This window comes from Vitis vinifera, chromosome 10 (assembly GCF_030704535.1).
Source record: "Vitis vinifera cultivar Pinot Noir 40024 chromosome 10, ASM3070453v1".
In the NCBI taxonomy this organism is placed as follows: domain Eukaryota; kingdom Viridiplantae; phylum Streptophyta; class Magnoliopsida; order Vitales; family Vitaceae; genus Vitis; species Vitis vinifera.
Genome location: NC_081814.1, coordinates 6,602,773 through 6,725,783, shown reverse-complemented (window position 1 = coordinate 6,725,783; position 123,011 = coordinate 6,602,773). Strand labels below are relative to the sequence as shown.

At 36.3% G+C, this 123,011-nt stretch overlaps 7 protein-coding genes across 13 annotated transcripts; 6 read left to right on the top strand and 1 right to left on the bottom strand.

Annotated features, from left to right (window-relative positions):
• Positions 1-8,543: 8,543 nt before the first annotated feature.
• Positions 8,544-9,560, top strand: LOC100262407 (protein DMP6). The gene has a single exon (XM_019222736.2). The coding sequence runs from the start codon at positions 8,851-8,853 to the stop codon at positions 9,484-9,486; it is 636 nt and encodes a 211-aa protein (XP_019078281.1). The 5' UTR covers positions 8,544-8,850; the 3' UTR covers positions 9,487-9,560.
• A 10,602-nt stretch (positions 9,561-20,162) lies between these two features.
• Positions 20,163-24,558, top strand: LOC100257292 (triose phosphate/phosphate translocator, chloroplastic). The gene is made up of 12 exons (XM_002278793.4): positions 20,163-20,598; positions 20,689-20,754; positions 20,880-20,945; positions 21,050-21,128; positions 21,927-22,047; positions 22,184-22,279; positions 22,538-22,650; positions 22,793-22,870; positions 22,959-23,075; positions 23,291-23,390; positions 23,487-23,587; positions 24,324-24,558. The coding sequence occupies exons 1-12, from the start codon at positions 20,333-20,335 to the stop codon at positions 24,339-24,341; spliced, it is 1,221 nt and encodes a 406-aa protein (XP_002278829.1). The 5' UTR covers positions 20,163-20,332; the 3' UTR covers positions 24,342-24,558.
• A 6,700-nt stretch (positions 24,559-31,258) lies between these two features.
• Positions 31,259-51,526, top strand: LOC100247033 (homeobox-DDT domain protein RLT1). Of its 4 annotated transcripts, none has more exons than XM_002273523.5 (18): positions 31,259-31,961; positions 32,140-32,580; positions 32,976-33,055; positions 33,875-34,279; positions 34,385-34,474; positions 34,589-34,753; positions 34,891-35,113; positions 37,365-37,465; positions 38,084-38,170; positions 38,279-38,431; positions 38,539-38,694; positions 44,523-44,732; positions 44,809-45,465; positions 45,627-46,178; positions 47,174-47,806; positions 47,952-48,059; positions 49,638-49,904; positions 50,340-51,526. In XM_002273523.5, exons 1-18 carry the CDS (start codon positions 31,823-31,825, stop codon positions 51,114-51,116), a joined length of 5,244 nt encoding a protein of 1,747 aa, XP_002273559.3. In that variant the 5' UTR covers positions 31,259-31,822; the 3' UTR covers positions 51,117-51,526. The 4 variants fall into 4 exon arrangements, with proteins under 4 accessions (XP_002273559.3, XP_010655456.1, XP_010655458.1 ...); XM_010657154.3 differs by having other exon boundaries at positions 32,973-33,055; XM_010657156.3 differs by having other exon boundaries at positions 32,973-33,055; positions 50,324-51,526.
• A 183-nt stretch (positions 51,527-51,709) lies between these two features.
• Positions 51,710-53,897, bottom strand: LOC100252168 (uncharacterized). The gene is made up of 3 exons (XM_003632975.4): positions 53,475-53,897; positions 52,535-52,959; positions 51,710-52,389 (listed from the first exon to the last, which is right to left on the bottom strand). Exons 1-3 carry the CDS (start codon positions 53,637-53,639, stop codon positions 51,951-51,953), a joined length of 1,029 nt encoding a protein of 342 aa, XP_003633023.1. The 5' UTR covers positions 53,640-53,897; the 3' UTR covers positions 51,710-51,950.
• Positions 53,898-56,212: 2,315 nt separating this feature from the next.
• LOC100264186 (uncharacterized) lies at positions 56,213-105,510 on the top strand. Of its 2 annotated transcripts, XM_010657152.3 has the most exons (22): positions 56,214-56,974; positions 57,794-57,908; positions 59,759-59,859; positions 76,272-76,363; positions 81,470-81,605; positions 81,743-81,811; positions 81,985-82,086; positions 82,546-82,644; positions 83,875-83,985; positions 84,189-84,395; positions 84,727-84,834; positions 90,265-90,360; positions 97,062-97,118; positions 97,662-97,808; positions 97,927-97,986; positions 98,107-98,211; positions 98,750-98,911; positions 99,490-99,563; positions 100,941-101,064; positions 104,043-104,134; positions 104,808-104,928; positions 105,017-105,510. In XM_010657152.3, the coding sequence occupies exons 1-22, from the start codon at positions 56,303-56,305 to the stop codon at positions 105,167-105,169; spliced, it is 3,003 nt and encodes a 1,000-aa protein (XP_010655454.1). In that variant the 5' UTR covers positions 56,214-56,302; the 3' UTR covers positions 105,170-105,510. The 2 variants fall into 2 exon arrangements, with proteins under 2 accessions (XP_019078127.1, XP_010655454.1); XM_019222582.2 differs by lacking the exon at positions 97,062-97,118 and having other exon boundaries at positions 56,213-56,974.
• A 1,982-nt stretch (positions 105,511-107,492) lies between these two features.
• On the top strand, positions 107,493-113,401 carry LOC100853536 (uncharacterized). Of its 3 annotated transcripts, none has more exons than XM_019222432.2 (10): positions 107,493-107,596; positions 107,695-107,749; positions 107,989-108,116; positions 108,560-108,607; positions 108,746-108,859; positions 109,894-109,962; positions 110,070-110,126; positions 110,307-110,462; positions 111,964-112,044; positions 112,179-113,401. In XM_019222432.2, exons 2-10 carry the CDS (start codon positions 107,725-107,727, stop codon positions 112,242-112,244), a joined length of 744 nt encoding a protein of 247 aa, XP_019077977.1. In that variant the 5' UTR covers positions 107,493-107,596; positions 107,695-107,724; the 3' UTR covers positions 112,245-113,401. The 3 variants fall into 3 exon arrangements, with proteins under 3 accessions (XP_019077977.1, XP_003633019.2, XP_019077976.1); XM_019222431.2 differs by having other exon boundaries at positions 107,499-107,596; positions 107,692-107,749; XM_003632971.4 differs by having other exon boundaries at positions 107,494-107,749.
• Positions 113,402-117,047: 3,646 nt separating this feature from the next.
• On the top strand, positions 117,048-118,128 carry LOC100247041 (protein E6-like). The gene has a single exon (XM_002279258.5). It carries the CDS (start codon positions 117,097-117,099, stop codon positions 117,856-117,858), a length of 762 nt encoding a protein of 253 aa, XP_002279294.1. The 5' UTR covers positions 117,048-117,096; the 3' UTR covers positions 117,859-118,128.
• The last annotated feature ends 4,883 nt before the right edge of the window (positions 118,129-123,011 follow it).

The window sequence follows — 123,011 nt, the reverse complement described above, 5'->3', positions numbered from 1 at the left end:
TCACTTTTACGTATTTATTTTGTTAATCAAATAATTTGAATGATTTTTAAATTTTTGTATTTCCTCGAAGGTTTTGATAAGGTTATGAAAAGACTAAAAGAAAAAAAAATGGATGAAGAAAAAGAAAATGATGGGTATATGTTGATTTTTATAGTGAAAAATCACAATAAAAAACAATAATGTAAAGAAGAAAATAAAACGGCATACAAAGCAAAAAAAGATTTACTTGGTTCGAGCTAAAACATATATTCATTGATGAAGAAAAAGAAGATATCTTCATCTGTTGTTTAAGGATATAACTCTTAAATCTTAACGTTTTAATTATAAAATAAAATAAAAAATAAAAACTTCTTTTAATTATAATCTTTTTTATATATATTTTCTAATTATATGGGGATATTTCATATAAACAAACTAATTATATAATTATTAATATATATCTATTCCTATATGAAAATTTTACTATAGAATATTTTCTTTGTAATAATAGGAAAGTCTCTTATATGAATACATCTAATATGAAAATTTCATGGACTTGCAAATCGACCCATTAAAAAAAAAATAGTTTCGTTTATTGGTTATAAAATATCATTTTATTATAGCATATGTCTAGCTATGTGATATCACATAATACCTTTATTCTTATAAAACTTACTAAACCATTTTTTTTTTCACAAAATTTCATATCATTGTATGTTTTCAAGTAATAGATTTGTTAATGTATCTACTTCTTAATCATAGTTTTTTCATTACTTAAAATTTTTCTAAAACACTATTCTTATGTTTCAAAATATATATCCAGATCGTTATACGACAACCATCGACAAAAGTCAACATATATTTTTTACTATCATATAATATAATTTACGAAATATGTCAAAGATACTAATAGATATAATCCAAAATATCCTTGGTCTTTTGAACAAGTACACGAAGTTAATCCTAAATTGTTTATTCAACATACATTATTCAAAAAATCTAATTCTTATTTTTGGTCTACCATGCAAACCTTATTCGCTCCAAATTGTCAACTCTCTCTCAATCATATACCCTCATTGTATATTCTCAACCACTTGATTTGTTTTCACATTTGCCTCTTGATCATGGTTTTTTGTTGCTTAAAATTTCCCAAAAGCATCACTCTCATGTTTCAAAATATATATCCAAATCTATTTTCACGTTATTCCTTGATCATCCCATTTCCTGCCCACTAAGCAAACCTTGTTCAAACCGTAAATAAACCACTTTATTTACGTATGGATAGTTGTAAGGTTGCAAAAATTTCAAACTCTTCCTCAATAACCTGAAGAATTACTTTATTGCATTCAAGTTACGTACATACAGTTGAAAAGGTACCATCCCAAGGATAATTTTCGCGGAAGCCATTTATATATACCTTGTCTTGGTTGGACCCTTTTGGTGGAACTTCTAGTCCTTAGGTACAAGTGAAACGTATATTTCCAAAGAAGTAATAGAGAACCAATAAGGTGAATGTTTCCCTTAAAGACACCATGAGGTGTGAAGCTTCAATCTTGTTTCTTCTTTACAATACTTTGTACTCGGAAAAAGTACGAGGTGAGGGAGAGATGAAGAAGATAGGAGGAAGAAGATAAGATTGGGGGACTGTGAGGGAGGCAGCAACCAGCAAGGAAAGATCAGCTTAGTGAACCGAGAAGCGAGAAGTCAAAGAAAACAGTAAAAAGCTGTCACTTTGTTTCAAACTTTTCCTTTTCTCTACGTTTTATCGATCATTACAATCCCACGTTATCCCACGGGAGCCCATGTTCCATGGAATTGTTTAACCAAACATGGGTTGGGGAAAGCTAGAATCACAAGCCCCACGCCCAGACAAAAGCCATGAACCAAGGTCATGGTCAGGTCTGGGCTCGGCTTTCAGCTTTCAATCTACAGTCTTGGCCAACCTTAATTAATAAAAATTATTACACTTTCTAGCCAAGAGAAAAATTAAGACACCCAAAAGGTACGTATTAAATTTCTAATCTTTTAAGACCTTAATTTATCACACATTTTGATAATTACGTTCCATATCGTACACATTACCTGAAATAGAATGAAGTCAGCATTACCCAATATTTACATGAGCGGCTTGTTTTTTACAGGGAGTGGAGCACCATGAGGACATAGTCCACTTTAGGAAACCAAAAATGAATTTGGAAGATGATATTCCCTTACAAGATTACCAAGACCCCACCATGTATCGATTCGGGACTTGGAGTATACTTTGGTTCAACACAAAGGCCCACACCCTTCAAAATTTCCAACTTAGCGGCCGTATCATTAGCTATCCACAGTACCCACCTCTTATTTTGGATGGTAGTGGGCCAAGTCTACTTAATTTGACACAACTAATTTTGCTTGGTAATGGCGCATATTAAAAAGAAAAACATAGTAGATTTGCGGGAGGGGTGCTCTCCAAAGCCATGATTTCAATGACTCCTAGAGAGGGTACAGAAATTGGACTAGAAGACGCGAAGGGACCAGGGTTTTAGTGTTTTACCCTTTTCGGCTCTTCATTTGACCCAACAGTTAATAACCAGAGAACAGTTCAAATTGATGCCACGTGGTGAGCTGTGAACCGTTGTATGAGTAGCTGAGTGGACAGCGATTGTCGTTGGCGGTTGCCCCCTCACAATAATAGCGAAGCCTTTAATGGATGAATGGGTTGACTCGAGTCCACCCAAATACTTTTGTAACCATCATGAGTTACATGGATTTTGTCCGACGCCAATCTTAAATTTCAAACTCACTGCCATAGCTTTTTTGTTTTTTCCCCACTTTTTTTTTTTTTTTTTGTCACTATAAAGACTGTCCATGTCATCAAATCACTTTTCATAATGGTGGATATATAGATTTTATTTTAGAACATCATAGGATGAACATTTTTCAAATTTGTTTCACTTACAATTGGATTTTCATATTCAGTAAAAATGCCGAAAATCCCTTTAGCATTTAACTCAAGGACAGATGCGAGGTCGATCGGAATTTGAATTCTTCCCAAAAATATGAAGGAGTGGTGATCCTCGCCCATCCTTAATTAAGAAAAGACGGTGAACCAAACAACAATGGACGGCCAGGATTCGCATATCCATCGCATCTGTACTCTCTGAGCACGTGGCATTGTGGGCCTACATTTGAGCTTTGGATTAACAACAATGAATTCATGCATGTGGGGTGGTTGTACCACCAATTTAAGATGATAATCCACACAAAAGGGCCCATGAATGGGGCCCAGCCCAAGTGGCAGTGAATGCAAATTACTCCTGGGACAAAACGGTCAGCCAAATCAAGATCGGACGGTTTAAGATCCACGTTCAAATCATGAAGTCAACAGTATTTCAAATACTCTGTCGTCTGTGGGCCCCAAAGGAGAGCATCACACTTATGCGAGACGTTAACGTGCGCGGGGCGAACAAGATACGTGGGTGGAACTGTGGATAGTGATGGAGTGTCACCCGCGTGAGAAAAGGACGCATGAACTCGATTGCGCATGTTAGCATGCAGCATACATAAATTGGGTAGAACAATAGTATTATTGCATGTCCGAGACGCCCAATCAAATGTGTCTCTCTGCATGAATGTGACCCAGGGTAGATACTACTTCTCATAAGCCATGGTTGGCAAAAAGTCCAAAAAAAAAAAAAAAAAACCCCTTTAATTGATTGGGATGTTGAATTGTCTCAAACAAATTATGTGTACAGTCATGATTAAATGGGAGGTTGCGATATTTTGGTCACTTTTCTTAAGAAAGGGAGAAGGTAAAGGAATAATTAAGGCATGGTTAAAAGAGACAGAAAATGTTTGTTGGTTACTCAATAATCAATCTTCCAATTCACTTATCTTTCTTATAATTAACTTTTTTTCCCAAGGTTTTCCAACTTATTAGTCATGACCGGAACACCACATCTGACTTCACTTTGGCAGCCTAATAGATGGAAACTAAAGAGTGGTCCAAGAAACAAAACCCACATTCCCTTGTCAATGATGATCCACTCTTTACAGTATTTAATAACAAAAAGATGATGCATGTACGAGGCATCACTGCAACAACTTCCACAATGGCTGAATGGCATGGCAGCCCAAAGCTCTTTTAATTCAGATTGGGAGCTACTTGGTGGAACCCACCAAGGAACATCCTGGGTGGGACCAAAATCAAGGGCTTTTACAAACTTTGAGGCAATATGTGTGTACATTTATATATATAAATATACAAGTAGGTAAAGGGTGGTGGCACCAACCCATTTGAGTCTGTTCCTTAGCGCCATCATAATTGTCCTCTTATGCTTCCACCCTCTTCTCCCCCCATCCCACACCCCTCTCCCACTTTTCTCACCCCACCTTTTTCATGGGGAAAAAGATATTGCTGTAACTGTTGTGACAAACTCTTCCCCATCTTTCATACAACTTTCTCTTCTTTTGGGACAAAGGGTTTTTTTTTCCTTACACTGTGAACAATAATTATTGGTGATAACTTGGTAGATCCCAAAAGTTTCTTTTTCTCATCCTCTGGCTTTTTAATTAATCTAAAGATTGGAGGAGGTGCCATCTTTGTCTTTAATGTGGTATATTTCCAAATGATAATGCTATCGTTTTTGTTTGGAGATCCAAACAAATGTTTGTCATTCAAATAAATTAATTAAGTACTCATTACTCATCAGATTTTAAATTGATTTAGTTATGCAAGTTTTTCTAGTAATTTCATTATTGTACTCAACAGTTCACTGAGCCAAACACCACCCGGAAGCCCCCAAAACTACAGGTAAGAAAAAACCAAAAGTTGAATCAATCAAATCAAAATTCTGGGGAAGAGGGACACTGTCAACCAACTTGATATAATGTATTCGATAAGCTTGTTTGGAATCAGGGAGCATTAATTAAAGTGAAAAGAGTGCTAACCAGAATATTAGGAACTTACAATCATGGAGAAGAGAGAATAATGTGCAGTTAACTGCTATCTAATTAAGTTAATTTTGGGCGCCTTTAAGTAATCAGAAGAAAAGAGAAGTGATTGATGGATGGCTGGTTGGGAACTCGTGCAATGCACTCCGTTGCTTGTGGTTGTGTATCTTATCGCTTCTGTCGCACATCCCTTTGATGAGAATCAGTAAGTTGGAATTTGTGATAGCAATTTCAGGTGTGAAAAGAATAGGCTGGAATGCTTAAAAGTGCAGTTGTTTTTGACTTTTACCCAGAAAATCAAAAGAAGATTTGGGGGAAAAGATTAAAAAATTGTCTAAATGGAAGAGGAGTTGTAAAGGATGAATGGGAAAATGGCTTGTAGTTGCCTGTTTGGCAAGTGGGTCGGTCATATGTGTGAACTCTGTTTTTAAATAGCAACCCTTTTTGGGTTATGCTTTACCATCATTAATCAATGTGGTACATGGTACTACAGAGCTCCCCTGAGGTGTTGAAAAGAGGAAATGTGTGATTGTTTTTGGTAACGTTTGGGTTTGTTTAGAACGGTTTTGAAAACAGTTTTCAAAAAATAGTTTTTTTGGAATAACTTTGAACCAAATAGAACGAGTAACACAATTGTCCTTTGGGTGAAATGGTGAATAGAAGCAATTTGCACAAACGTTGAAATTTGTATCACACCCTTTAATATTAGTCATTCTAAAAGCAGATGAGATCATGGCAGTAGGCATCATTGATTCCTTTTGGCTTTCTCAACTACCCTTAATTGAGAGAAGGTCAGGGCATCAATCAATTGGGTGCCCAGAAACTTAGGGGAGGGAGCCCTACAGATACAAGGGTGGGCAATCCATTATAGGGACCCCCACATTAGTTCTTATGGCCTTATGGGTCACACTTCATCAGCATTCATGTTTGTGCAAATGGGACCTATTCCCATGAGCTGGAAGGAGTGGTGGTTCATTCTCACTGCAACTCAGGCAACCCATCATCATCACTCTCACCTCACCCCCTCACCTCCTCACCTCTTAAACTTTCTCCTTCCTCCTTTCCCTTCTCAATCAATGATGGGCTTATTGACAGAATCAAATGATTCATTACCTGTAGAGAGAGAGAGAGAGAGAGAGAGAGAGAGAGAGAGAGTATGCGATTCTAAGAAAATCTTGAAAGTTGACATAGAAAAAACAAAGCAATCCCACATAGGGTCCATCTGGGGATACACTGTTTTCTTTTCAGAGTCTTGGAAGAGATAACCACAACTAATAGCTGGGTTGGTTGGCATAATGATTTCTGAAATTTAAAACCACAAAAAGTAGTCATAATTGTAGTAAATTTTATATCAGCTTTCTCACATAGATTTATATTAGCATGAAAACTTCAAGAAGGTCCTGAGTTTAAAAAATTTGCAGTTCCCAGGTTGGGATTCTGGAAAAGGCAGTGTGGAGTTTTTAAGTGATGAAATATAATTTTACTTTCCCAAAGCATAGCACTACCACCACTCGCCCACCAGATGGGTGGATTTTCTTTCTTTTTAGGTCTGAAATGATAGATCGATTATTGAATTTTAAGCATTATAATGATTACAGAATGGCCCATCCAAAATGTTGTTTGGGTAATTAATTCATAAATATGGTCCAGATTCTTGTGATTAATGATACTTATAAGGCAGAAATGTAAACAGTTACCTAACCATTGGGACCTGGGCTCTTATTCTAGCACACCCTTTCATGATTCATAGACAAAACATCAAAATTTGAAAATGTTCATTGTATATTCCCATAACATTTGGGCCTAAAGACCTCCAACTTTTTTTTTCTTGGGGCATTTTTATAGACAAACATTCATTAATTTCTGGCTTTCTTCTCTGCCATCTTTTTTTCCCTCTTCTTTTATTTTTTTAAATGCTGAGTTTTATATGATGGTACACTTTAATCTCCTTTCTATTTCTAAACATGGAGCTTAAAATATAACCAGTTGCTTTAAGGAACCCTCTTTGAAATGGGGATTAGTGCAATGGCTATAGAAAAGGTATAATCACCACTATCTAAGAACTAAGAAAGCATGATAAACATGACAGGTTTGTGCCATTTTCATAGACTTTTTTTCTATACTCATTGCTCAAATATATGAAAGTGTAAAGGTATCGTATCCATACCTACTAAATTTTGAATGTGGGCTATTGAAACTTGAAGTCTGCGATCAAATTTAACCGTATGAGACTAGAATATAAATAAACGAGATTAAGATACAAATGAATAAAAAACGAAGGTATAAATAAGTTCGAGATATAATGAAATGAGACCAAAGTACAAAACAATGGCATTCATGAATGAAATTTAAATACATAGTAATAAAACTTGAGATACCCATGTGATCTCACCTGATTGACTATGCGTGTGTGTATACATATATAAATGCTTGCAATACATAATGCAAAAGTTTTTTTTTTTTTGGTACTGATTAGTTTATTAGATACTGAAAATCTTCTGGGGGTCAAGAACAAAATAATTGAACAGTATGATCTAATACTCAAGCTTGAATTATCACCCAAAAACGTGACCGTGACCCAACAACCTCAGATACGGCCAGTTCACCCACTGATGAAGGACATCACAAGAAACAAAGTAATATTAAATAATATTAAAAACAAGTAGATGGGGGTGGCACAAAAGGAGTTCACCTACTAGATAACCATCAACACCCATATCTATATTTATAGATCTCTATTCGTGTTCACTACATCAGATAACCTTGAAACTTTTCTATAAGAATATATAAAATGGCTGCAGGGAAAGCTTTTTACTTTTATTTTTATTTTTTGATTAGGAAACTTCTAGGGGTGCAACCTTGGATTGTCTTACCAGACACGCATTTTGATACTATTATGGTTTTCTCTATCTTAAAAAATATTCGTCATTTCTATTACAGAACGGTTTTCTTTATCTTGACATTATTATATTCCTTGCGTAATGAAATATTATACTGCAAATGGCACCATAAATTTTCCTTAAGCCAATAGAGTAGAATGCATTTCTTAAGGCTAAAGATTCAATTTGAGGGACAGAATGTTCTCCTGAAGGCCTAGTAGTCCAAGAAATGAAACAGGCCCATGCGGATAAGCCCATTAAAGTGGGTTTGGCTTGGGCCTAAAAAGCTTTATCCTATAAGCAGTAAGCATAGAAACAGATGACCCTGGGCAGCTCAGCTTGGGTCAAAAAAGCCTACTTTGGGCCTTGGTCAGTCACTGTGATTTATTTTAACATATTGAGATTACTTGAATTTATTGTAAGACACTTAAAAAAATTATCGAATTAAGTGAACCATGTTTCGACCCTTAATGATAATGATATACGAATCACTTCAAGGAAAGCATCCATGATTGGCAATGGGAATCTTAAAGAGGGTTTTTATGCCTGCTTACAGAGGAAACTAACAAATACAGTGGGGAGAAAGCACAGACCTTCACCTTCAAAACCAGAAAGATTAAAGCAAAGGTTTCTCTGGAAAACACCCCCAGCTCCTTTTTGATGCTTCTAAGCAAGAAAGTTCTCACAAACTTAAATCCCTTGGGGAGCCTAGCTTCAGTAAATGAATCTCTCATGTACACATTTGAAAACTCTTGAGAATGTCTTCATAAATATCACAAAAGCTATATACAAATTATTGGAGGCCACCCCTGCAAGGTTCTGACGGTACTCAAAACAGGACCAAACTATTACTCCAGAACTCTAATGAAATTTGTTTTCCCTTAATTTCAGTTTCTGTTTCTTGCAAGGCACCACTAAACCGCCCTTCCCTCCCTTTTCCCCCACTCAAAAGCATCTCTTTCCACTGCTTATAAAATACAGCAGTTTCTTACATGGAATTAAAAGCCCTACAGGGATTGAAAGAAAGAAGGAAGAAAATAAAAGGTTCCGGGCCATGGAGTTTAAGGTTGAAGATGAGGAATCTTGGCATCTCAATGACCAGAAAGTTGCTCTGCTGCAAGATATGCCGAGACCACAAACAGGACAGAGAACTCCAATACAAATGGCCATTAGCCAGACATTTCAGAGCACAGCCCATCTAGCTAATCTTTTACCTACTGGAACGGTTCTCGCTTTCCAATTTCTATCACCTGTTCTCACAAACAAAGGTGAGTGTGACCCAGTCAGCCGGTTCATGACTTCCAGCCTCCTAGCCCTTTGTGGCATGTCATGTTTTCTACAGTGCTTCACCGATAGCTTCAGGGACAATAATGGAAATGTTTACTCTGGGTTTGCCACCTTCCAGGGTTTGTGGATCATTGATGGGTCAGCCACTCTCCCACCCGAACTTGCAGCAGAGTATCAGTTGAGATTTATTGATTTCATCCATGCCTTCATGTCAATACTTGTTTTTGCAGCCATTGCACTGTTTGATGAGAATGTGGTGAATTGTTTCTACCCAACACCATCTGATGAAACCAAGGAGCTTCTCACATCCCTGCCAGTAGGTATTGGTGTCTTTTGCAGTATGTTGTTTGTTGTATTCCCAACCCGACGCCATGGAATTGGCTTCCCTCTCTCTGCTAATTAATAATTTCTTTGTTTACTTCATATAATACACCTCCATTCTTCTCTAAATGGTAAAACTCTACCCATTCAAATCTACATGTAACTTTTTCCCTTCTATTCTCTTTGAAGTGCAGAAACAATATCATTCCTCACAACTGAACAGTTATCTTAGTTGGATGCGACTCCTACATGGCCTTGAGAGCCATAAACATCATATAGTAAGAGTTAAAACTTACAAGATAGGATTCAGGGTATTCAGTGCAGAAATTAAAGTATGCATGTAGCTCACCATACTGTGATTTGTTTATAAAATACAGAAAAAAAGGACAAATTTATGAGGGAGAACCAATACAAGTGTTCGGATCAGAAAGAGAGATGTACGTTACCATTAGGAAATTATTAAGAATAATTCAAAATAAAAAAATAAAAACAAGAATTTTTTGCATCAACAATGAGATCCATGTCAATTCAAAGCTTTTTGAAAGAAAAAGAAACACAGACTATTTTGAAAATTGATTAGCTGTTTTTAGTCCAATTTCAAGAAAAAAAATAAAAGAACAATCACAACTAAAAATGGGAAAAAACATATCCGTTGGTTGAAGCTGTTCTATAACTCTCTCTTTCTCATCCGTAATGCATGCCCCTGTGACATGAGACATGAACTTTGATGAAAGTTTAGGCACGATGAAGTGCAAAGTTGAAAAGTTTGAAGTGGAAAAAAAGGCTTTTCAGGTGAAGTTTGAAGGATCGAATGGTGGAACTTGGGTTTCAGTAACAGAAAGGAGCCGTGGTTTTGTTGTATCAGTAGGATTTGGAAGGGAGGAGGTGGTTTGGTTAACGGAGCATTTGAAGAAAGCTGTGGAGTTGGAGAATACCAGGGGATTCACACGAAAGTTCAGGGGCGAGAATAAGATCCATTTGATGGAGATTTGCTTCAACAATAGAGGGCGTTTCATGAAAATCACCGAGATTGCCACAAGAAGGAATCCTTTACTTCTCGTCATCCCCGAGGGTGATAAAGGTAGTGGATGGGAAGTCCTTAGGAGGGCGATTATTTCAGTGCAAGATTATTCTGATCAAGTCGGAGAAGAGCGGAAGAAGATGTTTGGCAATAATCAGTTGAGCAAAAGCAGATATAGAGGTGGCCGGTCATACGCAGAGGTGGTTGCAGAGGATGGAATTAGGAGTGTAGTTCCATTAGCAGCCGGAAAATGGGCCAGAGCCGTAATATGTGAATGCAAAGAAAAAGTTCAAGACTGGACTGATGATGGCAAGGCCATTGCGAGGTTGTTGGGAGTGAAAGGTATGGTGTCTATAAATCCCATTTCCGCCTTCAAGGGGTGTTTCTTTGTGAGTACAGCAGGAAGAGCAAAATGGTTACAAGAGCAGGAGAGGCTTTTAGTGAAAGGAAGGATTGTTCTCCTAAGAAGATGGTCGCCAAGAGAAAATATGTTTATGCCTGGAAAATTCAGAAGGGGATGGTTAGTGTTGAAAGGCCTTCCTTTTCACTTGTGGGAGGTAGACCAGCTGAAATTCATCTTGAAGAAGTGGGGGAGGGTGACGGAGGTAGCAAGGGAAACCGTGAAGCTGTTGGATTTGACGAAGGTGAAGCTGTGGGTGGAGATGCATCCTAGAGTCGTGCTTCCAGCGTTGCTCGAGGTGGAAGACGGGGCCTGGAAGCATACTGTAGCAGTTTCAGTCATCGGAGAAGAGGGCGAAGACGGCAATGTCACGTCCGAGACATCCCACTGCAGGTACGAGTGGTTGAAAGAAGGGGGTTGCGTCTCTCAGACGCCAAAATTTGCAGAGGGGCTACGAGGTAGTATCAGGGGTAATGAGTGCTACAGGAGGGAGCTTCTTCCACGGGCACGCTATCGGCGTTCAAGCACGAGCATGGCGGCCAAAAGGGAGAATGTATGGGAAGGGAGCAGATTGGGCTTTGTAGAGGAAGTCATTCTTGGGCCCACAGGGCCTGAGTCATCCACTAAAGCCCATCCAGTTAGGGTCCAAAAAGGGAGAAGGAGTCGTGGGCTTCACGCTGGCCCAGACGTCCCTCAAACCCATGACGCTGACGCATCCTTTTCTTCTCCACAGAGAGAGGGCTCCTCTGCAAAGGCGACCTCGCAGCCTCGTTCAGGCGATGAGAGGGCCGACGTCGAAGCAAACCTTGGAGAGGATGGTCGGGCCGATGAGTTTCAGGCCCTGATTTCATCCAACCCTAGCCCATCTTCAGAGATAGAAGAGGAGAGTTATGGGCGTCGGACTGTGGGCTGTATGTCTTCAGGCCCGTCGGGGTTGGGCCAAGTTCAAGGAGGCTCGATGTCGTCTGGCTTGAGATATGGGTCGAGAGAGAGAGAAAGTGCAGCAAGAAAGGGGAAAGCTTCAATGGATCAGAAGGAAGACTTCGAGCAAGGGGAAAAAACGATGGATTCAAGGGAGATGTGGTCCAAACTCTTCCTTCCAAGCGCGGATCGCCGTCATGGACAACAGAGTAGCAGCGAGAATCTTCCCCTACGGAGCGCAGCGTCATTTAGCGAAGGCCCCAATCTGGAAGTGGATGGCGGGACGGGATCTCATCAGACTCGAGGTATCAGAGAGAGTCCCATCTTCCGTTGTCTTCTGCCAAGGAATTGCAACAGTTGGTCGAAGGAGGAAACCTCGACGTCAAGAGGAGTGATGGAATCGCGAAAATCCCAACTCAAAGAAGACAAAGGAGGATTTACGGGCCGAGTGGGGTACGATCCTGGTAGCTCTTCAGTCACGGTGTCACCTTCTATTCCAAGAACCAGAGGTAAAGACATCATTTTGGGAGGAAATTGTGAAGTTCCGGGAGTGGAAAGCTTGGAGGTAAGTCAACCTTTTTCTTCTCAGCCACCCGAGCCTTATCCCTCTCCGTCCTGTAATCTGGTAATGAATCTTCCGTGTCCCTCCGGTCCTCATTTCCCATATTCAGAAATTCTTTCCCAGTCTCCTTCGGTAAATCAAGGTAAAATCAAAATTTTTCCCGAAATAGGCGATGTTGGACCATTAAATTTTGTTGGCATCCCTGTCCATGTTGAGGAGGAGAATCAGAGAGCTGTTTTTAACCAGATGTCCGAGAGTTCCACCCCTGGGAAGTCTTCTAACCTGATGCCAGGCAGTCCGGGGGTTAATGAGGCATCCCCGCCGGAAGACTTTCTTATAGATGGACTGTCCCCCAGGAAAATGGCTAAAGTACATGAGGTCCTAAGCTCTCTGGACATTAAGGTGTACTCTAGGAGGAAGAATAGAGGTCCATAGGCGTTTGAATCCAGGTGGATTTGGTTTGGAGGGTTAGGGCCTGCGTGTTTTTCCATGAAAATCATCAGTTGGAATGTTAGGGGTTTGGGTTCAAGTAATAAGCGAAGAGTGATTAAAGATTTCCTTAGGTTAGAGAAGCCGGATGTTGTGATGATTCAGGAAACAAAAAAGGAGAAGTGCGACAGAAGGCTAGTGGGCAGTGTATGGACGGTCAGAAATAAGGATTGGGATTTTCTCCCGGCGTGTGGGGCTTTTGGTGGGATTTTGTTCATTTGGGACTCAAAAAAGTTGAGCAAGGAGGAGGTGGTATTAGGTTCTTTCTCGATATCGGTTAAATTCGCCTTGGAGGGATGTGGACCTCTTTGGATTTCTGCAGTTTATGGTCCAAATAGTCCCTCACTTAGGAAGGATTTTTGGGTGGAACTTTATGACATTTGTGGTCTAACTTTTCCGTTGTGGTGTGTGGGCGGTGATTTTAATGTCATAAGGAGAAGTTCAGAAAAATTGGGGGGCTCTAGGCTAACTTCAAGCATGAGGGACTTTGATAGTTTTATTAGTGAAAGTGAATTACTTGATCCACCTCTTAGGAATGCATCATTCACTTGGTCAAATATGCAAGAGTCTCCCGTGTGCAAGAGATTAGACCGTTTTCTTTACTCAAATGAGTGGGGGCAGCTATTTCCCCAAGGCACTCAAGAAACCCTTATCAGAAGGACCTCGGATCATTGGCCAATTGCTTTGGATACCAATCCGTTCACGTGGGGCCCAACTCCTTTTAGATTTGAGAACATGTGGCTGCAACATCCTAGTTTCAAGGAGAACTTTAGAAATTGGTGGAGGGGTTTTCAAGGAAACGGATGGGAAGGCCACAAGTTCATGAGGAGATTACAATTTGTTAAAGCCAAAGCAAAGGAATGGAATAAGCTGTCTTTTGGAGTGCTTAATGAAAAGAAAAAAAGTATCCTCAAGGATTTAGCTAACTTAGACGCCATCGAGCAGGATGGGGGTCTCACCTTTGAATTGTTAGGTCAAAGAGCCTTAAGAAAAGGGGAGCTAGAGGATTTAATTTTGAGGGAGGAAATCCATTGGAGACAAAAAGCTAGGGTGAAATGGGTTAAGGAAGGGGATTGCAATTCTAAGTTTTTTCATAAAGTGGCTAATGGTAGGCGAAATAGGAAGTATATCAAGTCATTGGAAAATGAAACGGGCTTAGTGCTGAATAATGCCATGAGCATCACAGAGGAGATCTTACTCTACTTTGAAAAACTCTACGCGAATCCTATAGGAGAGTCTTGGAGTATTGAAGGTTTAGATTGGTCTCCTATTTCGGAAGAAAGTGCAATAAGTTTGGTTGCCCCTTTTACAGAAGAAGAGATTTCTAAGGCCATATTTCAAATGGATAGGGACAAGGCTCCGGGGCCTGATGGCTTTACTATTGCAGTATTCCAAGACTGCTGGGATGTGATTAAGGAGGATTTAGTGAGAGTGTTTGCAGAGTTTCACAGGAGCGGAGTTATCAATCAAAGCACTAATGCCTCTTTCATTGTTCTTTTGCCCAAAAAGAGTACGACAAAGAAAATCTCAGACTTTAGACCCATTAGTTTGATCACTAGTCTCTATAAGATAATAGCCAAAGTGCTCTCAGGGCGTCTAAGAGGGGTCTTACATGAAACCATCCATTCTACTCAGGGAGCTTTTGTTCAAGGGAGACAAATAATGGATGCAGTCCTCATAGCAAATGAGATAGTGGATGAGAGAAGACGATCAGGGGAGGAAGGAGTCGTCTTTAAAATTGATTTTGAAAAGGCTTACGATCACGTAAGGTGGGATTTTTTAGATCAAGTGTTGGAGAAGAAGGGGTTTAGCCCTAAATGGAGGAAATGGATGAATGGATGCTTGTCCTCGGTATCTTATGCAGTATTGGTGAATGGTAGCGCTAAAGGTTGGGTTAAGGCATCGAGAGGATTAAGACAAGGAGACCCTTTATCCCCCTTTTTGTTTACTTTAGTAGCAGATGTATTGAGTAGGATGCTTGTGAGAGCAGAGGAGAGAAATATGTTGGAGGGTTTCAGGGTGGGTAGAAATAGAACTAGGGTATCTCATTTGCAATTTGCCGATGACACCATCTTCTTTTCTAACACTAGGGAGGAAGACTTGCAGACTCTCAAGAGTCTTTTGTTAGCATTTGGGCATATTTCTGGACTTAAGGTCAATTTAGACAAGAGTAATATTTATGGCATCAATTTGGATCATGCTCATATGTCAAGATTGGCTGAGACACTTGGATGCAAGGCTTCTGGCTGGCCTATACTATATCTGGGTCTTCCTTTGAGCGGGAACCCCAGGGCAGGTGGTTTTTGGGATCCTGTGATTGAGAGAATTTCAAGAAGATTAGATGGTTGGCAAAAGGCATACCTATCCTTCGGCGGGAGGATAACTCTCATCCATTCTTGCCTTACCCATATGCCCTGTTACTATCTTTCTTTATTTAAGTTACCCGCTTCAGTTGCTGTAAAAATCGAGAGGTTGCAGAGGGATTTTTTATGGTCAGGGATTGGGGAAGGTAAAAAGGATCATCTAGTCAGGTGGGATGTCGTGTGTAAACCGAAGGAAATAGGGGGTTTGGGTTTTGGGAATATTTCTTTAAGAAATCTCGCTCTTTTAGGGAAGTGGTTGTGGAGGTACCCTAGAGAGGGATCAGCTCTATGGCATCAGGTCATACTAAGCATCTATGGTTCTCACTCCAATGGTTGGGATGCTAACACAATAGTCAGATGGTCACATCGTTGTCCTTGGAAGGCTATTTCTCAAGTCTTTCAAGAGTTTTCCTCGTTTACTCGATTTGTGGTAGGAAATGGGGAAAGAATTCGCTTCTGGGAAGATTTGTGGTGGGGGGACCAACCTTTGGGATCCCAATATCCAAGTCTATTTAGAGTAGTCTTGGATAAAAACATACCTATTTCTTCAGTTCTTGGTCCTACTCGCCCTTTCTCTTGGAATTTAAATTTCCGTCGTAACTTGTCAGATTCTGAGATTGAGGACTTAGAAGGCCTCATGCGCTCTCTTGATGGAGTGCATTTATCTCCTTCGGTTCCAGATGCCAGATCGTGGCCCTTGTCTTCTTCAGGGCTTTTTTCAGTTAAATCTTTCTTTCTAGCTTTATCCCAATTTTTTGGTCCTCCTCAGGTTTTTCCTTCTAAATTCGTTTGGAATTCTCAAATTCCCTTCAAAGTGCAGTCCTTCATCTGGTTAGTGGCACACAAGAAGGTGAATACTAATGACATGCTACAAGTGAGAAGACCCTACAAAGCCCTTAGTCCGGATATTTGTATTCTGTGCATGAAGCATGGGGAATCAGCTGATCATATTTTTCTTCATTGCTCCTTGACGATTGGGTTATGGCACAGGTTATTTCAGTTAGCTAAGATGGATTGGGTTCCCCCGAGAAGCATCCTTGACATGATGTACATCAAATTCAATGGATTTGGTTCGTCTAAGAGGGGGATAGCCTTGTGGCAAGCTGCAAACATCGCTCTTATTCGGATTGTGTGGAGGGAAAGGAATGCGAGGATTTTTTAGGATAAAGCAAGGAATTCAGAGGCTCTATGGGACTCTATTGTTTTCCTTGCTTCTCTTTGGGCCTATTGTTCCAAGGTTTTTAAGGGGACTCCCCTTAATGCGTTACTTCTTGATTGGATAGCTGTTTGTACTCCATAAGGAGTGGTCTTTATAGAGTGTTGCGCGTTTTTCAGTGTTTTTTTTTCTTTAGTTTAGCTGTCTTTGGCAGGAGGATTCCTCATCCTTCTTTTGTACTTTTTTTTTTTTTTTCTATCAATAAATCTTTGTGTCGTTTCCAATCAAAAAAATCACAACTAAAAATGAATAGAATTTCTCATATAGAAAATCTGGTAGAAGTATACACCATGAAAATGTCCAGAATATTTCTTTTGTAAAAAAACGGAATTATTTTTTGAAAAGTCCAAAAGATTAGTTTCATGAGATTTACTGGAGACCAACCTTTGTTGAACTAGCCAAAGCATAGAGGATAAAACTGGTGCTGAGGGGTCTAAAACATCATTAAGTTGTGGAATACCCTTTTTAGAAATTTCCACCATTTTCAGAATGCAAGGAACTTTATTAATTAGCATGAACAGGCTTTTCTGAATCAAATATGCCAACTAGGAAGTACTTGAGAGGCAAGACCAGGCTACATCCACTGTGCTGTCCAGCGTGTTTGATTGATCTTTTCCATGGACCACTGCTCCTTCAATCGAATATAAAGAGGCAGGAATATGCGGTGACTTCCAACAGACACCAGGGTCTGTGTATTAGAAAATAGCTCAATGACACAAAGGTATAATACAAGATGAAATAAGACTTGTGGCATCATAATAACTGTTGGGTTTTGAAAAATATCAAATAATTGATCCCTGAATCTAACTAGAGCAAAGAGAGTTTTTCTGTATATTTAAAATAATATATTTATTCATATCGTATATAACTCTGTGTTATGCGTGCAGCACATTCTGGATTAGTAGAGCTTCGTTCTGAACAGGATACTAAAATTTGAAAATCATAAGAATCGAGCATTGTGTTGAATAATAATATGCAAAAAACTATAAATGCACACACACATGGACATGATTCAGATTTGCTAAATCTTTAATGACTGCTAGATAAAAACTGCTGCCTCAATCTCCACAGAACAATCTTCTGTTGTTTCCATTTGGAGAATTTGTTATATTTTGGGAGAGTTAATCTGCTAGATAACAAACCCTAAGGTCAATTTGTGGAAAATATCCATGAGAATATCATCAACCAGCATTGCTTCTCAGTATAGACATAATGGCATGGCGACAGTTCTCTGAAAAATGAGAAGTAGTTTTCTTATGTCAAGAAGCAATTCAAGTGATTGCTTCCTGTGATGTAGCATTACTTTGAAGAGAAAAGGAAAATCAACCAAAATATATTGATGATGATAAATCAGGCAAGAAAGATGGAGCTGATATTTCAAATAACAAGACAAGCAATAATTTTTTTTTATGCTCTACCAGATTATCGCAATACTCTAAAAACAACCAGCAAAATTCACAGGAGAGGGATGAAAAGAGTACTCCCCATCTATGGAAGGGTTCTCAGAAGCTTCACTAGGTTCATTTCTTGGTCGTTGAAGCTGATGTTTCTTTTTCATTAGTGACTTAGTCTGTACACTGAAATCCCAGTCCAACTTCCTCAAGTGTGCTTCCATTCAAATGTGAAGTCATTTGACAAGAAGATTGAAAAACCCCTCTATAAGATCATAGATTTTAAAGAGCACATCATTTAAAACTTGAACATTCGGGCAGACCCATTCTTCTCCATAAAGCTTTAAAAGTTTTATAAGTGAGCCTAGAATATACCCTAATTGCATCAGCTACTACCAATGTATCATAAGATTCATAACTTCTAACCGAAGGACTAATGTCCCTAAACCCCTTTTTCATCTTAATGAACAAATTTTAACAAAATTGATCAGGAATATTTGAACTTGCAATTCTTCTTAAGAAAATTATGGAATTGGCTGGAGGCTCCAGGTTGTGGAGTTTGACCCGATAGAAAAACTCACACCAAAGAACCTGATCCAAATCTTAAACACAATGTGCTTGATTTTATACTATGTCAGCCCAATCGAAGTACATGAGTTAGCTGTATACGAGATTCACGAAAACGGACCAAAAAACCTGATACAACAGTTCTAAGACAATCCCAAACACATAATTCTGCGAAAGAAATCAATTTATGCTTTGCTATTGTCTTGTAAAAACACAGAAAATCCTCTGCAACATAAAGGAGTGCTTCATGCCCAATTCTCAGGAACCAAACATATAAATAAATAATAATAATAATAAATCTTTCAAATAAGCTCAAATCGCAAGTAGGATTAGAGAATATTCCGATTGTACGGACCTGTGTAGGACTGGCTCACGACCGTGATCAGAAGAATGCTACACTGCGGCAGAACGATAATACCAATCCCAATATTCCCAACCGAAGACGAAAATCAAAGTACAGTCGTCTTCTTCGGCGTTGTTTAGGACCTTGGGTTGAGGAAGAATGATAAATCGAAACGCAGCGTTTTGCGGGCAATCGACTAAACGCGTGTATTATGCGCGACAGCCGCTCCAAACGCAGAATTATTCGACAGAGCTTAAACATTAATTCATCCTGAATAATGGAACCATACGAAAATTAAAAATAAAATTAATCTGAAAAAGGATTTTAATTGAAAATTATAAAATATGAAAAAGGTTAATTAAAAAATAAAAAAGTATGAACGCCTTGATACCAAATTGACCTAGAATTAATAGTTTCTAAAATTTTTCAAATTCTATAAGATACGTATATCTTAAAATATTATATTATTTAAATAAAATATAATATATCTAGATATTAAATCTAGGGAATGATATTATGAGATATTATTTATTCTTATATTAAGTTTATAACATAAATAAAACAAATAAAATGAAATATATACTAATTTTTAATATTTAAAATTAAAATTTTATATTATTTAAAATATAAATTTTTTCTTACCTTTAATAATATTCATTATTCAAATATTTATACTTTATAAATATTTTTTTTTATATAAAGTTATTCAATATATAAAAATAATATATATATTTATATAATAGCACATATATTAATATTATTCTATAATGTATTTTATAAATATTCTTTTGTCCATTTTTAAATGCAGATTTTATTTTATAATTTTTTTTAAAAAAAAAAGTGATAAAAAAAAATAAAAAATAGATAAAATAAATAAATAAATTTATAATATATGGGTTTGATCGACCTATTAAAGGCCTTCGCAAAAAAATTTCAGTCTCCTACTTGAAAAAATTCATTAATTTATTTTTCGTGGCAATGGTTAAAAGACAGGATCATGACCGATCTTATGATTCGAATGCTAAGTTAGAGAGAATGATGTAACACTTCGTCAAAAATCTTTTTCGATTTTTGTTTATTCGTGAACTTGGCGTGATACCAACCAGAACTTTTACAAAAATAAGGGTAATAATATTACAGGGAAGAAAATCCCAACCAGAAAATAGAAACGATAAGGAAAATAGCAGATTACGATTGGACAAGACAAGCCCTTCGTCAGGGGCCTTTCAGTGGAGATAAGATGGGCCCCACCTTCCGCCATATCTAATCCAGAGCCGTATGTAAATATCGCCCACCATTATTGGTTGCCCATCTCATGAGTAACCCACCACATGTGAGATTCCTAATTGTCATCCTCATTAACTGCTGATTTTGAAAGTTACTTATCCGTGATTTATTTTTAACGTGATCAGATACTGTGATTTTATTTATTACAGTGGGCTACACCGCAGGAGATTAACATCGGTTCAATAAATCCAAAGTTCATTACTTTACAAACCGTTCCGCTCGTCACTTGAGAGCCACTCAAACAGTTCTTGTGTTCTCCCCGCTCAAGATAACGTTCTCGGCGTCGGATAACTCGCTGTGGACGTGAATAAGAGCTCAGTGTATCTACCAGAAGCACATTTCGTTTCGCTAGCTCTCTCTCAGAAAACATGGAGTCGAGGGTGTTGTCCGGCGCCACCACCATTTCCGGCCTCGTCCGGCTCCGTAAACCGGTGAGGGACACCGTTTGCTTCGCTCCTGCCAGACCAATCGGGGCTGTGGGAGACGGCGGGAACCTCATATGGGGGAGGCAGCTCCGGCCAGCTTTGATCCTGGAGAGCGCTCCAGTCGTCGGCATGACCACCGGAAAGCGTGAGATTCTCCGGCCGACTATGGCCTCCACGTCGTCGCCCGCCGAAGGGAGCGATTCCGCCGGGTGAGGTCCGTTTCCTTCGTTCTGACCCGGTCGACGACCCGTTTTGAGTCACCCGACTAATTTTTATTTTCTGACCCGTTGTTTTCTCAGGGACGCTAAGATTGGGTTCTTGGACAAGTACCCGGCTCTAGTTACGGGGTTTTTCTTCTTCATGTGGTAGGTCATCACCGTTACCAACTAACAACATCTACAATTCTCTTCAACGGTCAGAAAGAGTCAAAATAAAATGGTGATTCAAAATCCCTGTTTCTGGGTGTCTTTACCAAATTGTACTTTTTCAGGTATTTCCTCAACGTTATATTCAACATCCTCAACAAGAAGATCTACAACTACTTCCCATATCCTTAGTAAGTATGGCTAAAATTCTTGGTATATATGAGCTTCTGACGGTCCATCTGGGGGCATGGAATTGATGAAAGTTAGTTTATGGTGGTCTGTGGGGTGTGTGCAGTTTTGTATCGGTAATTCATTTGTTTGTTGGGGTGGTCTACTGTTTGGTGAGCTGGGGCGTCGGCCTTCCCAAGCGAGCTGTAAGTCCACTCTCCAACCCCACCATCTCGTTGTCTTAATTCATTGTTTATTTTCTGTAGTTTATTTTAATCAATGCAAAAACATTAGAACAATAAAATAAGCCGTTGCTGTTAATGTCACGTGAGATGGTGATGATGAATGTGGCCTGTTGGCTGTCGAGGACAGCTACCTTGTGTACTCCATATGTATATGGGTTGGGTTGCACTGCCTCTTTTAATTGGTGTAGTTTTAATATATCTTTGATTTGCCTATTAAGAAAAATCCATGGCTGCATGAGGGAAACCACAGGCATTGCCCAATAATACTAATAAGCTAAGTAGGTAGATAGATATAATTACATGGTTAAGCTGATTGGTTGATCAATGAGCAGTATGTGTGTGACATACTGCTGGGAGATCTTACTGTTATCCTAGGCATTTTATTATCTTGAAAATTTCCAATTTTCCGTTGGTTCATTAGAAGCATGAAGGAAAGGGAAGCAAAATGCTGAAAAATTACTGAAGAATGGAAGAGGTCTTTAAGCCATTGGTTTTTTATTTGGATTTTGGAAAGAATGACAGAAAGAGGAAGCCTGTTCTTTTCTTTCCTTACCTTTAATTTAATCAATGTTCCTTCTTGTCTTTCTTTCTTTCTTTTTGAGAACCAAACGTGGTTTAAGATCTGGAAATTTATGTAGTTGTGATGTTGCAGGGTCTTTTCTGTAGAAAGCCAATATTGTTTCTTCTATATATGATGATGATGACTTGTAGCCCTTATTGATTTTGGGAATGACATGCGGCTTGTGGTTTTCCTTGTAGCCTATAGACTCAAACCTCCTGAAACTGCTCATCCCCGTTGCTGTATGTCATGCTCTAGGCCATGTGACTAGCAATGTCTCCTTTGCAGCAGTTGCCGTCTCTTTCACCCACACAATCAAAGGTGACAGAAATCTATATGATTATACAGTGTTATAGAAAAGCATTAACTCCACTATTGTCCAAGCATGTTATTTTCTTGTTATACAGTTTACACTACTTAAATCTCTGTCATCTATAATGCTTTTATTTTGTTTCAGCTCTTGAACCCTTCTTCAATGCTGCGGCTTCTCAATTTATACTAGGACAGTCGATACCCTTAACCCTATGGCTATCTCTGGCCCCTGTTGTTCTTGGTAAACACTCCTCTCTCCCTGTTAATGTAGTTTGTTTGTTTCACGCAAGTTGACACATTTTTTAATCTGGATATCGAATTATCTTCAGCTATGTGGCTCTTGCCCTCTAGGGCAGGACTTTGTATCAGGATAGGTGGAAAGTTTACTTGGTTTTGATATGAACTTGTGAATTCTTATTCAAAGCTGTTTTCCAGAAATACTTGATTATGACAGTGTTTCCACCATTTCATGTGATTTTAACTTCAAAATAAAATGCAGGTGTGTCAATGGCATCATTGACTGAGCTATCATTCAACTGGATTGGCTTCATTAGTGCTATGATTTCTAATATCTCCTTCACTTACAGGAGTATCTATTCAAAGAAGGCCATGGTTATCTTCTATTCTGCTCTTGACTGTTTTTTCTTTTTTCTGGTCTTGAATAAAACACACATAGGTGGCAATAGCTTGAGAAGAGCTATTTTCCTCTGTACCTCAAAAATTCTCCTTCTAATGAATGAATGGGTTTTTGCAGACTGACATGGACAGTACTAATATCTATGCTTATATTTCCATCATTGCTCTCATTGTCTGCATTCCACCGGCTCTCATTGTAAGTGCAACATGATTTGAGATCCTTGAGGGTTTTGATTCCTAAAACTAAAATAACAGTTTCCATACTTTCATGTCTGATTTTACAGGTGGAGGGACCTCAACTGATGAAGCATGGCTTTAATGATGCAATTGCTAAAGTGGGTCTGACCAAGTTCCTCTCAGATCTCTTTTGGGTGGGAATGTTTTATCACCTCTACAATCAGGTACATTATTTTTGGGGAGCTTCAGTTGTAAACTAACGTCTTGTGGATTATAAAGTTATCACTATCATTCTTTTTCCTCTCAATGTTATTTAACAATCAAAGTTGAATAATTTGATTCCTAGTTTCGTCCCTAATGACATTATGTATTCAATAAGGGTCATCAAAAAGTCATGTGTTGAGATAATAAAATTATTTTCTGCCTTTTGAATTCTCAGCTAGCTACCAACACCCTGGAGAGAGTGGCACCTCTCACACATGCAGTTGGCAACGTCTTGAAACGTGTTTTTGTGATTGGTTTCTCGATCTTGGTCTTTGGTAAATGTTCATCTTTTTTCTGTTTGATTTGCTTATTGCTGCCTTCTCCCTAAACATCATATGCCCAGAAGATATCTAACAGCGTACTTCTCACAGGTAACAAGATTTCAACACAAACTGGTATTGGAACATGCGTTGCAATTGCTGGAGTGGCAATGTACTCTTTCATAAAGGCCAAGATGGAAGAGGAGAAACGAGTGAGTTTTGTTCTGCATTATAACCTAAGTTCAGTCAAAATTAAAATCAAAGATGGTTTAAAAGAATTTAAAATTTTTGCTTAGTTTGTTGCTTATATGCAGCATTTATACCATGAACACTCAATTTCTTATGCTCCTTAGCTTGAAAATTGAAATTGCTCCTTTGCTGCTTCATTTAGTCATCTGTAGTGAGATAAGTCATCCCTGCTTACTGGATGATTTCTATCCAGTAAGGATCCAATGATTAGGTGAGCCTGAAAAGTGATGAGGGGGCTTGTGATGACAGAAGGAAATCTAACCATTTTCTTCTTCTTCATCACGACAAAATGATACTGTGTTGTTTTCCTAGCTCTGTTACTTGGTACCTTGTATGGAATTACATTTATAGGATTTTGAGACAGTCTCAAGTTCTATTTTTGAGCTTTGAAAGAGGACAGGGGATGCCCCCTTTCTGTGGCCTTTTCCCCTTAGTGTGCGGTTCGTGAGGGGGTGTGTAGGTCTGCGTTGGGGTTGGGGTTGGGGTTGGGGTTGGGGTTGTATTTTGAACCTGGAGTAATGACACCCAGGTATCTAGAATAGAATAATTCTTTCAAACCTTAGAGCACAAAGTGAAATGTGTCTTCACTTCTTGTTAGTTTTCAAATGCCTTCTGCTCAGAAAGCACCATCTCTATGCACAATACATCCATAAATTAGCACAACCTTGTACTTGATACGAGTGGCAATTTCTTTTGCAGCAACTGAAATCAGCATGAGAGGAATACGATCATGGACATGAAGGGCATCTTGGCTGTAGATTTGAATTATATCGCCTTCCAAAGAAAGAAATGACAAATCAAGTATCCTATCCTTGTGAAGTTATTTTTTTCAATCATTTTTCTTCAATTCAGAGTACAAACAGTTGCTGATTTGCAATCACCTCATGTTGACTGCAAAATAATGTATCACTTGGCTCTCAGACCAAGCTTTTTATGATCGGACGTTGTGCAAGGAGTTTAGCAGAATATGTGAGGATTACATATGTGGATAGTAGATTACTAAGCAAAGAGTCAATGTCTGGAACTTTTCACTGCATGCTCATTCCCTGAATTCTTTTATACAATCTCATGGTTTTAGAAGCAAGATAACAACTGAAAAGGGATGAGTAAATGCTGGGCTTGTAGTTGGAAAGATGTGTATTTCAAAGTCCAAAGCTTGGGTTCTTTTTGTCTAAAGCTTTATCCAACTTTCTTCCTTATTCTCATTTCCGCTAGCTTTGGTATTTGTCCAAAGCAAGGAATGTTCTTAAAAAAGGTTTTCTGTTTTATTTTTTTATGAAAAATAGTTTTTTTTTTAAACATGGTATTTTTTAGGAATGTATTTGGTTATTTTCAGTCGTTTTCATTTATTTTTTTAGTAGTTCTAAAATTTATTTACATAAATATAAAGAATAGTTAAAAATAAAATATTACAAATAAAAATTATTTTTAAAAATATAGAAAACAAGTTGAGATTTTCAAATAGATATTCTATAAAACATAAAAGAATCATTTTTAAAAATGTTCCCAAATGTAGAGTTCCAACACCTTTTGATCCATTAGAGCCTTGCCCATCATTGTGATGTCTATATCATTTCCTAGGTATAGTGCTTTGCTTGTTTGAGATATTAGATATATGCCTTGTTGAAGAGTGGTGTTTTGTTTTCTTTACTTTTCTTTTCTAAAAATTCTTGAAATTTCTATTGATTACTTTTTTGGTTGATGGCTTCTTTCAAATTTAAAATTATTATGGATTAGATTAAATTCTGGATTACATTTTATGTCCTAAGTCAAGTTTCACTTCACTAAGATGTAGGAGACTTTTGCCCTTAGTGTGCCTTAAGCGTTTTAAAACTATGATAACAAAGGAGGGTGATCAATTATTTTTGTTGTCCAAAATACTAAGTTTTTTTATATAATAACTCTTGTCAAGAAAAATAAGAAAAATAGCTACTACGATTTTTTTATTACTTCGAGTATCGTCCCCATGGATCAACTTATGAAATTTGTCAATATTGTAATAAATGAATCACTTTTATTTTAATCCTAAAATGAAAAACAATATGTAAATTAATTAACTTTTATGAAGTGAAACTAAGTAAGAGAAATTAAATTAATAACAAAATGAACATTAATTTTTAATTTAATTGATTCAAGTCTGAGACTTTTCACAATCCACCTCAAGTAAATAAAAGTAGAGAGAATAAGAGTTTCTTAAGTAGAATGATTTGAGATCCTTGGGCGCTCGTGATTAACTTGAGCTTTATAACTTAGAATTGCATCTAAAAACTTTTTTTTTCTTTTTAAAACCATCAAATAAATGAGATTGATTATCAGTTTAAGGTTTGACTTTTTAACTCTTTCTACTTTTTATACTTTTATTTTTTAGGCAAATAACGATAGAGAATTCTAGGATAACTAATGATCAAAAGTTATCAATAATTTTTGGTATTGAGTGATAACATATCGTATCATTCCCTAAACTAACTTACAATGATAAGATAAAAAAATGGATAAATTGTAACTTAACCAATAATTAATCTTATTATTACGATAATTTACCAATTGTTCCTATAACTTTAGGTTTTTATGTTTCAAGCCTCAAGTTGGCTTTTTAACCTCTTATATGGATGATGTCACATTCACAATTCATAATAGAGTAAAAATCATAATTTGAGTCAAAAGGAAATAAAAACAATATACTCAATAAAGAAGAAAAAAAACAAATCAAAGTTCTCGTCTTCTTCTCCATAAAATGTCAAATTTTCGAAAGATTTCCTAAATTATAAAACTAAAAGATTTTATATAGTAAATTCAATAACCTAACATGCAATGCACTCTTATTAGCTGCTTATCATAAAGAAAAGTCATAAATAACTTGAGAAAACTTTAAAAATTACGAGTTTGATACAAGTATGATGCATTTTGAATTAGATGGAGGATTTGGAACTCATTTTGATGTGTCTTGGAGTTCAAAATCAATTACCAATGGCTATGTTTCTATTAGCCCAATGGTTCTCCTAATCGGGTTTTGATGATAACAAATCATGGTTAAGCGACTAATTGGTTTGAATTGTAAATAATCTCAGGTATAAATTTGGAAATTCATCAAATGACCAAATGGATATAAGATCAAGACATTTAGAAGACTTTTAATCATATGAAACAAATGTAAGATAAATGCATGGGTGCACTTAGGTTTTACGTATCTTTTCATGCATCTTTGGAAAACTCGGTTTATTCTTTAAAGTTATAATTTTATTAAAACCTGAGTTTTATCAAATGTACCTTAGACAAATCATTTCAAAATTGACATATTAATTTACCTAAAGACCTTGCCTAAGTGTTAGAAAGGAAAAAAAAAAACTGAAAAAGATAGGTTTTCGGGGCCAAAATGATGAATCGGTCGAGGTATAGGCCAACCGGCTCAACCGGCCAAGGAACCGGTCGATCGGTTGCCCTTGTCCGGTCGAGGAGTGTCAAAAACACTCTCTCTCATCCAGTAGTCTTCCCTTCCCGGTTGAGGTACTTTCCTTCCCAATCGACCTTCAATCGAGGTTCGGTCAAGGCAACGATAACTTGCCAAAACATTAAATGCTCCAACAGCTAGTGAACCGGTCGACCTCCAACTCGACCTATTGAAGCTGTTTTTTGTTTTTCTTGGCTCCCGATGTTAGAAACCTATAAATTGAGAGCTCCACTTCATTTATGACAGAGAAAACACGCCCAATCAATTGTCTACCCACTTGTTCTTGCATTAAAAGCTCTCATTTTTTTCTTGGTGTTAAATCTCCACTTACATATATTTTAGTGTACCCTTATGAGTCATCATAGCTTTGATTTGTATTTGAGTCATTATTGAGCTAGGTTGAAAGAAAATTATTCTTGTAAATTGAGTGTTAGAGCCTTCAAGTGTATTGAATCTTGAAGAAATTGTGTAAGAGCCCATTGGAGTCGGAATCCAAGTGTAAAGAAGATTAGAAGCTTGGTTGAAGTTTCAGTAAATGGAACCCTCACTCAGTTAGGAGCTTGAAGAGAGTGGACGTAAGCAAGAAAGTGTCGAACCACTATAAAATCCGAGTTTGAATTCTCTAACTCTATCTCATTGTGTTTGCTTATATTATGTTTAAATTAGTTGTGTTGAAAAAGTTTTTGAAAAACCCAATTCACCCCCTTCTTGGATATTTTTCTTATTAGCCTTTATTTTCTTAGTTTCAATTCAAATTTGAACTCTTAAGTGAGAGAAATATTAACAAATTTGAAATCAACAAGGTGAGTTCGAAATTCACAATAAATAATGAGTTTTCCTAAACTAAGAAAGAAAAATCAATATAAATTTTCTTCCTTCTTTAACTTCAAAAATGATGAAATTTGAGTTTAAGAAAGACTTGAGAAAAATATTATGAGAGGACACCAAAATTAAGTACACGAGGTTTAGGTGGAAATAACATATCAAAAGTCATTAAGAGGAAAGTTAAACATGGATGGATGTGTATATATATAATTAAAAAATCAAGAACTATTCTATTTTTTTTTTTCAAAAACGTTTTTTATCCTAAAAGTGCTTCCTAAAGTCATTGTCAAACAAACTCTAAATACCAAGCCAAAAATGGATTTTGTTATTTGATGCAAACATTCGAAGAATCGTATTAGCCTTCCTCGCATCTTGAAACTCTCACAAGGTTTGTCTTTGCAATTTTCAAATTCAAAATGAGATTTCCATCCCTTCACGTGCTAAGATAGAATTCATTGGGAGCATGTGTGATGCTCTGTTGCATACACGAAGTGCAATCGAGGTATATTTATTAACTTTCATTTATATATATATAATTATTATTAATTAGTTTAAGAGTTTTTAACTTTTTTACTCAATTATTTTTACTATTTTTAATTAGATTCTATATTAACCTAAAACCTTTTTAGAAAAATAAGAACATATTTGTTAGCCCAAGGGTTCTCTTAATTGCATTTTGATGATAACAAACCATAGTTAAGTTGCTAATTGGTTGAATTGTAAAGACTTTTAGGTGTTAGTTTGGAAATTCATCAAATGACCCAATGGATGCAAGATCAAGACTTTTTTTAAGACCTTTAATCATAGGAAACATATATAAGATGAGTGCATGAGTGCACTTAGGATTTTCATATATTTTCATGCATCTTTGAAAAAACTTGATTTATGCATTAAAGTTACATTTTCATCTAAACTCGAGTTTTATCAAATGAACCTTAGGAAAAATGTTCAAAATTGACACATTAAATTATCTAAAGACCTTGCCTAAGCATTAAAAGCAAAAAGACCAGAAAAATATAAGTTTTCGGGGCAAAAATGGTGAATTGATCGAGTCATTAGTGAATAAGCTCAACCAGTTGAAGTTACCGATCAATCGGTCTACCTTTTCTGGTTGAGGTCTAATCGAGAGATGCAAAAACTTTCTCTATTTTTCAGTAGCTTTTCTTTCCTGATCAAAGGATGTCTTCCTGATCGAGGTTCGGTTGTGGCCTAACGGTTACCTGTCATGCATTTAATGCTTAACAACTAGTGAACTGGTCGACCCCCAACTTGACCAGTCGAGACTGTCTTTTTGGCATTTTGGCTTTCAATGCTAGAAACCTATAAATTAAGAGTTCCACTTCATTTATGAGTAAGAGAAAACCTGCATTTATTTGTTTACCTACTTATTCTTACCTTAAAAGTTTTCATTCTTTTCTTGGTGCATTAAATCTTCTTTTGCATATTATTTAGTGCACTTTTGTGATGCATCTTAACTTTGAGTTGTATTTGAGCCATTGTTGAGAGATTTGAACTTGTTATTTGAGTGTTAGAAGCTTCAAGTGAGTAGAGACTTTAAGGGATTGTGTAAGAGCCCATTGAGACTGGAATCCAAGTGCAAATGTGTTGGAAACTTGGTTGAAGCTTCAAGTTTGGTGGAACCCTCACTCGATTAGGAGTTTGAGGAGAGTGGACGTAGGCAAAAGGTGTCGAACCAGTATAAATTATGAGTTTACTTATTCTAACCATATCTCTTTATATTTGTACTTCTTTTGCTTAAATTTGTCGTGTTTGAAAAAGATTTTTTAAAACCTAATTCATCCCTCCCTTTTGGGTGTTTTCTTTGTTAAGATTAGCCTTTGTTTTCTCAATATTTAATATATCAAGTCACTCTTGTCCTGAATTTATGAATGGATCTACCTTCATACAAAAATTTCTTAAATACAAAACAAAATACAGTACTAAAATAATTATAAATAATTGTTTTCATAAGGCAACTCATAGATATTAATTATTTTTAATAATATCATGTGTATCATAAATGTTAAGATTACTCTCTCTCTCCCTCTTTCTCAAGCATGGTAATAAAATAATAATTATAAATTACTTTCACAAATATAAATTTTTATCGTGAACTAAAAATACGAGATTAAAAAAAGGTAAAAGACAATCAACATTAATTAATTTTATATTGTTTTAGTAAATCATATTAATTGCTAGTGAGATTTTTAATTGTATTATATATACATTTAAAAAAAAAAAACATATAAAAAACTTAGGTAATGTTTTTTTGAGTGAATATAAAAAGTCAAAATTTTGGTATTTTCTATTCAGTTAAAAGTAATTTGTTGATATAAATCAACTTACCTAAAATGAATTTGCTATTAATATGTTTAATTTAATTATGTTGATTGATATCAATATGTTATTTTTAACTAAAAAAAGTCAAATATTTTGATTTTTTTTTATTCAGAAAAAAAAACACGCACCACATATAAGAAATTACTTAAAATATAAGAAGAAATCCGAGAATTGTAAATTTAAAAAAATATGCAAAAACTTAATAATATATGAAACTACTTAAAATATAAGACAAAATGTGGTAGTAATTACTTTTGGTAGATCGGAGGGTTGACCGCGTTTATCAACTTCCCTTATGTTGTTGTGGGCGCTTGAGTGAATACATTATAAGGTTATGTTATGCACTTTTCCTAACAATAATTGTTTTTCACACCTTTAAATTTTGATTGTAAGTTCGTATGTATTAATGTAAATCTTAAATTGGCATGCAACCTTTCTTTTTAAATATGAAAGCCATTATACATACAAGAGATTACCCCATATGATAAATTCACTAGCAAATCCATTTTCATATAGAAACTACCTAAAATAAAAAACCAAATACAGTAACAAAGTAATTTATGATAATTTCCTTCATTTAACTTTTTTTCTTTTAATTATTCTTTTGGATTAATTTCATTCCCCTTCGCTCGTTTTGACTAAATACATTTAGTTTATATAGATTGGAAATTTCATAAAATATCTCTTTTATTATTTTCACTCACCTCCTCTCTTACTCAAAATAAAGGAAGTGCATGATGAAATTTAAAAAAAAACCTTAAAATATAACTTTTAATTTCATCAAATTCTTAAGCCATAACTTTTAATTTTTTGATGCCAGTCATAATATCATATAAACTTTTTTCTGAAAATACGAAAAACCTTTTTAAAAAAATTATAATTTTATAATTCTTTTGAAGTGCGGTCGCACGAGCCATGACCGTGGGCTGAAGTCCAGGCCCACAAAGAAAAAGGCAAGTCATGGTCCAATCCGTATAAAGTGGGAGAAACGTGGGGCCCACCACAAACACAAACCGGAAACTTCAAGTCGACTGCGGTACCCAAAGATCCCAAAGGACCCAGTAAGTCAGAAACCCAAACGCACACAAACACGAATCCTTAAAGAAAAAAACCATGAGAAAAAATATATTCCAAGAACAGACCCAAAAAATATTTAAAAAAAGAAAAAAACACGTTTGTTCTCGAAATCAATGGTCGGATTGGTGTCAAGCATTGTTGCACACAAACACGAAATTAAGTAACGTTTTTCTAAAACTAAAACGAAAAAAAAAAAAGAAAAACAAGAAAAAACAAAAGGGAAAAAATATGGAAGGTGGAGGCATAGTCAGGGGAGTCTACTGTTGGTTTGTTTTCTTCTTTAATCACGATCCTTTTTTACTTTTATTATCGCTTGCATTTATGTATTTCTTTTATTTTTATTTTTATTATTTGCAAAATCTCTCGGGCTTTTTTATTTCTTTGATCCCACGGAATTTAGAGATAGGAATAGAGAGGTAAGAGAGAGAATCTTGTTTCTGGGTTCCCATTCCAAGCCCTAGTTTTCGAGACTTGATTTCTAGGGTTTGCAGCTTCTCTTTGATCTTCAATGGAGGCTACCTCCGATGAAGAAAATCAGAACCGGAATAATACGGCTAATAATATGAATTCCAATGAGGCACAGAGCAAGCCCAAGCGCCAGATGAAGACGCCGTTTCAATTGCAGACCCTGGAAAGGGCGTATGCTTGTATGTATTCTGGTTTTCCTTTTCTGTTATTATTATTATTTTATTTTATGTTTTTTGGTTTTTTTTTTTATGTGATCAGCTTTGATTTTGGTTTGGGTTTGGTGTGGTGAAGTTTGGTTTTTGGTTTGATGTGATGCAAATTTGGTTTTGGCTTTGGTTTGATGTGATTTTTGATCAGTGGAACCGTATCCGACGGAGGCGTCGCGAGCAGAGCTGTCGGAGAAATTAGGGTTGTCAGACAGGCAATTACAGATGTGGTTTTGTCACCGGAGGTTGAAGGATAAGAAAGAGGGACAGGCAAAGGAGGCGGCGTCAAAGAAGCCAAGGAATGCCGTGGCTGAGGAGTTTGAGGATGAGGCACGAAGCGAACACGGGTCGCATTCTGGGTCTGGGTCCCTGTCGGGGTCCAGCCCGTTGGGTTATGGGCAGTTGCCACAGGTGCTCTCTGGAAATATGGGGCCAATGGGGCGAAGGTCTTATGAGTCACCCCAATCGATATTTGAGCTGAGAGTGATTGCTTCTGTGGAGGCCCAGTTGGGCGAGCCGTTGAGGGATGATGGTCCAATTCTCGGCATGGAGTTTGATCCATTACCCCCTGATGCGTTTGGGGCTCCTATTGGTATTACTAATAAGTATTGTTACTGATTTTGCTGTATATTTGTTGATCATTTGTTTAGGTTTTACTAAATTGGTGAACAAGGAAATGCATTTGTTGTACATGAGATTTGGCTGTATATTTGTTACTTATCAAAAAGGTTTTACTAAATTGGTGAACAAGGAAATGCATTTGTTGTACATGAGATTTGGTTTTGCAGTAGTTCAAGAGCTAGTTTTTGCTAGATATTATATCTATTTCTATTTTCTTATCCCTAATTATCAGTATTTTTTTTATCCATGTGTTTGGAACAGCTTCTTGTTGCTGATAAATTAATTGTTTATCTATGTTTCAATTATATATTTCTTGTATTTGAAATGTTTCATCTTCTTATTGTTTTGGCATTGCATGTGCAGCAGCAATTGTGGAGCACCAAAAGCAATCAGCATACTGTTACGAGGAGAAAGTATACGAGCATCGTGATGCCAAATCAAAAAAAGTTGGTTCTCTATTTTCTTTAGTTTATGAATTTGCATACTATGCAGTGTTTGATGAATTTGGTGATGAATGAGATGGTCAATGTTTTGTTGGTTATAAATCTATGATAAGGTGAAGATGTTAAAAAATTCACTGGGCATTCTGTATGTTTTTATCTTTTTCAATGGTGACCTTGTGTTTCGATCATATTTGCATGGCATTCTTGCATTGTACAGTTTTCTTTGCAAGCTTATTTTTCTCAGACATTGAAGAAGTGATGAATCTCAAAAATTTGTAGCAGTCCAAGTCTACAGCTGGACTTGTTAATATGCTTGTTTACACTGTTTATTTTCTAGTATGATTGTTCTTCTAGGTATCTTTCTTCAATGTACTAGCATTGGTTTATGTCACATAGGCGAATTACAAAGAAAAATCATAAAGCTGACTAATAGGCTGTCAGGTTCAGTCTTCAGTTTCTGATTGTTATATATTCTAAGCCCCCCACCTCATTTTCAACACAACACAGACACACTCAATTAAAAGGTCATGATGAAAAATCATTAAGTCAACTAATAGACTATCTGGTTCAGTCCTCACCATCTGATTCCTATTTAGAATATGATTCCAAGCACCACTGTGCCCCTCCTCTTCCAAGAACAAAAAGGCTTTCTATCTTCATGAACACATGGTTATTTAAATTGCCTATAAAACATTGGAATGAACAATTTGGTAACTTCTGTCTTGTCCTGGTGTACATATTTTTGAAACTTAATTTACTCACCAAATCAATACCTAGTTCACTTGGGTTAAAATCTTGACATCTTATGTATTTCATCCCCAGGCTGCTGCAAGAGCTTTTCATGATCATCCATTTCATCAAGATAAGTCCAGTACTAGACCTGATGCATATGGGCGTGTTGGTCCATCTCACTTCTATGATCGGCCTATTGATGGTCCAAGTTCTGAAACTTCGGCTTTTCTTCATAGAACTGAACCATCTTCTAGAGAATATGGTGAGCAGGGTTATGTATCTCATGCTCGTGTTCTGTCTCAACAAGACAAACAAGAACGCATTCTTTCATCTCCTGGGGATTATGACTCTGTGCCACGGTCTGATTCCTTCATGAATAGTGGAAAAGATGCTCAGTTTAGTGGTCATTCTATAGGACCCGAAAATTCATATGTATTATCTGACAGGCAAATAACGCATAACGGTGATGTTTTGAGGATGGATAGGAAACGAAAGGTATGCTAGTGTAGTTAAAATTAGTTTATGTACAGTGTGCCTCTTTACCATGGATTAGTTATTTTATTTGTAATAAAAGAACTTATGAATAGCTGCTTCTTGTAGGGTGAAGAAGCTAGAATCACAACTGATGCTGAAGCCCATGAGAAAAGGATCCGGAAAGAGCTTGAGAAACAAGATATTTTGAGGCGAAAGGTTTAATCTTATCTAGAATAAATATTATAAATTGGTGTTGAGGGTGGGGGGGAAGGGGGGGGGGTCTTGGTGAAGTTCTTTGTAAACTAATAGTTATCAATCTTATGTGTTTAGAGAGAAGAGCAAATAAGGAAAGAAATGGAAAGGCATGACCGTGAAAGACGGAAGGAAGAAGAGAGGTTGATGCGTGAAAGGCAGCGGGAGGTTGAGAGGTTGCAGCGCGAACAGAGACGTGAAATTGAACGAAGGGAAAAATTTTTGCAAAAAGAATCTCTTAGAGTGAGACTAGTGGCTTATAATGTACCTTTTTCTCCCTAATATTGCAATTTTACAGGATAAATGATCATAACACACTCTCTTTACCTTGTTCCCGCTCTTTCTTCTCTTCCTTTTTCTCCTCTTCCTTTTTCCTATAGGCTGAGAAAAGGAGGCAAAAGGAGGAGCTTCGCAGGGAAAAGGAGGCAGTGAGACTCAAAGCTTCAATTGAAAAGGCAACTGCACGTAGAATTGCTAGAGAATCCATGGAACTTATTGAAGATGACCGTTTGGAACTGATGGAATTGGCTGCCGCAAGCAAAGGGCTGCCCTCAATTGTTTCTCTTGACCATGACACTTTGCAAAACCTCGAGTCATTCAGAGGTAACCGTTGCTTCTCGTATTCCAAAGTAAATTACCATTTTGAGTTACCCATTATGCATTCACATATTTGCTTTTCATTACCACTTAATGCATTTATGTAATAATTTCTCGATGACCCTACATTTGGTTCTAAAAAACTGAAGAAGTTGAAAGAAAACAGAATTCTGAATCTTGTGTTTAATGTTGATTTGGTTTTTCTTGTGGCTCAGCTGAGCAGTCATTTTCCTTTTACTTAGGCCCCAGATGATGAAAATGTAACATTAAAAACTTTATTTATTTTTTTTCTTTTCTACACTTCCTTAGAAACCAAACAGAGCTTGAGATTATGTATACAGTGGAAAAAGTTTATGATATTCTGGTGGTAGTTCTTTCCTATACGAGTTTGGAAGCAGTGAAGAATCCCTAAATGCTTTAAGAACAGAGCCTGACATAAGCTGGCTTAAGCTTGTGGGTTTTTTGCGTTTTTATTTTTATCATTGTCAATCTTTGGGTTATTTCTTTTTCATCACTTTTAATTTTTTCTTCTTTCTCATCCATGGCTGACAAATCATCTTGTACATCGTCATGTCGATATGATCTTTTTTAACCTGAGACGTGGATAAGCTGTGTTAGCTTTTGAATTCTATAAAAGATCACATAATGGGTTCAAAAATTTTTATCTTCAGTTTCGATCTGTATCATATGGTAGGTTTAAATGAGCAGACTAGTTCTTTTGAGCTGTTCTCTTAAGCGCATGGAGAAACCTATGATACCTAATGTTCTGTCTTGCAAATTCTTGAAATCTCAGTTTTACAAGAGGAAAGAGGCCAACATCAGCTGGTAACCAAATAGAAAAACCAGCGAGCTAGATACATTTTAATCCCCTTCCAGTCATTTTATATAGCATTCTTTAGGCATACCCCCTCACAGTATTCACAAGAGACCTCTTCCAATGAGGAAAGCTCCATTTGTCTACCACATTAATAGGTATCTAGAGTAGCTCTCTTTTCAAATCCCTTAACAAGTTTGAGGGGAGGTAGGTTTAAGTGCACCTTTTTCATAGCTGCTAAAACTTCTGATGTGCCAGCTCAAACTGGGAAGACCCGAACAATCATACCACTAACAAACAGTAAGCACACAAAAAGGTGCCCACCTGACTATGGATGAATTTGTTGGTACAGTATGCTTTCTGTAAATTTATATGACACTCATTGATAAGCACCATATCTCTCTGGTAAAGTTGTGTGGCATACCCTCTGGCTAGTGTGCACTGTCTCTGGCATAAAAGTCATGATCCATGTCAGTAGGATGCTCCATGTGCCTAAAAGGAAAGTATAGAAGAGCCATATGATTTTCCTTTTGAATCATATGGAATTTCTAAACTTTTCCACTAAATAGAGCTCTCTTTTCAAATATGGCATAAATTTTGTTTTCTTTCCATGTAGCTGTAAAAATTTTTGAGATTCAGTCCAAATTTATCTGAACATCATGCTGCTTCTTGGCATCCCTTGGGTCATATGATTGCTTTGTTTGGACCATAAATCCCCTTGGTTGATTTCCATGTTCTGTTTGGGCCTTAAATTCCATAGCGGTGTTTTTGTATGAGAGAAGATTCAGATGGACAGGGGATTTGAGCAGAAATTTGAATACCATGGATTATATCAGTTCTGAATTAGTGTAGTTGCTTATCATGATTGCCATGCCGGAAGGATAGTAGTAGTGCTGCAATTGGTGTTGGGTGGTTGTCGTCAGTCTTGACATTGGCATTGATGGCCTTGGCTATGTGATGGAAGTGAACAGATAGGTGGTTGGGTGGTTGTAATGGGGCTGGAGGCATCTAGGTGGAGGTGACAATAGAGTTGGTATTGGTGGTGGCAAGCGGTGTGGTGGAAGTGATAGCAGCAGAGAAGGGGTGTGTTTCTGAGCATGGAGATGATTGTAGTTATGATAGCAATAATGATTGTGGTGGTGGAGTTTATTTCATATTCCTTTACTCATATTCTCAAGAAACTTTTTTGAACTTATTTCCAGTTTAATGTATAAAAATTCCTGGAAGCTAAATTTATTTCACATATAAAAAAATTGGAGCTTAAATGTTTTTCAAAGGGTGAAATCTCACATTCTAAGACAATCTGAATCTTTGACAATGTTCTACATTATGTTATGAGTTAAGTATTATTTTTTGTTTTGTTTGGTTTGTCTTGCTTTGTTGTCTGCCGTAGTTACTCATTAAAATCATCTGAGCTGCTGTAACACAGTTCTTGTGCTTCAGATCTTTTGAGTGTGTTCCCACCCACGTCAGTGCAATTAAGAAGGCCGTTTGCAGTTCAACCTTGGGATGATTCAGAGGAGAATATTGGGAACCTTCTCATGGTACGTCCAAAGGGAAGTTCTATTTCCCTTCTGCTTTGGCAGGGGAAACCATGTACTGGAAAATGAACTAAGCATGTATCTTAATATTGCATTCCTAATGTATTTTCTGTATTTCTTTTCAAAAATCCATGGTAGTTTGTCCTTTTTATAAAAAAACTGGGATGCTATATAATTTTTTATACTTTTCTGTAAATTTTTCTGTGTCTTGCAGGTAATCTAGGAAAAAACCCTTCAACCTTGATGTTGCATTATTTTTCATCTCATTTAGCCTTCCAAATATGCCTATTTCTGTGAAACTACACATGCACTTTCCTGCTTACACCATCCTAGTATAACTATAATTTCTACAAACACATTAATGGTGCGGTCCCTTTCACTGTTGATGCTATCATGTATCACGCATTTATCTGTCTTGTTAGAAATTAAATTCCAGAATTATTTCATTGGCTTATTGACATGTAATTATGTCTTAAAACTTTAGTTGGAACTATAAATATAATGCTCTCTCTGCTACATATTCCTTGTCTCACTGTTATTTAGGTAAAAGTGTAATTTTGTCTAAAATCATGTATATAGCATGTCTGATCTTGAGGTTTAAGGACACTGTTTTTTCCCCAGGTCTGGAGATTTTTAATCACTTTTGCCGATGTGCTTCAGTTATGGCCTTTTACTCTTGATGAGTTTGTCCAAGCTTTTCATGACTATGTGAGTTCTCCATGAGGTTTTTGTTTTCAATTTTATGCATATTAATTTAATTTCTGCTTTTGCCTTCTCTTTGCCTTTTCACATATTTCTATACCATATTAATCTCAGGATTCAAGATTGATGGGTGAGATACATATTGCTCTTGTAAAGTTGATAATAAAAGATATTGAAGATGTTGCTAGGACACCATCTCTTGGATTAGGAACAAATCAAAATACTGCTGCTGGTCCAGAAGGTGGCCATCCACACATTGTTGAAGGGGTAATACCAGCTCCATATATGAATACCATGGTTTTATTAGTAATTTTTTGGTGCGCTAGTTTCTCTGTATTGTGGAATCATCTATTGACATTTACTTTTCATATCAGGCATATGCATGGGGTTTTGATATCCGGAACTGGCAAAGACACTTGAATCCCTTGACATGGCCTGAAATATTGCGGCAATTTGCGCTCTCTGCAGGATTTGGGCCACAGTTGAAGAAGAGGAGTAGCGAATGGTCATATTCGCGTGAGAACAATGAGGTTCAATTCTATATTTTCTTTTTCTTTTTTCTGACTTTGCAATGAATTTTCTTAGTGAATAATTGTATCTATCAATAATGAGAATGAACTAGATTATTATTCATCATGCACCAGTGTTGATACACACAAGAAAAGGCACAATTAAATGCAACATGCTAAATGTGCCATGTCAATGCTCTAGTGGATGATGGAAAGTCATGATCTATGCTGGATATTGATAATACTTGGCAAGATGAAAGATGAAATAAAATTAACTAGTGTCTCACCAAAAGAGAGGTTTGTTAATGTTGAGAGAGAGAGAGAGAAAGGAGAAAAACCTTATTCTCATTCATTGTAATCTCTACTTACAATTGAGAGATATATATATACAAGGCTAGGAGTCCTAACTACCATACATGTGACCTATATTAACAAGGAAAGATAGTATACTATACATACATTATATTCAACACTCCCCCTCAAGCTGGAGCATATATGTCATATGCACCAAGCTTGTTACAAATATATTTAATCCTAGGACCTCTGAGAGATTTAGTGAAGATGTCTGCTAGTTGATCATTTGAATTGACAAAACTTGTAGCAACACATCCTGATGCGATCTTCTCTCTAATGAAATGACAGTCAACTTCAATATGCTTGGTCCTTTCATGAAAGACTGGATTGGATGCAATATGTAATGCGGCCTGGTTATCACAGATGAGTTTCATCTGTTCATCCTTTCCAAATCTCAACTCCTGAAGAAGATGTCTCAACCATATGAGTTCACATGTTGCCAAAGCCATAGCTCGATACTCGGCTTCAGCGCTAGATCTGGCCACTACATCTTGTTTCTTACTCTTCCAAGATATTAGATTACCTCCAATAAAAACACAGTACCCTGAAGTGGAACGTCTATCTGTGGGTGAGCCAGCCCAATCTGCATCTGTGTAACCAACAACTTGAGTATGACCTCTGTTCTCGTACAATACACCTTGGCCTGGTGTACTTTTGATATATCGAAGAATACGGATTACGGCATCCCAATGGCTATCACATGGTGACTGTAGGAATTGACTAACAACACTCACAGAAAAAGAAATGTCTGGACGAGTAATGGTGAGATAGTTCAATTTACCTACGAGCCGTCGATATCTCCCGGGGTCTCCTAAAGGCTCTCCCTGTCCTGGTACAAGTTTGACATTCGGATCCATAGGTGTGTCTACCGGTTTACAGTCTAACATACCGGTTTCTTCCAGGATGTCTAAAGCATACTTCCTTTGGGAAAGGACCACACCAGAACTGGATTGAGCTATCTCAATTCCCAAGAAATACTTGAGTTTCCCCAAGTCTTTGGTCTGAAAGTGGGTAAAAAGATGTTGCTTTAGTTTCTGAATACCATCCTGATCACTGCCTGTAATGACGATGTCGTCCACATAAACAACCAGATAAATACACTGCCCCAAGGAGTTATGATGATAAAAAACTGAATGGTCTGCTGTACTGCGAAGCATGCCAAACTCTTGAACAACAGAACTAAAACGGCTAAACCATGCTCGAGGAGATTGTTTCAAGCCATATAGAGAGCGGCGTAACCTGCACACTAAACCAGACTCCCCCTGAGCAACAAAACCAGGAGGTTGCTCCATATAAACTTCCTCAGCAAGATCACCATGAAGGAAGGCATTTTTAATATCCAACTGATAAAGAGGCCAAGAACACATAGCAGCCATGGACAGAAGCAAGCGGACAGAAGCAATCTTGGCAACAGGGGAGAATGTGTCACCATAATCAGAACCATAAACTTGAGTATAGCCTTTAGCAACTAAGCGGGCCTTAAGGCGATCAACCTGACCATCAGGACCAACCTTAACTGCATAGACCCAACGACAACCAACTGTAGATTTACCAGAGGGTAAAACAACAAGATCCCAAGTGCCATTAGAGTGCAGAGCAGCCATTTCATCCACCATTGCCTGTCGCCAGCCTGGATGGGAAAGAGCTTCAGGGGTGCTCTTTGGAAGAGAAACAGAGGATAAAGCAGAAACAAAAGCAGAATAGGGTGAAGATAATCGATGATAACTCAAAAAATTGTAAATAGGATGAGGATTACGAGTAGAGCGAGTACCTTTCCGAACAGTAATGGGTAAGTCATTAGGAGAAGGCAGAGTTGGGGCAGGTGAAGCCGAAGGGATAGGAAGTGAGTCAGCAGGTGCCTCAGGAAAAGGGAGAGGAGCAACGACACGAGGGCGACGATGATAAACCTGAAGTGGTCGAGGGGGCATAGCATCAGGTGGGGAGACAATGGGAATGGGCAAGACTTCAGAAACAGGAAGAGACTCAGAAGTGGTGGAAAAGAATGGTGAGTCCTCAAAGAAGGTGACATCAGCGGAGATAAAGTACCGATGAGTCTCAAGGGAATAACAACGATAACCCTTCTGAAGTCTGGAATATCCCAAGAAGAGGCACTTCATGGCTTTGGCGGAAAGCTTGTCCTGTCCAGGAGTGAGAATATGAACAAAGCAAGTACAACCAAAGACACGAGGAGGAAGGAAATAAAGTGGTTGGTCAGGGAAAAGAAGGGAGTGAGGAATCTGATCGTGTAAGACAGAGGAGGGCATACGATTAATCAAATAACAAGCGGTAAGAACAGCGTCCCCCCAAAAATGAAAAGGAACATGATTATGGAGGAGGAGAGTACGAGCTGTCTCAACAAGATGTCGATTCTTGCGTTCAGCTACCCCATTTTGTTGAGGAGTATGAGCACAAGAAGACTGATGAAGAATCCCATGATGAGACATAAACGAAGTAAATTGGGCTGAAAAATATTCCCTGGCATTGTCACTGCGTAACACACGAATAGAAATATTGAACTGGGTTTGGATTTCAGTATAAAATTTCTGGAAAATAGAGAATAACTCAGCTCGATTTTTCATTAAGAATAACCAAGTACATCGAGAATAGTCATCAATGAAAGTGACAAAATACTGAAATCCTAAAGTAGACGCAGTCCGACAAGGACCCCAAACATCAGTGTGGACAAGCTCAAAAGGAGACTTTGCCCGATTATTCAAACGCTTTGGGAACGAGACACGAGTATGTTTCCCAAGCTGACATGACTCACACGGAAGCGACGACAAAGTTGAAAAACGAAGAACCATCTTCTGGAACTTGGAGAGACTAGGGTGGCCCAGACGATTATGAATGAGGAGAGGAGCATCAGTGGAAATGCAAACTGCAGGAGATGAATCTGAGGTGAGGTGATAGAGGCCTTGAGACTCACTTCCTATGCCAATCGTCTTCCCCGTACTCCGGTCCTGCAAGGTCACAAATTTATCAGAAAAGGTAATAGAGCAATTAAGAGTACGAGTGATTTTGCTGATGGAAATAAGATTAAAAGGACATTCAGGAGTATAAAGGACAGAAGTGAGAGGTAGAGAAGGCAAAGGAAGGGTCAAACCAATACCTTTAGCCACAGTTTGAGAACCATTAGCTAAGGTAACAGTAGGTAAATCAGAGGTAGTAGTAATAGAGGAGAAAAGATCCTTATTACCAGATAGGTGATCAGATGCTCCAGAATCTAGAATCCAGGGTCCAAGAGAAGATGTGTGGGTAAGGCAGGCAGAGGCATTACCAGGCTGGGCAACAGAGGCAATAGAAGCCTGAGATGTCTGAGATGCGGAGGAGCTCGGAGGCTGAGGCAGCGGAGAATCAGAGGACTGGGCCATATGGGCAGTGCGAGGAGGTCTTCCATGTAACTGATAGCAACGATTGCGAGTGTGGCCAAGTTTATTGCAATAGGTGCAATGAGGACGTTGGCCTCTACCTCGGGTACCACTGCGTCCTCCTCGAGAGGTAGTTTGAGAAACTAACACAGAAGAATCTGAAGCGCTATCAGATGGCAAAGTCTGAGTGGACGAGATACGGAGGAGGCGAGCAAACACATCATCCAAGGACGGAACTGATGAACTACCAAGAATCTGATCACGAATAGGCTCAAGATCCGGACGGAGGCCGATAAGAGTAAGGACCATGAAGAACTTGTCAAGCTGTGTTTGTTAAGCCCCAACATCAGGAGTAAGAGGCATCACAGTCAAGAACTGCTCCTTAAGAGAGGCAATCTGGCCAATATAAGTAGATAGATCCAAGTCCTGTTGGCTGAGATGGACAATAGCAGAAGCCACCTTATAAAGACGCTGGATATCATTCGTGTATAATCCTTTGGCCTGAGTCCAAAATTTAAAACAAGTTTTATAGGCCTGAAGATGAAGAAGAATTCGGGGATCAACCGATTGCCATAATACACTACACAACTGTGCATCTATCTTCCTCCACTGTACGCGGTTGACCTCAGGGATATCTGCCTCCTGTGTAATCAAGTGATCCTCATATCCTTGACCCATAAACCAAAGTTCAACAGAGGCAGACCAGGAAAGATAATTTTCACTCCCAACTAATTTCTCCGAAGTAATCATAGGAGATCCAGATATGACAGAGGAAAAAATGGAAGCTTTAGTAGCCATATCCACTTATCTGGAGAATGAAGTATGTTTGGATCGAAGAGAGCCCTAATACGGCTTCAGATTGCAGCGTGGCACCACCGAAAAAGGGAGACGGCCTCAGATCGCGGTGTGGTACCACCAGAAAGGGAGAAGAACACTTCCCAAGGCACGTGCAGGGATTGGAGTGGAGAAAAAGTGGTCGGAGCTTCGCCGAAAAGACTGTTTGGAGGGCCGACGGAGACAAAAATCCCCAAAAGAGGTACGTGCAGGGCTCGGATGGGAGAACCAGGGAGGTGGGAAGGCTGATCGGCGTCAGGCGAAGCTGGAGGAGGAGGCGCGTCGCCGGAAAAGCTCTCACGCGCCCCCACGCGCCGGCGCGTGAGATTCAACCGCCGGCCGGAAAATTGCGCGTGGCCTGCGCGTGGCTGCTCTTTTGGTGCTGGTGCCTTCACAAAAGTTGGAGATCTCCTCCAGGCGCTCCTTCTGGTATGGTCGGTGTCGGAAAAATAGGTCGCCGGGAAATTTCGCCGGAAAATTTCGCCGGAAAATTTGCCAGCGGTGAGTGGTTTCTAACGACGATCCGACTGACCGGAAAGTATTGGGAGATGGGGAAGGTGACCGGAAAGAAACACGGTCACCGGAAGGTTTCCCGGAGTTGATGACAAGGAAAACAGGAAAGAATTAGGTTTTCTTCCTTGGCTCTGATACCATGTTGAGAGAGAGAGAGAGAAAGGAGAAAAACCTTATTCTCATTCATTGTAATCTCTACTTACAATTGAGAGATATATATATACAAGGCTAGGAGTCCTAACTACCATACATGTGACCTATATTAACAAGGAAAGATAGTATACTATACATACATTATATTCAACAGTTAAAATAATCTGCAAGGTATTGTTAGTCATCTAACCTCTTGTGTTGGTAATTTGATGAGGATGCTGGTTTTGCCTCCATTATACAGTGTTCAATTGGAGCATGTACCACAAGTTATTTTACTTCTTGTATAGGCTGGACAACATTGGTTCCTTTGTGAAGCATTATGATAAGCAATTACAGAAATTGAGTTGATTTCTAGGTGGATTTGTTTACCGATTTCCCTCTTCTCCAACAGCCTCCAATGTTGTATTAATTATGATTTGGGTGGAAGCATGTTGTATAACGTAGGTGCTCAAATATGTCTGATAATGAATAATGGCAAGGACAACTTAGCCATAATAAATTTTTTATTAGATGTTCCACCATCACTTATTGTTTGCCTAGGCAATGAGAATAATTAGATGTTAATGTTTGGGAATTGCCTTTTTATCTTTTTGATTTAATTATGGATGAGTTTATTTCTTTCTGCAGATTAAAGGTTGTGAAGATATAGTTTCTACCTTACGCAATGGTTCGGCAGCTGTCAATGCAGTTGCAATCATGAAAGGAAAAGGTTTTTCCCTCTCACGCCGATCCAGGCATCGGTTGACACCTGGAACAGTCAAATTTGCTGTTTTTCATGTTCTTTCACTTGAGGGTAGCAAGGGGCTAACAATATTAGAACTTGCAGACAAGATTCAGGTAGTAATTATTTGTAATTTTGAATAAGATCTTTTGTCCTTTATTCTTCTCTGATTTAAATTTGTTTGCTTGCAAGAAATCTGGACTTCGAGACTTGACAAGAAGCAAGGCGCCTGAGGCATCCATATCTGCTGCTCTATCACGGGATGCAGCCCTATTTGAAAGAACAGCTCCATGTACATATTGTGTACGACCAACTTTTAGAAAGGATCCCGCTGATGCTGAGAAAGTACTTTCAGCTGCTAGGGAGAAAGTTCATGTATTTGAAAATGGGTTTTTAGCTGGAGAAGATGTTGATGATGTTGAAAGAGATGACGATTCTGAATGTGATGTTGCAGAGGGTCCTGAAGTTGATGATTTAGGCACTCCATCAAATGCAAACAAAAACACCATCCATCTTAATAATGGGGGAAGCACTTGTTCAGGAAATGGCAAAGAGAATGCTTGTAATGATGTAATAAATCCACAAAATGAAGTTGTCAAGGATTTTTCTTCACCCCTTTCAAGTGGCACGAAGGTTACAACCACTGCAAGTATTACACTTAATCAATATGGTGCAGGCAATCCTGATCAAGAAAACGTAGAGATTGATGAAAGCAACTCAGGTGAACCATGGGTTCAAGGACTTGCAGAAGGGGAATACTCTGATCTCAGTGTTGAGGAGCGTCTTAATGCCCTGGTTGCCTTAATTGGTGTTGCAAATGAGGGAAACACTATTCGTGCTGTTCTTGAGGTTATCTTCCCTTTTCAATTCTCTGATCTGTTAAATTGCTTTATCATCTAGTTTTATTTATTTACATGTTTAAGTTTTTGTTTTGTTTTGACTTGTCCTTTTTTTTTTTTTTTGTTGTCATTTTCCAATTATCATTGTGTCTGATATCAAGAGTTTTGCAGGACCGCTTGGAAGCTGCAATAGCCCTTAAAAAGCAAATGTGGGCGGAGGCACAACTGGATAAAAAACGATTGAAAGAAGAGAATATAACTAAAGTACAGTATACATCTTGTATAGCGAGCAAGGCTGATATGAAACCTACTAGTGCTGCAGCAGAGGGCAGCCAGAGCCCATTGCCTGTTGATAATAAAAATAATGAGGCATCTCTTAACACTGCAGTAGGCCAAAAACCTTCTGTCAGTTCACACAATGTTCAGAATCACCTTAGTACATTGCCTACTGAAGGAACCTCAATAGTTCAAGAGTCGACAGTTCCGAATAACTTCATATCTCAACATGGATATGATGCAGAAAGATCACGCTTGCAATTAAAATCTTATATTGCCCACAGAGCAGAAGATGTTTATGTCTACAGGTCATTGCCTCTTGGTCAAGATCGTAGACGTAACAGATACTGGCAGTTTGTTGCATCTGCTTCCAGAAATGACCCTGGTTCCGGCAGGATTTTTGTTGAATTACATGATGGCTATTGGAGGCTTATTAATTCTGAAGAGGTAAATAAACTTGTAGTCATGCACTAACTTGCTTATGTGGCCAATTCTGGAGTGACCTGGCCTACTATTTTTGCAAATTGGCCTTCATCTTAGTATATGTATTAGAAATTTTCTTGAACTGGACATCACTTCCAGTCTCATTAATCTGAGCATTGCTTGACCTGGATCATTATAGTACTGTTTATGATAGATATTGGCTGCAATAATGCAGATACAAAATGCCTGGCCACATGCTTTTTAGTCACGTTTCTAGCTGTCTTGAGAGGCCAATGATAAAAGGGCAAGCCTCCAGAACCTAAATGTGGAACCCTAAATATGCAAGCTGCTCCTTTTCTTATAATAAAAGCTGGCATCCAAATGGAGGAATTAGAAGGGGAAAACATAACTTTGTTCTATTGTTATACCATCTCATCAAAGAAGAGGAATTTAGAATAGAAAAATGTAACTTTTTTATTGTTATGCCTCAGATTGGCTTTCTTTTTTCCTTTTTCCTTGAAGGCACACCTTTTCTCCTTATGTGGGATAACATGTCTCTTTTGATGGGGGTAGGAAAATTTTACTGTCTCCCAACTAAGAATGGGAAAAAGAGCTTATGGTGATCAGGGAGAAGAATCTTTTCCCATCAAGAAATAAAGGACAATTCCTTGAGCCATAGGTGTGGCATTATTTTTTGCGTTTTTCTTTTTTCCTTTAGCCTTGGGATAAGTCATGCATCATGTCCTTTATAAGTATAAATTGATCCTTGCCAGTGTTAGGGGACATTTTCATATTGAATTTTCTCAAATCTCTAAGTTCTATGTTGTTGAATTATTTAAATCTCATTATTTGAACTTTTTTGGATCAATTGCTTTATCATTATATGAGCTAAACAATTCTCTGTTGAAATTAAATTCTCATCATTTGAACTTATTTAGATCAATTGCTTTATCATTATATAAGCTAAATACTATGCATCTGGTCTCTATTATTATTTATTGAGTTTGATCTGCATGTAGGCCTTCGATGCTCTTATCACATCTTTGGATACACGAGGGATTAGGGAATCTCACTTGCACGCAATGCTGCAAAAAATTGAGATGGCTTTCAAGGAAAATGTTAGAAGAAATTCTCAGTGTGTTGACAATGTGGGCCAAACTAGAACTACTGTAAAGAATGAAAATACTGAAACGGATTCCAATCCTGATTGCATTGCTGGCTTTGACAGTCCTAACAGTACAGTTTGTGGTTTAGTATCTGATGCATTGGAGCCTTTATCATCTTTTGGGATTGAACTCGGGAGAAATGAGATGGAGAAAAGGGCTACATTGAAGAGATATCAAGATTTTCAAAAGTGGATGTGGAAAGAATGCTTTAATTCAGAAGCATTATGCTCTATGAAATATGGGAAGAAAAGATGCGCCCAGTTGTTGAGCATTTGTGATTTCTGTTTTGAGTGTTATTTTAATGAAGACAATCACTGTCCTTCTTGTCATAGGACGTTTGGATCCTTTGATAATAATGTACATTTTTTAGAACATGTTATCCAATGTGAAAACAAAAAGAAAACAAACCCTGAGGACTTACATATTTCAGATTCTTCTCTTCCCCTGGGAATCAGATTGCTAAAGGCTCTACTAGCTTTTATTGAGGTAAATAAAATTAACTCAGAATAACAATTGTGTTAGGATTAGGAACCTTATATATATATATAATGCAAACAGTTAAGACTTCATTCTATCATGGCATCTTGTTGTTCAATTTGGACTTAAACCATTTATATTTCTTAATTCTCAGGTTTCTATTCCACTGGACGCTCTGGAGTCTTTTTGGATGGAAGGATATCAAAGAGAGACTTGGGGTATGAAGATACAGACCTCATCATCTATTGAGGATCTTCTACAGGTTTTAAATATTTTTCTTGCTTAATCCTTTGTGCTTTTGATGGCATTCTCATATGCCATAGCCTGTGAGTTATGCTTAATTTTCTGAGTTTTTGCTGTTTCTTGTCTACTTTGAACTCGTATTCAAAGTCAAACCAGTTATTATATTGTTAGATGCCTTCTAATATTATCTTCACCATCTATTTGCCTATCCCAGAGAAAGAGAGAGAGAGAGAGAGAGAGAGAGAATGTGACCTAGGGTTCTTTCGAGAAATATTGGTCAATGCATAATCTAATTAGCGTGAAGGGATTTAGATTCTTATTTCGTATTCAATTTGTATTTCGAAGCTTTCAAGAGCTTTCTTATTTGGATTTGGGTTTTCCTAAAAGTTTGGCTTCTTTGCTTGGGCATGGATTAGGAAAGCAACCAATTTTTATCTAGTTGCTATTCATGTTTGGTATAGTACATTGGAGATCATCAACTTCGTTAGTGGAAAGCGGAAGTGTGGCCTTCCGAAGAGGACAACTGAGGAAAGAGGGGTGAAAATAGTTAATTGTTGCAAGGAACCTTTAGTTTCAAATATGGCCTGTGGACTGAGTCCAGGTACTGGAAGAAGAATCGTGTTGCTTAACTATAGTCACTGGGAATAGGCAAAATCCATTATTGATGGCAGTTGATTTGGTATGTTGGAAATAGTCTAGTATGATTTGTAAGTGTTTGAGAGTTAACATTGTTTGGCAAATAAATGTTAATTTCAATTAGGTGGTTAATAGGGTGCAATTTTGCAGTAAACTTGAAATACTGTCTTGCATTACTCTTTAGTTGCACTTCTCTTATTTGATGTTGGTGTTTCAGAATCATGATCCCATACCTCCTATTTGGCAGCTGTTTAGAGGTGTGGTTTTCTGATTTCGGAATCTTGTGTCTGTTGTGATAACTATAGAACCTTTACATAAGCTTAACAAGTATGCATCATCAACAAACTTAAATATTTTCATTTATGCAACAGTTTATAACCCTTACCAAAAAAAGATGTATGCAATAGTTTCTAATACATAGGAGATGAAACCAAGCATTCTAATTCTTGAATTTGGCATAAGAGAGTTTCTTTGGGAAAATAACATAATAACAATATTCTTGCTGAATTTCTCAATTAACCATTGTAGAATTATTTTTCATAAATACCTAATTATTCCTCTCCATCAGTAATTCAAATTCTGTCTTAAAAAACTTCCACCAGTATGTTGGTTATACATGGAGTATTTTCTCTCCTAGTTGTGATTTATATTATACATTTTTGGTTGCAATGAATTACATTTACATACCATGTATACAAATTCAAATTGCTTATGCAGTGGTTGAATGCCTTCATCAATCTACAAATTTTTTAACCTCCTAAAGGCAAATACTTTCCCTCTCCCAACGTCAAATCTGTTTCCTCTCACACCTGCTTTCTGTCATTTCACTTTCTAAATTTTACACCAATTTCTTTACTTTCAGTATCAATATATACAAATATATTAGATAAGGCTGTGGTTCCATGATGCTATTGTATTAGGTGATATGTCTGATGCTTGTTTAATTCAATCTTTTTTGCAGATTGTCACTTTGTTAGAGGGTGTCATAAAACAGGACCGTTTATCAACAGAGTTCAGGACAACAAAGGAATTGTTGGGCTCCTGTACTTCATCAGGGAATGCTGTATATGATTCTGCTTACACTGGGTCAGTTCCTGTACTTGCATGGATACCACAAACCACGGCAGCTGTGGCTGTCAGACTTTTGGAGCTTGATGCATCTATATCCTACATACATCATGATAAATCCCAATGTCATGATGATAAGAAGGAACTGGGAGAATTCAGAGTGAGTCCACCTCCACCTCCAACCTTCTCCTTTCTTCCGTTGTTTTTTCCTGGTTGCATAGGTGAAAGGGGAAAATTGATTTTCCTTTTCAGTGTCAATTCAGATATGCTAAACAATTATATGGATGTTCTAGTATCCCATATACATTCTTACAAGGAAAACAGGTAGGTATGGTTAGAAACATCCATATAATTGACCCTTGGCCTGTTTGGTATTGTGATAAATATTTGGATGTTCTAATATCCCATATGCTTTTTTATAAAGATGTATAGATTATAAGTTGCTCGTTAGAAACATCAACAATTGATACTTGGGCTGTTGGCCATGTTTTGTTAAATGTGCATTATAGATTTATGTTGAGCTGATGATATAGGCATCCCTAATCTCTTGCATGTCCTAAAAACAAATGATCATCTCAGTTCTCCATTGCTGCAGAAGTTTCCATCAAGGTATGCTCCAGTCAAGAATGCTCAAGAGGTTGAAATCAGTGGATTCCCCCAAGATATCCATAAGAAAGAAGAGAACTGGACTGACCTGGGTAATGGACGTGATAGCTCTAGGCATGGGCAAAGGGGTCGTGGGCGAGGGCGTGGTCGCTTACATGGTGAAAAATGGCAGAGAAGAGTTTCTAGTTCCAGACCGCACACTGGAAAGCATAATGCCAGGGACAATCCGAATTTAAATCAAAGACGAGGACTGCAGGACCGAAGAACTCGCGAACAGGAATCGCAAGGACAGGGTTGTAGGCGAGGACCCCGAACAGTTAGGAGAAGAGCAGATAAAAGGGCTGTCAAGGGGACTCCGCTTGGTCATTTGGGTGACATGGTTAGGCCTAAAGGCAAGGGTGAATCACATAGAAACTTGATCGGGGAGGGATGGGGCAAATTCACAATGATGCAAATGGATAATGCTGATAATCATAGCAGTGGGGATACTGTGGAATCTGACGATAATGCTCCAGAGATGGAACATGAGCATGGGAGCTGGGGGCTGGGTTTTGATGGTGTTTCAGGTGGTCAGACTGGGGATCTAATGGAAGTAAGTGATGAGGATGCAGAGGGTTCTGAAGATGATAATGGGAGTGAAGAGGAAGGTGATGATGACAATTCGGAAGATGCAAATATGAATGAGTGCTCAGATGGACTAGTAAATGGGGTTGGAAATGAAGATCTAGGCACAGAATATGCTACTTCAGAAGATTATAGTGATTGAAATACGAACATTAGTAAGTGGGTGATTGGGTTATTCACTGAAGCATTGGCAGCGGCTCTAATTTGTCATATACATTTTTTAGACGATGCAAACTTCACCAGTAATTTGCCTTGTACATATTTAGAGGGACATAGTATATCTATTTCCCCTTTGCTTTTTCCAATCGGCAGAGGGAGAAAGCACCGGAAAGCCGTGAAGAGGACACTTTTAGATGAATAGATGATTTGCTTTGTAATTCTTTACTTGGAATGAGGGTTGAATTGTAGTATCCCATCCTTCTCATGATTGTACCAAGGGGGGTAAAAAAGAAAAAAGAAAGAATAGAGGAGCTCTATAGAGACCCCACCTTTCCTTTTTAAACTACATTCTCGATTGTATTACTATAAAGTGAAAGATGAAATTTTCATGAAGTTATGGTGCAAATAATATGATTGTCTCAGCTGTCACATTAGGCACTCTGTTGAGGAAAACATGAAATGGTTTCCAGTCCCAGGAACACTGATTTGCAAGAGACTTTTCCTGGTGCCTTAACACTTCCTGATGAACATCAAACCTAAATTGTTTATAGAGCAAAAACCTAATGAGAGACTGGATTATACGAAAATCTTCTGATCTTCCATTCAACTATAACGCTACAATCACTATTCTAGCAATTCAAAACTGAAATTTTACTCACTATTGTCTTTTACTCCAAATTTTATTCATTTGAGTTACAAATGCATTGGGTACTTCTGGCCATGCACACTATTTCAAAAAAGAAAAAAAAAAAAAAAAGACAAATATCCAGTAGCTCTTTTAAATCATACAGTCGCACATCATTAGCCATAATCCGATTTAAGAACCCAATAGTTTCTTGATTCCCGACTTCTGCTCTGCAGTTAACCTTGTTGGAAACTTGATGTTGAACTTGATTCTTAGGTTGCCCCTCTTCGAGGGTTCTTTTGGTATGGGCATGCCTTCCTTTGGAACAACTTCCTCATAATTGGGGTGAATGGCATTGTTGATGGGAATGCTGAGGCTCCTCCCGTCTAGTGTTGTGAGATGGACGGTATAGCCTGTCAGTGCTTCCGCTAGCGTTATCTTCTGTGTCACAACCAGGTCATTACCCTCCCTTGTGAATTTGCTGTGCGGTTTTTCATCGATTATGAAAACCAGATCCGCTGGAATGACATTGGGTTGCTCATTTCCTTTCTCCGGGAAGGTGATTTTTGTTCCCTTTTTCCACCCTGGCTTGATTTCTATGGTCAGAATTTCCTCCACTGGTATAGTTTTCCTGTTAAAGGACCCAACATAAGACAAAAAAAGGACAGATCTCAGGAAATCGAACAATGCCCATCTAATAAAATACAACAATCAAGACCACTTTTTACCTAGAGAAATGTAACCAATATATATGAATTGAAGAAAAATTTACTTACCCACTTGCATCCATTATTTCCCTTGAAATCTTCATCTTTTTGGTAGTTCCCTTGTAAAGATCTTCGAGGCTACAAGGTAGTGTATTTTCAATAGGAGGCGCCTTGCGAGGACCTTGACTCATTGGCCTGCTATCCCCAAATGAACTGAAGATATCATCCCCAAACATTCCACTGGAAAACCTGGAACCCCTCATGCCACCGCCTCCAGTCCCACCCATTCCTCCAAATGGGCTTGAATACCCAAAGAACTCCGCGAATATGTCGTTGGCATTTCTCGGGTTGAATCTGAACATTGTTGGCCCATCTCCCGTTTGGAAGTAGGTGGCTCCACCAGGAACCCCAGCATCTGGAGGTGGCACTTGGCCTTTGAGGCCTTCTTCACCATACTGATCATACACTGCTCTCTTCTGGGGATCACTTAAAACCTAAACCAAATCAACAAACAAGATCAGATCATATTTTAGCATATGTAGTCTTTGAATTGAAGGAAGAGAGGATATTGATAAGGTTTTGCCAAAATCTGTGATATGTAAACCTGGGGTTCTGTTAGCATTCCATTTGGTAGCTGAGAAATTGAAGGAGAGGAAGGAGAGTCAATTTTTAATCTCAAAAGTTTTTAAGTATTTATGAACCGAGATAGAAATCACTAGATCCAGTCCAGTCGAATCCTTTCTCATTTCATTACTACTGGGTATTAAAGCAACATGAGACCTTTTCCTCCAATCTCCCAGCAACCAAGCACCAGCACCATCAGCTAATCCCCGCTAGATCCAATACAGGATTTTGTTCATAATAGGGTAATCCCAGAAAGACCAAACAACGAGAAATCTAGGCAACCCAGATCATATGAAATTCCACGAAGAGAGAAATAAAAAAATTGGAAAGAAATGAAGAATTGAGAACGAAAACAAAGGAATAGATGCAAAAACAAGAGAGATACCTCGTAAGCTTCAGAGATCTGCTTGAACTTGGCTTCAGCCTCTTTCTTGTTGTTGGGGTTCTTATCAGGATGCCACTTCATAGCAAGCTTTCTATAAGCCTTCTTCAAATCTTCATCTTTAGAGCTCTTGTCCACCTGCAAAATCTTGTAGTAATCCACACCCATCTTCTGCTTTGCTCTTCTGATTCTTCTTCTTCTTCTTCTCCCTCTTCTTGCGGGGTATGACTGAATGGAGAGTTGTTAATGCGAGAATGGATCTGTAGAAGTTGGTATTGTAGGCTGTGGTTGTGTGAGGTTTTGAATGATGAGTCATGATTTTTAGAACAAAAGGATAGAAGCGGCTGAGACGTCTCTGGAAGCCCCCGAAGCTTGTGGAACTTTCCAGACGTAGCTTGATAGTTTCTACAGTCTCCGCGATTTCTCAAAAGCCTAAAAACACATCTTCCGAGTTTTAATCCTTTCGTACTCTCTTACCGTCTTACCTAAGAAAGAAAAAAGTGAGAAAAAACAAGTCATTTTTTTTCTGTCACGATAAATTAAAAAATAAAATTTCCAAAATTTTAAACACCATTTATTTATGATAATTTTATTTTTAGAAACTCTAAATACTAAAAAGTGAAAATTCCAATTTAATTTTTCAAAATTTTATTAAAAATACTCAAAAAATTAAAAACTAAAAGATATTGTAACATGATCCGAGGAATATAAATATTATAAATATTTCTTATATACATTTGAAATCAAACATTATTTTTTAATGTTTTATTTATTTATAAAATGATAGATTATTATATGTACATATTTATATATTATAATTTAATTTATTAATTATTAATATAAAATAAGGATATAATAAATAAATAAATATAATATCATAATCCTTTATAATAATACTAGCCTTGGTCTATGTACAAGGCACGTGAACTATTTAGGTAATAGGGTATTTTTTATAGTAAAAAAAGTCAAAAAGAAAAGAAATTAATGCCCATTTATAGTTGTGTTGAGTATATTTTTATTGTAAAATATTTATATTTATTAAATGATTATATTAAAATTTTAAATTATATTTATATTTTTTCAAAAGAAGATAATATTAAATTTTATTTATTGTTTAAAAAAATAATATTTTAAATTGTAATTTGATGTATCATCTATATTAAAATAAGAAATAAATTAAGAAACTCTTTATTTATATTTTTATACTTTTTATTATTATTTTTGAATATTAAATAAAAATTAATTAATTATTCTTATTAAAATTAATTAATTATAATGAACATAATTATAGTTAATTTAATTTAATCGTTATTATTTAATAAACACGCATATTGTATTATTTATTGAATTTTGAAAACTAAAAATAATAATTTTATTCAAATAAGATTTCTAACTCTTTAAAAATTAAACCAAATATGCTTTTTTTTTCGTGCTTTTGTTTATGGTATAAAAGTGAAGACATTTATAAATAGTGAGGAAAAAAATAGGTCTTAATGTTATGACAACTATTATAATTAGAAAATAAGTATGTTTTAAAGTAAAAAAAATAAAGTTAAATTTTAAATTTGATAAGTATTAATTTTGTCATAATTATTATATGTTTAAATGATTTTTTTAATTAAAAATAAAAATAAAAAAAGGATGTGATTGAGACTTTCATTTTTTTAAAATATATTATTTTTATTCAAATAAGTGTAATTATTTTATATTACATAATTTCTTTATTTTCTAAATTTTCAACCTATTATGAGAAGAATTCTAATTTAGAGAAAAAATTGAATTTTTGATATGAATTTTATGGTTAAAAAATTAATTAAAAAATCGTTAGTTTGGAATGTTTTTTATTTTATATAAATAAAAAATTATTTATAGAAAAACAAAAGGAGGAAATGGATATAAATAAAGGAATTATTGTCCTGCCCCAGGCCCCCAGCTCAGACTCTCACACCTCCTCCCTCGATTTTACCGTTCTTTAAATATGACTTAATTTAAACGTAACGTTAATATGGACGGAAATCGATTTTACTTTTCATATGAAAGAGGCTTGGAGTTGCGTGAAATTACAGGATTCTCTATAATACTTTATGCTTGACTTTCCATTAAAAGAAAAGAGGGCAGTTTAGTAAATATATGTAAAAAAAAATACTTTTTTTTATAAATTATTAATGAAATTTAGTAAATACACTTGAGGAGAAAATAGGGAAAATAAATAAGTAGGAATCATCAAATTTAAAGATCATTTTTTAACAGGTTATCTACTTTCATTTGAAAAAATTGCAATATTTTTTTTTAATTGCTTTATAACCAAATATTAAATACGTCATAATTAATTAATATTCAAATTCATATGAACTCGTGATATGTGGTGATGCACGTGATCTGGGTGCTTTACCCAAAAGGGGTCCTTTCTTTTGTGGCAATAAAAAAGGATGAGCAAAATCGCGTTATTTGCTGCACTCCACCACAACTGTTTTCCGCGGAACTCATGGGGTGAGTCATGATCCGATGCCGTCTAGTCTATAATAAGAGCGTACATCCTTTTTTATTTTTAGATCATTGGTGAACTGTTGCGCGTGACTTGCGTGGTATGATTCATGAGCCAAAAATGGAGACCACACCATAACCCTAAGAGGGCGTTCTCTTCCTATCCTAACCCAAAATGGGAAGTCAAAGCCCGTTTTCGTACTTCCAAATCTCAATTTCAAGTTTTCAACTTTCGTCAACGCTTTAATGACGTAATCGGAGCCGATCACAGGCCGCTACTGCTCAGCTCTCCCTTTTCATCTCTTATCTATATATGTTTATTCATTTGTTTCTTCTCTCCAACGGCAATGGCTACTATCTCCTCCCCTCTGCTTGTCTTTCATCACCGTCCATCCGACTTCTCTTCTCCACAATCACTCAATCTACACCGTCCATTCCCAGTTCAGTTGAAGCCACTTCCACGGCATTCTTTCATCTGCAACTCCTGGGTCGGACCCAAACCAGCAGGGCCCTCTACCGCCGATGTAAACTCCGCCACGCCGACGGTAACAGTCGACGCCGCCGTATCGACAGACTCCACATCATTCGTGATCCGCGCTCGTAACAAGATCGGCCTGCTCCAAGTCATCACCAGGGTTTTCAAGGTCCTTGGCCTCCACATTGACAAGGCTACCGTGGAATTCGAAGGCGATTTCTTTACCCAGAAGTTCTTCGTCACTGATTCTCATGGGAGGAAGATTGAGGATCAGGAAAATTTGGACCGTATCACGAAGGCGCTGTTGGAGGCGATCGACGGTGGCGGTGGATGGGGCACGGAGACGTCGGTGGGGCCGAGTACAAGAGGCATTGTGGTGAGAAGAGCTGGATTAGGGCCGAAGCCGCAGGCGGAGAGAATGTTTGCCTTGATGGATAGGTTTCTGTCGAATGATCCAGTCAGTCTTCAAAAGGATATTTTGGATCACGTTGAGTACACAGTGGCCAGGTCGCGATTTAGTTTTGATGATTTTGAGGCCTATCAGGTGATTTTGGTTGAATTCTATCCTTCAATTTGAGCTCAAAATGTTAAAATTGTAATTCATGATGTGGACTTCGAAGCATAATTCCTTGTGGGTCCGAAACTATTTTTTTTTCCTTGTTCTCTCTCAAAGAAGTGGAGGAATTTTAAAAACTTTTGCTATTAATTGGAAAAAATTTAAATTTTAAAATTCATATCCAAAAAGGAGTTCAAATTCAACCATGGTTACGTAGATATCTCTCCTTTTATAGAAGAGGAATTAGTGGCTTCTAAGTCTGTTCTAAAGGTCACTAGCCTTTTGATCAGTTGTTGTGAGGGTCATGATGAATTTAAAGCAACTTCTGAAATTAAATGCTGCTTGCGAATACAAATATGAAAAGTGGCAATCTGGCAGCAATTGGGTCAAGAGTACAGTTTTTTCTGCAACCAGAAAATTATAAAGGAAGAAAAAAAAGGGGAAGTTTGCTGGATTGGTACTAGTATGTATTTGTGATTAATCATTTACAGTATATATGACAATATAATGAATGTAGGTTTGGTAACACTGTAATGAATGTAGGTTTTGTAACACTTTTCCTTGTTTAGAAATAATGTTTTTCAGCATTTTCCCGAACTGATTTAAATTTTTGACAATCTCTTTTGTGGCTTGATGTCAATTGATATATTGGAAATTTTACTGTCTTTTAGATGAATGGCCTGGACTGATCTGCCAAAATGATATGAAATAAATAGGATTATCCAAACCTTTTGTTTGTATTCATCGTGTGTATATCTTTTTAGAGGTGACTTTATAAAGTTGATATTGATGCATTGGTATTTGTAGGCATTAGCACATAGTGTAAGAGATCGATTGATCGAGCGTTGGCATGATACTCAACAGTATTTCAAGAGGAAAGACCCAAAGCGTCTATACTTCCTGTCTCTCGAGTTTCTTATGGGTATTTATATATCTCTATTGAAGTTCTTTTCTGGTAATCTTTGTGATTGTTTGTGGTCTGCTTCCTCTATATTCTTCACAATGAGAAAGTTGAGTGCTTTTTCGGATACATTTCCTGTTTTCTATATTTTAAAGTAGAAAATACTAGTGACTCTTATAAAATAAAGTATGGACTTACTTTATGTCCTTAAAATTACTTTAAAATTTTTAATTTATGGTAGTAAAATTTTTTAATACCCTAATTTATAATAGTTTTAAATGTCATTATCTTTTTAAGGTGAATCTCAAAGAGTACTTACATTTTAGATAGAATTGCAATTTTTTTTTTTAATTTTTAAAAACAGAAAATAGTAAGTGTATTAAAATTACCACTTAATTTTCCAACTTCTTATTATGACCTGAATGTTCCATCATTGTATCCTGTTATGTGCTCATCCCAAAATATAAATGATGTGTTTCTCTGAAGGTGTCACATCATTCTAATTTCTGTTTTTTATGAAGAGTGGCATCCAAAATGCTAGTTATGATTTTTGTCCTTGAATTACTTGTGCAGGGAGATATTAAGTTCAAATGTTTTGCTGATGTGAGATCCTCAAAACCATGGTTTAATACCTACAACAGAGTTAACAAAGATAGGCTTTTTCTAATTTTTTATAAGATGTGGCCTAGAAAAACCTTTATTGTTTTTAAAGACCATGATATACATTGTGAACCCAAATCCTATAAGCTTAAGCTTTTAAGAAAATTGGTTGTTCAACAATAGTAAACAGAGTTGACCTTTGATGCTTGGAGAGAAGGTTTAACATCTTTTTGTCCCCAGTTGGTTCATTATTGCAGAAAGTAGGACTGCATTTCATGGAACTCCAGAGAAGGCATGCCATATGAGCTCAACTAATTAAAATAATGGGTAAAATGGAAATAAAATTATCAACTATCAGAATTAGCCAAGAATCAGTAACCTTATTAGTTTTACTTGTTCATGAGCAAAGAGCAAATAATGAAAAGATTGGCGAGTTTATTGACCTGATAAATACCATTGCCATTTTTTTTAATAATGTCCACCTACATGATTCCTGACCAAGTGTCCAGATTGGAGGTCATTTTATTTTTACAAGTATTTTAGATCAGTTATGTGGCTGCATTGTTGAATCCTAATAGGGCTGATATATGATATATCTACTCACTAGAAAGGTAAAGTGGTCTTGATAGAGGTTCCATGGCCCAGTTTTCTTTCTTTCTTTCTCTTCTTTATTTTTTTTTATTCTGTCCTCTACCTGGCACCGTCCTTCTACCTGCAATTACCAATGTCCTTCATGGGCTAATTTGCCATTTGAAATAAGGGACTACCGGTGTGCTTATTAGGCAAATGTTTTGGTTGGTACGAGTTAACATAACTTAGAATCACATCACCTTGGAGAACATTACCCTTTTTTGTCACTTAATTTTGTCTCTTAATTATGTCCTTAGTTGATTCACTCCTTTGGGCAACATTCAAGTTCTGATAATATCTATTTTCACGTTTTCTCTATATATGTATGCATTGATGCATGTGTTCACACATGCATATATGCATATTCCTGGTATTTCTGTTCTAAAATTTCTACAAATTTTGATCAGGTGAGTTTTATGCCATAGGACTGTATATTTTGCATTATTACTTGAGCATATTTGTGATGTCTAATTGCTTTTCTACTTGGGTTCTGCTCCCCCCGGTTGTATCCTATTTTCTTGTGTCGGTATTTAGACACAATCGCTGAGTGATTTCTTTCTTTCTTTCTTTCTTTCTTTTCTTCTAACCCTTTCTTTTGATGTTTTTTGTACTAAAGCATTCACTGGCATTTGGCATATCAGGCCGTTCCTTGTCAAATAGTGTTATAAACCTTGGAATCCGGGACCAGTGTGCAGATGCTTTAAGCCAGCTTGGGTTTGAATATGAAGTTTTGGCAGAGCAGGTAGCTGGATATTTGATTATTTCTTTTATTTGATGGGTAGGTGTGAGTATAGGCATGTATCTACCTATAGAGGTACACATGTTACATTTTATTTTAGTATTCTCAGCTTCTTTCTTATTTTTCATTGTGAGGTGAAATTGTTCTTTAATTTAGTGAATTTACCTATGAGGATGTGAAGACAGATATAGTAATGTAATAGAAAACTAATTTCTACAACAAAATGTTGGGATGCTCTTTAATGTAGATTCTGCAGGTAGTTATTTTTCCAAATGTTGCTATATGTTTTTTCTTCATTTATATAGGTGAAGATCATTATATAAAACATGTGCCAAAAAAATGGGGTGCCGAACCTAAGTACATTGGAAGTATATGGCAGGTGCCAATAGGTTAATGAGGAATAAAAAAGAAAAGTGGAAGCCAACTCGCTAACATAATTCCAAACAGTCCAGGCTGGAAGGCGGATATAGGGGGCCTTCTTTTGAACCAGATCAGTCCCTCAGAAGCGGAAGGTATTGAGGTTCCGTTCTCTGAGACTGAAATCTTCACAGCCTTGATGGGGATGAATGGGGATAAAGCCCCGGGCCTGGACGGTTTCACAATAGCCTTTTGGCAAAATAGTTGGGAGACTGTCAAGGAGGACTTGCTGGGGTTATTCAAGGAGTTCCATGATCAAAACTCTTTCATCAAGAGTCTGAATCATACATTCTTGGTGCTGATCCCAAAGAAAGGGGGGGTGGAGGATTTAGGAGATTACAGGCCAATCAGTTTGCTTGGGGGCCTTTATAAACTATTGGCTAAGGTGCTGGCCAATAGGCTCAAAAAAGTTATAGGCAAAGTCATATCTCCTGATCAGAACGCGTTCGTCAAAGGGAGACAGATCCTTGATGGTTCCCTAATCGCAAACGAGGTGATAGATTCTTGGCAAAAGAGGGGAGAGAAAGGTATAGTTTGTAAATGGATATTGAGAAGGCGTATGATAGCATCAATTGGCAATTCTTGCTAAAGGTCATGCAAAAGATGGGCTTTGGGTCAAAATGGATAGGATGGATGTGGAATTGTATCTCCACTGTCAAATACTCAGTGCTGGTGAACGGGGTCCCAGCTGGTTTTTTCTCAAGCACAAAAGGATTAAGGCAAGGGGACCCCCTTTCCCCCTACTTATTTATCATGGGCATGGAAGTTCTAAGTGCGCTTATCACTAGGGCTGCTGAAGGGGGTTTCATCAAGGGCTGCAGAATTTGGAGAGGGAGAGAGCAGGCTGTTAAAGTTACTCACCTCCTTTTTGCGGACGACACAATTGTTTTTTGCGAAGCCAAGAAAGAGGCTCTCTTGTATTTGGGCTGGGTCCTTTTTTGGTTTGAAGCCGCCTCTGGGCTGAAGATTAACTTGGACAAAAGCATGGTAATTCCGGTAGGGGAGGTGGATGGGGTGATGGATATGGCGGCTGAAATTGGGTGCAGGGTGGGGCAGCTCCCTACTGTTTATTTGGGACTGCCCCTTGGGGCTCCAAATAGGGCTGCTTCCGTTTGGGATGGGGTGGAGGAGAGAATGAGGAGAAGGCTCGCCCTTTGGAAACGTCAATACCTATCCAAAGGTGGTAGACTCACTCTTATAAAGAGTACGCTGTCCAGCATTCCCTTGTACCAAATGTCGGTTTTCCGTATGCGTAAATCAATGGCAAGAAGGATCGAAAAACTTCAAAGAGACTTCTTGTGGGGCGGAGCCAATGGGGGGAGTAAGAATCATTTGGTTAAATGGGAGGCGGTGTGCGCGGATAAAGAGAAGGGAGGATTGGGGCTACGGAAAATTACTCTTTTGAACAAAGCTCTCCTAGGCAAATGGATTTGGAGATTCACGTGTGCTAAGGAGGAGTTCTGGAAAAAAGTGCTTGAGGCTAAGTATGGGAAAGAGGAGTTTGGGTGGAGGACAAGGAAGGCAAATGGGGCGGTCGGTGTTGGAGTATGGAAGGAGATCTTGAAGGAATCCACTTGGTGTTGGGAAAATATGGGGTTTAAGGTGGGAAAAGGTAACAGAATAAGGTTTTGGACTGACCTTTGGTGTGGGAACAATGTGCTGTCCCAAGACTTTCCGAACCTTTTCTCCATGGCTGCCCATAGGAATGTCACAGTGGAGGAATGCTGGGATCAGAATACGGGTCAAGGAGGGTGGATATTAGGGTTGTTAAGGGACTTGAATGATTGGGAGGTGGGCTTGGTGGGCAATATTCTAGCTGTGTTGAGGGATTATAGTGTTACGGTGGAAGATGATTCGGTTTGCTGGAAGAAGGGTGAGGACGGGCTGTTTAAAGTCAAGTACGCATATAACGTGTTGGCAAATTCTCAAGGGCTGGATTTCCCTCATAGCAATGTTTGGGTGGGCAAAGTCCCAACCAAAATTGCCTTTTTTGCTTGGGAAGCTACTTGGGGGAAAGTCCTCACTTTGGATAGACTGCAAAGAAGAGGGTGACATTTACCTAATCAGTGTTTTTTGTGTGGGTGTGAAGAGGAAACGATCAACCATATATTAATTCATTGTACAGTGGCAAAAGGGTTATGGAACATCATTCTTGCGTTGTGTGGTGTACAGTGGGTCTTTCCAAATTCTGTAAAGGAGGTCCTTAGTAGTTGGAAAGGTTCTTTTGTGGGGAGGAAAAGAAAAGAAGTGTGGAAGGTCATCCCGTTATTCATTTTTTGGACTATATGGAAGGAGAGAAATAGGCTAGCTTTTAAAGGGGGGGTGTTGGCTTATCAGAAATTAAAAACGTCACTTGTTTACATTATTTGGGGTTGGGCTAAAGTGTACATTGAAATGGAGTCGAATTCCCTAATAGGTTTCTTGGAGTGGTTAGCCTCCAATTAGGGTTTGGTTCGTTTTGTTTTTTGTTTTGAGGGTTGGTAGCTTTGTATACTTCCTGTATGCCTTGAGGCTATTGGCCGCTCTTATATATCATTTGCTTATCAAAAAATAATTCCAAACAGTCAATAAAATCCAGCAAGGACTTGGAGCTAACTCCAAGAGACTATCTAGACCAAAGGAAAAGGGCATAAATAAAAAGTTTCTAAGTGACTTATCTGAGGTTCTAAATCCTGGGAAGATCTATTATTATGATCTTCAGAAATGGTCCATAAGAGACATAAAGGGGCTGCCTTCTACGCTTTCCTACACTTTTGCTGACAAAACTCTCGTCCCACCTAATACAATCTACATCATCGATTTGGGAAGGCCATAGGAGATAATGAAAAGAGAGAAAATGAGATGCCACACAACCTTATCTTTACCACAATGAATGAGAACATGATTAGCTAATTCTTTCTTATTCATGCACAAACAACACAACTTGTCACCATTCATCCTTTCCTTTTAAATTGGTTCATAGTTAGAATCTTTTCTCAATCAGCTTACCAAGCAAAGAATCTCACTTTCATTGGAACTCGTAAACTCCAAACTACCTTGATAAGAAAAGAAACTCTCTTCATTTTCTTAGGAGCAATAGAAAAAAAAATTTAACCAAGCACTTCTTATCCTTGGTACAACTTTTAGTATCCTATCCTCACCATCTTTTTTTTTTTTTTTGATAAATAAACACCAAATTCATTAAACAATAAAAAAACGCCCCAAGGATGCCACAAAGCACACAGGGAGTGTACAAATAGCGCCTAAAAGCACAAAAACTAGAAAAGAACCCTAACAACAACTTCCTCCCTTAACCAGAACCTAACCACTCAATAAAATCAAAGAAAGACAAAGAATCTATCTCTAAGTACTACTTTATCCGATGGTTTAAATTCCTAAGAAAGAAAATCTTCAAAAAAAGAGTAGAATGCTCCTCATTATTAAATGTCTTGAGATTTCTTTCATTCCAGACTATCCAAAAATACATAAAGGAGCTGCTCTCTAAACCTTTTTTCTTTGTTTTCTTGCAAACGAGCTATGCCACCCTAATAAAGCCTCCTTAACTGTAGGAGATTGCACTCAATGGATACCAAAAAGACCAAACAACAACTTCCAGAGAATCCTAACTAATGAACAATGAAGGAGAATGTGATCTATGAATTGTTCATCTTCTTTGCAAAGAAAACACCTATTGACCAAAGACCATCTGTGTTTCTGAAGTTGATCTAATGTCAAAACTTTTCCCCACAAAGCCTCCCAAGCAAAAAAGTTAACTTTAGAAAGAACCCAAGACTTCAAAACCACCCGTGTTGGAAAAGAAACAACAACTCTCAGTTCCAAGACAACATAAAATTGCTTTATAGAGAACTTATTAATATCCGAATTCATCCACACCATCTTATCTTCCCTTTATCTATCAACTACCAATCCATGCAACCGTAAAAATAAATCCACAACTTCATCCACCTCCCAATCATTTAAAGGTCGAGAAAAATAAGGGTTCCAATGCCCTCTTTGCCCTAACTGAACCCAAACATCCGTTACACAAACATTTTTTGATACAATTAAGGCAAATAAAGAGGGAAAAGAATCACATAATGATTCATCACCATACTACCTATCTGTTCAAAACTTCACCTTTCTCTCATTACCCACTCCAAAAGAAAAATGACCCAATAAAGTGTTTTGTTCTTTCATAATGGACTTCCAAAGCCCAACTCCATACCCATCTCTAACTTCACCAAACCACCACCCACCCTCCTCCTCTCCATATTTTCTCATAATCACTCATGTCCAAAATGCGCCTCTTTCTATGGCAAACTTCCAAATCCATTTGCACAAAGGTGCCTCTTGAATCCCTCTTAAGGAATGACCCTACATTATCTAACTCCGAATCATGAAACTATCTCAAAAAGCAAGTGTTCCAATGCCTACCACAATTGGAATCATCCCAAATATTAGTGAAGAAATATGAGAAGGAAAAATTATTCTATTTTCCATTTCTCGAATAGAGAAGGAAATACACTACTATAAATAATTAAGTGGCGAAAATACCATCCCATTATTCACGGGAAATGACTACTAACTTACCTAGAAAGACTCACTAATTTTAGGAAGCAATTTGCCTATGAGATTAGATAACATGCTACCAGAATCTCCTTATTATAAAAAATAGCAAACCAAATAAAGCCAACTAATTTTATAGTTGTAAAACTCTTAGAAATCAGAATAATAACTTAAAGATTTCCACACTCCTCCTCAAGTTGGGTTATAGATGTTGATTGAGCCCATCTTGGTATTCAAATACTTGAAGTTGATCCTCGATAGAGTTTTAGTAAGGATATTTTCTATTTGAAGGCATGTTGGTGTGTACACCAGGTGAATTATCCCCTCCTCTATTTTTTCCTTTATGAAGTGACGATCTATCTCCACATGTTTCGTTCTGTTATGATGAATTAGGGTCTTAGCAATGCTTTTGGAAAATTGGTTGTTGCAAAACATCCTCGTAGGTTTCCCAACTAAGATTCTCAATTCTCTTAGTACTCTTTTCAGTCATATTCCTTCACACATGCCATGTGTCATGGCTCTAAACTCAGATTTTGTACTACGCTTTGACAGAACAAATTATTTCTTACTTTGCCATGTAACCAAATTTCCCCGTACATAGGTACAATATCCAGATGTTGATCTACGATATTTGACCCAATCAACATCAGTGAAGATTTCAATATCTTTGCTTGATGGCTTCTTAAAGTATAAACCTTTTCTTGATGTCATCTTTAGGCATCTTAGGATTCGATGTACAACCTTTATGTGTTCTTTGGTTGGATTATTCATGAATTGACTTACCACACTAATAGAAAAACTGATATTAGGTCTAATTTGAGAAAGATATATGAGTTTTCCCACTAGTCTTTGGTATTTACCTTTCTCTACTAGTGCACCATTTTCTTTAGCTTCTAGTTTAGTTTTTGAGTCCATCGGAGTATCAACAGACTTGCACCTAAGCATCCATGTTTCCTTTAGTAAGTCTAGGATGTACTTTCGTTGAGAAACAAAAATACCCTTTCTTGATCAAGCAACTTCCATATCAAGGAAGTATTTGAGATTGCCCAAGTCTTTGATTTCAAAATCTTTGGCTAGAAAGCCCTTAAGCTTGCTTATTTCCTCCTCATAGTCTCATGTTAGAATGATGTCATCTACATACATGATGAGAATAGCTATTTTTCCTTTCAAGTGGGTGTTTGACAAATAAGGTGTGGTCTGCCTAACACTAAGAATATCCATATCTCTTTACTACCTTTGTAAACCTGTCAAACCAAGCTCTTGGGGATTGCTTGAGATCATATAACGATTTTCTAAGCTCACACACTTTGTTAATAGTAGCTTGTGTCTCAATGCCAGGAGGAATTTCCATGTAGACATCTTCTTCTATATCTCCATTGAAGGAAAACATTCTTGACATCTAGTTGATGAAGAGGTCAATCTAAGTTTGCTGGCAATGATAAGATACCCAAATTGTATTAAGTTTGGCTATGGGGCCAAAAGTCTCCTGGTAGTCAATTCCATAAGACCGAGTGAGCCCTTAGCAACAAGTGGAGCCTTGAACTTGTTCGCACTTACATTTGCCTTGTGTTTAGCTATGAAGATCCATTTACATCCCATTGGATGTTTTTTGATTGTTAAATTTGAGATTTCCCAAGTTCCATTTTCCTCTAAGGCACGAATCTTTTCCCAAATGGCAGCTATCCATTCTAGTAATGTTAGAGATTTTTGGATAGGTGTTAGGAATTTGTATTTTGTTGAGGTTGGTGACAAAGGCATGAAAACTAGGTGATAACCCTTCATAAGAGACAAAATTATAGATTGGGTGACTTGTACATGATCTCTCACCTTTCCTCAAGGCAATAGGATGATTAAGATCATCATTAGAAAGCTCAAATATTGACAAATTTAGAACTAGTGTTAGCTGGTGAAATTTAAATTGATCTTGAACTCAAATCAGACTCTTGGATTTGCTTAGGAAATGTTCATTGCTCTATATCCTCTTGAGTTTTTTTTCTTTGAATAGACAATAAGCTCACTGTTTTCTGCAGGTTGAGTGAATTTTGGACGTTATGAAGGACTTGAGGTTAAGGGAACTAGCAAGGGATTTGAGGTTCGACTTAAGGGATTTCTAGTTGAGGACTTGGAGTAGGAACAAAAGACTTTGGTGATTTTCTTTGAGGGATTTGAGAATTAGGATAAGTATATGAATTTGAAGGACTGTGAGACAAGTTTGGAATATTGGCTTCAATATCCCAAAGCTGGTGTTCTCATGTGTAATTCTCCTCCTGAATATTAGATTTGGGATAGTAAGGTTGTTGTTCAAAACATGTGACATCCATAGAGTTATAGTATCTTTTTATGATTGGTGAATAATACTTGTACCTCTTTTTACTTGGAGAGTACCCAATGAATATGCACTTGATTGCTTTAGGATCAAGTTTGCTCCAGTTTTGTTGATGTTAGAGAACAAACGCAGATCACCCGAACACGCTAATGGGAATGGTGGAAATAATTCGAGTTCTAGGATATGAATTGAGAAGAACTTGGCAAGGTGTTTGGAAGTTTAGAACTTGAGAGGTCATTCTATTTATAGGATAAGCTGCTGTAAGACCTACTTTGCCCTAAAAATGCTTTGGAACATGTGTAGGGAACATTAGTGGTCTAGTAACCTTTGCAAAATGTTTTTTTTTTTCCTTAACAACCCCATTTTGTTGAGGAGTATCAATACAAGAACTTTGATGTACTATGCCCTGACTTAAGAAATAATCACCAAGGATTGATTTGAAGTACTCTTTTGGATTGTTAATTTTTAACACCTGTATTTTGGTTTGAAATTGATTTTGAATCATATTGTTGAAATTTTTAGAAATTTGACTAGCTTCTAATTTTTCTTTCATGAGAAATTGCCATGTAATCCTAGTGTGATCATCAATAAAAGATATAAACCATCAAGTTCTAGTGATATTTTTAATCCGAGAATCCTCTCCTGCATCACGATGGATCTTTGAGAAAGGACAAGACATTTTGTATGGCTGATTAGGATAGAAATTATAGGCATGTTTGGAAAATTGACAATTTTTTTAAAAAATTTGGACTTTTATTATTGAATAATGAAGGAAAAAGTTTCTTAAGGTATAAGAAATTTAGATGACCTAACCTATAGTGCGACAACATGACTATGATATCATTATCAGAATTATCAACTGAAAAAGAGCTTTTATGAAACTGAATTTTTGATGCAACATAATTTGCCTTAGGAGTTTGTCTTTCAAGCAAATCATCGACTTTAAGGAGATAGAGCCCTAAACACATCTTAGCACTGCTAATCGTCTTCCCCAAATCTAAGTCCCGAAATTCACAAGAGTATGGGAACAATTTAGTAACATGATTGAGTTCTCGAGTGAGTTTGCTAATAGACAATAAATTACAGTCCAAATTTGGAACTAAGAGAACAAAATCCAAGATCAAATTCTTTGAAATAATAATAAAGCTTGTATCAACCACCTTTGAGAGAGATCCATCTACTATCTTGATAGTGAAAATTTCATGGCTTGGACTATATTTATGGAAAATATTAACATTTCTAGTCATATGGTCTGATGCTCCTAAGTTCACAATCCATGGACTCATCTTTTCTCTTTTAACATCTAAGGCATTTAAAAAATTACCTTTCTATGCCAAAGACTCAGTTCCAATTATAGAGGCGACAAAAGGTTGTTGTGACCGACCGAACATCTTTTTGCAGAAGTTTCAATTGTTTTTTGCTGAGGTGTGGCGTTCTCATAATTTGAGACTAGATTTCCATGACTTTCTTTGTCATTAGAAGAACTACAATTCACTTGATTTTTGTTTGTAAGAAGTTTTTCCCAAACTATCCCAGTGGTACTACTCTTTTTCTGCTACTCTCTTAGTGTTGCAAGAAATTTACAGCCCACAAATTTGTTTCTTGTGTGGTGCTAAGTCCCCACTTAGTCAACCCTAAAACATTTGAACAAAGGTTTTGAAATCTTTAAGAACAACACAAAGATTAAATTGGAGAAGCCATTGAAAGCGTCATTCAACCACCAATTCTTAACTAAATCATGGAAGCTTTTCACTTTAAATCCTACATTTTTCTCACATAACCTCTATCAAGCAAAGTATGACAATAATCCCACATTGGTCTTGCCACCAAGCTTTGCACCCTGTGGCAGAGCTAAGAATTTTTCTTAGGGTGGCAAACATCATAATAACCATGAATGAATTTTAAAATAATTAGTGATAACCTTGTTATTGTTTAGTAAATTATGTAATTTTGGACTTTAATCATGAATAAATACAATGTCTCAAAATACCAATATGTATATATATATATATATATATATATATATATATATATATATTATTAAAAACATTCAAAGGAATTTTTCAAAAGAATTAAAAACTAGTAAGAAAATTAAAAAATCTCTCTAGTCAATTTTCAATTATTTTAATAATTTTTTTTAGTAAAAGGAATTTTAAAATAATTCAATTTTTTTTCCAAAATAACTAAATATAAGTTAGTTGAAAAGTGATGACATTTTTTTTTATTAAATTATGCATAATTTAAAGTATTTTATTAAATCATGTTATCTTCTGTAATTTAAACTAAACACAAATTCTCTTAATGTAAATAATTAATTTTTTTTTTATAAAAAATTAAATGACATGTAATTTAATATAATTATGTTGTTTAGTTGTTAATTAGTTTTTATTTAATTAAATTTCAAAAATAACAAATTTTCAAAATTAAAATCAAATACGGTACATTAAGAAATGAATTTAATAGATATCAAATAAAAATTAATAAAAAATAAATTAGGATAATGGTTGCATGAGAAGAAAAAATATGAAATTAAAATAAAAGAAATTATGAATATTAAATAGAGTTTGTGAAAATTTCTATTTACTTTTTTAATTCTATTGAAATCCTAATATATCATTAGCACTTTAAAGATAAGTGTTATTTATTTAGTTAATTAACATTTAATTTGTTAGTTTTTTTTGTGTGTGTAAGGGGGGAGAAGGAAATATGCCTCCTCTCCCCTAGGCCTGCCTTAGATCCACCAGTGTTTGCACCACATTAGAGAAGTGGTTCTCCTAATCCCCTAAAATAAGGAGCTACTTTAACCTTAACATACAACTCCTTTCTAACCTACCACTCAAAGTGAGGGGCGAGGGGAGGAAATATGCCCCCCCTTGAGCCTACCTTAGATCTGTCAATGTTTACACTACATTAGAGAAGTGGTTCTCCTAATCCCTTAAAACAATGAGCTACATAAGCTTGGATATACAACTCTTCTCTAATCCACAACTCAAAGCGAAAGTACCTCTCGTCAAAAGAAAATCTAGAAGATTAAGACCTCGTTTGGTAACTATTTTTGAAAATAGTTTTGAAAAACAATTTTTGAGAATAGTTTTTGAAAATTTTTATTTGATGTTTTGTAGAACAAAAGTCTATTTGAGAAGGTGAAATGTTTTTAACTTAAGTTTTAATGTTTTTAAATATGTTTTAAAAATAATTTTTATATCTGATGCTTTATTTTTAATCATTCTACATGTTTGTATATATATATATTTTTAAAGCAACCCTTAGAATACAAGTGAAAATAACTTAAAATAATTAAAAAGCTTCTCTCTTATATCCCCCAAGTGCACCAAGGGTCATTCCTATGCCCCATTAACCTCTTATATCCCCCAATTCTTCCTAAAAGGCTTCTCTCTCCCTCTTGGCATCGGGCCATACACCCTAGAGAGCATCTAGGCAAAGTTACACATGATGACATTAGGCTATACACCTCGGAAAGCATCTTTTAGGTAAAACTTCAGAAGTGGAAAACTCCTCACTTGTTCATCATCCTTATTATGTGTTTATGTGTGGTTTTTTCCCTTTATTTTTGCATTGATTGAGAGAAGTTTAATCCCAAAACATATATTCTTGATGATCTAAAAAGGCAACACTATTATGATTTTAGATTGTAATTTAAGTCTTCTAAAACGCATGCTTATTAATTTCTTTATTGAGTAGAATAAATTAAACTTGGATTGAGGTTTAGAACCTTATGAATGTGTACTTGACATTTTGGTTTTTCTCTTCCACTCTACAATTTCACTTCTACAACAGGTGCAGCTAAGCTAGCACATACTTGTTTGTTTGACAAATGAAACATCTATTGTTAACTTCCTTCTTTCCACAAATTGATCATTTGTGGTATTTTTTATGAGAATCTATTAACTTTGTTGGTTGGATGTTTTCTGGACTTTTGAAGAAGTATTTTAATGTAGTCTTACTCATAACAAGAGATGATTCCTATTAGATAGTGTATAGTTATTTAGGTTATTTACTTTTCCTTTTCCTTTTCTTTCCTTATTGTATTGTGGGTCCCACTAACATGTATATATATACCCAAGTCCAATGTGCAATCTTTACAGTTTTTCAATAACAATAATTAGGGATTCTCCCTTTTCTCTCTCTTCACATGGTATCAGAGCCAAGGGAGAAAAAAACCTTAATTATTTCCTGTTTATCCGTGAATCCATTCTGGGAAATCTTTCAGTGACCGTGTTTCATTCCGGTCACCCTTCCTATCTCCTAAAGCTTTCCGATCAACCGTATCACCGTTAGAAAACCCTCACCACCGGCGACTTTTCCGACGACGTCCTTTTCCGACACCGACCATACCATCAGGTGCGCAAGGAGGAGATCTTCAAGTTTTCTCAAAGCACTGGAGGGAGAATCTTAGCCACGCGTCGGCCATGCGCGTTCTTTCTCCGACGGCCTGAATCTCACGCGCTGGCGCGTGAAGCACTTTCCGGCCACGCGCTTCCACCTCCAGCCTTGCCTGATGCCGTCTAGCCACCCTCTATCTGTGCTTGTGTCATCCGAGTCCTGAAAGTGCATTTTTTGGGGTTTTTTTGTCTTCGCCGGCCCTCTAAATAGCCTTTCTGGCGACCTCTGGTGACTTTCTCTCCACCTCGAGCCCTGCACGTGTCTTAGGAAGTCCGCGATAAGCCGTATTAGGGCTCTCTTCGATCCAAACGTATTTCATTCACCAGATAAGTAGATATGGCTACTAAAAGTTCCACTTTTTCCTCTGTCATATCTGGATCTCCTATGATTACTTCGGATAAATTGGTTGGCAGTGAAAATTATTTGTCCTGGTTTGCTTCTGTGGAGCTTTGGTTTATGGGTCAAGGTTATGAGGATCACCTTGTTACACAGGAGGCAGATATCCCTGAGGTTGACAGAGTACAATGGAGGAAGATAGATGCTTAGTTATGTAGTGTGTTATGGCAATCAGTTGATCCTAAGATTCTGCTTCATCTTCGGGCCTACAAAACATGCTTTAAATTTTGGAATCAGGCGAAAGGGTTATACACGAATGATATTCGACGTCTTTATAAAGTGGCTTCTTCTATTGTCAATGTCAGACAACAAGACATGGATTTATCTACTTATATTGGCCAGATTGCCGCCTCTCTTAAGGAGGAATTCTTGACCGTGATGCCTCTTACTACTGATGTTGGGGATCAACGAACACAGATTGACAAGTTCTTCATGACTCTTACGCTTATTGGCCTCTGTCCAGATCTCGAGACCGTCCGCGATTAGATTCTTGGCAGTTCCTCTGTTCCATCCTTGGATGATGTGTTTGCTCACCTCCTCCGTATCTCCTCCACTCAGACTTTGCCATCTGATAACACTTCAGATTCTTCTGTGTTAGTTTCTCAAACTAGCTTTCGAGGACGCAGTGGTAACCGAGGTAGAGGCCAACGTCCTCATTGCACCTATTGCAATAAGCTTGGCCACACTCGTGATCGGTGTTATCAGTTACATGGGCGGCTTCCCCGCACTACCCACGTGGCCCAATCATCTGATCCTCAGTCGCCTCAACCTCCCAGTTCCTCCACATCTCAGGGTATTTCCCTCACTGACAGTGAGTATGATGACTATCTCCGCTATCAGGCCACCAAGTCAGCTTTTGTTGATTCTGTTGCCCAGACTGGTAATGTTTCTACTTGTCTTACCCACACATCTTCTCTTGGACCTTGGATTCTAGATTCTGACACTTTTGATCACATATCTGGTAATAAGGATTTTTTCTCTTCTATTACTACTACCTCTGCCTTACCTACTGTTACTTTAGCTAATGGTTCCCAAACTATGGGCTAAAGGTTTTGGTTTCGCTCATCCTCTCCCTTCCCTACCTCTCTATTCTGTCCTTTATGCCCCTGAGTGTCCTTTTAATCTTATTTCCATCAGCAAAATAACTCGCACTCTTAACTCTTCTATCACTTTCTCTGATAAACTTGTGACCTTGTAGGACCAGAGTACGGGGAAGACGATTGGCATAGGACGTGAGTCTCAAGGCCTCTATCACCTCACCGCGCCTTCAACTCCTGCAGTTTGCATTTCCACTGATGCTCCCCTCCTCATCCACAGTCGCCTAGGCCACCCTAGTCTATCCAAGTTCCAGAAAATGGTCCATAGTTTTTCATCTTTGTCGTCGCTTGTGTGTGAGTCCTGTCAGCTTGGGAAACATACTCGTGTCTCGTTCCCAAAGCGTTTGAATAATCAGGCAAAGTCTCCTTTTGAACTTGTCCACACTGATGTTTGGGGTCCTTGTCGGACCGCGTCTACTTTAGGATTTCAGTATTTTGTCACTTTCATTGATAACTATTCTCGATGTACTTGATTATTTTTAATGAAAAATCGAGCTGAGTTATTCTCTATTTTTCAGAAATTTTATGTTGAAATCCAAACTTAGTTCAATATTTCTATTCATGTGTTGCGTAGTGACAATGCCAGAGAATATTTTTCTACACCATTTACTTTATTTATGTCCCAACATGGGATCATTCATCAGTCTTCTTGTGCTCATACTCCTCAACAAAATGGGGTAGCTGAACGTAAGAATCGACATCTTGTACTCTCTTTCTCCATAGTCATGTTCCTTTTTGTTTTTAGGGGGACGCTGTTCTTACAGCATGTTATTTGATTAATCGTATGCCCTCATCTGTATTACACGATCAGATTCCTCATTCCCTTTTTTTCCCTGACCAACCACTTTATTTCCTTCCTCCTCGTGTTTTTGGTTGTACTTGCTTTGTTCATATTCTCACTCCTGGATAGGACAAACTTTCTGCCAAAGTCACAAAATGCATCTTCTTGGGATATTCCAGACTTCAAAAGGGTAATCATTGTTATTCCTCTGAGACTCATCGCTACTTTCTCTCCCCTAATGTCACTTTCTTTGAGGACTCATCGTTCTTCTCCACCTCTGAGTCTCTTCCTGTTTCTGAAGTCTTACCCCTTCCCATTATCTCCCCACCTGATGCAGTGCCTTCTCGCCCACTTCAGGTTTATCATCGCCGTCATCGTGTCGCTGTTCCTCCTTCTTTGGCCGAGATACTTGCTGACTCACTTCCTATCCCTTCAGCTTCTCCTACCCCGACTCTACCTATTTTTGCTGACTTACCCATTGCTCTTCGGAAAGGTAATCGATCTACTCGTAATCCTCATTCCATTTACAATTTTTTGAGTTACCATCGATTATCTTCATCCTATTCTGCATTTGTTTCTGCTATATCTTCTGTTTCTCTTCCTAAGAGCACCCCTGGGGCTCTTTCCCATCCAGGCTAGCGACAAACAATGGTAGATGAAATGACTGCTTTACACTCTAATGACACTTGGGATCTTGTTGTTTTACCCTCTGGTAAATCTACAGTTGGTTTTCGTTGGGTCTACACAGTTAAGGTTGGCCCTGATGGTCAGGTTGATCGCCTTAAGGCCCGCTTAGTTGCTAAAGGCTATACTCAGGTTTATGGTTCTGATTATGGTGACACTTTCTCTCCTGTTGCCAAGATAGCTTTTGTTCGTCTATTGCTCTCCATGGCTACTATGCGTTCTTGGTCTCTTTATTAGTTAGATATTAAAAATGCTTTCCTTCATGGGGATCTTGCTGAGGAAGTTTATATGGAGCAACCACTTGGTTTTGTTGCTCAGGGGGAGTCTGGTTTAGTGTGTAGGTTACTCCATTCTCTATATGGCTTGAAATAATCTCCTCGAGCATGGTTTAACCGTTTTAGTTCTGTTGTTCAGGAGTTTGGCATGTTCCGCAGTACAGCAGACCATTCCGTTTTCTATCATCATAACTCTTCGGGGCAATGTATTTATTTGGTAGTTTATGTGGACGACATCGTCATTACAGGCAGTGATCAGAATGGTATTCAGAAACTAAAGCAACACCTTTTCACCCACTTTTAGACTAAAGACTTGGGGAAACTCAAGTATTTCTTAGAGATTGAGATAGCTCAATCCAGTTCCGGTGTGGTTCTTTCCCAAAGGAAGTATGCTTTAGACATCTTGGAAGAAACCGGTATGTTAGACTGTAAACCGGTAGACACTCCTATGGATCCAAATGTCAAACTTATACCAGGATAAGGGGAGCCTTTAGGAGATCCTGGGAGATATCGGCGACTTGTAGGTAAATTGAACTACCTCACCATTACTCGTCCAGACATTTTTTTTCCTGTAAGTGTTGTTAGTCAATTCCTACAATTACCATGTGATATCCATTGGGATGCTGTAATCCGCATTATTCGATATATCAAAAGCACACCAGGCCAAGGTGTGTTGTACGAGAACAACGGTCATACCCAAGTTGTTGGTTACACAGATGCAGATTGGGCTGACTCACCCACAGATAGACGTTCCACTTTCGGGTATTGTGTTTTTTATTGGAGGTAACCTAATATTTTGGAAGAGTAAGAAACAAGATGTAGTGGCCAGATCTAGTGTTGAAGCCGAGTATCGAGTTATAGCTCTGACAACATGTGAACTCATATGGCTGAAACATCTTCTTCGGGAGTTGAGATTTGGAAAGGATGAACAGATGAAGCTCATCTGTGACAACCAAGCCGCTTTGCATATTGCATCCAATCCAGTCTTCCATGAAAGGACCAAACACATTGAAGTTGACTGTCACTTCATTAGAGAGAAGATCGCATCAGGATGTGTGGTGACTAGTTTTGTCAATTCAAATGATCAACTAGCAGATATTTTTACTAAATCTCTCAGAGGTCTTAGAATTAAATACAGTTGTAACAAGCTTGGTGCATATAACATATATGCTCCAGCTTGAGGGGGAGTGTTAGATAGTGTATAGTTATTTAGGTTATTTACTTTTTTTTTTTCTTTTCTTTCCTTATTGTATTGTGGGTCCCACTAACATGTATATATATACCCAAGTCCAATGTGTATTCTTTACAGTTTTTCAATAACAGTAATTAAGGATTCTCCTTTTCTCTCTCTTCACAAATAAGCTTTTACAAGAAACCTAAAGTTTGAGTAGTTCTTTGATGATGGAAATTAAATGCTTTCATTTTCTTATTTACACTCAAATGGCCATTACTTGTTTTCTTTACCCTTTTATTTGTTGTTTTGTTTGAAGGAAGGGGATGCTGCTCTTGGTAATGGTGGTCTAGCTCGCCTTTCAGCATGTCAAATGGATTCCTTAGCAACACTAGACTATCCAGCATGGGGGTATGACTACATTTTTTTTTTTCATTTTTGATTGATGTATGGTTTAGTTGAACTTCTACTGTTTTAAAGCAATTTCCTTTTACAAATCTTATCTTTAGGCTTCACTATTCTTGGTTCATGGTATTAGTAGTTTTACATAATAACAAATTGCTGGAGGTATGTTGGGTTCCTTATATATATGTTTCCAAGTGCCATGTGAATCAAATGTGGATGCACATAGGGGTTAGAGGGGTATATATTTATATATATATAGATATATATGTTTCCAAGTGCCATGTGAATCAAATGTGGATGCACATAGGGGTTAGGGGGGTCATGTTGCCTTTCTTGAAATAATTTTAAACAAAAATACATATAACTGAATTGAGCATGGTTCTTGGAAATTGGTAACAAAGCTTGCCTCAAACCTAGAGTTTGAAATAGCTGTTTAAATGGGTTAAATATTTAGAAATTTCAAAAATAAAGAAAATTTGCTTAATGCTTTTCCCATCGCTTAGATAAAACCTCTTTCTCAAAAAAAAAAAAAACAAAAAAACAAAAAAAGAGAAGGGTAAAATAATTTCGAAATTAAGAGCCCTGTACCTTACCTTATGTTTATTTATTTTTCTAGAAATGCCTATACACACACACACACACGCGCGCGCGCGAAAAACCTTCTGAAATATTTTTTTTTATTTCTTATTAATTCATTTATTTGTGAATACTATTTATGTTTTTTGATATTGTTGTTAATCATGCTATGGATAAAAAGATATAATTGATAGAGTTTTAAATTAAATCAAATTTCTTATCTATCTAATATTTTTATCAACAAGATAACTTTATCTATAAAAAAAAAGATAAATATGTAACATGATAATTGTACAATAATAGCAATCCATATCTTCAACATTTCCCCTCAAGTTGATGCATAGACATTAATCAAGCCTACCATGGACAAAGCACTCTGCCATAAAGTTCTTGAAAGGGCTTTTGTGAATACATCAACCAACTAAGTGTAGAGCAAACATAAAGAGTAGAAATTTCTTGAGCTAGTATTTTTCAAGGAACTAAGTGATAATTAATCTCTATATGTTTCATTCATCTGTCTGCTTGATTGTCACAATGCATAAGGGAAGGAGATGTGATGCAAGACCACATACACTTCCAAACGTCTAAGCTAATGGGAGCTAAAGATAGTCCCACATATAAGGCCCAACCAATGTTGGTAAGAAGCGGATGTGGGACATTGGACTTCTGTCCGTCCTACATCAAGATGAAACTGGAAAAATCAATTCAACTACCAATTTTCAAAGCTAAATCAATTCACTACACGTGTGGGCCATGGCTTTATATTCAACATTAGCACTACTACGAGCAACCATGAACTGTTTTTTGGTAGGCCATGTTATCAAGTTACCTCCCACAAATATAAGATCCTCTAGTAGATCTTCTATCACCCAATGAACGAGCCCAATTTGCATTTGAATAGATAAAAATATTTAGGTGACTTTTGTTTTAGAACAAAATTCCTTTCCTTGAAGCATTCTTTATATAACGAAAAATTTGTTTAGCTGTTTCTCACACATAAATTAGTTGACAAGACTAATTGAATAGGCTAGATCAAGTCAACTAATAGTGAGATGAATTAGTTTACAACCTTACTTTGATAAAGATGAGGATTAGACAAAAAAGTGCCACTGCCCATAAATAATTTATTTTTTAATTTTTTTAATTTTATATCAATAGGTATATTATTTGATCGACATCTAAGAAAACTTGTCTGTTTTATAAATCCATAGCATACTTTTGTTGACAAAAGAAAATACCTTTCTTGGAGAAAAAGACTTCCATCCTAAGGAAGTATTTAAGGTGGCCAAGATCTTTTACCTTAAAGTGCTCTTTAAGAAATTCTTAAGAGTAAGAATGCCATGCGAGTCATCTCCAGTGATAACAACATTATAAAGATTATATTTTAAAGTAATTACCCTTTTGCAACCATGGGTGTTTTCCTACATATATTAACTTGAGAGTATGATTTTTTTGAGAGCTTCCATTTCCTTATTCATTGTTTATTTCCAGGGAGGTAAAGTAAGAACTTTTTTGTAGAAGGGAATGTAAAAGGAGAAAGATGGAAAGAATAAAAGGTATAGAATTTACTTGTAAAAAATAAATAAATAAGTAAAAGGTATAGAATTATTTTCCTTAATTTTTTGCCTATACAAAGACTCACATGTATATACAAAAAACCCTAGCACCTAAATTAGGAACTTTCTTAACTCAATTACAACAAATCCCTTTGACCACGGGATTGCCTAATTCTCTCTACAAAATCACGACTTCCTTAATTTCATTCTTTCACACCCCCCTTTAAGTTGTTGAATAGATGTTTTCCATTTCCAACTTGGATACACTTACTTGAAACTTTGTATTGCTTAAACCTTTTGTGAGTATATTTGTAAGTTAGTGGTTAGTAGGTACATAAGAAGTACAAATGAATCCACTATCTAATTTCTCTTTGATAAAATGCTTGTCTATTTTTATGTGTTTTGTTCGATTATGTTGCACCAGATTATATGCAATACTGATTGTAGATTTATTGTCATAGTAAAGTCTCATTGGCCCATCCCATTTAATCTTCAAGTCTTCCAAAATGATCTTCAATCATAGTAGTTCACAAACTCCTTGGGTCATTGCGTGAAATTTTGCTTTTGCACTGAACTCTGCCACCAAACTTTATTTTTTACTTTTCCATGTCACCAAATTCCCACAAGGTGCAATACCTAATAGTCTATCTTCTATCAACCACAGATCCAACATAATTTGCTTTTGTGTATGCTTCAAGTACTAGTCTCGTGCTTCATTAAATAGAAGGCCTTTTCTTGGAGACCCCTTAAGGTACTATAGCACTCGGTTGTGCATGAACCTCTTTTGGATTGTGTATGAACTGATTAATCACATTCACAACATGTGCTATATCTGATCTTGTGTGAGAGAAATAAATGAGTCTTCCTACTAGATGTTGATACATCTCTCTATTTATCGCAGTATCTTCCTCAATCTTTCCAAGCTTATGATTAGGATCTATTGGTGTGCTTATTGGTTTGCACACCAACTTCCCTGTTTCCTTGAGAAAGTTTGTTACATATTTTTGCTAAGAAATAAAAATTCCCTACTTAGAATGTGCAACCTCAATTCCTAGGAAGTATTTCAATCTTCCTAACTCTTTGATCTCAAATTCCATGGTCAAACATTGTCTCAAGGTCTGTTTCTCTAGTTCATCATTTCCTGTCATGATGATCATCTACATATAAAAATTCCCTACTTAGAATGTGCAACCTCAATTCCTAGGAAGTATTTCAATCTTCCTAACTCTTTAATCTCAAATTCCTTGGTCAAACATTGTCTCAAGGTCTGTTTCTCTAGTTCATCATCTCCCGTCATGATGATTTCATCTACATATACCAAAAGAGTTGTAACTCCCTTTATGTAGATAATTATGAGTTATTTTTATCTTATTCTTTAGTTCGTATTTTATTTGTTAGGCGTTCAAAATAAATAAGGTTATCCAAACATGACTTAGAGTTAGGATTTTTATTCTGTTTTCGAATTGTTCTTTGGAGTTATCTGTGTCCCTAGTTTTCAGGAGAAGTGTTTGCGGGCCTTTTTATTTCTGTTGTATTCCACAAGTTTAATTCAATAAAGTCTATGCGTTAAAGACTTTACCCTAAATTTGAATGCTTAATGAACAACATATGATATCCCTAACTTTGTCTGTATCCCATGTTTTTTCATCACTTTTGCAAACCTTCCAAACCATATCCCATGTTCTTCATTACTTTTGAAAACCTTCCAAACCACGCCCTTGGATACTGTTTCAACCTGTATAGAGCTTTTTTCAAATGGTGTTGCAACTTTTCCTTGAATATAGTCCCTCTTTCCTATGCCCAATATAAATTTTTGGGCTGCTCTAAACCATTGCATATAATTTTTTGAATTGAGAAACATAGTTGTAGTTCTGTGACTTGGATTGTCATTTTACTAAACAAAAATTTATTATCAAAATTACCAATGCATTCTTTTATTTCAGATATGGCAGCCATTAGGCCATTACTACTAGAAATAAATGACCACTAAAAAAATTTACAGCAGCACTTATCTGTATTTTTGACACCCAAAATTTCAAGATCATATCATAAAAGCCTCAACGAAGAAAAAATAGGTTGAAGACTGGGCAACCATCAACATCAACATACTATAAACAAGTTGCTACCATTTCAACAATCAACAACCACCAGCATCAGCTGACTGCTGTTGATTTACATCAGCAATGCACATTAGACTACCTTGAAATGAGAATCGGATATGGAGGATGGAAGAAAGAAATAAGAGAGGAAATGAGGAGAGTAAGAAGATGAATAATGGATATGAAAAGAAGAGAAGTAGCCAACCAGAATCAGACCTGGATTACCTCTGATACCATGTTTTTAATCATGATTGTGAAGAAAAAAATCTAGTCAACCATTTATTATTGTAGTTAGTTGGAAACTCCTTCTATTTATAAGAGAATTACAGAGTTCTAGACTATATAAAAAAACCTTTCTATCTATCTCATAACTTTATCTATAAATAAAATAAAAGAAGGATAAGCATGTAACGAGGTAATCATATATCCATAGCCAAAAAACAAGAATATTAGAGTAGCAGTTTAGTCAACACCTGAAAGCAACCAGAAAAACCTAAAATTGCAACTCCCTGTCTTGCTTTCTTCTGAATATCAGTAAAATGCTGATTGCATGAAAATAACTGAAGAACATGAAAACTAACAAAATGAAAGATATCAAAACTGTTTTTGCCCCTCTCTTTGTCAAGATGCTATAGTTTTTTAAACAATAGGAAAGAAGGCACACACTTCCTGTATGATAAGGCGATAAGCTGATACAGTGGCCAATTTTGCTAACTAAGATTTTTTTAGTTTCTTGTATGATTACTATTAGAAATGAAACCCATTTATAATTTCAGAAGATTCAGACTCTTATTTATCCAGAACTAGTCTTTGTTTACCAATTGCTTTTTCCTATGGGGGTGTTAACTAATATTGGCAGAATTGCATCATTCATTTTGCAGTTATGGACTACGCTACCAGTATGGGTTGTTCCGTCAGGTCATACTGGATGGATTTCAACATGAACAGCCTGATTATTGGTTAAATTTTGGAAACCCATGGGAGATAGAGCGGGTTCATGTATCATATCCAGTGAAGGTTTGCAAGTATTTTCCCATTCTGTTTCTATTAAATACTTCAATGTTTACTGTTTGTTTCATTCAACGTTGTCTGTCTTTTATATTTTCTAAATTCTATTTGTTTTCTGCTATCCTGTATTATGTCCGATGGATAAGTTCTATGGGACTGTTGAAGAGGAAACTTTGAATGGAAAAAGTTGTAAAGTTTGGTTACCTGGAGAAACGGTGAGAAAATAATTTCTTTCATATTTTAAAGCAACTGTTGACCCAAGAAAAAAAAAACACAAGTTAGTTTAATTTTGCATAGTACATCACTAGGGTGCATTATCTAAATGAGAAACATTGTTATATCAATAGCTAAACGTTTATTTCATCTTTATAGCTCTCCTCATTGGCAGGTCGAAGCTGTAGCTTATGATAATCCAATACCTGGTTACGGAACAAGGAATACAATTAATCTCCGCCTTTGGGCTGCTAAGCCAGATGGTCAATATGATATGGTAACTTTAAGCATACACTTTTCCATGTCACTAATCTAAGACTACATCCCCATCTCAATCCTTTACCACTTGAGCTAGGCCACTAGAGCTCATATATTTCTTTGCTTCATATTACATACTGCTTAAGAAAGGTACGAAGATGCCATATGTCTAATTGTTTAACAGGTGAATGCTATATTTTATAGTAGTTAAAGGTTTGCAGTCCATAATTAACCTTCTATTCTTAGTACTAAATTTAACTCAACCAAGCTTTGTATCCTGCCTAATTAGGTTGAGCTATGTCAATGCTTTCTCATGCTTCAGCTCTATCAGGGATCATGTTTCCTATTACAAGTGATTTTTGCAATCATCACCAAACGAAGAGTCAAACGATCTTGTTCCAAATTTTTTTAGGTTTTCTCATTTGCTGTAGATAAATAAATACTTTACAATCTTACTTTGTGCATATTTCATTTTCAGGAATCATATAATACTGGAGATTATATCAATGCTGTTGTTAATAGACAAAGAGCTGAAACTATAAGCTGTGTTTTGTACCCTGATGACCGTTCTTATCAGGTATGTGCTCCTTTAATTTTTTCAATATATATTAGGTATGATGATACTCTTTCCATTAGGTATTTGTACATGCTTCATTGTAGTAATTATTTCAAAGGCTGCATGGTTTTTGTTGAGAACTCAATGGAGTTTGATGAATGGAGATAGTTCTGATTGCTTCTGGTAGAAGATTGAAAATTTAATTACATGCACTCTTTTGTTTGACTTCCCTTTTTCTTTTTTAACATTTGGTTTATTTTTGTTGAAAAAAATTCTATAGAAGTTATACTGTAGAGGGATGTAATTCTTAAAACACTTATGTGTGGCATGTGCTTAGTCTCAAGTAATCAGAAACATTGTTCTGTTTATTTTCCTAAGCTGCACTGACCTAATATTTCTCCCCCATATGCCTTTCGAAGTCCTTATTTTCAGTCACAAAGAATGATATTTTTCATCTTATTAACTCTACTACACTGTCAATGATCTTCTTCAAATATGTCTGAATACCTTATCCTTCAGTACTGCTGCATTTATTATGTAATCTGGGTCTTCTTAAAATTGCTCAATGTGTTTCTTTTGTTATTCTGGTACTTCCTCCCACTGTCCTCGACATTTTCATTTCAACTGGAAGTTATCTTAGGAACTTATCTTTTCTTGGTTAAACATTCTATCGAGATAGTGCCATTGCTCCTATTGGTATTTTTCTTAAATTTGTTTATATTAGAATGCGAGAGATAAAATCTGAGTAAAAAATTCTCTGGTTCAGCCACCCTGCTCCATCTTCTTAATCATACAGCTATAAAATGTAGTTCTTTTTGAAAGTTTTTGCCTATTTAATTTGGTTTTACAGTAGGCACTCTTTGATTATGAAGTTTAATTTGATTCCTTACATAGATATGTTTCATCTTTTCCTTTATTCTTTTTGTTGAATTTGTTCATTCTCCTTGTCTCTCTCCATCAATTCTAGCTTTTAAGTTGTTGTCCATTACTTTTGTCACACTACATTAATTCTCCACCCTGCCCTACAATAAAGCTGCAAAAACATGTTATAAAAATAGTAATGACATCAAGTGCATGCCTCTTTATGACATATATGGTGGTTTTATTATTACTACCATATCTTTGGTTTGTTGGAGTTATTATTATTAATATTTTGTCATGCATTAGTTTTGTTCTTTCCCTTCCAGTAAAGCTCCATCATTTCCAACTCCAGATATATATTATCCATTTCTTTTAGTTGCTGTCTTTCAGGGAAAGGAACTGAGGTTGAAACAACACTATTTCTTTGTCTCAGCATCCTTACAAGACATCATTCGAAGGTTCAAAGATGGTCACAATAACTTTGATGATTTCCCAGAGAAGGTTATCATATATGAAACTTGCACACATTCTACTGAAAGATGACCTATCTGGCCTTATGCCCATTTAACATATGACAGTCCGATGAAAGGGAAAATTTTCTGCCTATTATAAATTTCCCCCACTATTGTAGTTTGTTTTTCTATGATCCAACTTTTCTACTTCTATTCCATTGACCTAAAGTATGTTCCTAATTTCTTGTCCAGGTTGCACTGCAGTTGAATGATACTCACCCATCTCTTGCAGTAGTTGAGGTCATGAGAGTGCTTGTTGATGAAGAACATTTAGGTTGGGACCAGGCATGGAACATTGTATGCAGAATTTTCTCATTTACAACTCACACAGTATTACCTGAAGCGCTAGAGAAAATCCCTGTTGATCTCCTAGGCAGTCTTCTCCCACGCCACTTACAAGTGCGTTTCAGCATTTTTTTTTTTTTATTGAAATTTCTGCAATTTATTTCTCTTTGTGAATTCATTTTCCCACCTTCTGTAAAATATTGAAAAGGCAAATAAAAGAAAAGGGAATGAGTAGTAGGTGATGAAAATGCTGAATTAATTCATGGGATAGTGCATCTGCCCTCTGAAGGTTGTGTCTTGCCTTTCAAGTATGGTATTAGTAATGGTCTTCTGCAGCATTATTTAAATTGGTTCATGTATTTTTATAATTCGTCAAACAAGTTTTCTGAATTATTTTAATTTCTTTACATTTTCATGAGATTTTATAAAATGGTCTATTTTTCAGATTATATATGACATAAACTTTAATTTCATGGAGGAGTTGAAGAAGAGAATTGGTCTAGACTTCAACCGGTTGTCTCAGATGTCAATTGTGGAGGAAGGTGCTGTAAAGGTATTCAAGAAGGCATATCCTGAAATTGCTTTTGTTTGATATTTCATATTATACTTGAGTATTTTCTACATTGAAGTATAACCTTAACTAATAATAGGGAGTAGCTGAGAAAGATAGTGTGAATAGTGCACAATGAGAGTTCATCTGAAGTCTGTATAATATATGTGGGTGTTAACTAGCTGGGTTTCTAATTAACTGTTTCAATCCACAGGTCTTTGTGTGTTTAGCACATAATATTGGGCTCAAACTTGTCACTCCACAGATCTTTGCTTCTCTTCCAGGAGGCCACTGATCTGAAAGTGTGGCCCAAGGATTAGATTCTCTGGTTAAAATTGAGAATGTTTTGTTTGTGCCTTTTTTCTCTTTCTGGACACCCCTACACCACCCAACAACACGCCTCCCATTCTCACTCGTTATCCTTTTTTAGTCTCATATATTTTTTCTTCCTTTCCCATGTATTCCTCTTTCCCTAAGAAAACTTTCTTCTTTAAAGAAATTCTGCCTTTTCATCTTCTAAGTTACTTGCCGTTTTGACCACCCAATCACATAGATCCAGTTTCTATATTTCCATTTTTTTAATCATATGGAAAAGCTTTGAATTATATTTTGCATATTCATAAGCATGCCTAACTATTGATTTATGGAAAATAATCTACGAATGAAAATCGTAGATACTGTAAATTGTATTCTTCAAATATCCTTGAAAATACTAAACCATTTGAGAGTAACGCATACATTCCTTGATTGTTTTCTTTTTTAACATGCATAACTTTTCATCCACTCAAATTTATTTTTGAAATTTTCTGACATGCATAAAAAATTCTAAAAGTTTGTCTTTCTCTGTGGCTTCTATCAATATGGTGGTATGTGTATTTCATTTCCAAATTTCAAGTTTCTCTTGATTCTGAATGTTTTCTGAATCCTAAAAGTATCACAGTGGTTCATGATCTCTAGGTGTTAATTCAGGATATATGATTAAATTTCTTAATGTTTGATAGATTGGAATGTTTGCCATGTGAGTACAATTTACGATCACATCATTTAAAGAAAGCTTTTGTGTGATGTGTGTCACTTGTGAAATCACTCTTGGACCATACATTAAGATATTGGCAGTTTGAGGAAAAGAAAAAGTGGATTAAAGATCAAACTGACAAAAGGAGATTACTTCATAGGTTTAGTGTTTCATTGTCTGTCCCTTACCCCTAACACCGAAAAAAGGAAAAAAATAATTGAAATAAAAAATATAGGAAAGGTAGAAAAAAAGAAGCAGCAGCTGCTAAAAGAATCTAAAAGGTAATCAGTGCAACTTACTAGCACAATTATATTTTAAACAAAGGACAATATTTTTTGTTTTCTGTGTGTACGTGCATGTTTGTACAAAGTATGAGCCCATTAGAGGGATTTTCTTTTCTTTGTCTATACAAAATTTTCGTTCTTTGAGTCCTAGATGTACAAGCTGATCCATCCATTGATATCTATAATGATGCAAGTATAATGTGTTCCTACTCTATTGATTTCTTTCTCATTTCATACAGTGATGGGGTAATTAAAAGTGATGGATCTAGAAAATCTCCAACAAAAGCTACAAGCGCATTGGTGTTGCTGAATGAAAACTTTATTCTTGAAATTTTTTGTTTTTTGAAATTAAAATAACAAATACATAAAAATGTTTGACTATTTTAGGAGCTATATTCTAGGAGAATTAGTTGTGATAAGTCTAGTTGGTAGGCCTACAAATCATGGATAGTTATCTCCCATTTTAAATTAGTTTTCTATTTAGATTAGGATAACTATTGTAACAAATCCTAGTTTTATACGTCTGTAAAGTCTATATATATTTTGTTCAGTTGAATTCATTTTTTTCATATCAACAAAAATTAAGTTTTTCCCCAACCTGTTTTCATGGTATCTGAGCTGCCTCTGATCCTAGGCATCTATTATTCGATTTTCTTCTTAAACTATCTGTGTAATCATGTTGGGAGTTACTGGAGAAGAGAAATCCAGGAACAATTCTAAACAGCCCTCAATGGTTGATTCAACGATTTGTTCATGAAACCCTGTCATTTCATATCATAACCCACAAGCTGAATGGACAGAATTATTTATGATGGTCCCAATCCATGAAGATGCTTGTTCATGGGAAAAGGAAGTTTGGATATCTCATTGGTTCGACAAAGCCACCTAAATGGAAGGATGAGATGTATTTCACATATGGGAAGCAGAGAACTCCATGGTTATGGCATAGTTGGTCAATTTAGTGAACCCAATATTTGCAAAACATACCTTTTCTCATCATTAGCAAAAGAGATCTTGGATGTTGCTGCTAAGACCTATTCAGACGTGGGAAACTTAGCTCAGATATTGGAGATTAGAACTCAAATTTGTGAGATTAAACAAGGGAGGCAAAGCATGACCAAATATTGCAGTGTGTTAAAGGGTCTATGGCAGGAATGAGACTAGTCCTATGATGTTGAATGGGAGTGCATCAATGATAGTGCTCAGTACAACAGGATGCTTGATAAAGAGAGGGTTTTTAGTTCCTCGCAGGCCTTATCTTAGAATTAGACGAAGCCAGGGTGAAAGTTGTTGGCAAGGAACCTCTTTGTTCTATATGTGAAATGTTTGCCTATATTAGGAGGGAAACGAGCAGGTAGAATGTGATGAAAGAACAATCAGGTTTATGAACCAGTCCAAAAACAACTCAAATCCCACACTCTCTTGCTCTCTAGCCTAGTAAGGTAACTTCTTGACAACCCCAAGTGTTCATTCCGGAAATAAAACTCTCTGGATCATTGATTAAAGAGCAATAGATCATATGACCAATCTTTCAAATTTGTTTTTGTCATATATTCCATGGGCTGTCAAGTGTGTTTTTTCTGGGATATTCACTTACTCAAAAAGGGTATAAGTACTATGATCTTGCATCTAAGAAGTTGTTTGTCACCTTTGTGTCACATTCCCTGAAAACAAATCTTTTTTTACATAAACTTCTTTTCAGCAAGAGAATTCTATGGAAGATCGGTTTTGGGAAACTCTTCTTGTGCTTATTGTCTCCCGAGTGTCCAACATGAGCTGCCACCCTCATCTTCATCTCCCAACTTTTTGGTGCCACAAACTATGATTGAAAGCCAGGTTGTAGATAAAGTCCCAACTCCTTGAGCTTTGTGTCTATTCTAGGCTGCTTAATAAAAAAAGGATAGAACATGTGCATCCTCCATGAGTGCAAAGTCATGACTTGGATCCAAATGCTACAGAAATGGAAGTTACAGGTATCCTTGTCCACAATAGTGCATCCATTCCTATAAAAATAAATGACCTTGATGTGCCTATTGCTCTTAGAAAAGGGACTTGGTCAAGTACTCTTCATCCCATTTCAAAGTTTGTATCTTACTACAGCTTGTCATCTTTTTACCAAACCCTTACTTCTAACCTTTCTAGTGTAGAAATTCCTAATCTGTACACAAAGCTCTAAATATTCTAGTATGGAGAGAGGCAGTCCTAGAGGAGATGAGGGCACTTGAAAAAAATGACACTTGATAATTAATGGAGAGATCAAAAGGGAGGACTCTCATAGGATGCAAGTGGATATTTATCGTCAAATGCAAGGATGATGGGACTTATAGGATTGATTACCAAGAAACTTTTGCTCTTATAGCTAATATGAAGACGGTTAGAATACTACTTTCACTTGCAGCCAACCTAGGATGGTCACTCCATCCTATAGATGTTAAGAATGCATTCCTCAATGGGAACTCAAAGAGGAGATGTACGTGCAACTACCACCAGGTTTTGAGGGGCATTATGGAAGAAAAAAAGCAGGCAGACTTATGAGATTTTTATATGGCCTAAAACAGTCACCTAGGGCCTAGTTTGATAGATTTTCAAAGTCCATCGAAGTTCAGGATATTCACAAAGCTAAGTTGACCACACTATGTTCTTTAAGAACTCAACTAAGGGTAAGATCACTATCCTTATGTATATGTGGATGGCATTATATTGATTGGAAATAATGAAGTGGAAATCATAGAACTCAAGAAAGTACTTGCTAAGGAATTTGAATCTTGATCTTTTGAGATAGTTTCTAGGCATGGAGTTGGCTCTATCTAGCAAGGATATTGCAGTCTAACAAAGAAAGTACACACTTGATATGCTAAAAGTAGGCATGATAGGATGTAAACCTGGTGATGTTTCCATTAATGCCAATCACAAAATTGGGTTGTTCAAGAAAGGGAAAGCAGTTGAGAGAGATTGTACCAAAATTGGTGAGTTAATCTATTTTTCACATACTAAGCCAGATATGGTTTTTTCGATTAGTTGTGAGCCACTATATGCACTCATCAAGTGAAGAACACATGGAGGCAATATACAAGATCCTAAAATACTTAAAGAGGACACCAAGGAGAGGATTGCTTTTCCCAAAAAGGGAACAGTTACTTGTCGAAGCCTTCATGGATGCGCTAACAGGGTAGGTTCCATTAGTGATAGGAGGTCAACCTCAAGTTTTTGCACATTTGTCAGAGGAAACCTTGTGAGTTGGAGAAGTAAGAAGCAAGCCATTATTGCTAGAAGTAGAGCAGAAGCTGGGTTCAGAGTTGTGGCACATGGGGTGCGTAACCTTCTTTGGCTAAAAAAACTACTAGAAAAATTAAAGATAAAGACAAAGACTTTGATGACACCATATTGTGGTAACAAGATGACAATAAACATAGTTCATAATCTAGTACAACGTGACAAGACAAAACATATAGAAATTGATTGACACTTCATAGAGGAGAAGCTAGAAAATGGACTAATTTGTAAGCCTTTCATTCCAACAAAGGAGTAGTTGGCTCACATATTCACCAAAGGACAACCTAAACTGGCATTTGAGTCTTTGACTAACAAATTGGGTGATTGATATCTTTGAACCAGCTTGAGGGGGAGTGTCAAAATGTTTGATTGTTTCAAGAGCTATTTTCTAGGAGAATTAGTTGTGATAAGTCTAGTTGGTAGGCCTAAATATCATGGATAGTTATCTCCTATTTTAAATTAGTTTCCTATTTAGATTAAGATAACTATTGTAACAATTCCTATTTCTATACAGTCGTAAAGTCTGTATATATTTTGTACATATCAATTTTCAGAATATGTTTGAGCACTTGTCATCAGATTGTTATCAGTTGGTCAGCGCCTACATTTTTTTGAAAGGGCAGAAACCAACACCTAAGCATATCCTAAAAAAATGTTTAGAAATGCTCTATCAAGCAATTTCATTTTTTTCCTTTTTTTGAAAACAGAAAACATCTTTGTTTTCATTACCATGCAGGCCATACAGTTTATTTTTTAATCATTTTTGGAGTATTATATCCTTAGGTTCTCATCTTCATTGCTTGGTGGTGAATTGCAAAAGTATAACAAAATTGATACTTAATTCCCATTTTGATTTGACAGAGCATTCGAATGGCAAACCTGTCAATTGTTTGTTCTCATACTGTGAATGGTGTTTCCAGGATGCATTCAGAGTTATTAAAAACACGAGTTTTCAAGGTAATTCATCAAGGAACATTGGTTTATCCCATTTTCTTCATTGTTTTTTTTCTGCTTATGACTAAAATTAAATTGTTCTACTTTGGGATGTGCTTTTGAATAATTTGAGCTTCATTATCTCAGACACAAATATGTATAAATCTCTCTCTCTCTCTATATATATATATATAGAGAGAGAGAGAGAGAAAGAGAAGCCATCAAGTTAGCCCTTTTTAGTGCAAGCAGTTAAGAGTGTTCAATTATATATTCATCTAAAAGGGGAAAAAAACTTCAACTATACATAATGTTTTTGCGCAGATATTTCTTGTCAGAGAGCTCTTAATCTGGGAGGAGAAAATAGATTGACCATAGACACATACAAAGAGGAGAAAACATATGTATGCATTGCTTTAGTAATGGATTCTTGGGCAGCTATCTTCTGCTGCCTAGTGAAATACAATGCCTCATTTTGGTAGCAACATTTAAAGAATTCTGAAACATTATGTTATCAAGATCTCAGAGCTTGTCATCATTTCCTCGTATGCAACATATTTTGATACTCAGGATGGATCTCAAATATATGAAACAAGCATGTTTATGAATCTGCTCAATAGATAATGAAAGTTGGACATCAGAATTTCTTATTATTTGAGAAGAAAAGTGAGCACAATTTATGGACTACCTCTAGACTCAAAAAAAGGAAACTAGAGAGCACAATCTGGAAAAAGAAATTAACTCCTATAATCCTGCATCTAGTTAGGAAAACCACCAACTACAATATTCTATAGTTGTACAATTGATATATACAATATGGAAGAGAATCAATTCCTTCATTTACTATTGCTAAAAGTCCACGTTTTCTAACACTCCCCCTCAAGCTGGTGCATACATGTGCATTCCCAGTTTGCTCACCATGAAATCAAACATGGTACTTGACAACTCCTTTGTGAAAACATCTACAAGTTGTTGCCTTGTAGGTACAAAGGGTGTTGTAATTTGCCTGAGTTCAATTTTCCCTTTGATGAAGTGTTGGTCCATTTCAACATGTTTTGTTTTATTATGTTGAACTGGATTATGAACAATGCTAATGGCAGCTTTGCTACCATAGTAAATCTTTGTTGGTCATGAAAATACAGAATTCAATGAAAATACAAGTAAAAACAACCATGAACTTTGTGTCTACTCAAGGAAAAATTGTATTCAAAGATTGGAGGAACCTATTTTACAGCAAGGCCATGAATCTGTCTCAAGAACCAATCTAATCTCATAATTTGAGAAAGGTAAGCCTCCATTTAAACCATGTTCCTCTTCCAATATTAAACATGAAGAGTTTCTTAGTGATCTTGACATCCTTATTGCATTTCTAAAAGGTGTTAGGTCTTGTACTCAACATTCTATGTCCAATTTCGTGTCTTATAAGAATTTGTCATCTTCCATGGTTGCATTTACCTCTCAACTTTCTAGTGTGGAAATTCTGAAGAATGTAAAGGATGTTTTAAAAATTCTAGAGTGGAAGAACACTATTCTTGAAGAAATGAGGGCCCTTGAGAAAAATAAGACTTGAGAGGTGGTAACTCTACCAAAAGGGAAGACAACTGTTAGCTTCAAGTGGGTGTTAACTATCAAATATAATTCTGATAGCTCTCTACAAAGGTATAAGGCACACCTTGTTGCTATGGGATTTACACAAAGCCTTGTTGCTAAGGGATTTACACAAACATATGGGATTGACTACTCATAAACCTTTTCTTCCCGTTGCAAAATTAAATACAATTAGAGTTCTTTTATCAATTGTTGCAAATTTGGATTGACCATTACAACAACCGGATATTAAAAATGCTTTCCTTAATGGAGATCTAAAAGAGGAAGTGTATATGGATCTACCTCCCAGCTTTGATAAAAGGGTTGACTCAAAGGTTTGTAAACTACAAAAGTCTTTATATAGCCTTAAGCAAGTTTTATAGACCCAATCTCCTAGGGCTTGATTTGAGAGACTCGTCTATTTTATGAAGAAAATAGGCTTTTATTAAGAACAAATATATCACACTCTATTTCTGAAATACTCTCTAGGAGGTAAAGTTACAGTTTTAATAGTCTATGTGGATGACATTATTCTAATGGGTGATAATGTGGTTGGGATAAATCATTTGAAGAAGGGCCTAGCTACTGAATTTGAACTTAAAGATCTTGGAGCCTTGAGATATTTTCTTGGATTGGAGATAGCACGGTCAAAGAAGGGAATTATTTTTTCACAGCAAAAATATATGCTTGATCTCCTAAAGAAAATGGGAATGAGTGGTTGTAGACCTTCAAATACCTTTATAGATCCCAATGTAAAGCTCGGAAAGGTAGAAATTGGGGTTTTAGTGGATACTACAAGGTACCAAAATTTGGTTGGTAAGTTGATTTACCTATCTCACACTCGACCAAATATTGCCTTGTAGTTAGTGTGGGAAGTCAATATATGCATTCACCTTTTGAAGTGCATCTCAAAGCAGTTTTATAGAATTTTAAAGTATTTGAAGAATACTTCAGGAAAAGGAGTATTTTTTAAGAAGAATGAGCAGAGCGGAGTTAAAGTATACATGGATGCAAATTGGGATGGTTCAGTAATTGATAGGAAATCGATCTCAGAGTATTGCACATTTATTTGGGGAAATTTGGTTACTTGGAGGAGTAAAAAACAGAGTGTGGTAGCCAAGAATAGTGCGGAGGCAAAATTTAGAGTGATGACACATTGGGTTTGTGAAGTGTTATGGCTTAATCAAGTCCTAAAAGAGCTGAGACAACCAACAACCTACCGTTTGAAGCTCTATTGCAATAATAAAATTGCAACTAGTATTGCACATAATCCAGTTCAACATGATAGGACTAAACATGTGGAGATTGATAGATATTTCATAAAGGAAAAACTTGAAGTTGGTATTATATGCATGCCATTTGTTCTAACTACGTAACAATTGGCTGGCATCCTAACCAAGGGACTTCATAGACCAGTTTTTGAACATCTAACAATCAAGTTGGGCATGATAGATATCTATGCACCAACTTGAGGGGGAGTGTTGAGAATCTAGGAATATTGTTATTTAAATGTTTCTCCTTAATTTAAATTTAGTATTTATCTATTTATTATTAGTTTGAATTAGAGTAGAAGTCTATTATTATTTTGAATTAGTGTAAGAGATAAAGTTTGAATTAGAGTAGAAATCTACTATTAATTTGAATTAGAGTGAGAGATAGAGTTTGAATTATAGTTGAACTCAAATGTGTTTGTATATAAATATTCATCATCACCAATGAGGATGAGATGTCATATTTTTCTCTATCTTTATCTTTCTCAATATAGTGTTGGGGATAGACTCTAGGGGCAGGTTTGTGGTGAAGGCCATATAAGTTGATCCTAACTGGTGATAGGAAAGAAAGTTAGCTAATAGCAGTAGATGTTGGGTTCAAGTTCTAACACCTTTCCCAATGGCAATGGGAATATCTAGATCAATGTCCAATAAAGAACAAGGTTGTTTAGAGTTCAGAGAAGAGGTTGAAGATGAAGAAGAAAGAGAAGAAATCTTTTCCATACCTTTCTCCGAAGTTGAAGATTGATCGCGTGAAGGAGAATTTGAGACTATAACTAAAGGATGATCGTCTCTTTTCTTTCTAGTTTAGATCACAAACATTTTTACCTCTTCTTTGTTACCTTCTTTAGATCTAGGAGTGATGTCCAATTGCCGTTAATGAGTATTTTCTCCCCCTGACTGGTTATCTTCTACTGCCCCTGATTTTCATTCTCAATCTGTTCTCTAAAGTCAGTCTCAGCTTGTATAAATTCCAATAAACACAGTAATACAATGGTTGTAGGTTCATTTTGGGTGAGATATGACAGGTTTTCTACTCTCCCTTCCTCCTGAAAACTGACTTGAGAATAATAAGATAAGCTCTCAAAGAATTTTACATCCATAGTCACAAAGGTTCTTCTAGTGAGAGGGTGAAAACACTTGTATCCTTTTTGATTGGATGAATATCCAACAAAGACACATTTAAGGGCTCTTGATTCAAGCTTAGACCTATCTTTTCGGTGAACATGGACAAATGTTGCACACCCAAATACTCGATGAGGTAGAGATCCAAAGAAGTTGACACTAGGAAAGGCTTGTTTCAAAAGGTCAATGGGAACTTTAAGGTTAAGTGATCTAGATGGCATACGGTTTATGAGATATGTTGTTGTAAGAATTGCCTCTCCCCATAAAAACTGGGGAATATTCCTGGAAAACATCAATGCTCTCCCTACTTCCAATAGGTGTTTGTTTTTTTTTTTTCTCAGCCACTCCATTTTGTTAAGGGGGTGTCTACACATGAAGAAAAGTGTATAATCCCATTCTCCACCAAGTAAGGATTTAGGATAGAATTGAAATAGTCTCTCACGTTGTCTTTCCTAAGAATTTGAATTTGGCTATGGAATAGGGCTTGAATCATTTTATGAAAGGCTTAGAACGTTGGAGTAACTTCGGATATATCTTTTAAGAGATATATCCAGGTTGTTTAACTAAAATCATCAATGAAAGTAATGAACCATTTGAAACCATTATAAGTGTTTACTCTCGAAGGACCCCAAATATCACTATGGATAGTAGAAAAGGAAATTTCAGACCTTTTATTGCTCAACGGGAAAGATACATGGTGACTTTTAGCTAACTCATAAACTTGACATTGAAACTTTGAGACATCAACATTGACAAAGAAATCTGGATACAAAGTTTTAAGAGATAAGAAACTTGGGTGACCCAATCTGTATTGTAGGAACCAGATCTGCTCTTCATATTCTTCTGACACCTTAGAGACATATCCTAAAGCATTCTCCTTGGTCTTGGAATCAAGATAATACAGTCCCTCCTTCTCTTCAGTACGATCAATCCTCTTCCATGTAGTTAGGTCCTGAAAAATGCAATGAGAGGGATAAAAAATCATATGGCAGTTTAGAGACTTTGTAGGTTTACTAATAGAGAGGAGATTGTGAGATAATTTCAAAACAAGAAGTACAGAATCAAGAGTAAGTCTTGATGTCACTGAAATTGAACCTTTTCCAATAGTAGGTGTGAAAGACCCATCAACAACAATAACTTTTCCAGAGTTAGAATTGGATTTATAAGAATGAAAAAAAGTTTGTTCACTTGTCATGTGATTTGAAGCCCTTGAATCAATGATCCAAGGTTTGGAGTCACAAGAAGCATTAAGAGCTAAAAAAGTGTTACTTGTTTGAGCAAAGAAGGATGAAGAAATGGAAGTGTTGGCCAGGTTTAGAGTTTTCCCAAACATTTTGTAAAGAAGTTCCATTTGACCTTTGGTGAAAAGATTCTTATCAGGTTCAGCTGTTGGTTCGGGATCAGGTGTCTCCAAGGCAATGCCCTGATATGCCTTCTTGTGTGGGGCCTCAGTGCTCTTATCTCCGAGAGGGGTTTTTCATTCAATTTCCAATATGTCTCCCTTGTGTGTCTCGCCCTATTGCAATAATCACATTATTGGGTATCCTTCTCATCAGTTTTCTTCTGCTGCCACACCTTCTTTTGATCACCTTCATATTCAATCTTAAGGGCTGAAATATCTTGAGAACCATTTCCCATCGTTACACTTCTACACCCTTCTTCAGCTGTCACGTAAGGTAAAACATCACTGAGACAAGGAATGGGTTCTTTACCCAAGACTCTACCCCATACCTCATCAGATTCTGGTCAAAGGCCAGCCAGGAATCAAATACTTGGTCTCATTGTAGCATCTCTGCTAAAGTTGCAGCATCTTCGGGTGCTACCATCTCAAAATGTTGGAGGAGATCTAATTCCTGCTACAACATTATCAGATTGTTGCAGTAAATAGTTATAGACTGATCCCGAGCAGCATCCCCTTTATTGGAGTAGGTTTTTGTCACAGCATCCCACACATTTTTAGTTGTTGAAAGGTACAGGAAGGGTCGACCAATTTCAGGTTTCATGGAGGTCAACAACTAGGACATCACCATAGAATTTTCAGCGTCCCAGATTTCAAATTCTGAATCTGTTTGACAGCCCCCAAAACATACTTCATTTTTCCTCGACTCTTCAGGAATAGTTTGGCCTATTGAGACCATGAGAAGAAATTTTCTCCATTCAACTTTTCACTGGTAATTTGATAGGTTGGATTGGACTTCTAAAAATCTTTAGACATAGAGGAGTAAATTGCAAGTAAGGCCAAGGAAGAAAAAATAATAATAATAAACCCAAAGAAAAAGTGGGAAGAATGAATTCCCAAGAAAAAAACAGCGAATAAGGCTGTGAAAGAAAGACAAATCCTAAAAAGATTCTGCCTTTGATACCATGAAAGTTGGAAATCAAGATTTTTTATTATTTGAGAACAAAAGTGAGTGTAATTTATAGACTACCTTCTAGACTCGAAAAAGGGAAACTAGATTATACAATAAGAAAAAAGAAATTAACTTCTATAATCCTGCACCTAGTTAAGAAAACCACTTGCTACAATATTCTACAGTTGTACAGTTGATATATACAAGATATGGAAGGGAATAAATTCCTTGATTTACCATTCCTAAAAATCCATGTTTTCTAACAGCTAAATATCTTGAATTCCATCATTTGGACAATGTGCTTCTCTTTGTAGTCTTTTTGCTTCTTATGGTTTTCTTTTGCCTGCTGAAGAGATAGTTCTCCGATCTGACACTTTGTAGAGGTTCTTTGCAGGATTTTTATGAACTGTGGCCACACAAATTCCAGTATAAGACAAATGGGGTAACTCAGGTGAAAGCACCTAGTATCTTTAATCTGCATGTGATCAAATTGGCTATACTCCTGTTGTTTAAGTTTAGTGACAGAAGAATAGTGAAATCCACAATTGAAAGATACGTTGACCTGCATGGTCCTGTAGTTAACTCTAAATCTCTAATTGCAATGTAAATGCACTTAGAGGAGTAAATGTTCCCTCCTCAAGGCTGCAGTGTGTGAAGTCTCTATGAGCATTCAATGGGAACTCCTTGCTCTGATCTGATGAACTTTCCTGGTGCTAACTTCTTGACAATCTTTTAGCAACATGTTGCTCATCTGCTTCTGTTATTGGCAACAACCTCAATCAAAGTCCCACATAAAGGAATTTGATGCTCCAATATTTCCTGAATCTGTTTGATATATGGGCAAACTATATCGCTTGTGTCGCAAAAAATTAAGAACCGTCCTTTTGCTTCAGCAATGCATCTGAGATTTATTACCGAAGACAAATCAGATATAGAAAATCGTTACTTGTGTGTCATGAAGTGTTTTTAACTTTCCAAACATGCTATTTCTCAGCGTCGCTGGATTGTGGTGAGCAATCCTAGTTTATGTGCTCTTATCTCAAAATGGCTTGGAACAGAAGCTTGGATCCGTGACATTGACCTCTTAATCGGGTTGCAAGAATTTGCAGCAGATGCTGATCTACATCAAGAATGGAAGATGGTACTTTTCAGCTTTGATATGCATCCAATTGCTCTGGAGACAGTAATTCTTTTTTTAACTGTCTGGTCATGTATTATACTGATTTTTTACTTTTGATGTGTTAAATTCTCTGTTGTAGGTCAGAAAGGTTAATAAAATGAGGCTCGCAGAATACATTGAAGCAATGAGTGGTGTGAAGGTTTGATTTAAAACATTTTCCTATTATTAAATCTTCCATGTGGCTTCATTCCTTGTTTTTCTAATCTTATGGGAGCTTCCTTGTGAACTTATCCCAGAAATGGATCACCTTCAATTGCAGGTCAGTTTGGATGCAATGTTTGATGTGCAAATAAAGCGAATACACGAGTACAAAAGACAATTGCTTAATATACTCAGCATTATCCATCGATACGACTGCATAAAGGTATTTTGAATTATGTTTCAAGTTACAAGATTTATCTTCTGATTTCGAAAGAAATTTGAATTTATTATACTCATAATTCAACTCAGCAAAGCCTTAATCCCAACAACTTTGGATCAGTTATATGCATTCTTCTATGTCATTCAGTTCTATCTAGAGCTGTATCCAGTTAATATGGAACAACCCAGTCCTTTTTGGGTAAAAGCAACAGATGCCTTCACAAAAGTAGACTACCTAGCTACATGTTCAGAAGTCTGAAATTTCAGTCCCATTGCTAGTCCTTTCTTTAACATATTTTTATCACTGTAAACTAACTACTTTTAGTTAGCATTTGGGATTTTGTTTATCCAGAGTTATGGTTTGGATGAAATTCTGAAGCACCCGAAAACCAGTGTTTTTAAATCCACACAAGAGATTATGTAATGTTGCAACAATGCCTATTCTAATTAAATATGAACTTTAAAATACCAATCATAAATTTTACTAGGCTTATACAACTTATATAGGCTTTTATTTGAAATATTCACTTATTTTGTGACAGAATATGGAGAAGACTCAGAGAAGGAAAGTTGTACCTCGTGTCTGCATAGTTGGAGGGAAAGCTGCTCCTGGTTATGAAGTTGCTAAGAAGATTATCAAACTTTGTCATGCTGTAGCAGAGAAAATTAATAATGATGCTGACGTTGGAGATCTTCTCAAATTGGTAAAAGGCATTTATGTGTGGGCATGCATTCTGACATGCGTACTATCTAATTTATCTCCTAGAATTGGACTCAGTCCTCCCAAAACAGAAATGAACACAAAAGGAACCTATGGGGCATATGCTCTAAGCTCTAGGATATTATTAATCCACCACCAATCTTCCTTGGCCATTCTTGCTCATGTAGAGACCACTGCCATTTTTGAATGGTTCCTTTGTATTGAACAGTAAAAGCCACCCAAAGAGAAAATGTCTAATCCATTCTGCAAGCCCACAACCAGACAAGGAGATACATTTAAGGATCCTTCACCAGAAGCATTGCCAGGAAATGTTTTTGAATGAGTTCACATCCCAGTATGAGTTGTAAAGAGTTTTTTTTTATAGGTATTATGAGAGTTGTAAGAGTTGGGAAAAACCCATTGAAATAAAATGCACATGGATGTAATAAAGGTTGATTTGATGATGAAATTACTGGTTGATGCCAACATATAATTAAAATTTTTTACCTTAACCTTCCTTTAAATTGTTTTGCTTTGATTTAGATTGCCTGTTATATTGATTCATTTTTGCTGTTATGCCAGATATTTGTCCCTGATTATAATGTTTCTGTTGCTGAATTGGTAATACCAGGGGCTGACCTTTCACAGCACATAAGGTTTGTTAGTTCTGCTCTATGCAAATTGGATATAATCCTTAGTTTCAATCTCAGGTCTCTTCTTTAATTAACTTGGGTGGCATTTGGTATGGCTAAAAGCTTAATGCTTAATGACTTAGGATGACTAAATTTGAATTTTTGTGAATCTGATGACTTAACTTATTATGTAATCCTTACCTTAAATATCAAGGTTGTTTGGTAAAACCCACTTAAATTGTTTTTGAAATTATTAAATTGACATATTTACCCTCATGAATATTATTTAATGAACATATGAGAGATAAATAAGGAAAGAAAGAGTTGATGGTAGTGTCAAGAGCTGAAAAGAAGTTGAAAAATCTATTTTGATTAAAAAAATTAATTTGTTTAATTTATTACTTTAAATTAATTTTGACTTTAAGTTTTATTATTAAGGTAAACTTTTTTTTTTTTTTTTTTGTCTTAAATTTGAATAGACTCTAAGAATAAAGTTGATTGTTTAAGCTTAAATGATATGTTTGTGTTTACATGTTAAAAACACCTTAGAATTAGTAATCCAATGAGTTTACCCTTACAAAAAATAAATATTATGTTTGTTCTTATTTTATGCAAGTAAGATAGAATATTTGAAAAGTAATAATTTAACAAAAAAATAGTTTAACATTTTCCAAATATCTCAAAATGCTAAAATTTATTAGACCAATAACAAAATTATAAAATAATTATTACAACATTCGATGATAGAGCAATGGTGGTGGAGCAAAGACCGATGATCTATGACGAGTGGAGTGGTGAACGTCAATTAGTAAAGCATAGAGAGGGTTAGATTCGAATTTGGGAGAAAGAAGACAAAAATGACTTTTTAAATTAAGATGAAAGTAAAAAAAAAAAAAAAAAAAAAAAAAAAATCTTTTCTATTAAGACAAATTATTATTTTTTTTTAAAAAAAGCGATAAGTTGAAAAAAAAATTCAAAAATGTCTTAAGTCAAAAAGCAAACAAGCCTTAAGTTTTTTTTTTTTTTTTTTTTTTTTGAGAAATAACAGTATAGTATATTAAGATAAGTAAAAAAGTACAAATAAGTACAAAGAAGGATGGATGAGAGATCGTCCTAAAGGAACACAAAAAGAAAGCAAAAAACCTTAAAGTCCAAGTACAAATAGTAAGCCTTAAGTTATCTTACTAAACATACTTAAAAAGCTTAATGACTTAAGTTATTAAGTTCAGCAAATGCCCCCATGGACCTATGCTGTCCTACTTATTAGCATGTACTTTTTTCCTTAAACCCATCTAAATGAAGGATTTAAACCAATTGAATCTCTTGCCTTTTTCTAAGTCATTGTTTTCTTGAGAATCTGTACATTGTTGTATAAATAATCCTATTTTGAATCTTGTGCAGCACTGCTGGACATGAGGCATCAGGAACTGGCTGCATGAAGTTTTTGATGAATGGTTGTTTACTTTTAGCTACAGCAGATGGATCTACAGTTGAAATTATTGAAGAAATAGGAGAAGAAAACATGGTAATTTCCATTTTAAATGAGGTTTACAAGTTTACCCTTGGAAATGAAATTTTGTTTGGCTCTTTGGAAGATCCAGGTCATGGCACTTACCACCCTCATAGGCTTGTGATGACCAGCCTTTGTGTGTGGATACTGTTTGCTTTGGACCATTCACCCACATGACTTTAAAATGCATCCATAGCTCATCCTCTCATACAAAACCGACAACATCGGAGGTGCAACTGTCATCATCCACCTTCATGTGTGGATATTGTCCACTTTGAGCAAATTGCTCTCATGGCTTTAAAACATGTTCAAACAATTTAGGGGCATTACCCCTTATGAATTGCCAGAATTTTTCCTTCCTAGATGATGTAAGATGTCACATCTTAGTGTTGGAATCTCTGGATTACTTAATTCCCAGCCTTGGATTGTTGGGGTGCATGCAAAATATTTTAGGAATCTTTAGATCTACACAATAAAAGCATTCAAAATTTTGAACCTTAGATCTAGGTGCTCAAAAAAACATACTTGTGATTTGGATAATCCCATATCAGTTCTTGTTGATAAAGATACATCGTATGCATCGTAGATTATGCAAACCAAGAGTTTTTCGTCCAATGGCTCTTTCCTCAAATCCTAGCACACAAGAGGGTGGAATCGTCTTAAAGGGTTGGTGGCTAGGGCTATCCTCTCTTTGGAGTGAATAGGAAGACTAAACTTAAGTCCTAAACCCTAAGGGGAGTTTATATAAGCTTCCAATAGGCTTAAATGACTTGAGTTTATTTTGAACTTAGGTCACGTAATTCAACCCACTTGGGTTCTAATTGATTAATTAGCCTTATTGGGTTCTAATTATTCAATTAGTCTAGTTTAGAGAGACTATTCACAAGCTCACACACAACCTTGCCTTTTTACCTAAACATCCTTATACACACATGAATAAAGAACCTAACCAATCCTTAAAACTTGTACTACTAAGGAATATGATGTCCTATCGGGGACCACTGGGACTTATAGGAAAATACTAATTCCCTCATAATATAATTTTGAAGTTGACTTAATATCCCATTACAAAGAGTCAATTGTATTCCAATATCTTACATTATTACAACAAGATATAACTCGGGTCCATAACATACTATCCACTGCATACAAACTCCCCATGAACTGGTGTTTATAATCTAACAAGGTATGTGCTATTAACCTCTCAAGATTATCTCTTCAATTGTTGAGTTAAATATCCTCCTATTATATGATCAACTGACGTACTCTAACTCACAAAGAATACATGTCAAATTCTAATTAAGGAATTATTGTGGCCATAGATTTCATGATCGCATGTCCTTAGGATCACCCAAGGAGACACATTATCTTAAATCCATGAAAATATTATGGTGTCTATCTTGAGAATACCTATTGTCAGATCAACAGTGACCCAATCCATAGGAAATATATGACCCTAAGATCAAAGCCACTCAAGATCTTAGAATTAACTCAATATTCTCTCAAGGTTGAGAGCCCATACAACATAGTAAATTGGTGAAGTCATACTCGATAGCCAATGTTATAACTCATCATAGGTTTTGTCCAACGTGCAACTATATACACTAGTGCAATCACCATGAGAAACTCATCTTGATGACTAAGACTAATGATCTCTCCAAATAGATGGTGGTGCACTACAGTCTCAAATGGATTGCCCAAGTCACAAATCATCAATCTTGTAAGGAACCCATGACTTGGATCTTCCATGCAACTTTTAATGCACCAAAGTCATGTATAATGTAAGTGATGTTAGCCTGAATGCTCAACATAGATATTTCATAAATATATAAATATGGGATAGTAAAAAAAGAACCAAAGTTATAATATAAATATTAGTGAATTTCATTGTATTGTTACATCATATGATGCTTTTAAGGGCTCTATCCAAACACTTAGTACTAGTGGTATGACTATTTAGGATTCATTTAGCCAAGTCTACATAGTTGGGTTAAGGTTTATTAAGCTTGGGTTGAATCCAAACTCCAAACTGAAAATTTTTCAGACTCCCTCCAACTCTTCTCAAGCAGAGAAGTTTACAAGTCTGCAAGTGTCCTTTGAAACTTAAGGAGGCCCCCTATTTATAGGGGTTAAGAAATCCTCTTCGATATTATTCTGCCTGGGTATTTTTTTTTTTTCTTTTTTCTGCTTGGGAATTTTTGTCTGTTGCTAAATATTAAAGAGTTCCAATGAATGGTCATAGTTCCATATAGATCTATTCTCCTCATGCCAGCACTGGCCATTGTGAAAAGTTGAGGAATCAGATATTCTCTATATTGCAATTAATTTCACTTTCTAAGCCAATTCTGTTGTCAGGTTAAGTGAATCATAAAGTACTATCAAACTTCACTCCATTGTAAAGCCAACACTGGATAGTTGGAGTGGTGCTTGCTGGTTCTGGTTCTATCATTATTTTTACATTCACTCCCATGCAAATAATACTTTCACTTGAAGCACTATCTAAAAGTAAAGAATGTGCAAAATAAAATCTGAGGTTCGTTCAGTAAAATGAATCTTGAAATTTGTTTATCATATACGTAGGCATTATAAAACAAAAACCTAGACAGAACATATAAGAGGAAGAAAAATTATGTGTGGTTTTTTTGTCCTTTCTGGAACTTGAACCCTTATCCTCTCCCATCCCCACCCTAACCCTTAGCCACTTGAGCCACATGCATCAATAGGCAAATAACGCAAATTGTTGGAAACTGTATTTTGGAGTCTAGCAGAGTTGTGCATATATGCATTTTGATGAGCATGAAGGCTTTCTAAGCGACATTCTCTTGTGGTCTCTGCTTATGACTTTAAAAGCATAGCTTCAATCAACCAATAATTTTGTGTTTTCTTCCTAAATTAATAAAATAATTTTATGTTATTTCAAACAAATCATTGTGTAACATTTGCTAACAAGATGATGAGAGGTATGGCTTTGTGATAAAATTCTCTACTTTCAGTTTTTATTTGGAGCAAAAGTGCATGAAGTTCCGGCATTGCGTGAGAAAAGTTCTGATCATAAAGCACCTCTTCAATTTTCACACGTAGTAAGGTATATAGTCACAACTTACTTTTATATTTCTCTGTTGCATCTGCTTGTTCTAGTCAATGTTCTACAAGTTATTTTGCAAGTTTATTTTCTACATAATAACATGTCATCTCAAGATCCCCAAAATCATACCAATACTTCTGTTAAGCTATCAATTGATTGGAAGAGGCATTCACATATGTATTTCCTTTTGTAATATGATTACAATATAGTGGCCTTGGTCATGAAACAGTTACCTATATAAAACCACCTTGTTACTACGTTTAAATTAGTTGCCTTGAACACATGAAGTGTTGTGCTAGGCAATTTTAGATGTCAATGAAGATCTTGACACAGAAGAAATTTTCAGACATTGAAAAAGAGATATAAATAGATCAAGATGTCAATTAACATGTTGGCCTTTCAATTTGATTGAAAATGTTGACTGGATATTGCAATAATTTAAATTGAAAGGGATTAATTCTGATCATTCTAAAAAATTGATTAAGTGACGTGTTATTGAACTTTTGAGGACACTGTAGTCATTGATAAGTTAAGAGGACTGAATAACTTTCATAGCCCCTTTTCACTTAAATTATTACTCTGAATTCTGTGCTTTGGCATAGGTGTGATTTGAATTTAATCTCAAAAACATGTGTGATATTATACATGATTTTGATTGTGATATTAAATATAGGATGGTTCGAGATGGCCATTTTGGCTTTAAAGACTACTTCAAATCATTATGTGATGGTGTAGAGGGTGATAGTGACTTCTATCTTCTGGGTTCTGATTTTGCTAGCTATCTAGAGGCTCAGGTAAAATTAATTTCCATGGCCCCAAACCAAGATTGTGTATTCCTATGATCGGAATAGTGCATCTAACCTAATAGAGTACCAACTTCAGGCTGCTGCTGATAAAGCATTTGTTGATCAAGAAAAGTGGACTCAGATGAGCATACTTAGCACTGCTGGTTCTGGGAGATTCAGCAGCGATAGAACAATTGAAGATTATGCAGAGACAACTTGGGGAATTGAACCATGCAAATGCCCCTCCTAATAATTCATTCCACATATAAGAAACAAGGAAATAGAGGAATCCACAGACACCTAAATATTCAGAGATCTCAGCCATTCTGGCAGTGGGCTACAAATCATTTGCCTCTCTGCCTTTGAAGTGAGAACACTGGGTGGCTTACAGGGTTTTGCCTCTTATCACCAAAGAGGCTAGGCAACTCCCGCTACTGTATATTTATTAGTACTGTTGTTTTTACCTTTAATTCCAAAAATGTTTAATCCCTAATGTTCTAGCTTATGCTTATTAAACTGGTCTGTAGTTCTTAAATTGTCTGACTTTATACACATAGTAATATAGTGCCCCATGATTAACTTTCCTGGATTCATCATTTTGTTGTTTGCCCTGTGGTACTGTAAACCTCATAGAAAGGCCATTGTCATTGGAAGTAAACAAGGGATGTTGCATGTGGTGAGTGCCAATTTTTGCTTTGTGCCCTGAGATTGACATAATCTGTATTATTGAGAGATAGCGCAAGTGCTACCACCACCTTTCCTTTGTACCTCCTCAGTTCTCCAGGATTGATCTGACACTGTATGTACAACAAATTTGCTGTCTATTGTCATGTTAATCAAACTAAAATATGTTTACGGCATGTTACCTTCTGTTATCATGTCGAAAAAGTACTATAAATCAGGGGGTGTTATATGCACATTTCAATCCCATGATCCAGGTCTCATTATGTTCTATCTTGTAGGGTATTTTAATCTTATTATTTTATATCTTACTTTTATTTTCTTATCCGTGTTCCATATATTCAATTACTTTGTATTTATTTTTACTTTATGTCTTTTGTGTTATTATTTTTTTAAATGAAAATTAATTCCAATCAATAATAATAATTCTATATATTATAAAACATTCAACCCATTAATATAATACCTTATTTGGTCAACTTTTTTCTTATGTTAGATGATATGTATTTATAGATTGAATCAATACACTGTACTGTAAAATATCTAAACCTTATTCAAAGTTTAAAAAATTTAAAAGTACGTACTTTAATTATTTCATAAAATAAATGGGCAAATATAATAAGGATGTGATTAAGGAGGTGTTTGGTAAAACTTAATATTTATTACTTAGTAACTTAAATTGATTTTAAGTGACATTATACTTCGATTGTTGAGTTAAAACTTATTATTTAATTTTTACTTTAAATATTAAAGTTTGTTTGATAAAATTAATTTAAATTTTATTCTAAAATCATTAAATTAACATATTTGTTATGATAAATTATAATTAGAGTAAAGGAGATCGACTAACAATAGAGATTGGGAAGTATTAAAAAAGGTTATGGAAGTAACAAAGACAAATAATAATACAAAGGTAAAATGAAAATGTTAACTTAAGAATAAGTTAACTGTTTTTACTTATTGCTTAAAGTTATTTTTTACTTTAAGTCATACTATTAAGTTATTTCACCAAACATACTTAATTTACCTATTGAGTTAAATTAAATTATTAAGTAACTTTAAGTTATTAAGTTGATTTAACAAATACCCGTTAAGTGTCAATAAGAATAAGAAGAATGTGACTTGCATATAAAAATGTGACAATAGTTCTAAAAAAAAAAACAAAATTTTTTATTTAGGTATAAAGAATGTGATTAAGTAGAAAAAAAAACTCAACTATAACAAATTTGACTAAAAATATGACCAAAGTATTAAAGTGAAAAAATTATGATTAAGGTGCAAAAAAGGTGATAATAATACAAAAAATACGATTAAAATGTAAAAAATGTGAAGAAGGTACAAAAAAAAAATGATTAATGTACAAAAAATTGTGACTAAAGTTTTAAGGCATAGAAGATGTAACAAAGTTCGTAAAAGATGACTAAAATACCAAAAAGTTGATTATAATATTAAAATACAAAAATTGTAATTTAAGCACGAAGAATATGATCTAGATATAAAAAAAATGCAATGAAAATATTGAATTATGAAAATTGTAACTTAATTAAAAATAATGTAATCATGTTGCTAAAAATGTAATCAAAATATGAAAGTAAGAAGAATGTATATAAAATATAAAATAAATATTTTTATTCATGAATTTACTTTTACATAGTATAAATAAGGTAAAAATTTGTTATTTTTATTTGTCTACAAAAAATTCTTAATTTTATTTCCTCGTGGTATCCAAATTTGAAGCCAATATTCGTAAATTTATTTTTAGTACTTTTTTGAATTAAAAAAATGTTATATTTATTTGTCTAAAAAAATTCTTAATTTTGTTTCCTCATCCGAGGAGCTTCACCATTAAATAGTAATAATTATAAATTTATAAGCGTAAATCTAATCGGGCCACCCTTTTATTTTTCATCAGAAGCCCACTGCCACAGCAAAGATCCCTCTCCGTTACTTGCGTTCGCATAGCACCGAAGCGGCGCAATGATGGCGGTTTCCCTGGGTATTTTTCCCGCCATATTGTCATTTATTTTCACTCTTGGCCAATCCACTCCTCTGCTTCCTCCTCTCAACTCTCAATCTCCATGTGGAAATCAGCAGGGGGTTAACTCCATCTGCGAATTGCAAGAAATGAAGCTCCGGATCACTCAATTAGGTCTCTTCTCCGACATCACTCAAGTGATTTCATTAAAATTGTGTATTCTTTTTCTTCTTATTTGGATTTTTTGATGGAATGCACGAATTGGAACGCATCGAGCTATTGCTTGTTTGCTGAATCTGATTTCATGAAGCGAACTCCTGAGCTTATGAGCTATGACTAGCTAGGGCAATTTTGTTGGTGGATTTTTTATTTAAATACTAATCTCGGTTGACACTCAATTTTTCATAATGCAGAAACTGTAATGGAGGAAATTGTCCAAAACTTTAATGAAAAATACCTTTATCTGAAACAGCGCGAGAAGCTAATTGAGGAGTTTTCACATAAGATCCATCATCTGCAGTCTGTTTTGTACAGTATTAAGGTTCGCTTGCTCTTTATAAATATTTCTTGCTATACCTTCTTTTTTTTTTCGCCTTGCTTCTACCAGCTTGTTGAAACCTTGTCGGAAGTTTTTGGGTGTGTTTCTTGTATATTGATTGAATGGCGAATATGAGGAGCCTAATGAAAAGAAAAATAAACCATTTGGATTTTTATTCAAAATTTTCATATTGAGGACCACAGCTGGCAAATTGAAGCTATTGTTTATGTTTCTGGGTATCACTTTTCTGTTACTTATTGCTCTTAAAAAATCTTCTGTATAGTTTCTCAGTCCATTTGATTCTAAAGAATCTTCCCTTAGTTGTACTTTAGCATTCACCCTTGCTATGGGCTTACTAGCTAAAAATATATCATAAACAAAACCTATGCAGAGTTGCCTATTCTTGTATTTATGTGGTTTGTTCCTGGGTCATCATTGTATTGCAGGGTGACTCATCACATGCCAATGAAAGGCTGGCTGCTCTAGAAGAGGAGGTTTGTTTCTTGTTTGATTTTCATTTTTCATGTTGCTTCTATTAGTTTTCACATCCAATAGGAAATAGTATCAGAGAGTGCCTTGGTTGCTTATTTGAAAGTTTTACTGATTTGAGAAGTAGGATTGGGGATGCATAGGTACGACTTCTTTGGGCTGCTTCAAGAAAGAACAACTTTGATCTTCATACTTTAGAATCCAAAGCACAAGATGCTGAAGACAGGTTGAACGTGGTCAGTAAACAAGTTGAACAGGTGAATACACTGATTGAATCCATTATGCCTTTTTTGGTAGAGGAAGATGTTCTGCACCATAAAAGCATTTAAACTCACCATATAGTGCTTTAGTTATGTTCTGAAAGCTATAAAAGTTTTTATCAAACAGGAATCAAATAGCCATTAACATTATCCTGTAAAGAAGACCTACAAGATGGGGAAATGGTTGTAAATATAGAAGACAAAAAGTTGAAAATTGGTCCCTGAAGAAAAGACTTATGGAATCTTTTTGGGAAAAGAAAACAAAGTAATTTGCACCTTTTCTACAGAAAGTCAGCGTGATAGTTTTCAAATTTCCAGTCATTATATGAGCTAGCTCGCTTCATGTTTTTATCTTTGAGAATTGTTAAACACCCCCACCTAAGCTCTCTTTCTACACACACTTTTTAAAAATAAATAAATAAATCTTGAGTATGAAATGATCAAATTAGCCTCTTCTTCTACATCTCAATGTCCACCCATCCAAAACCCTAACCCAATCGCTGTTGTGTGGTCAGGCACCACTGCCAGTCACGGTTGGCAGCCTAATCATGCACCTTGTTAGTTTTTTTTTTTTTTTTTCTCAATAAGGAAAAAAAAATTAAGAAGATGAAAAGGAAAAGAAGGAAAGGAAGGAAGAAAAGGAAGGAAAGAAAATAAGAGGAAAGGGTGGGATTAGAGAGAGTTTAGGTGGGGATCTTTTCTATGATTCCTTCAAACTTCTCTATAAAAATGATCACACTTTGCTGATTTTTTCTTGTTCTCTGATCAAAGTTTATCACTTTGGGTGCTCAATGGAGCACTTGTTTAAATCTTCCAAAATGCTTGACTAAGAGAAGTTAAGAACTTAAGAGTGTGTGGACGTTTTGTCTTGATTGAGGTCTTCTCAAGTGTGTAGCTACATTGCCTGTGAACAGTGATGATAAATTAGACTGACTTTAGAGATAATATAAAAGCTTAAGATGGTTAATGATAGGTCCACATATTAGTTGATAATTTATAATTTATTATTTTTTTCTTTTTCTTTTTCCCAGCTGGCTGACGTTGTTACAGAACAGTGGATTCAAATTCAGCAACTTGAGCAGGCTCTTCAAATGGCAGAAGTATTGTCCTATTCAACATCACACCAGCTATATATATGAAATGTGTGAAGATTTAGTACTTATTTTACTACTTTGTGATAGCCCTGAATGATTTTTATTCTTGATAGCTTCGGGCTTTGAAGGCTAAAAGGCAAGTAAGCATGATGAGATGCACATTCTTAAAGGTAAGTTTACTATTTATTTTTTCTCTATGTTTGTTTATCTCAAGTTCATAAATTTTGTGCATTGTTGAAACTTAACTCCATTGTGTACCTATGCATTATCAGCAATGTGCAGTGGACATCCTTAAGAATGGAGAAAGTTTCACATCTTTTGACATTTTAACTAATCTAGTCTTCTTACAGTTCATCAACAACCTCTTTGGCAATCATCTTGAAAAAGTTTTCGGGATGCTGGACCCATATTTATTTGGAAGAGGTTCTACTTTGAGTTCCTACAAGTCTCGATTTCTGCATCAGTTGAAAAGAATGTGGTCAGCAGCTAAAGCCTATCATCATGAGGTGTGTACTTATTCTTCCCATTTATTGTGCAAGGAAAACTCCATTCTTCAATGTCATACTAAGGATTTTAGAGGCAATGTTTCGGCTCAAAATCAGTAATACTTCCACAATGTACTGTGAGGTTGTTTTAAAGTTATTCTTCTTTTTAAAAGTTTATATATATGAAATATTTCTTGAAGTCTTTCCTGAAAATAGAAAGACCGTTGATAGCTTTTCGGCACTTGTATAACTGTTCCCTCAACAAAAGATAAGTAATAAAACTCTGATAAACTGTGGCCATAAGATTGATACTCCAAATTATCTCTCATTCTGCTGGCTTTTCATAACCATAGGTTGTAGAGACTGTGTAGGGGGAATTATGCTTCATTTGACATTGGGGTTTGTATGGTGCCTCTTCCAATCTTCAAAATTGCAAGTCACTAAGATTTCAAGAAATGATAGGGGTGGTAGATTTCAAATTCTGGTCTTTCATGATTTTGTCTCATTCAATGGGCCTTCAACCATGACTTTTTTGAGCCCCATGTAGTGAAAGCACATGGGAAACCCAAAGTGAAAAGACTGTTTAAATTTTTCTTTTCAATGTGTGAGTGTGCTGTTGGGTTGGGTTGGGTTGGGTTGGGGTGGGATTGGGAATATACGTGGGGCAGCAGCTTGCACTGGTCGTCTTTGCGGGAAGAGGGGGCAGGCAAGGGCATGCTCTACTTATCAGATCTTGTATTAATTCAGTTGATCCTTATAAAATTTACTCCCTTTGACCTGAGACAGCCCATTTGCCGCTGGATCTTAATTCTTTCCCCAAAAATGATAATTTACAAAATCAACATCTATGGGATAAAAGCAAAAACATTCTGTTCTTGATTTCAAGTTGTTTTCTTTAAACACAAATCAAGGCTCCGATTCATGTCCGGGATATGCAAGTTTTGTAAATGGTATTGGAAGCCCCATGTCTGCATTACTTACAGCACAGGAATATAGTTATCTTATTGACAATGATTGAAATGAGCTAACCTTTACAATTTTGTAGTGCCATTTTCTACAAAATTGGCTAAGATAGTTTCACTTGGTTCAGTTTATTGATATAAATTATTATTAGTCTAGTATACAAGATTTACTTCATAATGACATGCTGCCCCATGAATTGAATTACTTTTCCTCGATTCCTTTTCCATTGAGAGAAATGAAACCTACAACTTATTTCTACATTGAACTGCTTTTCCTCTCTAATATGCCTCCTTTTATGATCTTTCACTGAGTATGAAAGTTGAGAAATGTGAGCCCCTATGATTTAAGATTCATTGTTCTCTGTTTCATATTTTTCTGGAGTATCTTCATATGAAGATGTATGGTTTTGTGAAATTGAAAATTTTACGGATGTTACAGTTACTTATGCATTCTGCAAGCATTATAGCTCACACATTTGCCTGTGGAGGCCCTAAAGCCTACGAATTGTCCAGATACCTCCTTTTATTCTGCTAATGAAATCTTCACTTTCTGTATGCAGTTACAAGGTTTCATAAAACAAGAAATGGAAAAATATGAGTTCACTGCAGCTCTTGCCAATGATGAATTGGTATTCTTTGTGGTATGTTGTTGAAATATTGCCATCACTTTAGTTTTCTTATCTAAAGCATCTTTATCTAGGCAATTCATGCACACCTCCTTGCTCTCTTATGTATCATGATCTTACCCATTGTAATCCAATTTGCAAAATTGCAGGCTTCTGCTCTAATAACCTTCCCGATAATGGGTGCTTGGATGTTGGTCTCATCACAATTCTGCTAGCTGGGAAAATTTTCCACGTGAAGTAGACTGCTTATCCAGATTGATGATAGCTAAAACATAAATTTGATAACTACCTTTCTGGGCCTGGATCGATATTATTGTCAGTGTCTCGTTTGTAACAATAGATAACCAGAATTTAAATGTAACAGCTGTACAACTTGAGTTCATTTTTGGATTCTCTCTATGATAATCAAAAGATATTACATGCCTGGTTTCTCGAGTTTTAATTTTTGAGCTTGTTATACTTACCACTCTTACCAGCTGATACCTATTGCTGTTCTGTTGACAGGACTTTCAGCACATTTGACACTAATTGATAATTGCTATACTGTATTCCCAGTCCATGACTTGATTTTCCATCTTGTCTTTTGAATTTTTGGACCGCTGCAGGGCCCATTAGCTTTAGTGGAAGCAGTAAGTACTCCTTAAAGATGGGTTCAGTTATCAATCACTACCAAAAGGCCTTTCCGCCTTGGTACTAGAGTTACTAATGGGCCTGGGATTGCAGTTGCCAAATTGAAGAAACTTTGCTATATTACCCTGCCATATTGGTAATTTTGCCATTCTTGCCCGGGACACTTGGGACTTTTTCAACCTCATCCGTGAATCCAGAGAGGTGGAGGAAGGATGGAAGAAGCAACATGGGAGCAGAGACTCCAGGCCTTAACTCACATCCTAACGTACCCCACAACCGCACCACCTCTCCACTCTCAGCTGTTCATCTCCACCCAGATCCCATGCTACCTCAATTGGGACTACCCACCGGTACTCTGCAACAAGCCCCAACCCACCTTCCCTTCTCTTCACCTGTCATGGGGCTTCTCTCTCTTTCTCAAAAGGATCTCCAGATTTGGGAAGCCGGAGACGTCTTGGAGGTCCAAGTGCCCATTCCAGCAACCCCCGCCGTTGATTCTTGCCGAAGGAGTGGAAGAAGCCAAGTGGGGTGAGGAAGAGAGGATAGAGTATGTGAGAAAGAGGCTGAGAAGAGGGCACCTTGTAAACAGAGTTCATCCCTCAATTCCAATCCTCGTTCCTAATCTGTTGTTGTTCTCTCTCTTGCTTTGGAACCCATTTCCTCTTGACGACTCTTGAGCTTGACCGTCGGTGGTTCGTCCACTCCATTCATTTTTCTTTTAATTCACAATTTTTGTGGCAAAGACCATTTTGGGTTGGCTTTTACTGTTGAAATTGGATGTTTATGTTGCATATGCTCCATGTCAGATCAAGACATGCTTTGGAGAATTATTTAGAGATAAGAAAAGCGATGTTGAAATGATTGATGCGTTTCAACTACAATTTAGTTTGGTCCTCACAGGCATGCTTTAACAAAAAAAGAAGAGACAACAATAATATGCTATCATCGATAAAGGCTTAATTTATAAGATGTAGTGATTGACATCGTTACTTCATCCTGCTTAAAATGAATCATCTATTGCGTAGTGTACATTACATACAAAAATAAAAAATCAAAATCAAAATGATTAATCCGGAATCTAAAAGAAAGCGCAACCAAGCCACAGTGGTCAGTAAAACTTAGGATGCTGTGTTGTTTAATGGTATGCATATTTTAACTTTAAGATTTTAAATCTACTATATTCCTTATAATTTTCCCAAGTCCAAGATTGGCAAAACAAGCCCTCGACAAAAAATCATTCGGGTCTATTCCTCCTATGTCAACTCAAGCATGAAGTTTTATCCTCAAATTCAAAGCCTCTGTTGTGGGAGGTACATATGCTTGCAGCGACACGTATCACCTAAAGACTTGAATGGAAGAGTAAAAGGGCAGAGTCGCAAAAAATTTCCATAATACAATTCATGTAGAATTTACCAAAACCAACTACACTTTTTATGATCTGATTCCATTTAGCAAAAGACTACAAAGCTGAAAAATTCCTCTCTAAAGACGAGTGAACAAATTCCCTATCATCTATCTATTAACCCTTTTGTATGAATTTCTTTTCTTATTAGCACTGCAATCAGCTAAAAATCCCTCTGTATGAATTTCTTTTCTGACCACTAAACCATGGACGATAAGAAAATTAAAATAATAAAGAAAAAAAAAAGGTAAAGTGGTTCATGACTTTAATTTTCTTACCTTTAGTCATTCAAACCAAACCAAACCACAGAGGGTTCCGGTAGGCTTGCCACGCTCTTTCCTCTCTCGCTTTTTTTTCTTTTTTTCTTTTTACTTTTTGGCCTTTTCCCGGACTTACTCTTCCGCCAATCACGCCCGAAAACACTCGACTATTCACCAGTAGGCAAAGGGAAATGGTGACAAAACTAGGGTTGATTGATTGGTCAAACACTAACGTTTAACGCATGTAATGTACGTGAAAACCTGGACAACCCTTCTAAGGTGGCACTCACTCAGCCTACAACCATGTCCAACTCCGAACCCATTATCCAGGTTAGCTCGTAGGGATGAATCGACATTAAAGTGATTTTATTTAACCTAATATACATTGTTTTCCTTAAAAGCATTTTCTTTTTTTAAAAAAAAAAAAAAGAAAAAAGAAAAAGCACTTACTATTTGAATATGAATAAAATTTATTTTGGTAGTGTTTATAAAATATATTATATAATAAAAAAGTCATTTTTGAAGGAATTATATAATAAGAATTATTTTTTTGGATTTTTTATAATGATTTTTGAAAATTTGTCATACTATACATTTCATTTCTATATAAAAAAAATAATTATAAATATCATAAAATATCTCTAATGCTTTTAAACTTAGTTGCATTTTTCAATTGATATGGAATATTACTATCGAAATTGAATTATACATTTAAAATAACCCTAAAAAGATGTGATCCCAAACTAATATTTGACATATATCCCTTCTTTTAAGTCCATCACATGGGAAATGAAAACCAAAGTTTGCTTCATCCCATATCACATGAGAGCTATGAGCAAATAAAACACATTTCAGAAGTATAACATTGTTGCATGAATGTGATGTACCAAAAAATCTACAATTTCTAATGGAAATGAACTATTAATTAATTATATTAATCAAGTTTCTCTTATCAAATGCCAAACTTCAACATCCAAACCTCCTAAATTTAGAAAGTGAAATTGCTCTCAATTTTTAGAAGATGATTTATTTTTTATGTTTTTTAAAGTCTTTTTCAAGTAAAATTTGGCGGACAAGTTCTTTTTCCTTTTTTAAGGTTTTAAAAAGATGTGCAACTCTAGCAACAACCTTGTAAATAAAGACCGAAAATCTTACAAATGTCTTTAATTTTCTCTAAGTGGTATGCTTTTTCTTTAGGAAGATAGGTGTCACAAATGTATGTGGCATCTACACTTCCTTTCTTTTTCTTTTCTTCTTTTGTGTTTTTCTAATTCCCCATACTTCAATTGGCTTCTCTGCCTTTATGTAACAAGTTATATCCATGTGGGCTTCATATTAAACTTTTGCTTTTCCCTTTTTCACTTTTATTTAGCTATCCAACATATTGAACATTAATTTAAGAGCGCACCGAATTATTATCATTATTATTATTATTTTTAAGCGTTAGAAATTTGAATTCATCATCAATAATGTTACAAGTTATGCAGTCACATCCCAATTTGCCAAAATCCTAATAGGGATTGTCCAACCAAAAGTTTAATAATACCCAAACCCTACTAATTATTGTCGACTAAGTTGGTTGATTGGGGTTCTGACTGTACAACATCCTCTAATCCAGCCCCTATAGCGACCCTTCAAGACAATGGCAATGAAGAAGTGCCTTCTTCTTCCTTAATAGCAAGTTTAAATCACACACTGTTGAGTGGTTGAGTTTTAAAAATATTGCAACTGAAATGGATGCAACTGAACTTGCATCCATTTACTCATCTACTACTGATCGGTAGGATTTATGAGCTGCATCAAATGGGTAATCAAAGAATTGGATGGTGCTGATCAATTAGGGTTCCCCCCCCTATTCATACAGCATAACTAATACATTTAGTGGGAAGAGGAGCCATCAATACCAGGTAGCTAGATGTAGTAGAGCAGCTGAACCAGAAAATTGACTGAGGGCAAGGGTCTATTCCAACTAATTGTAATAACTCAACTGCTCAAGGCCTACTGAGGGACCCTTTTCTTAACTTCATATTGCTACCCAGTGTAGCAAAATAAATAGGATTCCTTTGTTCTGCCTAACTGAAAGTGAGGTACCATTTTTTAACTGGGATTTGGGATTGCAGTGTGGGTGGAGATTGTTTGCCCACCAACTGAATGGAGCTTACTCGGTGTGTGAGTGGGGGCCAACCCAACACCAAGCATAGTAGTAGTAAAGGTTAGGTGCGTCCCTTCTAATTGACAGACTTTAGAGGCCATATGGTGTGTGCACTAAATACCATTATTTCAATGTCCCACTCACCACAATCTAAGCATAATCACCGGTCCATTTCATGGATCTCTTTTGCCTACAAATTTCAAGAATGCCCTTCTCCTAGAAGTCCTTTGACAAGAACCAAATTGGGATTATTCTCATAAAATTGACCATGAGATGAATTGGGTACCTCGGGATTCTTCAAGGGCTTAAAGAATATGATTGTGCCCGTGCTTGGAAGCTCAATTCCAAAGCATTTTGGCCATTTGGAGCTCACATGAGCAGATCTTAAGAGTGAAAAAATAAAAATCATTATTTTCTGCCTAAAACAAAAGCAATTACACATTCTTAGAAGAGAAGCGCCCTTTATTAAAGTGCCCTGGTGCAAGGGACCACAGTCATCACAGTTCTGCGTCCCATTTGCACCTAATGAGTAGAAAATTTGGGAGAGAGAGTCTCTATATAAAGATTGCACCATCACATATCTTCCCCACTACACTCCACATCAACATACACTATCTTATCTCATGGCTCCCTCTTTGAAACACTTTCCTTTCCTCCTCCTTCTTATCCTCTTCTCCAGCTCTCTGCAGATTCATGCCAGGGATAGCCAGTTCTTCAGCAAGGTCACCAATCCCAACAACAACAACAACAATGTTAAGGAGGAGTCGCAGCTTCCCAACAAAGAAGAACTCGAGAGCAAGCAGCTGAAAGAGCAAGAGCAAGAGCCCACCTTCGTCCCGGATACTCAAGAGGGCTATGGCCTATATGGTCACGGCTCAGGCCAGCTCCCTCCCAGCACCACAGGCAACAACATTCCGTACGCTGAGTATTCCAACAACAATAACAACAACTACTACTACAACAAGAACTCCTACAACGCCAAGCAACAAGGGTTGAAGGACACAGTGCTCTATGACACAGGCTATACCACCATGTCCAACCGAAACAACTACTACAATGGTGATAACGTGTATAGCAGCAGCAGCAGCAACAACAACAACAACAACAACAACAACAACAACAATGGATACAACACTAAGCAGCAAGGCATGAGCGACACGAGATTTCTGGAGAATGGAAGGTACTATTATGATCTCAATAGCGAGAAAAATTATCGTAATGAGTACGAGAACTCCAGGACAGAATACTCAAGGAATGAGTACAACAATAGGGGTTATTATGGCAATAATAATAACAATGAGAACTCCTATGAGTTCGACAACTCCATGGAAGGGTACCAGAACCAGGAGCAGTACCAAGAAAGCCAAGATGAGTTCGTGCCATGAAGCCAAGATGAGTTCGTGCCATGAAGCCAAGGGAAGAAGATGATGAAATCTGTTTCCATTATCATACGTGGTGTTCCATATTTAGTTATGGTTTAATTTAGTAATAATAATTAAATTATAGCTTAATCTGCGAGTGGGTGGAGCCTAGAATCTATTTTGTAATCTTGTTTCTTGGTTTGCCTAGTTTTGATCATGCTTGGAAATGGACAAGCTATGATAGTTTCATTGTTATTTGGTGATTAAAAATTCAATAAGATGTATATTATATCATACCATTCAAGACACCACCACACCCCCATACATGCATCATTAGGGGGTGCTGTTTGTCACTTTAAAGAAATTGAAGTTACTGGGAAAATCATTTATTTGTTACATAATTGTTATCATTTCCTCTCTTTTGTCTACCTTAAAACAAAAAAGAAAATGGCAAAGGATTTTCCTCTGTAAGTAAATGAAAAATTGTTAAGTTTTTAGTCTGCGTGATGAATCTAATGATACCCAACACTGAGCCATTGTCAACATGCAATCTAGAGGGTATAATTTGAGATCATAATTAATCTGGTAGTTGCCTTGTCCAGCAACATTTAAAAAAGCATAAGATAATTTGTTGCAACATTGAAGGAGTAACAGATTATTTTGTGGGGTACATGTCCTTTAATCTGGTAGCATACGTCCTTTGCAGTTGGCATACATAATTTGTTTGTTGCACATATCTTTAACTGGAGGTCCAAGTGCTTTAAGGTGGAGCATCCCAAATCATGGACATAGAGGAACATTGCAGTGATTTCAAGAACGCTCAGTGTTTATCTACCCTCCACAGTCCATTCCATTTCACAGTGATGGAAAGAAGCATTGGTCACCATTACCCTCATCTTAGCTTTCCTATTTTGAATTTTTGTTGTGTTTACAGAAGGAAAATGATTATTAATGGCCACAGCCGATCAGGCTACAAAAAGTCATCACCTAAGCATTTTGACAACTATAAAGGTATTAATTAAGTATGATAGCAAGTTAGCTATAGATGAGGTTCAGAAGTAGTGTTTGTCAATTTGTCTATATCAGTGTAGCTTATGAGGATTGCACTATTTAATTGGTGATCCACCGATTCAACAGTCAAGATTAATTAGCTGGGGAACTAGTGGGAAGTCCATTCTAGAATGGTATAATAATATAAAAATTTCAAAAAGGGTGGAAAAGGATCAACCATGCCAATTAGGTTCCCCTCCGTGAATGGCGGACTTGACTTTTCTCTGTTAACTTTGTTTTTTGCCTTAAGCTTTAGGGTCTATGTCTTTTTTACTTTGAATTTGGATTCCAAAAGACCCTTCTTCTTGGTTGTGTTATAGACCAGAGCATTTTCAGGGATAAGACAGTTTCTTAAGCTGAGTGCAACCATTGTCAGAGCTTTAAGTTTCTGCCTTGAGGTGTCCTAACCAGGTTAGGAGTCCTAATATCAAAGCTGTATTGGATGCCTTTTTGTTGCTGTGTCTTTAGGGATTTGAAGTACTATTTAGTCGAGGCTGCCATACCGTCCAAAATATGGGAATATATAATTGGTGAAGCACTCATGATGTTGAAGATGGAATGGTGAAAATGAGGAAAGGGCATGGGAGATATAATAGCGAATAATAATCACTCCCACCCACTCCTGTTCCCCCTCAGTCAATATCTCCATTTCATCTCTGTCTTTTTGCTTTTAATTTGTTTAGGCATTTACCTTTAACTAAAATGAGTTCACCGAAAGGATAAGACCCTAATTCATGTGTCTCATGCCTCTTGGTAGGCCTAGAATTTGAAATTCAGAATGTCCTTGAATCTGATTAATATTCAAGGCCTTCCAGTTTGTTGGTTGACAATTAGCACATGGGTCCAATGACCTGGATTAATGGTGGGGTGTTCAGAAGTCACCACCTATGAATTGGTTTTCTAGCAAAAAAATAAAAAAATAAAAAATGGAAGAAAATTTGAAAAGCTAACTAAAGGGAAAACTACTGCAAGGTAAAGGTGTTTTGGGGTACCTCCTTAGGGAGATCTAAGAGAAGTTACCTTTGTTTTAATTGATCTTTGGTGAAGGGCTAGCACTAGCAGCATATGATTGAAACCACAAAGCCACTGGGAGCATTGGTAAAATATGCATTCTGCACTGGAAATGATCGCTCACATACAGGCCGGTTAAGAATATTATTGTTTTCAGATGAAGTGAGCTGGATCCCTGTCAATTTTCCACCTGCATCCTTTAGCAAGCACTATACTCTTGCCATGCCCATAATCTGTTTTGACATGAAAAAGTTAGGAACCAATTTCTGACAAAGTTAATAGAAGCATGCCTAATATATCTTATTGTTTACAGTCCATGAAGTAGCATAACATTAATTCTTAGAACCACAGAAGATATAAGATAGGGAGAGAATAAGGCAAAGACCTTAACATGATCATCCTTGTAGAATAACGGTGGCAGTTCTCAGGCTTTAGCTCTCTTCACTGCTCATGCAAGATGATTTGAACCACCACCATATAATTTTCAGGAGTAACCTAAAATGCAAGGAGCATGTGCAGGAGAAGGTGATAATCCAAAGGTTAAATGTGATAAAATCTGTGCTAACACCATCTTAGCTTCAAAATGTCAATCACATCTTCAATGTCATTCCATAGTTCTTTGATCCCTAGTTTGAGGGAAGTTCATCAAGATTGGATTTTGTGGAAGGCAAGATATATATACGTCTAATTCACAAGAATGCATAAAAAACTTGCAATCTGTTTTTAGGAGTTTGGATTCTTTTGAATGAACCTAAAATTTAGTTCAAGCCTACCATGTCCATGGCCTCTTGGGCTTTGCCAGAACCCACAACAAAATATTTGGGTTGGGCATGAAGCAATCTGGATTAGGGCTCAACACTAGATAGATTTGGAACCTGCTTCTTTAGCCATCCCCTTGAGGTTGCAATGTAACAATCTGTAGGGGGCCATGGATTCCATGGATATCAATCTGGGCTTCCACCAGATTAGCAGAACAATCTCAATATCGATCAAAAACCAAGTAGAGATGAAAATGAAAGAATCACAAATAAACACTCTCCCCCTCTCCACCCCACACCCCCAACCCACCCACCTTCCCTTCCTTTTTGCAGCAGTCAGGGCTTAGAGCCTTGTGCTACCTAGAAGGGCTAATGCTTGGATTTAGCTATTGTCATTTCATTTACATGGAATACTACTATAAATTGTTCATATCTTGGATAATCACCTCATTTACACCAAAAATCTAAATGATATTTAATGTTTTCACTAGTTTTCATGCTCACTAGTCAAAAGTCCAATTCAATAAAGAAAAAGAAAAAGAAAAAAAAAAAAAGACACGAACTTTAAGGTAGTTGAAAAGTAAAGATTAGACAATTATTATGAATCGTATGGGTGGGTGACTTTAGGCTTAATGTATGCTTGTTAATGTTTTTGTATTTACTCCTTGTACTCTTTATACAAGGCAAGAGAATAACCTTTCTTGTATGCAACAATTAACGATATCCCACATGTGAGTTTAGGGCTTGTGCTTGTTGATAGTTTTTACATTTAGTCCTCATACTCTTTATGCAAAGAAGTTTATTTTATTTTTTTAACAAATGCAAAGCCTTCATTTTCAAATCTAAACCTACTGAATCCACCTAATTTGAAACCTCCTTTGCCCCTCCCTTCACACAAACTTTATTTGGAACTTTAAATCTACTCATCCTCAATTTGACCTCAAAAGTTGACAAACTAAAAGGAGGTATTTTAGAATACCCCTTTTAGAGAGTTTGGATTCGAAGTGGCTCTTATGGCCATTAAAATATACAATGAAGACTAATGTTGAAATGGATATTCAAAATGTTCTCTTTTTGTCATGTATTTTATTTTTTATCCTTTTAAAAAAAATTAATTTGTCAGTTGTATTTTGAAACTATGACTTTATTACATATTTAGAAATTTTATTTTGAAACTGTGATTTCTAATTTTTTTTTTTAAAAAAAAAACCCATATTTTGAAAATGCAATTTCAAAGTAATTTAAAAAATACAATATACAAAACAATTCAACACAATTATTTTTCCCAATTTGTTTTGTATAAAGGCTTTCTAGATTACATGGTTTATATATAGAAGATCAAATGCTCAATAGATTGAATGAATTGTCTCCCTCTTTTCCTTAAGTCTTTTAGCCTTTTTTTTATAAGATTTGTGTTCATGCTTTGCTCGTGAAGGCTTTTATTTCGCATCACAAATTTTTAGGTTTCGACATTTGACATGTCCCTTTTCTCTTTCTTATGTGTATGATGGTTTTCTTTTAACTATTGTTGCTATGTATTTGTCTTTTTTAACCTAAATGGGAGGTATCCACTATCTTCTGAGCTCTCTTGGCATCCCGGTTGAGACATGGTTGGTTTTTAGCCTTTTTATAGTGACTTCTCTTGTCATTTGCTTCTTTTTGAGAGCTAATTAAAGTTTGATTTGTTTTTTCTAATGCCAAAGTTGGTTTTTTCAAGTAATCACTGCATCCCAACTGGTTATATGCTATTATTGGATCTTCCTTTTCCAAGACGGCCCATGCACCTCACTTTGTCTCATGGCCTCCTGAGATCCCTTTGATTGAGTCGTCGTCTCCAGGGGTAAATTAGATAGACTTGGTTTTGTGATACTTTACATGATAGGGACTTTTAAGTCAGATTGCCCCCGGACCTTGTCTAAATGCTCTCAGAGATTGTATCCTTTAGGTATTACCTGTAGGAGAGGTTATACATGTTGGCCCCTTCAACTTTAAACCATGGTTCCAGAAAATGCCGATAACCTTCATTTTCATCCTGTTTGATGAAAGGTCATTTTGATCCAAACTTTTGGATCTTTGTAAGAAGTGGGCACCAATTGCTCCAATCCAGGTCAATTTGGAGCAACAAATGACATAGCAGCCATTGGGGCTAGATGGGCTTTGAGTCAAGTGCTTGCTTCTTATCACCACCCATTCATTCTGGACTCATCTTAACTTCAATTCACTCACTGTCACCACCCTGTAAATCCATTATTAAAAGAAGAGAGTGTCGGTTGGGGCTTGGAACTTGGTGCTGAGCAAAGGATGCCTAGGCATTTTGTGGAGTCCGCTACCCACCAAAACAGACTTTTACACGAGTCT

Excerpts from the sequence above, each read along its gene's own strand:
- LOC100247033 (XM_010657154.3), top strand. The coding sequence starts at position 31,823 with ATGGAGGCTACCTCCGATGAAGAAAATCAGAACCGGAATAATACGGCT. Across the intron at positions 31,962-32,139 it reads CCTGGAAAGGGCGTATGCTT|TGGAACCGTATCCGACGGAG; the intron begins GTATGTATTCTG and ends ATTTTTGATCAG. Across the intron at positions 38,695-44,522 it reads ATTCGCGTGAGAACAATGAG|ATTAAAGGTTGTGAAGATAT; the intron begins GTTCAATTCTAT and ends TTCTTTCTGCAG.
- LOC100247041 (XM_002279258.5), top strand. The coding sequence starts at position 117,097 with ATGGCTCCCTCTTTGAAACACTTTCCTTTCCTCCTCCTTCTTATCCTC.
- LOC100264186 (XM_010657152.3), top strand. The coding sequence starts at position 56,303 with ATGGCTACTATCTCCTCCCCTCTGCTTGTCTTTCATCACCGTCCATCC. Across the intron at positions 90,361-97,061 it reads TAAAAACACGAGTTTTCAAG|GATTTTTATGAACTGTGGCC; the intron begins GTAATTCATCAA and ends GGTTCTTTGCAG. Across the intron at positions 98,212-98,749 it reads ATCGATACGACTGCATAAAG|AATATGGAGAAGACTCAGAG; the intron begins GTATTTTGAATT and ends ATTTTGTGACAG.
- LOC100257292 (XM_002278793.4), top strand. The coding sequence starts at position 20,333 with ATGGAGTCGAGGGTGTTGTCCGGCGCCACCACCATTTCCGGCCTCGTC. Across the intron at positions 20,946-21,049 it reads AACTACTTCCCATATCCTTA|TTTTGTATCGGTAATTCATT; the intron begins GTAAGTATGGCT and ends GGGTGTGTGCAG. Across the intron at positions 22,280-22,537 it reads TCTGGCCCCTGTTGTTCTTG|GTGTGTCAATGGCATCATTG; the intron begins GTAAACACTCCT and ends AATAAAATGCAG.
- LOC100853536 (XM_003632971.4), top strand. The coding sequence starts at position 107,578 with ATGATGGCGGTTTCCCTGGGTATTTTTCCCGCCATATTGTCATTTATT. Across the intron at positions 107,750-107,988 it reads GCTCCGGATCACTCAATTAG|AAACTGTAATGGAGGAAATT; the intron begins GTCTCTTCTCCG and ends TTCATAATGCAG. Across the intron at positions 108,608-108,745 it reads TGGCTGCTCTAGAAGAGGAG|GTACGACTTCTTTGGGCTGC; the intron begins GTTTGTTTCTTG and ends GGGGATGCATAG.
- LOC100262407 (XM_019222736.2), top strand. The coding sequence starts at position 8,851 with ATGGAGTTTAAGGTTGAAGATGAGGAATCTTGGCATCTCAATGACCAG.
- LOC100252168 (XM_003632975.4), bottom strand. The coding sequence starts at position 53,639 with ATGGGTGTGGATTACTACAAGATTTTGCAGGTGGACAAGAGCTCTAAA. Across the intron at positions 52,960-53,474 it reads AGATCTCTGAAGCTTACGAG|GTTTTAAGTGATCCCCAGAA; the intron begins GTATCTCTCTTG and ends GATTTGGTTTAG. Across the intron at positions 52,390-52,534 it reads GAAATAATGGATGCAAGTGG|GAAAACTATACCAGTGGAGG; the intron begins GTAAGTAAATTT and ends GTCCTTTAACAG.